The sequence below is a fragment of the Nelumbo lutea genome, chromosome 1 (assembly GCF_056320005.1).
Source record: "Nelumbo lutea isolate HS-2025 chromosome 1, American lotus-T2T, whole genome shotgun sequence".
Classification (NCBI taxonomy): domain Eukaryota; kingdom Viridiplantae; phylum Streptophyta; class Magnoliopsida; order Proteales; family Nelumbonaceae; genus Nelumbo; species Nelumbo lutea.
In genome coordinates this window covers 171787715-171928333 of record NC_142684.1, presented here as the reverse complement: position 1 = coordinate 171928333, position 140619 = coordinate 171787715, and the positions used below count along the sequence as shown (strand labels likewise).

Sequence of the window (140619 nt, the reverse complement as noted above, 5' to 3'; positions counted from 1 at the left end):
TTTAGTCGAGTTCATAGAAAATAGTTCATCCATGTAATAGCAATGCCATTCCTGAAATGGGTATATATATTGGGTGATCCCATCCTGATTTTAAACCATGAGCGCTGGCTCTTTTTACACACTTGATTGAGCGGAGATGTTGTTCCTAACTGAGGCAAGTAGGTAGAAAAACGGGTCAGCCATATCACCATCTCAAAAGGAGTCGGTATATTCGGTTATCCCTACATGATTTAAATGCAAAGTCCGACCTTAACCCCATCTCTAATGATGCTCAACCCATGTGTTAGTAGAAAATGGGTCCGCGTTATAAGAGAAAAGATCATTCCTATGGATAGAAAATATTGAGTAGTCTAACTCTGATTTTAAATTATAACTCAGGTCCTGTTCGACATATTATAATGCCCTGCACAGGATGTCTAAGAAGACACTTCTTTGAGCCAAGATGTAGTCTCAGATTCATTTGACTTTGGTGTCAATATTTGAGCCGAGTTAGGCAAAGAATGTGTCGTCCATACGATATGAATTTTCCAAAATTTCAATATATTTGGTGATCCCATCTCTCTTTCAAATAATGAGTCTAGCCCTGTCCCGATCTTTAACGAAGTCTACACCGCAAGTTAGTAGGGAAAACTTAAGTGCCTTAAGACCGTCGTGATTTTAAGTGATAACACAAGTCCTTAACCAAGCTCTACCAATGCATAGCCCACAAAGCCTACGAAAAGAAAACACTATTTCCACCGACATGCTGTCCTACCCAAGTTTCACATTGCTGACAACTACCATTAGAAATTTGGGAGGGTTAGGTTCATAAATGAGTTAGTATATTAGGTACTCCCATCCTTATTTTGGATTATGTAGGATCACGACCGAATCTCTAACAATGCCTGCCAAAGAGTTAGAAGAAAAATTGCTCTACCTGATAAGTCAAACGTATTTCGTATGAGCCGATATATTGGACAAATCGTAAACTGATTTGAAATAATAGCCGAGGTCTTGTCTAATCTCTCTAATGGTGCATATCCCATGATTCCAATTAGAAAACATATTTGAGTAGAGATGTTCTTCTGAGCTTAAATGGCTATGGCGTTGATTACCGTGGCTTATTAGAACAAGATTTTGTTCATGGATGGTCGAATTAAGGTCGGGTAGGAGATTTTCTTGGATGTTTTAAAGATGAAGTAATGCTTGAAACTACCAAATTTCTCTTTGAGAGGGTCCGATGAAAGCAAGGCATCCTGTGGCAAGTTGGTAAAAAAGCGGGCCAGCCTATGCCCAACCCATGAGTTGGCAGAAAAACACATAAGTCTATATGACATCTTGATTTTAAATGATAAATGTAGTCCTGACCTCATCTCTAATTATGCGTAGCCCACAATTTATAGTAAAAGATTATTTCAAATGAGAAGTAGTCCTACAACACAAGTTTGACATTGGTGATAATTGCCTCGGGATATTCCAATGGGGTAGGTTTCTAAACATGCATGCATATTGGGTAACCCCATTATGATTTTGGACGATCTAAGATCATGGGCCGATATCTAATAATGCCCAACCAAGGGCTTAGTAGCAAAAGGGCTCGGCCCTATAAGTCTGACATAGTTCGTAAGGGAGCTGACATACGATACAATTGCTTCCGGGCTTTTACAGATATTTTGAGGCCTGGGTAGATCTCTTATGATGCCCTTCCCTTTAATCCAATTGGAAAACATAGTTGAGTGGAGATGTTCTAATTTTAAATTATTGTCACTACTTACTGTGTGGGCAGGATGTTTTCTTGGAGGTTTTTATGACGAGATTATGTTGGAGACAAGGGAATTTCTCTTTGATAAGAGTTTAGGGAGCCAGGCATTCCAACTGAGGTATTTCAGAACAGAAATGGGTTAGCCAAATCACCATTTCTAAAGGAGTCATTATGTTCGGTAATCCCATCCTGATTTTACCGGTCGGTCTAGCATTGACCCGATCTATAACAATGCTGAACCCCTGAGTTAGTAGAAAACGGGCCAGCATTACAACACCAAAGATCGGTCTTAAAGGAGCGAGAATATAGGGTAATCAATTCTCGATTTTAAAGGCTAGCTCGTGCCCTTCCCGATCTGTGATAATTTCCCAGTGCACGGTTCCTATCAAAACACTTATCTGAATACTAGTGTCCACATTCTCTATTATTGATCCCTAAGACCGCCGACAGCAGATTTGATCGGTGTTTGGAATAGAATTTACAAACTATATTTATACGTATAGTATGCTATTTTTTGAAAAAGGTTTTAAAAAGATTTTTATCTCGTGATCCATTTGACGAGAAGGTGTGACACCGCATTCAGTAATCAGGGAAGAGGTACTTCCTTTTGAGTAGTGTTTCAATACTTAAGGGCTGAGAGGTTATGGCCAAGAGACGACCGATTATCTGTTGGGTTTTATGTCACGTCAGCCAATTTTTCTTGGGTTTTGTAGGGTGGCCAAGACAATGGATTACCAAGTGTTGGGCCTAAACTGATTTTTAATGACAACCGAGGCCTGTTCAGATCTATAATGATGCCCATCCTATGATTCTAGTTACAAAAAAATATTTGAGTGAAAATGTTTGATTTTAAATGATTGAGGCATTGATTAGTGAGGAGAGTTAGTTGATGATCGTATCGACAGATTATCGAATTAAGTTTTTGCTAAGATGTTTTCTTGGAGGTTTTAGAGAAGATATGATGTTTGAGTCTAGCGAATTTCTATTTTAGACGACTCAATATGTGCGATGGATTCCTAACTGAGGCAGGTTAGTAGAGAAATAGGTCAAGCCTTGTGTTTATGGAAAACGTGTCGGCGTTATAAGACCAATGATCGTTCAATATATTGGGGAATCCAATTGTGGTTTTAAATGCTAAATAAGGTTTTGCCCGATCTGTAATTATTCCCAAGCCACGGTGCTTATTAAAACACTTGATTGGGTCGATATGTTATCTCAATTTCAGCCTATTTTGGTGTCCATAATTTAGTCTAGTTCATAGAAAACAGGTCATCCATGTAATAGCAATTCCATTCCTGAAATGGGTATATAAATTTGGTCATCCCATCCTGATTTTAAACCATGACTTAGGCGTTGACCCTTTTTACACACTTGATTGAGCGGAGACGTTGTTCCTAACTGGGGCAAGTAGGTAGAAAAATAGGTCAGCCATATCACCATCTCAAAAGGAGTTGGTGTATTCATTTATCCCTACCGGATTTAAATGCAAAGTCCGGCCTTAACCCTATTTCTAATGATGCCCAACCCATGTGTTAGTAGAAAATTGGTCTGTGTTATAAGAGGATCATTCCTGTGGATAGAAAATATTGGATAGTCTAATTTTGATTTTAAATTATAACTCAGGTCCTGTTCGATATATTATAATGCCCTGCACAGGATGTCTATGAAGACACTTCTTTGAGCCAAGTTGTAGTCTTAGATTCCCACGATTTTGGTGTGAATATTTGAGCCAAGTTAGGCAAAGAATGCATCGTCCATACGATACGGACACTGTTCCAAAATTTCAATATATTTGGTGATCCCATCTCATTCAAATAATGAGTCTAGCCCTGTCTCGATCTTTTATGAAGTCTGCACCGTGAGTTAGTAGGGAAAACATAAGTGCCTTAAGACTGTTGTGATTTTAAATGATAACACAAGTCCTTAACCAAGCTCTAACAATGCATAGCCTACAAAGCTTACGAAAAGAAAACACTTTCCACCGACATGCTGTCTTACCCAAGTTTCACATTGCTGACAACTACCATTAGAAATTTGGGAGGGTTAGGTTCGTAAACGAGTTAGTATATTAGGTACTCCCATCCTTATTTTGGATTATGTAGGATAATGGCTGGATCTCTACTAATGCCTGCCAAAGAGTTAGAAGAAAAATTGCTCTGCCTGATATGTCAAACATATTTCGTATGTGTCGATATATTGGGCAAATTGTAAACCGATTTGTAATAATAGCTGAGGTCTTGTCTAATCTCTAATGGTGCCTATCCCATGATTTCAATTAGAAAATGTATTTGAGAGGAGATGTTCTTCTGAGTTTAAATGGCTATGGCGTTGATTACCGTGGCTTGTTAGAATAAGATGTTGTTCACGGATGGTCGGATTAAGGTCGGGTAGGAGTTTTTTTTGGATGTTTTAATGATGAGGTAATGTTTGAAACTACCGAATTTCTCTTTGAGAGGGTCCATTGGAAGCAAGGGATCCTATGGCATGTTGGTAAAAAAGCGGGCCAGCCTTATACTCATTTCGAAAGGAGTTGGTAAGGGCGTAATCATGAGGATACTGAATCCCACGGGCATCATCCTCGGTAAAGTAGATTGGTTCTTCATTCCGAGGTCGCTTGGGTGGGTTCTTTGCTTCATGCTTCAGCTACCGGACTGACATTTTCCCGACTGCTAGTGTATGCTCCGCTACAATAGATCCTCCGGTGATTATATTAATCACCACACAGATCGATCTTTTTTCTGGCAGTGGGCGAGGTGGCTACTCGTTCTGTTTACTGCTCTCTAGGGCATCTTTTTTCCGATCTCCTTGTTAGCTCTCCTATTTTCTTCACATGAAATGTACTTCTTCAAGTACCCACAGAGGATTTGCTCTTTGGTCTCATCGTGGAGGTTTCTGTAGTTTTCTATGCTGTGATCATGGTCCCGATGAAAGTAACAATAGACATTCGGGTTCCTGGTCATTGGGTCTCCACGAAGCTTGGGTGGCAATCTGACGATAGAGGAGTCTTTGGTGGCCATTAGGATCTCTCCTTGCTTCGTGTTCAAGAGAGTATAGTTCATTTTTTTCCACTGGTGGAATCCTAAAATGCCGATCCGACCTATGAGTTCGTGAGGGGGACTTACTCCTTGAGCTCAGGGACTTGCTTTTTTTCCTTTTTCTTACTGCTCGTTCCTTCTTCCTCTCTCTTCCTCTTTTCTCCTGGCTGGTTGTCTATTTTCTGGTTTATCTCTTCTTCTGTGATGATAAACTAATCAGCCAACTTCAGGAACTCAATGATGTTCTTTGGCTTGTTGGCAACGATGTGCCACTTGAACTCTTTGTGGGTGATTCCTTTGCGTGTTGCAGTGAGAAGTACTGCTGGGTCAAGGTCTGGTATCTACAGGCTTGTCTTGTTGAAGCGCTTGATGTAGCTCTGAATTGACTCTCCTTCCCTCTGCACCACATTCAGAAGGATCTCCTGTGACTTCGGGCACTTCTTACTAGTGATGAAGTGGGTTGTAAACATATCCGTGAATTGTGTCCTGCTTCTGATGGAACCCGATGCGAGGTTTCTGTACCAGGTCTGAACTACTCCTCTGAATGTAGTGGAGAAAGCCCCGCACATACAAGCCTCGTTGGCCTTGACGAGATTCATTTGAGACTGGAATAAAGGGATGAGAGATCCATCATATGGATGGCCTTACCCTACAGGAAGGTTAGGCGAAATGTCAAAAATTTCTCTCTCTCCCATCTGGGAATCACATTCCCTATTTTAGAAAACTGCATTTTTAAGGATCAACTTTGAACCAAAACTGGACCGGATCTGAAACCAAAAGGGAAGAGAGGGATATATCTGATACGAAGTAGCAGTAACTCCCAATGAACGTGTTCACGCCCAAGGAGAAAACCAAAACCCACTTCCACTGAAGATGATACAGTGTGGTGAAGCAAGACCAACAGGACGACTGTTCAACAAAAATCAAATTCTTCAGCAAGAACGGAGTGGAGGGCTGGTGAGCACGACTTGAGATTGCTTATTATACCAAGAAGCAATATCAGGAACAATAATTGATCACTCCCACAAGTGGAGATCGAACTAGGTAGGTGCAGCAATAACAGGGAAGAACTCTGTAGATTGTTGTGGGGTATCACTGAGGAATTCACCCCCTTTATTTATAGCCTTCTCAGGATCAGCCTCCTAATCTAATTAGGAGAGGGTTCCTTAATCCAAATATGATATTTGGATCTAGAGTCTTGAATGGATAAGACTTATTTTATCCTTAATCTAATCGTAATCAGATTATAAGTCCTATCTTGCATTCTTTTAATTAACTGACTTAAGCCCAGTTCAAATTGGGATTTAGGCCCATTAAGTTTATGTGCTCACTTAACCTCTTAACCTGCTGCCCAGTTGGCTCTCTTTGTATGGCGTGGGACCCAAACATTGATCTACACATCAGCCACATCGGTTTAGCCTAGCCTTTATTACAAGGCCTGGCCAAATTCATTGTAGGACATAGTGAACCCCTGAGTCCATCACCATGGGCTCTTAATGGGCCCAACATTTACACTAAATGGTCTTTGGATCCAGCCACCTTATGAAAACCCAAAGACTGTGGGCAGATGTAAGATTAGCCCATTAGGTATTACCCTCAATGGTCTTACACTTAACCTCTCATCCCATAATGATCAAACACTACCCGACAAGAGAGGACCTCTCGCTCGGCTGTAAGGAACAATGTTGCACGCTCACAGATGGCACCAATAGTGCGCGCTCTGGATACTCCTACGTGGAAGATGACCTGGACCCTAGTCGTGTGGCGAGCTGGACCAAGCTGCAAAATAAAAGATCAAAGAACTCGGGGTGGCTAACTCGGCGAAGCCGCTCCGATGCCTAAGTTAGTACTGTATTATGGATGCGAGCTGAATACTTGAGTGCTAGAATGCTAGTGAGCAAATAATCGCGCGTACCTGTACCCTGGAGGGATCGATGCCCTTATATAGCTGAGCTATCATGGATTTCCCAAAATGGTTCCAGGATCTGTGGCTTGAGTGGACGAGATCTATTTTTGCTTTAGTCGGGGAATAACGTACCAATCAGTGAAGTTTATCATCACCGCCTGATCCGGGTGGGGAGAGGATAAGGCCTGCTATTACATGAGGTGATTCCATGATGTTTGGAGTCTGCTGGGAAGCTTTTGGAATCGATTACGTGTCACTTCAGTTCCTGGGCCCCGAACTTGATTAGGCGCCAGGGTGACTTTATGCTGAAGTGGCGTTATGCCAAGGTGGTGTTATGCCGAAGAGGCATAATGCCGAGGTGGCGGAAGATGCGAACTCTATAAACTGTAGACTAGGCTCCCCTTGCCGAGTTGTCATTCTATGGGTAGATCACATCCACATGACCTTTACTTACTAGGTCACGCCAAATTACCCCTCATTAGGTTCGTTGTCCGATTCGTTTAAAAAAAAAACCTTGCTTATAGGAATATCACAATTCATAGACAACCATCATTGAAGAAAGTACCTAAAAAAGATTCATAATGACCTTTATACAACTATCCTACATAGATCTGTAACTTGGGTTGAAGTTTAGATTAAGGTTAGGGCTGAATGATATGAATCCAATTTAGAGTTGGTTTAGATTGGAGGTCTTAGGCAAGGTACCAACCAATGGGTTGGTAAGGTCTCCCTGCACCTGGGATGGGAGTTATGGGTTCGGGGATGGGCTACCCCTTTGTGTACCCCTTTAAAAAAATTTAAGTTGGCCACCTTTAAAGCATATGGCCATGTTTAGCAAATGATGGTGTAGTGTATATGTGCACTCTAGTTCAATTTTGTTGGTGTTTGGTAGGAATGCATTTATGCATTGAAAGTGATAGCTTTCACAAATTTCATGGTATGCTTGCATCTAAAATGAGAGCACTTTACACTTATGCTATGTTTGATTTGAAGAAAAAAGTAGGGAAAGGAAGGGAAAGATAGGGAAATGTTAGACAGTTTTGTATGCCCTTAGCTTCAATCAGAATGATGTACTTTATGGGTTTATTGTAAATGAATAAAAGTGCATATTTGATTCATGTTCCTTTGGTATGAGACTCGTGTTAGTTTAGAATGTTCACAACCAGTGGGTCAGTCTAGGGAGGCCTATCCTAATAAGGCTGACACTATGGCACCACCAAGTCGGTTGGGGTGGCCTGTCTCAGCTATCAGGGTGAGACCCTAGGCACATACAGTGTAGGATTAATTGAATCTATGAACTTGACCAGATTTCCAGTATTGCCCTGGACCTTGGAGATTGATGGGCAAAACTAGAAAGTTACACCCGACCCCTACACTCGATTATGATACTGCACTGGGTGTCGGATTGGGCTGTCTTTGATGTACCAATCAGTGAGATCCTTAGCGGGGCTCAAAACCTGGGTATGTTGGAACAGTCTGAGAATTCATCTGAGTGGGTGATCATAGTGACAGAATCAACCCCTTTGTCGGACAAAGGTAATGATCGGGGATGCACTCTCACTAATGGAAACAAAGACTGCCGACAGCCGATTTCAATTGTTGAGATTTGTTTTGCAAAATATATTTTATATGAGATATAAAAGTATATATATTATGGTTTCGAAATGATTTGCAAAAGGTTTTAATTCCCGGGATCCATGTAAGCAGAGAGTGCAACACTGTTCCTTGCAGCCGAGGGGGAGGTCGTCTCTTGTCGGGCAGTGTATGATCATTATGGGCTGAGAGGTTAAGTGTAAGACCATTGAGGATAATACTTGATGGGCTAATCTTGCATCTGCCAACAGTCCCTGGGTGTTACAAGGTGGTTTGGCCCAGGGACCACTTAGGGTAAGTGTTGGGCCCATAGAACCCATTAGATGGATTTTAGGGGGTGCACTGTCCATAACAGTGTATTCGGCCAGGCCTTGTAACAAAGGCTGGGCCGAACCCATGTGGCTGATGTGTAAATCAATGCTTGGGTCCCACACCATACAAGGAAGCCCAACTGGGCAGCAGTTAGGAAGGTTAAGTGAGCACATAAGCTAAATGGGCCTAACGCCCATTTCGAACTAGGCCATTTAATTAGTTAATTATGGGGTGAATTCTGAGATGGATTAGCAGATCCTATCCACTCAGAGAGTCCAGATCTGAATGTGATTCAGATCTAGAAACCTCCTAATGAGATTAGGAGAAAGCTAATATAATCTGCAGATAAGATAAGGGTTTATCCCTATTACCTAAAGAGAGGTCTTATCCAAATATGATTTGGATAAACTGCTCCTAATTGGATTAGAAGCTGATCCTTTAGGTTAACAAAAGAAGGAGGGGGCGGAAGCCTTGAGAAGACTCTCATTCAGATCCTCTTTAGTGCTGAAATCAAAGAAGGAAGAATTAAGCATCCCTACAAAATTCTTTCTTGCCGCCTCCTTGTTCTTGCCGCCCCTGTTTGCCAGTTCGATCTCCAGTTGTGGGAGAAGTCAAGATTTGATCTTGACATTGGTTCTTTGAGAAAGAATTGATAGGAAACTGTGCTCACGTGCCATCCTGTTGATTCTTGCGAATGACAGTTCTTGGAGAAGAACACTGCTGATTCTGTTCCATCCTGCACTGCGCCATTTTCAGTCGGAGCTGTCTTTGGATCCTTCCTTGGGCGTGAACACATTCGTTGGGGGATACTATTTCTCCATATCAGGTATAATCCTCTCCTACTCCTTTTGGTTCAGATTTGGTTAGGTTAATAGTTCAAGATTGATCATTGAAAAATATGTTTTTCTAAAATAGGGAATTCGATTCCCTGTAAAGATGGGAGAAATTTTTTGAAATTCGCCTAGTCCATTCTGCAAGAATTGGGCGTCCATGTGATGGATCTCACATCCCTTCATCCTACATAGATTTGTAACTTGGGTTGAAGTTCAGATTAAGGTTAGGGCTGAATGATATGAATCCAATTTAGAGTTGGTTTAGATTTGAAGTCTTGGGCAAGGTACCAACCAATGGGTTGGTAAGGTCTCCCTGCACCTGGGATGGGGGTTATGGGTTCGGGGATGGGCTACCCCTTTGTGTAGCCCTTCAAAAAAATTTAAGTTGGCCACCTTTGAAGCATATGGTCATATTTGGCAAATGATGGTGTAGTGTATATGTGCACTCTAGTTCAATTTTGTTGGTGTTTGGTAGGAATGCATTTATGCATTGAAAGTGATAGCTTTCACAAATTTCATGGTATGCTTGCATCCAAAATGAGAGCACTTTACACTTATGCTATGTTTGATTTGGAGAAAAAAGTAGGGAAAGGAAGGGAAAGATAGGGAAACCTTGTATAGATTTCCCTTGCTACCTTTTCCTTCAAACCAAACATAGCCTTAATTGGTCAATGTTAAAAAGGTATATTTCAATTCTATGGATCACCCATTATAATTAAAATCATTTGATAAAGAAAATAAATTCATTAATTCTAAATTAAACCAACTTTGCATTTGCATGGACCAGAATGTACTCTATTTGAATTTGCAATCTATGTTCACTCCTCATACAAAATTCGGATTTTGGGGTCAAGGTAATGGCCAATACAGGATGTCACAAGTCCGTCGGGATAGCATTGTAAAGCATAAAATCTGATTGATTGGACCAAACCAATTATGATATGATGCATCAGCCTAATATGTAGAATCCCACGTGTATGGAGTTGATGTGCTGACTGATAGGGTGACAGTTCCATTTAGGCTCTCTGAATTTTTTATTGAGAAGTACAGTGCATCCCACTGCAGAATTCTTAAATTACAACCACCCATAGTCTACTAGTAGCCCCCCACCCCCTATAAACCATATCCTGCCCTTGGATTTGTCATCAATCCATAGTCAGGATTCATCCCACCTATACGGTGGGGCTAAGAATTCTGAGGTGGGATGAATAAATCACAGGCCATCACAGGGGCCCTCCCCGGTGAAAATTTTGGGGGTCAACCTGGCACGGCCCATGGCCCAAGCCTGTGTAGCCCAATGCTGTGCTGCGAGCTAGGTTGGCCCATGGGCCAAGCCTTGGCCCAAGTCGGGCCATGGGTCGGGCCAAAGCTATTTTTGCCTATTTATTTAAAAAATGAAAAAAACCTTAAAATTTTAATTTTATATGAATTTTGATGTTTACAATTGCTTATATATTCAATAATTAAATAAATTAGTATAATAAAATTTTAAACAATTGTTTATTTTATTAATATTTTATATACTATATATTAATATATAATTTATATAATATATTATACATTGTATATTATATATAAATATATAAATATTATGTATATATATAAATATACATAAAATATATATAAATAGTATATATGGGTCGTGCCATGGGCTGCAGGCGGCACGACTCGCTTGGTTGTGCTGTGCCGTTCTGACCCATGGATTTCGAACCCCAAAACAACATGAACCGTCATGTCGGGCCTGGCACTGCTCGTGGGCTGTCGTGTCGTATCATGCTAGGCCGGGCCGTGCTAGGCCATGGGCGGCACGGCCCGATTTACACCTCTAATGTATATCCACCTAAAAGAACAAGAAGCCACTATATTTTAGCCCTCCGAAAACTATTGAGCTGCTTTTGAGAAGTTGTTAAAATGAAAAACCTTTTTAAGGCTGAAATTGAAAGAAAGCAAGATTTGAACTTTCTGGTTTTCTTTTTTTTTTTTTCTTTTTAAAATTACTTATTATAGTACAAGCGGCACAGCTATAGTCAAAAGTGATGCTTCAAAAAGGCAGGCATCTTACGTTTTTTTTTTTTTTTTTTTTATGTGAAAAACATATTCAATTAAAAGAGGAAACAAAGAATACAACGGAAGCTAAGGTCCAATTTGTCCATGTATTCCTGTTCTTTTAGAAATTTATGTGCTATAACAAGAATTTTATTTCTTGTTTATTAGGAGTAAGAGAGGTATTTGGCAAAATGTTTTTCAAGAATACATTTTTGTTCTACAGAAACAAAAATGACATTTGGATAACGAACTCAGATGAAAAGAAACCCCACTCAATCGATATAATAGAAATCCCACATTACAAGATATCTATGAAAGTAAAAAAATAATATGTATGGTTTTTAAAATTGACCCGGTGACCGAACCGGTTAGGGTCCAAGTACTGGGTCGAACGGTCGGACCGTTCAAACCGGATGCTCGGCCTGTTCTGACAAAAAAATAAAAAAAATCAAAAAAAATAAAAAAACAGTTGAAACCGTTCAAACGGTTAACCACCCGGTTCAGCGGTTCGTTGACCAAAATCAATAGTTTTGGGGGGAAATCCGGTTTTGGGGGAAAACGAAACCGATTACCTGACCGATTCCTGGTTTTTCTGGTCTGACCATCCAGTCCGGTCTGGTTTTGAAAACCATGATAATATGAACAAATGAATTCAAATGATGGAAACTTGACATCTGCTAGAAATGTTTGTTGTTCGAGATTAGTTTGGGTGAATCTAGCCAAAGCAATGACGAGTAAAACAAAACAATGATGAGTAAACCAAGTATGATGAGAAGGAATACACCTACCTATTTACTTGAATTTGACCAAAAATGTTGTCGGAGCTTTGTACCGCTCACTCGTCCGGTTGTTGATGCAACAAGAGCCAAGGGAGTTCCCTCCTTTGAGATGTGCAGCGGTAATGAGGTAGTGTCAAATGAATGCAAGGTGGTTGTTTAGGGTTTGTTTCTATCAGTTTTGTGTGAAATACCAATCATACCCCTTCTCTCACTTGGGAATCGATGGCATGTGTTCGTTAATATGCATTAACATTGTGGGAACCGTGCATTCTTTGAGAGTGTCTATTTAGGCCCCATTTGGCAACATTCCGCGAGAGTGTTTCTTTTGTTCTCAACATCCTTGCAGAACAGAAACACATTTGGCAAAATAAAAATGAGAGAAATGAGTCATTCCCACATGAGAAATCGACACTCTCAAAGAACAAGTGGTTCTCACATCGCCCTTTGAATTTATGAACATGTATGCCTTGCTTCTCATGTGAGAGCAAGGGCACTTTAGATATTTTGCCTAACCTATTAAACTCCACCCTAATGGCTTTCCTCTTCCTTTGACTTCTCTCTACCATCGCACAACCAAAGAGTAGTTAGTATTGGACTTTTGGCAAACGATCATGGACTTCAGTGAGCACTCAATTTTGCTCATTATCGATAGTGAACACTCTTGTTTTGCACCGTTTTTGCTTATTATCGATGGTAAATGCTGCTTTGCTTGTCTTCCTTATCATCAATTTTTTTTGTGTTACCGGATACCTTGTTTTGCCTCTCATTTGATTTTCCTCTCTACGAATATTATTTCAAGGTGAACACTGCAACAATTCTTCGACATTTGCTTAACGACAACTATCATTTACACATGTATGGTTTATTTTCCCAACTTCCTAACAATCTAATCTTCCATCTACCCTAAAATTCCTAATGATATGAGCTTCCATCTACTCCTTTTCCCAACTCCCAACCTTCGTAACTCTAACTACTTCCTAACGATCTGAAATTCTGCCTACCCTGAAATTCCTAACAATTTGAGCTTCCATTTACTGCTTTTCCCAACTCCCAACCTAGGTTCCCCTTAGAGTTGATCTTGTAGTTCAGTGTTCCTATTGAATATCCATAATTAGTTATTGTTTTATAGCTCAAGTTAAATATAATTGGAAAATTAACCCTTATGATTCATGTGATTTGAGACTCACAATGACACTTGTTTTTTTGTTAATTTTAGGCTTAATGACATGCAACAATGCAAAATATGTTAATAGATTTGCAGAATTAATATTAAGAAATAATTGTGCTATCCAAATGTTGTGTCTGTTTCTATAGAATAGCCAAGCACCTCTATTATTTTTGAAGAGCAAGAAACAAAATTCCTATTGCAAAAGTCCGGCTTTGGTCAAGGCAAAGCCCATTCGAGTAGCCTTTACAACCTTGCATTAAGAATATTTCTGTACTTATGTGCTTTATTTCATGGGGAGATATTCCCAATGCAAGGTTGCAAAAGGTGGTTGGAACGATATGGGCATGGGCTTGCCCTGACAGAAGCCGATCCCACCCTTGCGTCACTTGCTCTACTCAAATAGGGCTGCAAGTTGGGTTGGGTTAGGTCAGGTTGAGGCCAACCCTAATTTCTAAAAACCCAACCTGACCTACCCAACCCTAACCCAAGCCAACCTTCTTAATTCAACTTTCAGTACATATATTAATCGTACGTTTTATTATATTTGTTTGTTGATGTTTTTATAAGTTCTTTTAGTAGAAAACTCAAAATAATAAGTGTTATTTGAAAAGATTTATAATAGATCTTTTTATGAATTGAAGATATGGGCAGCAAACAACATAAAGGAAAATGAAAAATAAAATATTAAAAAAACATAAAATATGTTATTAAGGTTTTAGTCTTTTAGATTAAGATTAAGTGAAGTAATTATCTTAAAAGAAAGACATGATAGTATACTGATGCGGCACAACCCAGGCACTCCTAGCTGGCTGCTGACTGGCTCCTTGTTGGCAACGGATGACACCTAAGAAGATGAAAAAGAAGGATTCCTGGGGATTTGCCCAGCGGGAATACTCCGAAGCTTAAGTTAGAATGCTGGAGAGGAAGAAAAGAGTGTAAAAGGCTAAGAGTGTAGGTCGCGCTAGATCATTGTGCTCGCGAGGTTAGCTCGTGAGCAAGTAAGATAGTTCAAGTTTAGATGAGAATTTCAGAGTGAGTGAATGTGTGAGAGTGTCCTCTCCCCATCGCCTAAAAGGCTTTTATAGGGGCATTCTTGTCAAATCGGGCGTAACCACCACTGGGCTCCTGTCACAGCTGTTACTTGCCAGGTCTACGCAAGTGATCGTTATAGTGTACTATCCGCTCGGCTGAGTGACATGCCCCAAAGGGGTTAGCACACCTTCATTTGTCGAGAGACGTGGGTGCAAACTGTCGAAAGGACAAGGACTGCGCCACTAGTCAGGAGACATAGCACAGTTTGACCGGTACGGTCTTGTCAGATGGAAGCTTCCTGAGAGCGTCACATAACTCAGTCACAAGTTACTTCGTAGCGAGCTATCCTTGTCACGAGCTATTTTGTAGCAAGCTCTTAGAGGTACTTTGAGGTGACCTTCATCAAGGTTGGTATTTGGGGCAATTTTTCTGCCCAGGTGCTGGAGCGAGCTGGTTTTCCTAGCTCGCGAGCTGAAATAGTTTTGGAGTATTCCCTTCTTAGTAGCTTGGGGGACCTGGAGCTCGTGTTGTAGCGAGCTCTCCCTATAGCGAGCTATGACATAGCGAGCTGCTCTACAGGCTCGTTACTTAGTTGTGGTCAGGCCATGATGCTGAGTTGTTGCTCATGCTGAGTTAGATCCATGTGTCATCATCTCAGTAGGTCAGGTCAAATCATCCTCCATCAATTGCCCCCCACTCCTTGGGCTAAGAGTGTTGTCATAGCGTGAGGAGTTCATGAAGTGTGACGGGTTGATTTGACCGAAATTCAAACTTGATTGATTGCTCATATTAAATGTGTGCACGGGAATCAGGGTATTTCTGACTTTTTGAATACCAAAAATGCATTGAAGCGGCTCTTAACTCCGGATGTCGTGCAACCGCCACTATCTCAATCATGGGAGACGTGCAACCAATCACATTTCGGTTTCAGAAGGCGTGCGGTCAGCTTGACTGCGAATTGTCAGATTTGCCTCAATCTAGGCCGTTGATTCGGAGGCATAGTGGCTATAAATAGGAGGGCCCCTAGGCCTCATTTCCTTTCATACTATCTTGTTGTCTTCGGATTCTGAGGTCGCACATCGATCTAGTCTACCTGAGCTCTTCCGTTCACTTCGTTTTGTCTTTTCCGGTGAGTCTCAATCACTGTCAATCGTGTCTGGGTATCCGTACCATACTTATTACCGGGATGATAACCAGAACGACGACGCTCCCTCGAGCTCGGGGGAGCTTGGGAGCAGGTTCCGGAGGCTCGAGAGACCTCCAGTGATGTGGCCTCTACTTCTCAGGGGAGGGAGCCTGACACCTTCGGTCCTTCCTCTATGACGGCGGAGAGACTCAGGTCTCTAATTCGCTATTTTCACCTTCCTGGGGACCTCGTCTACAGTCTCCCCATTGGTAACTTCCCTTGGGAGCAAGGTCTCGATGATATAGTTATTTTCCAGGAACAGCTCGAGGCTGGTCTGCGTCTTCCCCTACACCCCCTAATAGTGGAGGTGCTAAACCACTTTAATGTTACCATCGGTCAGCTTCATCCCAACGCTATTCGGAACATGGTTGGAAGCATTTCTTTGTGTTATGAGTATTGCCTCCCCTTGAACCTTGACATTTTTGCTTCTATTCTCTGTAGCAAAAATGTCGCTCCTATAGTTCCTCCAGAAAGGCATTTTTACTATCTCTCTCCCCGTCGCGGCTATAAGCTCTTGTACGAGTTACCAAACAAGATTCCCGCTTGGAAGCAGGATTATTTTGTGGTCTGTAACCCCGAGGGGTGGCCCTTCCCAACTTCTTGGAGGGGCGCCATCCAGGACCTCGGGGCCAAGTTGGACCCTAAAATTTGAAAAACGATGTTGTCCTGGGCATCGATAGGCTTCCTCTATTTGGACTACTTGACCGAGGAGAAGCTCGCGCAGGCCGGCTTGAGCCTGGGTAGGTTGCCTTTTTAGGTTGTGTAGTGCCTTGTAACAATATTGTGTATACATACATTTTGTTTCTTACTGAACTACTATCTTTTGGTTTTTTGGCAGCCATCATGTCTAGTGTTGACGCGCGCCGCCTCCTCTCAAGCAACCAGAAGCGCAAAGTGAAGAGATCGCGTTCTGACCGGACTCCCACCTCTGGGGGTACTGAGTTCGGGTTTGTGGAGCCAGACTTCACTTCTCCACCGCCTGAAGTTCATCTGCCACCATCTGAAGGAGGTGCTGGCGGAGTTGGCCTTAAGGAGGGTGAGCTCCCGCAGCAAGGGGTGATTCCTCCTGGTCCTTATCATTTGTTTCCCTACCTGCAGCTCCTAGTGGGGAACTGGGAGGGTGTTAATGATTATGTAGTGGCTAGGCGGAAGAGCCGAAGGGCAATCTGCCACGAGGAGATCACTAAGTGGGGGGAGATGGACCTCGGGGATCTCGCCACCTCTCATTGTATGGTGGTAAGTGGTCCTTCCCCTCTCCTTGTTTTTTTGCTTCCTTTTGCTGTCTTCTGACCTTAGTTTCCTGTTGGTAGATGAACTCCACCATCCACGCCATGGCCCTCTAGACAAACATCCACTCCGATGACGTTCACAATTAGAGGGTCATCGTTCAAAAGCTCCAGGGCGAGCTCGACCAGACCCGGGGTGAGCTCCTTCACACTCGCAAGGGGAGCAAGTCCTAGGAGCAGCTCGTCTAGGACCAGGAGGCACAGATCGCTAGGCTTTCCAAGGAGAGCGCATGTTACAGGGAGGAGTCATCGAGGGTGGCCGCGGAGAGGGAGCTCCTTCGCCAACAGGTTCGGGACTTGGAGTCCACACTTTTGGACCGAACTCGGAACTTCGACACCATGGTGGAGGCCGAGCGGGAGAGGGCAGTCTGGGACTTCAAGGACTCCCAGGAGTATCACGACCTCCAAGTGGAGTATGGCTCGAGCTCGTACCGCACTGGATTCAAGCTCTGTCGCTGGTTGGTCGGAAAGAAATTCTCTGGGCTCAACCTTGATGGCATCACAATGAAGGGCCTGGCTCTTGAGACGGCAGACCAGGTGGAGGAGGAAGAGCCTGACTCCCCGGAGGATGAGGATGAGGACAAGGTGGAGGAGGTGGACCCATGAGGGTGGTGGCTTTGCTTTTTTGTTCTTCTGATTGCTGGTGGCTCCCAGGTGCCAGAACCTGGTATTGAAAAGATCTTCTTGGGCGGTTGTGCCCTTTTATATCTCTTGTTGAACTTTCTCGGGCTGTTTAGCTCATTTTTTTTTGGAATGGTAATGAAATTTCTTTTTTCTTCAAAGTATGGCGTGCTCCCTTTATTTTTGCTAAAGCGATCTCATCACTCGAGTGTCCGCTACATAGGCCCTCATGAGTGTCATGGAGCATGAGCTTGGCTTCGGAAGGTCGCAAGCAGTGCAGTTAGGGGAGCGTGTAGGATCTTCGATACAGTCCTTCGTCTATCATGATGTATTTGGCTGCCTGATGCTCTACCCTTCTGGCGGCGTTGCAATCTAAAGGAGGGTCCCATGTAGCAGGAAGCTCACGAGCGGGTCAATCCAGCTCAGCTCTGCTTGAACGACAGGAGCGACCTCCTCTACCCCCTCGAGAATACTAGGCTGAGGTAGGTTCTCTTTGTGCATAGTTCTCATGGTGTTATCACTGGTGCTGGCTAACTGGGACAGGGCGTCGGTCTTAGCGTTCTCAGACCTCGGGACTTGCCTGATGAGGTGTGACTGGAAGTTGGGCAGAGCCTCTCTTACTTTGGCCAGGTAGAAGATCATAGTCGATTTGCGAACTTCATATTCTCCTATGACTTGATTGACCACAAACTGGGAATCGCTGTAGATGATAATGTGCTTCGCTTTCATTTCTTTGGTTAGAGCTAGCCCGGCTATCAACGCTTCGTACTCTGCTTCATTGTTAGATGCCACAAAGTCAAAGCATAGTGCGTACTCCAGTTTTGTGCCACTTGGGCCGTGCAAGACTATTCCGGCTTCGCTGCCCTGCTGGTTCGAGGAGCCATCTACGTGAAGGATCCAGGGCTCCTCATCCCAGTTCGTTCTTGGCCTAACTAGGAGAGATGCCGCACTGGCTGCTACCTCACGGTGCTCAGACTCAACCGGCCTGGGAGCTCCAGGCTCGCCTGAGCTGGGGGCCTCGTGCTCAACCGGCCAGGGGACTTCGGAGCTGAAAGTGCACTCCGCAATGAAATCTGCTAAGGCTTGGGCCTTAATAGCAGTTCACGGCTTATATTGGAGGTTGTACTCGTTGATTTCAATGGCCCACTTCGTCAGTTGACCAGAGACCTCAAGCTTGAGTAAGACTTGCCTCAAAGGTTTGTTGGTGAGGACGATAATAGTATGAGCCTGAAAGTATGGACGGAGATTTTGGGCTGCAACGACCAGTGTGTACGCTAGTTTTTCTATCTCTGGATATCTCGTTTCTGCTCCCTGCAACACTTTACTAACATAGTAGATAGGTCATTGGACCCGATCTACTTCCTTTATTAGTACCGAGCTGACCACTTCGTCACTTGCCGAGAGGTACAACTCTAAAACATCGCCCTCCTCGGGCTGGGTTAAGACCGGTATGCCAGCGAGGTACTTTTTGAGCTCGTTGAACGCAAGCTGACAATCTTGGGTCCATTCAAACCCTTTGCTTTGAATTGCTTTAAGGAAAGGTAGGCAACGATCTGCCGACTTGGACATGAAGCGGCTCAGGGCTGCTATTCGGCCATTTAGCCTCTGAACCTCCTTCATTTTTTGAGGTGGTCTCATATCCAGGATGGCCTTTATTTTGTCCGGGTTGGCCTTAATGCAGCGCCGGTTTACAATATACCCCAGGAATTTACCCGAAGTGACTCCAAAGACACACTTAGTAGGATTCAACTTCATATTGAATCTATGTAGGATTTCAAAAACTAAATTCAAGTCTTGTACTAAATCACATGAGAACTGGGTTTTGACAACCATGTCGTCTACATAACATTCTACTTTCAAGCCAATCAATGGCTCAAACAGTTTGTTTACAAGTCTTTGAAAGGTCGCCCCAGCATTTTTTAGCCCGAAGGGCATGACCTTGTAGCAGTATAGTCCAGCTCGGTTATGAACGCAGTTTTCTCTTCATCAGCAGGGTCCATCCTGATTTGATTGTAGCCGAGTAGGCATCTAGAAAGCTCAGCAACTCATGCCTCGAGGTCGCGTCCACCAGACGGTCGATCCTGGGAAGTGGGAAGCAGTCCTTTGGGCAAGCTCAGTTCAGGTCGGTGTAGTTGACGCACATGCGCCATTTACCGTTAGCCTTTTTCACCAAAACGGGGTTGGCCACCCAGCTCGGGTAATGGACTTCCTTAATAAATTCGGTTGCAAGGAGCTTCCCGACCTCCTCGTCGTCTACCCTGCATCGCTCTGGGGCTAGGTTGCGTTTCTTCTGTCTAACGGGCCTAACTACAGGATCAATGTTAAGTTTCTGAGTTATGATGCTAGGGTCTATGCCGGGCATTTCTATCGCAGAACATGCAAAAACATCTAAATTTTCAAGTAAAAATCGTACCAATTTAGATCGCAAGGGCTCCTTAATGGAAGCACCAATCTGAAGAGTTCAGGCTGGGTCTTCTGTCGAGGCTGGGATGGGGACGGTCTCTTCTGTGGGCGTAGCTCACTCCTTGCTCTGCTCCGTAGGTCACTCCAACTCGAGGTCGTCGGCCACCTTGGCTTTTCCCTTAAGGGTGGCGACATAGCATTTGCGAGACTCAAACTGGTCACCTCGCGCTACCCCGATGCCGAAGTCCATGGGGAACTTCATGGCCAAGTAGTAGGTGGACACCACAACCTGTAAGGCGTGGGTAATCATTCGACCTACTATGGCGTTATACAGGGAGGGGGTTGTGACCACCAAGAAGTGATGGTTGAGCCTCACTATGCTAGGCCAGGTGCTGATTTCCACAGGTACTGTTACCCTTCCCAGGGGCCGAACTTCCTCTCCGTTGAAGCCTACTAGAGGAGTGTTTGCGGGCTTTAGGTCGCACTCTTGAAGCTAGAGTTGGTCGAAGGCCGCTTTGAAGAGGATGTCTGTTGAGCTACCCGAATCGACAAGGACGCACCTAACTTCGAAGTCATTGATCTTCATCTTTATGACGAGCGCGTCGTCATGGGGGTAGTGGACCTTGCACGCGTCGTCCTCTGTGAAGAAGATGGGGTCCTTTGTCCTTGGTCACGTCGGTGAGTTTCGCTCCTGCCTATTGGTCCCGCAAGCTGATGCACGAGTTGCTGCTGAAGTGCAGCCCGCCACAATCGAATCTCCGACTATGACATGGATGGTCCCCCGAACTGGTCTCTCTTCAGGGGGCTGCTTCTGCGGCTGTTCCACTTGCTTGCTGGACTCGGGAGTGTGTCTACTTTGCTCCCCTTGTTGACCTGCTTTATTATTATTATTATTACTTTGTACAAAATTTCTCAAATATCCGCGACGGATGAATTCTTCTATCTCATCACGGAGATTTTTACAACTTTCGGTACTATGACCTTGATCTTTATGAAAGCTACAATACAAATTTTTATTCCTGGCGCTAGGGTCGGCCTTCAGTCGAGGTGGTCACTTTCTGCCGAGGATCTCGGCCTGCTTTGTGTTGATGGGCGTGTAGTCCCTTTCTGCTGTTGGAGCTTGGAAGGGCTGGACTGGCCTTGCTCCCTAAGTAGTGTCCTTCTTCTTCCTGTTGTCGCCTTGAGACGGGGGTTCTGGCTCCCTCTTTCTTTTTTCTGGGGCCTGCTCGCCCTTCTAGTTGATTTCCTCCTCAGTCCCTATAAACCGATCTGTGAGCTTAAGGAACTCGGTCATGGTCTTGGGTAGGTTGAAAGCTACATACCACTTGAACTCTTTGTGGGTGATACCTCGCTTGACTGTTGTGAGGCGAACTGTGGGATCCAGGTCGGGTATCTACAAACAAGCGTCATTGAACTGCTTGATGTAGCTTCGGATGGACTCCCCTTCCTTTTGCACTATGCCGAGGAGGCTCTCTTGAGTTCGTGGGCACCTTTTGCTGGTGATGAAGTGAGAGGTGAAAACTTGCACGAACTGCGCCCAACTTCTTATCGAGCCGGGCGCGAGATTTCGGTACCAGGTGCGGGCTACCCTTTTGAAGGTGGTGGAAAAGGCCACGCACATGCAGGACTCACTGGCTCTTGCCAGGTGCATCTGGGACTAGAAGGCGTCCACATGGTCATTTGGATCGAAGGATTCGTCATACTTGTCCAGAGGAGGGAGCTTAAAGTCCCTTGGCATGGGAACAACAAGGAGTTCTGGAGATAACGGGGAGAAAACTGAGAGGATAGGGGTAGCTTCCACTTCACCTGAGCATACCTCCTCTTTTCCTTTGAGCTCGGGAGAGACTCGGGTAGCAGTTCGGCAAGCTCGTCGACGTCTTCGCTGTTGCTTTAGTGTCGCCGAGCTCGATGGGCTCAGACTGCTGGTGGTTACTCTGGACCGAAGGGCCCTGCCTATAGTCCGCGGCCAGGACCTTGAATGGATTCTTTGCGAGCGGGAGCTCGAACTGTGAAGGTCGGGGCGATACAGGCTTGGTTGGCTGGGAGGCCCTCGACCTGCCCGTGAGCTGCGAGGCGGGGGGTAGTTGGCCTCTCCTTCTTGCTATGGGAAGAGGCTTGGCTCTTGGCGGGATCCTGGGCCTGGAAGGCCTCTTCCCGGTGAGGTTGCTCACTCTGGCGGGAGGGCTTGGTTTGCTTTGTGGTCGGATGCCAAGGGGGAAGCGACGGTTGGGCCTGAGGCAAAGAGGGGAACTGCTGCTGGTATTGGTATTGGGAAACCTAGTGCAACATTGTTGTTGGTAGAGTTGAAATTGTTGAAATTGTTGCATTTGAGCCTGCATTGCTCACATGCATTGCATTAAGTCCTCCAACTGGTTCGGGCTAGCCGCTGGGGGCACAACTGAGGGTTCAGCAAAGGTTGCCTCAACTGTGGAAGGGAGTGGAGCGACCACGGGTGCCACTGCAAGAGGCACGTTCAAGCTGGGGACTCTGTCCACGGAGAGGGGGACAGTGAACTGTCCAATACATATGGTAGGAAGCTGGGGCTGCTCCCCGGAAGCGTTTTGGATGGTACAACATCTGGCGTTACTGGAAGAGGCCATGAATTTCGATTTTTTGGAAAAAGAAATTGTGAAAGCTTAGAGGAAGGCTTTTAGAAGCGTTTCCCACAGACGACGCCAAATGATGCGGCACGATCTGGGCACTCCTAGCTGGTTGTTGATTGGCTCCTTGTTGGCAACGGACGACACCTGAGAAGACGAAAAAGAAGGATTCTTGGGGATTTGCCCGGTGGGAATATTCCGAAGCTTAAGTTAGAACGCTGGAGAGGAAGAAAAGAGTGTAAAAGGCTAAGAGTGTAGGTCGCACTAGATCACTGTGCTCGCGAGGTTAGCTCGTGAGCAAGTAAGATAATTCAAGTTCAGATGAGAATTTCAGAGTGAGTGAATGTGTGAAAGTGTCCTCTCCCCATCGGGTGTAACCGCCACTGGGCTCCTGTCGCAGCCGTTACCTGCCAGGTCTGCGCAGGTGATCGTTATAGTGTACTATTCGCTCAGCTGAGTGCCACATCCCAAAGGGGTAGGCACTCCTCCATTTGTCGAGAGACGTGGGTGCAGATTGTTGAAAGAACAAGGACTGTGCCGCCAGTTAGGAGACGTAGCGTAGTCTGACTGATACGGTCTTGTTAGATGGAAGCTTCCTGAGAGCGTCGCATCACTCAATCGCAAGTTACTTCGTAGCGAGTTATCCTTGCCGCGAGCTATTTTGTAGCAAGCTCTTAGAGGTACTTCGAGGTGACCCTCATCAAGGTTGGTCTTTAGGGCAGTTCTTCTACTCAGGTGCTGGAGCAAGCTGGTTTCCCTTGCTTGCGAGCTGAATTAGTTTTGGAGTATTCCCTTCCCAGTAGCTCGGGGGACCTAAAGCTCGCACTGTAGCAAGTTCTTCCTATAGCGAGCTATGACGTAGCGAGCTGCTCTACAGGTTCATTACTTAGTTGTGGTCAGGCCATGATGCTGAGTTGTTGCTCATGTTGAATCAGATCCACGTGTCATCGTCTCAGTAGATCGGGTCAAATCATCTTCGATCATATACCGTAGGGCCTATATATTATAATGCATCCAAATAAATCAAAATATATGATATATCACATATAACATTTACCATGTAATCGAATCCAGGTTGGATCGGATTGGTCAAAGGATTAATCCTAACTCAATCCGAAATAAAATTGAGTCCATAAATTTCAATCATAATCCTAACCCGAGCATCAACCCGACTTTGAATTGGGTTCGGACCAACCGGACCCAAATTTCAGCCTCATGCTCAAAAGGTCAAAAGAAAAAAAAATGGAACAGATTGGTCTCCACTGCTACTGACACGTGTAAATTCTTAACGGTGTTTATTACTCATCAACTAAAGTCCAAAACCCTTTTTTTTATCTTTTGTCCGGATGCGTGGAAGTCACTCAAGTGCAGACGAATTTTATGAACCCCAAGTATCTGCTATTAATTTACGATACTACCCACATTTCTTATCATTAAAACTCTCTCTCTCTCTCTTTCTCTCATACGACTCGAGTGGATAGATGATAGATCCAAATACCCGAATCGGGATTTGCTACTGACGTGGCGCTCCTCAGCCATCTCACCGTGTAATAGTAACATCTCGGCATGAATAACAACAGCGAAGATATGCCCGATGTACGGATGATACGAGTTGTGAGTTTGATATTTGGAGCGCTTGTGAAGAAAAGAATTGGGATCTATTCCTAACAAAATGCTTCTCACGCTAACCTCACAGCCACATTCCATCATGTGTTGACATATTGTAAATATTCCCTATGAAAAATAATATATAAGTATGGAATCGGAATATGAGTAAACCTCTTTTATTTATAGGAAAGATTGGTGAAACCTTCTCTCAAGTTTTTGATATTATGAAACCCTATTTTAAAGTTTGGAAATTGCAATCACATCCCTTAAATTTTTTATAAGTTGTGGTAGATTTTCTTTGTTAGAATTCTCTAACAAGAGATACAAAATTGTTTAAAATACCCATATAACTACTTTGACCAAAATAGTCGATATCCCAAACAGCCAACTTCTTCCAATATCTTTTTTGAAATTGTTTTATTTCTCAAATTTATCCTTTGTATCAATTGCTCAAAGGTAAAGCTACAACTTTAAACTCTTTTTTTTTTTTTTAATTTTCATAAAATTTATATTATTTTTCCTGTAAACCATCCCCCAACCTAGGTGCAGGTGGGATTTGATCCCAAGCCTCCACTACAACCAGCGAGAGACGTTACCAACCAGCTGGTTGGCACCTTCAATTTAAAGAAGATTAATTATACTTACTATTTTACCCCATACGTCTGTTTACGCGTCATATGCATGAAGCTTAAGCCCACCCCAATTATCTAATTCGTTTTAGTTTTCAAACATTTTGTAGAGCAATATGATCAATATCCATCCTATTATGGTACTGAGAAAACATGGTACTGAAAGAGTTTTGATCAATCAAAGCATTCCATGAATTTTGATGATTGGTAACTCCCTTTATGATACTAGTTGATTGACTGTAAGTTTTTCTGATATCATAGTTCAACTTAAATTCGTCAATTTTAAAATGTCATTGATTTGTGGGTGGTCAAATTTTTTGACATGAAAATTGGCCATTTATTAGGTTTTATTTTTTACCTAGCTTAGCTCCCTATCCCAAAGTTGACTTAGCCAATAAACAGTTGACCCAAATGATTGAATTTACAGTTGGAGCCAAGTAATTGTTCAAGGTTTAAATTTATTTTTTAAAAACTAAAATAATAAAAAAGGTACAAAGATGGGTTTATTAATGGAATAATCCATTGTGATACTATTCAATTATATTTTCGTATTTAAATTCTTTACAATTAAGTCGGATTTAGAATTTACATATTTTTTTCATTTAAAAAATATATTTTTTATTTTAGAATTTTATAAATTTATATTTGAATTTGACTATGATGATGAAAAGATATGATACCATAAAAAACTAATAACCAATGAACCTTCATCACAAAAGTATTAGGCTGCGTTTGGATGGGGTGTAAAATCCGGTTCAGTGTATTTTTACATTCGGGTCCAATTTCGTGGCCATTTGGATGGGGTGTAAAAATATACCGAAAATCGGTGTAAAAGTGATTTTTGGTTTTGTTTTACTTCGATTGTCGATGTATTTTATACATTGATTTTTTTATGTAAAAATCCATCAAAGTAAACAAGGTGTAAAGCCAATGGCTTTTCGTCTTCGTCTCCTCTAATTGTCCCTTTCTCACCGTGGAGCACTTTGCAAGCCCTCTCACTGCTATTCTACTGGTTGGGCTAGGTGAATTTCCTGTCTCGATGAGCAAACATAGCGTGGTTGTGTAAGGGACGAGGGCTCATTTCGATGCCCCGGCAAGCTTGTCCCCGTGCAACCAAGAAATTACTGGTGGAATGGCAGTCGGCAACCAGGTGATGGGCTATAAACCCTACCACCAACGACCCACAAGTGAACCTTGTGAGTTGAACCTGCAGCAAGGCTTTTGTCTCCTTGAGACTGGGGTGGAGGCTTAGCAAAGCTAGCGATGGCTTGAAGGGCATGGTCTGGTCGAGCGTGCAGTCGGCCGATGCTTCCACAAAATTGACGCCATGGTCGTTGAGCAAAATGAGAGGATCACCCTTGTCATCTGCTCCCAATCTGCCAGCCCACTTTCTGTACTCTGCTAGGGCCTTATCGAGGCCTTGCTCTATGGTCGCATTTGAAGGGGTTGGTGGTCGGTACGCATAGGTTACAGCTATGTGGGTGTTGTAGGTGACCTTGTCGAAGACGCTCAGAGGAATGCGAGCAGTGTTTGAAGGAGGAATATCTCCTTCTTAGTTTGGCTTTACAATCTTGGAGATTGGGTTTGATAACACGTGCTTGGGTCACCTACAACTAAAGCCAAACTAAGACGTTTGGTAACACGTGCTTGGGTCACCTGCATGTGCTTGGGTTTGATAAAATGTGCTTGTTACAGTGGAAGAATAATCTTCTACTATCGAAGATGCTCAGTGGAAGACGCATAGGTTAAAGCTAAAGCCAACACTGTTTCCAAGAGGGTTATGTGGAGGATACAAGCTTTGTGGATTGATTGAGTTTGACGAATTGAGTTAGACCTTAGACGTGTTTATATACCAACACTCCAACACCACCAACCACACGGTCTGTGACGAATTTGTCACAGAAAGTAAGGGAGGAAGCTCCAATAAAACAACAACAATAGAAATAAATATATAATTATTATTGTTGCTTCATCTATTTGTTGTTATAGTCTTGGCAATGTTATTTGTCATCGATACATGGGTATAGTTTTACACCATTGTTCATCTAAATGCATACAAAAAATATGCTGATGTTTTATACTATTCTTTCAAACGTACAACAGTATAAAAGCTGCATCTATCCGGTTCATTTTTTACGCTTACATGTTGGATCAGTCTTTTTTACACCGATGGAGTTTTGCTTTTATACTATTTTTATCAAATTTACATTCATAGGGGGTTTGTGATTTTTTTTCTGTGTACAAGGTGATTGTGATTGGTTAAAGCTTTCTATTATCATGTCTTTCTCACATCATATATTTTCCCATTTTATAATCTAATATAAATCCGATGGATAAAAACCGTTAATTAGATGGATTTTTATCAAATTTACATTCATAGGGGGTTCGTGATTTTTTTATGTGTACAAGGTGATTGTGATTGGTTAAGGCTTTCCATTATCATGTCTTTCTCACATCATATATTTTCCCATTTTATAATCTAATATAAATCCGATGGATAAAAACCGTTTCGAATTTGAATATAAACCAATTAAACTTAGATCTATCTATATCCGATCCGATTCGATGCTAAAAGGCTGTCGAAGGATATTTTTGTCAAAACGGCTGATTGCCTGTTTGGTTGTCTACACACAAGTGGAATTCGCATATACGCCACACAGCGCGTCCCGAAAACGTCTTACAGCACATCTCAATCGTATATTGAGAATATCCCACGGGAGATGTTCCTTCTCAGTGGAGCGCAAATGTGAGCTCATAAAAGTGAAAAGAAAATCGTGCGAGGGCGTTTTGGTTATTTCAGAGAATCATATCCTCAACTTCAAGTGGGAGAGCTTCGTACACTTCCATTCGATTTGTGACAGGTGTTTAAATAGTATGTGGTCTGATGTCAATGTGACACTTGTCCCGGATCGAATGCAAATGCACGACAAATGCAGTAGATTCGTGACTTGAAAATCATTTGCTACACTCGCAAGCTACATGCACTCCTTTTGGATCCTTTTCCCTTGGCTGAACCGTCTTTCTCCCTTCTTTAAATGCAACTGTGAGTCATTTCAGATCCGCCATTCCTGTACAAAGCTCGGAAGCGGAGCTTTCATGGCATTCTGAGAATCAGAGCTTGGGAGTATAGATCGTGTTAGCCGATCAATGTATCGTCGTTACAGTAACATCTAGATCCACCTTGTTTTAATTTACAGACGTTCTGATATTTTTTCGGTCGTTTCTACTCTGTTATCCAGTAAAGTTATGAAGGTTTCATCTGCTTTTGCCATCATCTACTGGGGTTTCTGGTTCTTCACATGTGTGTTCCCAATAATTTCCCCTTTTGTTTGCTGATGGTGTCGCCTTTAGATTTTCTTCGGTGTCGGTTTATGAGGTATTTTTCTGTTTATGCAGATTTCGATGAAGTTTTGTTCTTGATCGGTGCTTTTAAGCTCCATCTGGAGAAGGTATAGCTCGATCTGGACCGGTTCGGTCGTTCAGATATAGTTCTGTGGCTTAATAGTGGGATCAAGATCTGTTTCAGCCCTTCAGGTGTGACAGGACAGCCGATGGGAATAATATCCATCATCTGTTGGAGCTATCTGCCATTTGAATCGAAAATAGAACATTTTTCGTGGTTTAATATCAATTTCAGGTTCTATCATCTCGCCTTACCATCTATGCAGTAATAGACGAGATTTGTTACAGAGCTATCAGAAGCTAAGTGCACGGAAGGTGACCTAGCTTGTGAAAGAAAACATAATCTAGTTGTCTGACATTTGTTATACTTCGATATGGAGACGCTTGTTGTTGTGGCTCAACATCGGAATCAATATTACAGCAGAAGTAAGCCTGGTCTCCCTGGTGGATTCGTTTCTTCTCCGTCTAGAGGGTTTAGGGAAATCAATTGCAGAACTTTTCAATCTGGGGCAGGTATCTCGCCAAAGCTTTTGAAGTCCTACAATGGATCTTCTGCAGTTATAAGGACCAGTTCTTCCCCTCCAACGCCTCCATCCCTTAGTCCCCGTTTTGAAGAGGAGAAACAATTGAAGAGTAGGGGAAAAAGCAGCGCAATTCCTATAAATCTCAATGCTTCCAACAAAGATACACCTTTCAACGATGACCTTTCCTACTCTGAGCTCTGGGCTGGACCTGCGTATTCAAACTCACCTCCCCCGAGTTCTTTGCCAATCCCTAAATTTAGCCTTCGACAGAAGCGAAGTGTGTCCCTTGATCCACCTTCCTCAGGTTCGAGGATTCCCATGCACCCCATTGCTAAATCAGCTCCGCCTTCACCCACAAGGGAGCCGTATCCCCCTCGAAGGGATTTCTTTCTCAACACTGACTTTGCAGCTAACCCCTCTCCAAGAGATTTCTTTCTCAATATTGACTCTGCAACCAAAGATCTGCGTCGTATGCTCCATCTTGATGTTGATGATGAACGAGAACGTGGAGGCCCCTCAGTTCTGTAAATAAGTCTCCTGTTCAACCTGGACTATGGGTAGCTTGTATATAAGTAGTGAGTAATTTGGTCCGTAGTCTTAGCTTTCGCATCCTCGTAGCTTTCTTTATGGGTGGTACAAAGGGAACAGCGATGATTGACGTTATACAGCAACATTCAGACTCTACCGGAAGCATTCGAGCTCCTTATATGGACTTGGGTTTCAATTATGGACAGTAAGAAATTCATAACATGGGTTTTCTGACGGATGGCTGCTAGTTGGGTTCCGGGAAGGATAAGAGAGTTGATGCTTAAGAATGTCTGCTCTTTGATATGCTCACTGAATTATTGTCCTTCTCCTTCAGTGTTACTCTTGCTTCTCGATGGTGAATGATGGAAACTACCTTTTGAGTGGTCAGCAAAGCTATGATATGGTCATAGAGATTAAACTTTCTCTCAGAACCATGTGTTTTAACAAGTTTCTCTGTTGAGTTAGTTACCCTTTCTTCCAGAATCATGGGTTTTCATAAGGTTTCTTTCTTCTGTTAGGTTAGGCATCTCTAGTTTCATATTGCCTGTAAATAGCTAAATTCTTTAGGGTCTTTGCTTCTGGTTAGCTTAATCAGTCAGGTTCTATATCATGCTTCTATCTCCGTGGCGTCTCTATTCCCCATAATTCCTGAACCCTGTACTCCTTCAATTCTGCTTAATCCATTTCTCTTATGATACCTTTCTGATGCGTTCTGTGTAATCTCTTCCTTCTACTTATTAGTCCCATGTTGCCTGAAGTGGATGGTTAGGTGGTAGGCTCTGATTCTGTTGATTTCTTTTCCTAGACTTGTATCCGACAGTTCTTCAGTTGGCCTATTTACTGGCTGATCTGATTAGACGTAAACTTGCACTGTTTTCTGTTCGGTCTCTTACTCTTTACTTTGCCCAACTTTGCCTGAATTGGCTGGGTAGATGGTAGCTGGTAGGCTCGTACTGCTTAGATGCTACAGTGTCTTCTTTTCATCTTTACCCCATTCCTCATCCTTTCAATCTTTGATTCCTTTCTGAACTCCAAAAGGGTGTTCGTTTTCCCTGTTCCTCCTTTTCAGGTTTTTTTTGATGGAAAAGGTAGGAAGGGGAATGGAAAGGAATACAGTTTATTACTTTTTTTATCCACCTCTTCTTCATTCAGCGTGTAGGGTTCTCTGTATCCTGTTGTGCCGTTCTTTTGTAAGCCATCTTAGGTGTTTATTTCTGTTAGTAGTTTCTGCTAGTGACACCGATTCTCTCTTAATACTTTACTTGAAAGGCATGTCAGTCTGGAGATAACCATGTGATCGTGTAACGCCATATACAAGGTATGCTACTCTCTATTTGATTCTCTACTTTCTTTAATGGTGGTCTATTTTGAAATTGCAGTCCTAATTGTTATTAATGTAGTTTTCTTTTGTTTATTGTGCTCGCAACAGGGTGGACCCCCACCAGGGTGCCGATGGAAGAATAGTCTTTACCTTGACACAGTTTGGCGGAGATGGTCTTTGCGAGAGAGAGAGAGAGAGAGAGGTAAAAGCAGTTTTGCCCAAGCGCGGCGTTTATTCTCAAGTAATAAGAATGTAGTGTATGTACTCCTTTTGAGATGGCGGGGTATGCTGATTGTGGAGAATCAGATAATGTTAGTTGTTAATATTAGGGTTGCTATTAGTATTATTAGTATTGGAGTATCAGTTTGTTTACTTTTCATGCACAACTGCTTTTAATTAATTATGTTTTATAGTATGTTTATCTGTCATTTCTGTCCGTCGAGGCCGGCCGGCGGCCACTTGTTGCCATTTATTGGGCGACAGCCAGGCTATTGATGTTACTTGTCATTTCTACTGATAAAATAAAAATGGGATTTTACTTCTCATTTCGCAATTTCTATTTTCTAATGCCTTTTCTATTGAACGTCGAGGGAATACGGAATAGGGATTGCCAATGCCGGCCAAATGGTTGGTGAGAATTACAAAAATTCTTACGTGACACTAGCAGCCTCGTGTAAATTTGGCCCCTGGGGAGTGGGGACTGGTTGAATGGAACTTTTTTAGACTGAGCATTCATTTGGGAAGTATGCCATCATAGAGGTGTAAATCGGGCCCGGCACGGCCTGCACGAAATTGGATCAGCCCGACCCGGCAATGGCACGAAGGCCCACGAGCCGTCTCAGGCCCGGCATGAAGATCCATGTCATGCTGGGCCGGGTTCAAGGTCTACATGCCGCCATGGCACAACACGATTGTTTGTGCAGTGTCGCTCATGGCCCGCGTGTCGGCACGGCCTAGCCTGTGGCATGGCCCACAGCACGGACCGTCATGGGTCAGCATGGCCCGTGGGGCCCGTAGCGGGCTGCATTCAGCCCGCTTGGAATATAGCCGTTTCAGCTTTTTGGGTTTTTTTTTTTTTATAAAAATACCCCCAACATTAATAAACAGCCATATTGGGGGGTATTTGTGTATTTTGCTAATGGGGTTGAAAAAGTGACAACTGTTTAGGGGAGCTTTTTGGGTAAAGATGTAAATAACTTTATAATAACTAAAATATTCCCAACAACTAAATAACAGCTAGCTTGAATTATGTACAATTCATATAAATATCCCTATCCTCTACTATTCTCATTACAATAATTCAATAATTCTCTTAATCTCCTCTCTCTTTCTCTCTCTCTCACATATTCATGCATTCTCAATTCTCTATAATCTAAGTAATTTTAATTAGTTGATTGTCTAATTCTGCATTCTCCAATTCTCAAGTCTCAACTTTATTGAAATTTCAACTTTTAACAAGAAAAATGCTTGTTCAATCAGCTCAAGTATCACAAATTGGGAGGTTTGGATGTTGAAAGGTTCAATCGTTGAAATCAAGTTTTTGAACCAACAATTCGGATAAGTTGAATTAGATTAATTTTTATCTTTTTAGAATTAAAAAAAAAATTGGTTGTTTCTTCTGAAAACAAATTCCTCAACATATTAACCATTGATGATATTCAATCGCATCATGATAGTGTAAGCACTAATGCGATTAATATCGATAGAAGTGGAATTCACCCCTGGTACTGATACTAGGGAAAAAAGATGGCCTCTTAAGTTGAGTAGCTCGGTTTAAAAAAATTTCAAAGTAGAGGATATTGAGGGGAAGGGGAAAAGGGTTGTTTGCCGAAAATGTAGGAAGGACTTCAGTTATTGTAGCAAGGGTGGTACAGGTCATTTGATCAGACATTTGTTCACACATGAGAAAGAAGAAGATGAAGGGAGAGAAACAACTCAAACACAAATTTGGAGGGAGAGTAATTTTGGTACTTTTAAATATTCACAAGAAAAAATGAGACAAAAACTTGTTAAGTGTATTGACATTCAAAACAACCATTTATATTAGCTAAAGACACAAAGCTTGAAAAATAGTTGTGTAATTCTGTAAACCCACAATATAAAAAAGCTTCTAGGAATCCTATTAGGTTGAATGCTTTAATTTTTTTTTATTCATATAAACAAAATTTAATTTCTTTGTTAACAAATCTTAATTCTAAAGTTGCAATTACTTATGATGTTTGGACATCCAATTTTAATATAAGTTATATTTGTGTTATCAGCCATTTCATTGGTGAAAATTAGCTTTTGAATAAAAGAATTTTAAGTTTTACTAGACTTGAATGGCCATATACCGTCCAACTATTGCTACAAGTATTTTAAATATTTGCATGCTTATAATGATTCTGCAATAAATATTTTAAAATCTCAATTAAGACCATGCTTAAACGATAAATTATTTCATATTAGATGTGCATGTCACATCTTAAATTTATGTATTCAAGACGCCTTGAATATGATTTCTACTCATATTTCAAAAATTAGAAATTGTATTATATATATAAAATGTCCAGGGGCAAGAAAATAAGAATTTAAATATTTATGTCAAAATTATGGTTTAAAATATAAACATTTTATATTAGATGTAAAGCATAGGTGGAATTCTACATATGCTATGCTAGAAAGTTGTATTTCTCATAAATAAATTCTTATTGATTTTTATAATTCAAAAATACATAATGATATAATATTTGAGGAAGACTGGGAAATGGAAGTCTATATAAGAGATTTTTTAAAGCAATTTTATGATGTGAATAATGAATTACCTGGAATTTATTGTCTAATTAGTTATAATTTACCTTATAAATTAATGATGATTAGTGATTGTTTTGCAAAATATAGGAATAATCCACAATTTCAATGTATTGTTAAAATAATGAAAAATAAATTTAAAAAATATTGGGAGAACATTTCAACCCTTTATTGTTTAGCTACAGTATTAGACCCAAGGATTAGGAAAGATGGTTTAGATATTTTACTTCAATCATATTGTGAAAATATGAATATTGATATAGGAAATAAAAAACAAGAAATTAATAATTTATTATTTGAAATGTACAGTTTGTATGAATCTGAAACAACTTGTATAGCATCTTCCACTTCTGACCTTGAGCCCATTAGTAGAAGAGAAAATCTTTTTTATTTAATAAGTAGAAGGCGGAAATCTGCTATTTCTACAATAAGTTCATTTACTAAACTTAATTTTTATTTACAAGCAAATTTTTCAAATTTAGGTGAAGGATAAAATAATTTTGATATTTTAGCTTGGTGGAGTGAACATCCGAAAAATTATCAAATTCTCGCCGCCATGGCACATGATCTATTAATCTCTCTGGTGTCTACAATTCCATCGAGGTCTTGTTTTAGTGTAGGTACCAAGGTGCTGGATGACAAAAGAAGTAGCATGAACGATGAGAACATAAAGATGTGCATCTGCTTCAAAGATTGGCTAGATGCAAAAGATAGATTACAAGACAAATGAGGGCATGATACTACAACGGATATTTCACCCGAAATAGATAATGAAAGTCATGAATCATGATTCATGAATTTGACTACTTGTATAGAATTTTTTATTTTTTTTTCAAATTGTTGTAATTTTTTTAATTTTATTTAATTTATTTGATATTTTTTAACAATGTAATTTTGTATTTTAAATTTGTAACTAGATTGTATTTTTTATATTTTATTAATTTATTCTATTTTCATATTTCATTCATCCAAGTATCCAATGATCCAATCATTGTATTTGTAATTTGTACCATTCAAATTTAAATGAAATAAAATTCCTATTTTTCTCAAATTTGTTATTCCATCATTCTTATTTCAATTTGGTTAAGTATTTTTTTTTTCATTTATGTGTTAGATAACTTAGATTTCTCATTTCTTAATTTTTTAAATAGTTTCCAATTCCCAAAGTTCAAAGGAAAGTTAAATATTATAGTTTTACAATTTTACTTAGAAAATAAATCAAAATTTTCAAAAAGAAAACAAATAAAATAAAAAAAAAATAGTGCAGCCTAATTCCGCCCAAGCCCAAAGTCCACCCTATGGCCCAACCTAGCATGACCTGCAGCCCGACCTGGCCCAGGCCCATAGCATGGCACGGCATAGGCTCGCACGGGCCTAGGCCATGGGCCGTGCCAAGCCGACCCCCAAAATTTCCATCGGGGAGGCACAACCCACTTTACACCTCTATGCCATCATATCAAATTTAGGCTGTGTTTGGTTTAAAGCAAGGGAAAGGTAAAAAACCTTTACAAACATTGTATAGGGAAAACCTCCCTAATCCATCGTGCTTTTTATCCAGTGTGGAGTGGATTGGCTGAATGCCTGAACGGGAACGCGTCGTGCTGTTGAGCCTGGAGAGGGGTTTTGTACCTCCTCTTCCCTGCCCCAACGGCCTAACCCCTCTTCCACTTTATTTTTCTTCCGCCGCTCATCTTTCATTCTCCTTGCCGGCTACTGCCAACCACCACACCGGCGGCCCTTTTTTTCTCTCTTCCTCTCTCCAAATCCAATTTGCATGTAACGTTCAATTCATTTCTTATATAAATCCTGATTGACAATACCATATTTGGGGCGGTTTGCCATGTACGTTTCCATGAAGAAAAGTTATCACAAATATTTAAAAGAGTAAATTACAAAGACACTCCCGGTTAGTGGTGGCAATTGGGTGGATTGGATTGGGTTGGGTTTGGTTTGGGTTAAGCTTCAACCCAACCCATTTAACCTGCCAACCCATTAATAACCCAGTTATATAAAATTAAATGAGTTGGGTTCAACCCAAACCCACTTTAACACAATTCAACCTGCCCAAACCCATTAATATTATATTTATGGACTTAAAAAATAGACAAACTCTCTCTTAACAAATAAGTTAGTCATAACTTGGTGGTAATTATAGTTATTGTTTACACAAGTGGTGAAGGTTTAAATCGCATTACATGCATGTACACAAGCGGAGCCATTTGAATATGTTTGGATTTTGGGTTTGATCAAACCACTTAGGTCCAAACCAGTCAGACCAACTTGAACTATCTAATTGGATTATCATCGAGTTAATCACATCAAGGGTGGTTGAACCGTTTAGATCTAGATCAATTCGATCGGACCGGACCAGACCAATTAAGTTAATGTTGGATTGACTTGGACCGGACCATATTAGGTTTGTACACGGGTTTGGGACCGAACTGACTGACCTGAAGCGGGTCAACGTAAGTAAATTGATTCGGGTTGTGTGAATGTTGGTCGGACAGACGGTTCAGACTAGGCAAAGCATGCGGACACCGAATCATCCCGCCTGAAACCGTTTCGGATTCAGATCAACTTAGATCGGGTTGTGTGAGTACTGGTTGAACCGGATAACCCAAACCAGGTAGATGAACCGGATATCTCCGCTTCCAAAAGATCCGTCTTTATTTGAGAAATTGATCCTCAAGGAGATGAACGTCGGAAATCCATCGTTTGTGTTGGATCATGATCCTATCTTCAGTAAGTTTCCTCTCTTTAACGAGGGACTCAAGCTAGATATTTTCACTCTACAACATTTGGACAATAGAGTTGAAGATTTTTTGCCACTGAAGATGATTAGAAGAATGCTAAGAATCCTTAGCAGCGCCTGTTTTAGAAGAGAGAGCAAGAGCGACCAAGTGAGAGAACGAACTAGAGAGAGAGAGAGAAACGAGGTGTTTACTATATATAATAAAATTCGTGCTCTGATTTTCTTGAGCTTGGAATTTAAAAGCATATAATAATCTAGAAAGATTGTTTTTCAATGGCACATATTTGCTTTCTACGTGTGATGAGAAGTGATGCAGCATGATCTGGGCACTTCTAGCTGGCTGAGACTTGGCTTCTAGTTGTGATGGACAGTACCTGAGAGGAAGAGGCAGGTAAAGGGTTCCCGGGGAGCTCTCCTAGCGGGAACACTCCGATGGCTAAGTTAGAACTCTGAGGAAACTCAAGGAAAACGCAGAGAGTTAAGAATGTTGAAAGTGCTAGCTTCAATCCCCCCTTTTTTTTCGTGAAGGTTGGGGTCTTCTTATACCGGAGCTCAGTCACATCAGGTGTAACCGCCACTGCCCTAGTCGTTACTGCCAGGACTGAGGTGGCAGGTGCAGGCTGCTGCTGTAGGGTATGGACTCGTCAGGCGTGCCATGCTTTTTAGAGACGACAGGCACGACACCGCCTGGCAAGAGATGTGGGCATTGCCACCAGATCCGACAGGTACGGATGTCAGGCGGATCTTCCTTGCAAGCCGCCAAACTACTTTCCACTAAACCACCTGAGGCTGGGTTGCCTTGCATCGAGGTGCCGAGGTACGCCGAGGTGCTCGCACTGGAAGCGAGCCTTGAGCAAGTACGAATAGGAGTTCCGACGGTGCTGCCCCGAGGTGTTTCTCCCACCGAGCACTTAGCCAAAAGCTAGGGTGCTCCCTTCTTAGGAAGGGAGAGCTCGGAGTCCCTTCGGAGGGAGCTTGGGTCCCTTCGAAGGGAGCTCGGGTCCCTTTGCATGGGGGGAGCTCGGGGCGCTCCATCCTCAGGCTTGGGGCGGGCTGGGCCTCGCTTCTTGGCGAGTTGCCACACCAGCTGAGTCGTTTGGTCGGGCCTCGACAAGCTTGTTGTGCCGAGTTGCGGCCAGGCTATCGTGTTGAGTTGTCACTTATGCTAGGTCATGTCCACGTGTCCCCGTGCTATGAGGTCGGGCCAAAACACCCTACATCAATTGCCCCTCACTCCCCGTGCTAGGGGTGCTGACCCAGCACGGGGAGTCCACGGTCTGCCGGGTGGATTTGGCTCGGGGTCTAAGCTTTGTTGTCCGCCAGCTCATCGATTGGACCGGTTCTCTGCTTGGCTCTACCAGGCACAGCTCGGGTCGCGTATGGTCTACACACGGACGTCACGTGACTTATAGACTCTGCGGACGTCAAAAAATGTGCTAAACTGATTTTGCCTCGAAGGTCACGCAGCCGGTTTTCATGAGGACTGTCAGATCGTTTCGATCTCAACCCTTGATGCCCGCGTATAGTGTTTATAAATAGCGAGGGTCTTGGCCATTTTCCTTCGCCTCAAATCCTCAACCGTAGTCTTGAGCTCGCATCCAAAGCCTCCAGCCCAGGTCAGTTCTTCCAAGTCTGGTCCACCTCTCTTTGGTGAGTCACCCTAGCTCTTTTTAAGTTTCGTTATGTTTTTCTTTGATATCCAGTTAGATGAGCCCGAGGTGGGTACCTCGGCTCAGGGTAACCCTACCGGAGTCCAGTCCCCTGAGGCGCGGGAGGCCTCGGGTAACTTGGCATCCACCTCTCACCGAGGTCAGATGTCGGACAGGTTCGGACCCTCCACCATGACCCTTGAGAGGCTCCGTTACCTTATTCGGCAGTAAAACCTGCCCAGGGAGTGCACCTACAGTTTACCTGTGGGTAACTTCCCATGGAGCACGACCCTGATGAGGTCGTAATCTTCCAGGAGCAGCTCATAGCCGGGCTACGCCTACCCTTCCATCCACTCATAATGGAGGTCCTGAACCACTTCAATGTTACGATAGACCAGCTCCACCCGAACTCGGTCCGTAACGTGGTCAGGACCATCTCCCTCTGCTACGAGTATGTCCTCCCCCTTAACTTGGACATATTCTGTTTTATCCTCACCATAAAGAAGAGTGCTTCATGTGTTTTCCCCGAGCATAGGAGGGCTTATTACTTGTCCCCTCACCCGGGGTTCAAGTTGATGCATAAGCTTCCTAGCAAGATCCCGGCCTAGAAGCAGGACTACTTCGTAGTACGGAACCCTACGAGTGGCCCTTTCCTACTCACTGGAGGGCGGCTATCTAAGACCCCGGCATCATCCTCAACAAGAAGACTAGAGAGACATTCCAGTCGTGGGCTAAGGTCGTTTGTAGTTACAAGTATTACATCACCAAGAGTAAGCTCATCTAGATCGGCTTGAGTCCGGGTAGGTAGTTAGTACCTTAGTTGTCTGGCCTGCTCCTTTATTTTACTCAAGTACTAATGCCGAGCTCTGTTGCAGGTCCCATTGAGGCAGATAAGCATAAGGGAGATCGGCTCTTCAAGCACATGAAGGGGAGGAAGAAGCGGACTGCTAAGAGAGCTCATATCGAGTCACCGCCAGTTCCCACTCCCAAGCCCAAGCTTCCGTCGGCTCCAACTTCCAAGCCCGAGCTCCCTGGGGCTCCTCCGATTATTGACTTGGAGGAGTCCATACAACCTAGGGAGCCCGAGACCTCGACTGAGCCCGCTATGAGGGTAGCAGCTGAGCCCAAGGTTGCCACCGGGGCTGGAGACGGCAGTCTCCGGCTTGGAGAGCCCAGATGAGGGCCGAAGTATCTTGGTCCCCTAGTGCGGCCTTCGAAAAAGCAAGGGGCCGTTTACAATGAGGAAATCTCGGTCTGGGCCGATATGCTCAACCCTGCTTAGCTCGGAGCCTAGGCTGCCACCCACACTATGGTGGTAAGTTCTCTTCTCTTTCCTTTCCTTTTCTTTTCTATATACATTTCTTTGGTACTAACTAACTTCCTTTGTCATGCAAACTCCGCCATGCACGCCCTTGCTCTTCAGCTCGAGAGGAACCTGAAGCGGGCTTTGACCACCAAGGAGTCTTCCCGCGCTGCCCATACCGATCTGAGGGCAGCTTGCGAGCAGATCCACCGGCTGGAGAGCGACGCCATGGCCCAGAGGGGCGTTATTACGGCGTTGACGACAGAGAAGGATGAGCTAAAACACGAGAAGGACATGCTGAGGGGCAAGGTGGAGGCCCTCAAGGTGGCGGTGGAAGGCCTTAAGGAGAATAAGAAGGCCCTCATGCGCAAGGTGGAGTTCCTCAAGGCGGACATCGAAGAGAAGACCGAGATCTTCACTCAAGCGATATAGGAGACGAAGATCAAGGCTGTCGCGGAGTACATCCAATCTGATAAATTTGATGTCGTTTTGGGGGAGGCCTACTGCAAGGGGTTCAAGCTCAGCAGGTAGTTGATAAGGCACACGTACCCCGAGCTTGACACAAGCGCCATCACCACCTCGCAAATCACGAATGAAATAGCTTGTCAAGTCACAGAGGATCCGGATTCAGAGGAGGAGGATGGTGACGAAGCGGATGCCCCTGACCAGCCCGAAGCTCCTAAGGAGGTCTCGCGCGGAGATGTGGAACCCCCGAAGTGATTGTCCTTGTATTCCTATCATGCGAGCTGTCTTTATACTTTTTTTTTTGTCAAGCTCATTGTACAAAAACTTGTTAATGAAATTGATATTTCTTTTTCGAGTGTTGTTTTATCCGAGCTATCATGGTTGAGTGTGCTAGGTGATTGACATTGTAGGGCATAGTAAGGCACATGCCCGAACTGTCTTGTGGCCTACACCGAGGTGATTAACAGTAAGGCATAGTAAGGCATAGTAAGGCATGTGCCCGAACTGTCTTCTGGCATACACCGAGGTGATTGATAGTAAGGCATGTGCTCGAACTGTCTTCTGGCGTACACTGAGGTGAGCTAAAAGTTGCGAGATCTACTGGTCTACTTATACCCTCGATACATTGTGTACTACAGTGCCGAGCTCCTTGGTCAGCTCGGTGTTTTAGCCTCTTGGCCAGGAGGGGAGTGACTTTAGCCACCCTTAGAATTTGTTCGTGTCATAGAGGCGACTAGGTTATTATGCTGGAGTCTGTTAGTTTGGTGTTTTGGCCCTTAAGCCTTGAGAGTGACTCATGGTCTGCTCTTGGAGTTCACCCATGTCATAGGAGCGACTGAGTTTTATTGTGCCGAGGTCTTTGTTAGCTCGACATTTTGGCCCTTAGGCTCTAAGAGCAACACATGGTCCACTCAATTATTTATAGGTAATATTGCCTTAAGTTGACAATATTCCATGCCCGAGGTACTTGTTTCCCTTACAGGGTTTCGAGCTCATATGTTCCTTCCCTGAGAACTTGCTTTACTTGGTAGGGTCCTTCCCAGTTCGGACTGAGCTTACCAACACTGGGCTCAGGTACCATAACCTTACGGAGAACCAGGTCGCCAACGCAGAGAGTCCGCTTTTTGACCCTAGTGTACCAAGATACCCTTTGCTGGTAGGCCGCGGTCTTGATGTATACGAGGTCCCGTACTTCGTCAAATAAGTCGAGGTTGGTACGTAGCCTGTCTTCATTTGCCTTGTCATCATACGCTTCTAGTCTTAGCGAGGGGACTTCGATCTCGACTGGAATGATTGCTTCGGTGCCGTAGGTGAGGTTAAAGGGGTTTCTCATGTGGTGGCTTTTTTCATGGTACGATAGGCCCATAATACACTGGGCAGCTCGTCTACCCATAGTCCCTTAGCTCGGTCTAGGCGTGCCTTTAGTCCGTGGAGAATAGCTCTATTCGTGACTTCTGTCTGACCGTTTGCTTGAGGGTGCGCCACTAAGGTGAAGTTCTACTGAATTCTCATGTCTTGGCACCGGTTTTGGAATTTGATGTCTTCGAACTGCTTACCGTTTTCGGAGATCAGTACCCGAGGCATTCCGAAATGACACACTATGTTCTTTCAAAAAAAGTTCTACACATTCCGGGCTGTAATTGTTGCGAGAGGTTCAACTTCGACCCACTTCGTGAAATAGTCAACTACCACCACCAGGAACCTCCTTTATCCTGTAGCTGGTGGGAATGGCCCGAGTAAGTCAATCCCCCATTGTGCAAATGGCCATGGGCTAGTGGGGTACTTTAGGTCAGTGGCAGGTTAGTGGTGGATGTTGGCGTGCTTCTGACACTCATCGCATTTTTTGACGAGCTCGGTCGCATTTGCCTTCATCGTTGGCCAATAATATCCCTGTTGTAGTGCTTTCTGAGCGAGGGCTCTTCCCCCCAAGTGTCCACCGCACAGGCCCTCATGAGTATCGCGGAGGACAAGCTCGGCTTCAGAGGGTGGCAAGCAGCGCAGGTAGGGGAGCGTGTAGGATGTTCGGTACAACCGTCCGTCTATCATGGCGTATTTGGCTGCCTAACGCTCTACCCTCCTGGCGGCATTACGATCTACGGGGAGGGTCCCGTGTAGCAGGAAGCTCGTGAGCAGATCAATCCAGTTCGACTCTGCTTGAATAACGGGAATGACCTCCTCTGCCCCCCTGAGAATGCTAGGCTGAGGCAATTTCTCTATATACATAGTCCTCATAGTGTTATCACCAGTGTTGGCTAACCGAGATAGGGTATCGGTCTCAACGTTCTCAGATCTTGGGATTTGTTGGATGAAGTGTGACCGGAAGTTGAGTAGTGCTCCTCTTACCTTGGCCAAGTAAGCTACCATGGTTGGCTCGCAAGCTTTGTACTCATCCATAACCTAATTAACCACGAGCTGGGAATCGCTGTAGACTACAATGTGCTTGGCTTTCACTTCCTTTGCCAGATCCAGTCCAGCCAGTAGCGCCTCGTACTTTGCTTCATTGTTGGATGCCGCGAACTCAAAGTGTAGTGTGTATTCCAGTTTCACACCGCTTGGCCTGTACAAAACGATCCCAGCTTCGCTGCCCTACCGGTTTGACGAGCCATCGACGTGAAGGATCCAGGGTTCCTCGTCCCAATTTGTGCTTGGCCTAACTAGGAGAGATGCCGCATTGGTTGCTACTTCACGATGCTCGAGCTCAACTAGCCCAGGACCCCTGGGCTCACCCGTACTGGGGGCCTCGTGTTTCACTGGCCTGAGGACTTCGCAGCTAAAGGTGCATTCTGCGACGAAATCTGCCAAGGCTTGGGCCTTGATAGCAGTTCGCGGTTTATACTAGAGTTTATACTCACTGAGCTCGATGACCCACTTTGTCAACCTTCCCGAGACCTCAGGCTTGAGCAAGATTTGCCTCAGAGGTTTGTTGGTAAGGATAACAATGATGTGAGCTTGGAAGTATGGGCGGAGCTTCCGGGCTGCTATAACCAGTGCATAGGCTAACTTTTCTATCTCTAGGTACCTTGTCTCTGCTCCTGGCCACACTTTACTAACATAATAGATCGGTCGTTGGACCCGATCTACTTCTCTTATTAGTACCGAGCTGACCACCTCGTCACTTGCCGAGAGGTATAGCTCTAAAACATCACCCTCTTCGGGTCGGGTTGAGACTGGGATGATGGAGAGGTGCCTTTTGAGCTTATCGAACGCGAGCTGGCACTCTTCGGTCCATTCAAAACCTTTTCTCTTTATGGCCTTAAAGAAGGGCAGGCAGCGATCTGTTGACTTGGACATGAAGCGGCTCAAGGTGGCTAACCGGTCGTTCAACTTCTGAACCTCCTTTAATTTCTAGGGTGGTCTCATTTCTAGGATGGCTTTGATTTTGTCCGGGTTGGCCTCAATGCCTTGCTGGTTAACGATACCCTAGGATTTTACCCGAGGTGACACTGAAGACACACTTGTTCGGATTTAGTTTCATGTTAAATCTACGCAAATTTTCAAAAATTGAATGTAAATCTTATATTAGATCATGTAAAAATTGGGTTTTGACGACCATATCGTATACATAACACTCTACTTTTTTGCCAATTGGCCCAAATAGTATATTTACAAGTCTTTGAAAAGTGGCCTCAGCGTTTTTCAACCCGAAGGGCATGACCTTGTAACAATACAAGCCGAACTCAGTTATGAAAGCAGTTTTCTCTTCATCAGTTGGGTCCATTCTGATCTAATTGTAGCCCGAATAGGCATCCAGGAAGCTCAGCAACTCGTGCCCCGAGGTCGCGTCCACTATACGATCGATCATGGGAAGTGGGAAGTAGTCCTTTGGGCAAGCTCGGTTCAGGTCGGTGTAGTCGATGCACATGCACCATTTACCGTTAGCCTTTTTCGTCAGAACGGGGTTGGCCACCCAGCTCGGGTAATGAACTTCCCTAATAAAATCGGCTGCAAGGAGCTTCCCGACCTCCTCGTCAACCGCCCTCCATTGCTTTGGGGCTAGGTTGCGGGCTTCAGGTCACTTTCTTGGAGCTGGAATTGATTGAAGGCTGCCTTGAAGAGAATGTCTGCCGAGCTGCCCAAGTCGACTAGGACATGCCTGACCTCGAAGTCGTTGATCTTTATCTTTATGACGAGCGCATCATAATAGGGATAATGGATCCCTCGCGCATCGTCTTCTATGAAGAAGATCGGTTCCTCCATCCTTGGCCGCTTCGGGGGGTTAAGCTCTTCCCTTGCGGCCTCGTGGGCTGATGACCGAGCTACAGCTGAAGTGCAGCCCGCGACAATTGATCCTCCGACAATCACATGGATGGTCCCCCGGACTGGTCTCTCATCGAGAGGCTGCCTCTGCGGCTGTTCTGCTTGTCTGCTGGACTCGGGAGCCTCTTTACTTTGCTCCCCATGCCGACCTGCTTTATTATTATTATTGTTCTGTACAAAATTTCTCAGATATCCGCAACGGATAGTTCTTCTATCTCATCGCGGAGGTTCTTAAAATTTTCGGTACTATGACCGTGATCTCTATGAAAACTATAATACAAATTTTTATTCCTAGCATTGGGATCGACCTTAAGCCGAGGTGGCCACTTCACATATGGGGTGTCCTTGATCGCCATGAGGATTTCGGCCCGCTTTGCGTTGAGGGGCGTATAATCCCTTTCTGCTGTCGAAGCTTGGAAAGGCTGAATTGGCTTTTCCCCCTGAGCTTGGTCCTTCTTCTTCTTGCTGTCACTTGGAGCTGGGGGCTCCGGTTCCCTTTTTCTTTTTTCAAGGGCCTGCTCGCCCTTCTGGTTGATCTCCTCCTCTGTCCCTATGAACCGATCTACCAGTTTGAGGAACTTGGTCATGGTCTTGGGTTGATTGACAACCACATCCCACTTGAACTCCTTGTGGGTGATGCCCCGCTTGGCCGCAGTGAGCCGAACTGTGGGGTCTAGGTTGGGTATCTACAAGAAAGCATCATTAAATTGCTTGATGTAGTTCCGGATGGACTCTCCTTCCCTCTGGACTATGCTAAGGATGATTTCTTGGGTCCTCGGACACCTTTTACTAGTGACAAAGTGGGAGGTGAAAACCTATTAGAATTGTGCCCAGTTGCTTATTGAACCTGGCATGAGGTTTCGGTACCAAGTGTGGGCTACTCCTTTGAAAGTGGTGGAGAAGGCCACGCACATGCAAGACTCGCTCGCTTTGGCCAAATGCATTTGGGACTGAAAGGCATCCACGTGGTCATTGGGATTGAAGGACCCATCGTACTTGTCCAGCGGGGGGAGCTTGAAGTCCCTTGGCATGGGGACAACAAGGAGCTCTGGTGATAGGGGGAGGGAACTGAAAGAAGCGGTGTAGCTTTTACCTCGCCCGGACTTACCTCTACCTTGCCTCTAAGCTCGGGCAGGTCACGGGTGGCAGTTTGACAAGCTCGGCGACGCCTTTGCTTCTTCTTAGCCAGCTCGGCGTTGGTGCTACTAGCCTCGGTATTACTGAGCTCGATGGGCCCAGGGAAAAGCTCGGACGACTGTCGGTAGCTGCGAACAGAGGGACCTTGTTCTAGGTCATCGGCCAGCACTTCGAACCGGTTTTTGGCAAGCGCATGTTCGAACTGCGAATGCTGAGGTGATACTGGCCTAACTGGCTGGGAATCACCTGACCTAACTGAAGGCCACGAGGCAGGGGTAGGGGGTCTTTCCTTCCTTCCATGGGACGATACCAAGGTCTCTTCTCGGCAGGAAGGGAGTTCACTTCGGCGGTGAGGTTTGGTTGGCTGCGCAGTTGGATGCCGAGGAGGGAGTGAAGGAAATTGCTGTTGATACTGGTATTGGGACACTTGGTGTAGGACTTGCTGCTGGTGGAACTGGAGCTGCTGGAACTGTTGCATTTGAGCTTGCATGGCTTGCATGCACTGCATCAAATCCTCAAGCTGACCTTGGCTGGCCATTGGAGGGAGGATGGTGGGTTCAGCGAAGGTTGTTCTGACTGCAGAAGGCAATGGAACAGTCACAGGTGCCACCGTCTGAGGCACATTCAGACTTGGAACCCCATCCACAGAAAGGGGGACAATGAACTGCCCGATGTAGATGGTGGGTAACTGGGGTTGTTCCTCAGGGGTGTTCTGACATCCGACGTTGCTGGAGGAAGCCATAGGTGTCGGTAATGCTGATGAGTTCTTTGAAGAGAGTTGCATAGAAGTTAGAGGAAGGCCTTTTGAAGCGTTCCCACAAACGACACCAAATAATGCAGCATGATCTAGGCACTCCTATCTGGCTGAGACTTGTCTCCTAGTTATGACGGACGACACCTGAGAGGAAGAGGCAGGTGAAGGGTTCCCGGGGAGCTCTCCCGACGGGAACACTCCGATGGCTAAGTTAGAACTCTGAGGAAACTCAAGGAAAGAACAGAGAGTTAAGAGTGTTGAAAGTGCTAGCTTCAATACCTTTTTTTTTCGTGAGGGTCAGGGTCTTCTTATACCGGAGCTCAGTCACATCAGGTGTAATCGCCACTGCCCTAGCCATTACTGCCAGGACTGAGGTGGCAGGTGCAGGCTGCTGCTGTAGGGTACAGACTCGTCAAGCGTGCCATGCTTTTCAGAGACGGTAGGCACGATGTCGCCTGGCAAGAGATGTGGGCACTGCCACCAGATCTGGCAGGTACGGATGTCAAGCGGATCTTCCCTATAGGTTGTCGAGCTACTTTGCACTGAACCACCCGAGGCTAGGTTGCCTTGCACCGAGGTGCCAAGGTGCTCGCACTGGAAGCGAGCCATGAGCAAGTACGAACAAGAGTTTCGACGGTGCTGCCCCGAGGTGTTTCTCCCTCGAGGCACTTAGCCAAAAGCTGGGGTGCTCCCTTCTTAGGAAGGGAGAGCTCGGAGTCCCTTCGGAGGGAGATCAGGTCCCAAGGGGAGCTCGGGTCTGTTCGGAGGGAGCTCGGGTCCCTTTGCATGGGGGGGAGATTGGGGCTCTCCATCCTCAGGCTTGGGGCGGGCTAGGCCTCGCTTCTCGGCGAGCTGCCACACCCATCGAGTCATTTGGTCGGGCCTCGGCATGCTTGTTGCGCTAAGTTGCGACCAAGATATCGCGCTGAGTTGTCACTTACACCAGGTCATGTCCACGTGTTCCTGTGCTACGAGATTGGGCCAAAACACCCTACATCAAGAAGGAACCATCTCACACTCGCAACGAGTCAATTAGCGGTGTATGGCTTCTTTAAGTTTAAATTCAAGTGTGTCAAGGAATCACTTGTCTCTAGCTTTTTACACTTAGGGTTTAGTTTTCTTTTCTTCATTAGACGAACCTAAACATAAATTTTCTTCTGACATTGTTCTAGAGGACAAACAAATCCTCTTATGGTTCCCTAACACATACTTGTACATTGGTTTTTCCTTTTTTGGTGAGATTGTTTTTTTCTTTTCCAGCGATTTTACAGGTGAGATAACAGAAGTATTTCCCGATGATATAAGCAATGGATGTATTTTTGGGTCAGTTGCGTTTTAAGAGAAAATGGCAAGAAAAAAAAATAGAGCAAGTTTAGCTGGGTATTTTGGTAATTTGTCACTGAGGGGTATTTATTGCAACGTTAAAGGTCAAGGGTGTTTGTTGCGAAAAAAAGTGTAGGGGTCTTTGTCACTGATCCATAGTATAAGTGTGGACTTTGTAATCTACCCTATTTAAAAACATTAATATAGACACCAAATACACATTGAATATGAGCAATATCATAATGAGGGTCAATTTGGGCAAATACCAATATGTATAATACAGATATATAAAATAATATAAAATACTTTGCACTCTATGTATTTGTATTTGTACTCCTTTTGGTCATTGAAAGGAATATAAATGTTTATAATACAAATACATATAAAATAATAATATAAGGTTTTACATAATATTGGTATTTATATTCTTTCCAATGATCAGATTTTTCAGGAAGGATTTGCTAGTGTAAGTAATTTTTTTTTGGTATTAACTATTCGTCTTTCACCCCATAGGGGCCATAATTTAATTTTCATGGCATAATACCACAAACTTCATTTAGAAACATTACACTTTTCTCAAAGTTGGATTTAGAGCCATTAGTAACGGGCTCGAAACTGCATTGTGTTTGGGGCTTACCCACTCATGTGCCAACTGAGCCACCACTCGATTGTAAGTATATATAGATTATCATTGTGAAGATTGCGATGAGAAGTTGAGAACAATAGCACAAAGAGAGTGGTAAAAAAAGATAAAATTTCAGATTAATATCTTGTACTTTGGGTCTAATGTCACTTTGGTTCCCGAACTTTAAAACATGCCATTCGAGTACCTAAACTTTCAAAACATGCCAATTTAGTACATACCATTAATAGTCCTTTAGTTATTTATATCACATAATGACATGTGCCGTTAAATTTTTTTAAAATACCAAAACTACTCTTTAAAACAGTTTTCATCATCTTCTTCCTAAAGACTGAACACGAGCAAACAACCATTGGCAAAACTACCCCCATTTTGAAAGCTTCAGAAACATGTTTTGGCCTTCTCTTTCAAATTCCTCTCTTATTTGAACCCTGACGGCCATCGTCTAGACCACCGACAAAGGCTGTAGTCATTTTTTTAAAATTTTTTATGGCTTTCTGGTTTCATGCTTAAAGAAAACAAAGGCAGTAAAAGGAATTTGGGAGAAATAGGTCAATAATCATAACCAATGAGCTTTTTCCTATTCTTTTTGTTTTTTATTCTTCCTTTTTATTTTGTGTGGCGGCTTCTCTATTGCCTCCTTAATAACTTTTTTTTGCTTTGCTTAATTTTTACTGAAGCACTTCCTTTTCTATTTCATTAGTTTTTGGCGCCTCTTTTTTTTTTTTTTGTTTTTTCATTCGTTTAAGTTGTGAACCGAAGAACTTGTTTTGTCTCTTCACAGACATCTGATAAAATTGGAACTGGAGAACTTGTTTTAGTTCTTTTTAGATTTTAGTGTTTGAGGATGGCAAGTTCAGGTTGCGATCCCAGGCAGATGTTACTCTTTTAGAACCAGGAAACAACAGGTCCGTTGAGTTCGACAGTTGTCTCCAATATATTTTCATCAGCTCTGTAACAAATACACTCAAATTCAACTAAACTAGTCTGCAGATCAAGAAATATTTTGAAACTTTAGGTTGATTTTGGGACTTAACCTGTTACTGTTATATTGCTGAAAGAGACGCCAGAAAGCATAAATTGGGAGAAAAATAGACGAAGCACCGCCTATTATAAAAGTAACTAAAACAAAGTCCTGAGATTTTTCATGTTTAAACCTCTCGAATACCTTGAACATTAAAAAAGAGTTCTGGAATATAAACACTCCTCCCTCCTAGCCTTGATAAAGACGGGGCCTCGCTCTTGTCTGCTGAGAGGCAATCATTCTAGTTGATTGTCGTAAGTGATAATTCTGAGGGGCCTTACGAGATTCTCTCTTCTCGATTTCTGATTCGTTCTACTCACTCACATGGTCAGATGGTCGGAGTCGGACTTTGCTCTACAGACCCAGGGAACTAATATGCTTGGTTTATCTCCAACTTGATTCCCCCGTAGCCAACAGAACAAAACACGCAAGAGATTTGGTCGATTTGATTAATCAACTGTGATTATTTTCTACTTGAGAAATAATAGGTGATGCTCATCTTATGCCTATTAGAACCAACACGAAGAATTGGTTAATAAATAAAATTAGATAATATTCAAAAGGCATTTGTGTTCTTTTATATGTTATTTAACAGTTGGTTAATGATAGGTACTAAATTGTTATTTTTTGAAAGTTTAGGTATTGGATTAATACATTTTAAATTTTGGGGACCAAAGTGATACTAGGCTTAAAGTACAGGATACGCATTTTCCCCAAAAAAAAGAAACAAAAAAAAACAGGCAACATCTGCCACCAACCAAGGGAGTGGTAAAACAAACCCTATTTACCATGTTAATTCTTTTTGATTAATCACCCATAACTTTCCCCTTTACCCCCTTTTCTTCCCCAAAGTGATGGTTGCGGGACTTGGTTCCGCGTCAATGCTGGAGCAATCTAGCTAACACACCAACGAGCCAACCCTCGATTGGTTTTTACCTTGTTAATTTGGAGTTAACTTTGACTGTTGAGGGCCAACAGCCTATGCTGTTGCGAACAGTTTTAGGCTGAACATGTTCACCATTTCACGTCCATGTGTATGTTTATGGTTAAAAAAGAAATAGGGACAATTACTATTTTACCACACTCTATGATAACATTAACGTGACATTCCAAAAAATGTTCTCTAACAACATAGGCTATTGGCCCCTAGTAGCCAAAGTTTGCTATTGGCCCCCAGTGACCAAAGTTTTTCCGTTAAATCGAGGTTTATCGGTTAGGCCACTCCGGTTTATCTGGTTGCATAAATAGCGATCCCATGGCTTTTGGTTTATCATTCCTCCGTAGATCATGGGCTTCAGCTATGTTTGGTTTATGGGGTTTCATCAAGGGTATTTTTGGAAAGTCTTATAAATGTAAGTTGTGTAATGTTTTGTAATCTCAACCATTGGAGATAACTAAGATCCAAGGGCTGGTATCTATTAGGTTTTCCTTTTTGTTGTCTTTTTGAGAAAAGAGAGAGAAATAGAAGAAGACAAAGGAAAAAGGACATGATGGTGAAATTAACAAGGGTTGTAGAAGGAGACCCATTGTAACTCTATTATGAGTTCTGCATGCTAAGTTTCTGCTCTTGTGTATTTGTTATGCTTGAATATATTGTTCCATCAGCATAGTTTTAATCATTTAGAACTGGTATCAGAGCTATTGGTTTCCTTTATTGCTATAGAATGTCTTGGTGTATGTATTGTTGAATCACGAAGTGGAGTTGGTAGCTCTGTTATTTCATGAGTTATGCAGTTGGTGGTTTTGGGTTCATTGTTAAGAATATGGAGCAATTTTCTGTAGGTTTCAAGCACTTCTAGTAATTCTAAACCCATAAAATTTATGTCACAAACTTACGATATTCTTTTAACACTCTAGGTGTTTGTTAAATTTCTGGGTTGTTCTAAAAGGGCGTGTTTGGGGCTGTTTTACTAAATATGAGCATACATATTGAGAGAACACACCATGAGCTCGAAGGGAAGCTCTTACACTATTCGGTATGAAGTAGAAAGATTTGATGGAAAGGGAAATTTCTGCTTGTGGCAAACAAGAGTGGAGGATTTCCTTGCAGGAGAAGATATTTTAGTAGCTTTGGATGGAAAGGAGAATAAGCCAAAAGACATGACATATGCAACTTGGAAAATAGTTGACAGGAAAGCAGTTGGAGCAATCCGAAACAGTTTGGCAAATGAAGTTATTTATCATGTATCGGGCTTGAAGATAACAGTAGAAATTTGGAAGAAGCTGGAATCCTTATACATGTCGAAATCAATGAAAAACGTATTATTTTTAAAGAAACAATTTTATGGACTTCGCATGAAGGAGGGAGCAAACTTACTTGACCATATAAATGAATTTAATAAAATTCTTTCCTAGCTCTTGAGTGTAGAAGTTAAGGTTGACGATACTGACAAAGACATTATACTTTTGGCTTCACTTCCAAAGTCCTATGATAGCATTGTCACCATTTTGATATATGGGAAAGACAAGCTCAAGTATGATGATATTACAACAATACTATTGGAAAATGAGTTGAGAAAGAAACATACTGAGGATTCACATGGGGAAGGATTAGTGGTGAGAGAAACGGAAAGGTTTAAAGAAAGAGGAAAAGGGAAGGAAGAAAGGTCAAGATCAAAATCCAAGGCCAAAGAATTCAAGTGTTTTTACTGTCATAAGGAGAGGCATATGAAGAAGGACTGTAAACAAAGAAGAAGGGACAAAAAGGAAAAAGGAAGTGAACATAAAATAGAGCGAACAAGTATTGTAGCAGAACAAGATGCAGAGGTACTTGTGGTTTCTGATAAGGAAAGGGAATTTGCAGAAGTTGGTTACTTGACTCTGGATGCTCCTATCACATGTGTCCACATAAGGACTGGCTTAATAACTATAAACCATGTTTTGGTGGTGTTGTTCTCATGGAAAATGATGCAAGTTGCAAAACTGTGGGGATTGGTACCATCAAAATAAAAATGTTTTATGGATGTGTAAGGACAACTAGTGGTGTTAGACATGTCCCGACATTGAAGAAAAATTTTATCTCCTTAAGTACACTTGAAGCAAATGGTTGTTTATTTATAGGAACAAATGACATTCTTAAGTTTAAGAGAAGATCCATGACTATAATGAAAGGAAGAAGAGAAGGCAATCTCTTACATTCTAGAAGGGAGTACAATGACAGGTGGAGCTGCAATTACTACTCCAGTTAATGCAGATATAGATGATACAGATTTGTGGTATATGAGACGGCCGTATGAGTGAGAAAGGCTTGTTAGAACTCCGCAAGTGGAGTAAAGACTTGTAAACTAAAATTCTGCAAGTATTGTCTGCATAGAAAGCAACATAGAGCTTCTTTCAAGACAAACAACATACATGCAAAGAAGTCTTGGAATATGTTCACTCTGATGTGTGGGGTCCAGTCCCTGTCCAATCTAAAGGTGGAGCTCATTATTTTGTAAGTTGCATTGACGACTACTCCAAAAGGGTTTGGGTGTATTTTTTGAAGCACAAATCAGAGGTATTTACTAAATTTAAAGAATGGAAGACTGATGTGGAATTACAAATAGGAAAAGAGGTGAAATGCTTAAGGACTGATAATGGGATGGAATACAAGGATAGGGAGTTCCTAAAATTTTGTAAAAACCATGGAATCATAAGGCATTTTTCAACTCCAAAAACACCCCAACAAAATGAAGTGGCAAAAAGAATGAATAGAACATTGATAGAAAGAGGTAGGTGTATGAGGTTGCATGCTGGATTACCTAAAGTATTTTGGGTAGAAGCCATAAATATAGCCTGCTATCTAGTGAACAAATCACCAAATTCAACAATTGGATGCAAAATTCCTTAAGAGGTTTGGGCTGAAAAACATGTTGAGAGTTTTTAGATGTCCTACATATGTTCATGTACATGAAGAGGAAAGATCCAAGTTGGATGCTAAATCTAAACCAAGTATCTTCATTGGGTATGAGAAGGAAATTAAGGGATACAAGTTATGGGATCCAACAACCAAACGTGTGATATATAGTAGAGATGTGGTCTTTGATGAGCGGTCCATGGTGAAAGAAATCAGCAAGGAAAATGAAAGCTATTTGTAGAACAGGTACATAAGCCTACATCTAATGATGTTTCATCTAATGACGAGAGCAATAGTTCACCACATTCATCACTAGAGGGGCCATTGGGCCTAGAAAAAATTCAAGATGAGTAGGTGGAGTAAGAAAAGACTAGCTATCAATTAGTCAAGGGTAGAGAAAGAAGGTCTATCAAACAACCTGTGACATACGGATTTGAAGACATGGTGGCATTTGCTCTCGTATGTGGTGATGGCGACCCTTATGATTATAAGGATGCACTCAACTAAGATAACGGAGATAAGTGACTAATTGTAATGCAAGAAGAAATTGAGTCACTTAACAGAAATCATACTTGGGACTTGGTTGAACCACCTAAGAACAAAAAGGTGATAGGTTGCAAGTGGGTATTCCGCAAGAAGGAAGGAACAACTAATAATGAAGAGGTGAAGTACAAAGTTAGATTATAATGAGATTTTCTCTCCAATAGTGAAACAATCATCTATTCGCACTGTGTTATCCATGGTAGCTAAACTTGACTTAGACCTTGAACAACTTGATATTAAGATAGCCTTCCTTCATGGTGAGTTGGAAGAAGACATCTATATGGAGCAGCCAAAAGGCTTTAAAGTGCTTGGAAAGGAGGGTCTAGTGTGTAAATTAAAAATGTCACTTTATGGTTTAAAGCAATCACCTAAGTAGTGGTACAAATGGTTTGATGCTTTTATGGTTAATTTAGGTTACAAGCGAAGTTCTTATGACTGTTGTGTTTACTACAAAATTCTAAAAGATGGTTCACCTATTATTCTGTTGTTATATGTTGATGATATGCTTGTAGCTGATAAAAACATGGAGAATGTCTTACAATTGAAGACTAAACTTGGTGCTGAGTTTGATATGAAGAATCTTGGAAGGGCCAAGAGGATTCTTGGGATGGAAATTATCAGATATAGAAACAAAGGCACGCTATGGGTCTCAAAGGAAGTATATCCTAAAGATTTTGGAAAGGTTTGGGATGTCAAATGCTAAACTAGTTCAGACACCACTTGCACAACATTTTAAATTGTCAGCAGAATTGTCACCAAGAACTGATGAAGATAGAGAGCATATGTTACACATACCATATAGTAGTGCTATTAGGAGCCTTATGTTTGCAATGGTATGAACTAGGCCTGATATTGCTCACACAGTTAGTGTTGTGAGTAGGTATACGGAGAATCCAAGAAAACAACACTGGCATGTAGTAAAATGGATTTTTCGATATCTAAGAGGTACTGTTGATGTGGGTTTATTGTTTGACAGAGGATCTTATAGAAATCAACTGGTCGGTTTTGTTGATGGTAATTATGCTGGAGACTTAGATAGTCATCGTTCAATGACGAGATATATATTTCTTCTAACGAGAGGTCTCATTAGTTGGAAGGCAATGCTGCAACCTGTTGTTGCCTTGTCCACTATTGAAACTGAGTATATGGCAGTATTGGAGGGTGCTAAAGAGGCTATGTGGTTAACAAGTTTTGTTAATGAATTGGACTTGCATCAAGACAAATCAACTTTGTTGTGTGATAGTCAAAGTGCAATTCACCTATCAAATAATCAAGTGCACCATGGAAGAACAAAGCATATAGATGTGAAGTTTCATTGGATTCAAGAGATAGTTTCCAATGACAAAGTACACTTAGGTGAGTACACATGAAAATATAGCTAATATTCTTACCAAGCCTATTACTACAAACAAGTTTAGACGGTTTGTCTCGGATATGAGATAAGAGGAGATGCTCCTATGGAGCAAGAGTGGCGCCTCATGAATTTTTGAGTGTGAGTTCATTGGTGATCTATGAATGCATAAGTAGGTTACTTGACATGAAGGATTCTTTACTTTACTTTGATTACAAGCCAAGGTGGAGAGTGTTGGGTTTATGGGATTTCATCAAGGGTTTTTTTGGGAAGTCTTATAAATGTAAGTTGTGTTATGTCTTGTAATCTTGACCATTGGAGATAATTAAGATCCAAGGGCCGGTATCTATTAAGTTTTCCTTTTTGTTGTCTTTTGTCTTTTTGAGAAAAGAGAGAGAAATAGAAGAAGATGAGGAAAAAGGACATGAACCTGAAAGTAACAAGGGCTGTAGAAGGAGAGCCATTGTAACTCTACTAGAAGCTTCTATAGTGGATTTCTTGTTCTTGAACGTCCACGGACGTAAGCCATAGTGCTGAACCACATAAATCTGATGTATTCTCTCCATCTTTCTTCCACTTCTACTTTATAAGTTCTGCATACTAAATTTCTGCTCGTGTGTTTGTTATGCTTGAATACACTGTTCCATTAACATAGTTTTAATCATTTAGAAGTTATTTAACTCGAATTCATCACATCACAACTCCCAATACTAAAGTTTGTTGGACCCGGAAATTCTCATGTAAATTGCTCAGTCCATTCAACCCAGAAATTCTTCTTTGTTGTACCCATATTGCCAAATGTTGTTGGTGTCTGAATTTACAGTGGCGGTGTTGGTTGGGGGTGGATAATTGGATATGGTTTGTGGCAAGAGAAAATGAGAGAGAGAGAGAGAGAGAGAGAGAGAGAGGATGTTGGTGACCGGCCGGGGGGAGGTGAACGGAGAGGCAGGGAGTATGAGGTGAGCTGTGTAATTTACAGCCTAAGGCGTTCAGCTAATCTGGTCTCGCTTTTATCTTCTGGGTTTTTCTTGTGGGTGGTGGTGCTTCGTGGGCTACTCATAAGAAGCATTCACTTTGACATTGCTTGTGATCTTGCTCCGGCAATTCAGAATAAGTGGGCGCTAATGTGCTATAACGCTCTCATGTGTTGAATGTGTTCAACGCTAATTGCCTTTAAAATAAAAGAATGCCTGCAATTTCTAAATTTCAATGGGCACAGCATATTTAATCAGGATTATTCAATGAGCATTGCCACTAAATCGTCCCTCAATTCGAATTCCACACCTTCCTTAAGGCCTTCATTTTGCAATAGTCTAAATGCATGAAGGCCTTCATTTTGCAATAGTCTTTGTTTGGGAAAAGTGCATATACAAATTTACAAATATGTTTAGTGCAAGACCTTGCATATGGTCTATATTTATATTTCTAAACCTTACTATTTCCACTAAATAAGTTTGTATTTGCACTCTTCCCAAATGGAGCCTTTGTTCTAGATGCAAGTATGGGAATTGGAAATGCACTTTCCATGAGAACTTGAGAAGTAACGAAGGCAGGAGAAGAAAAGTACTGTAGATTTTATACATTTTTTGCTGAAGTGGCAGCTAGACCTGTTCACAGGCCGGGCTTCGGGCTTAGCTCATGAATATTTTATACTGCTTTGGCCTTAGGGTTTGGGCCAGATCCATTCAAATTTTGGGAAAAGCTAAGCTCGGGCCCAACCCATGTGGATTAGTGGGGTTAATGATAGAGTGCACGGAAGCACGGCCAGTGGTACAATGTAGAGAGACTGCTTTTATCTGTGGTTTTAACACACTCCTTGTTAACAAAGGAGGCCTTCTACAAGTGGATTGGTGGATTGGCAGTTATTTTAGGTTTGAAGCTTTGGGTAATTCCACTAACCCATCCACCCAATTAAAAGAATCAAAAGGTAGGTGCTGATTCTGTTGAATTCAGAACTCAGAAGGCCCAGTTCGTTGAAGAGGAAAAGGAAATGGTGGGTAAAGCTTGCGAGCTCTTTATATTTAGAAAATTCACTTATAATCATCACTCTTGAAAGAAAAAGGTATTTCTGAAATCCACTTCTCAGTTCTGTCAGCCCATCCATATTTCTTTTCCCTTATTCAATTTAAAACCCTTTTAGACCTTTGATCAAATTCTATCCATGATTTTTTTTTTCCCACTCTCTAAGTAGCTAAATAGGTAAAAGAATAGCAAGCAATGAGGAACAAACAAACGTGCACAGGGAAACGGGAATTAGTGTGGTTCAGTGGTATGACTATCAACCTATGCCAAAGATTGGACCTCGTGAAAATTTCACTATAGCATTCTCAAGTGAAGCTTACTACCCTAGTCTCTTAAGCCAGCTTTCCTAGGAGACATCTAAAACAATAAAATAAAAAAGAAAAGTTCCCTTGTTTTTGATCCATTCTTTAGCTGTTCTTTCTTTCTTTCTTTCTAAATCAATTGATCAAGATGAAGTTGTTCTTTGTACCGTATAATGATTTCTTTCAGTCCTAAGGTTTTATTGGGCCCTTGAAGCCCATTCAAGTTTCTTTTCTTTGGTTTGCTATTAACAACTTTTATGAGTCAAAAGCACAAAGCCTTTTATTTTCCCACTAACATGGGTGCACTCAACAATGTCAAGTAACAATGGAATGTGGTCTTATTAAGATCTCAAAAAAAAAAAAAAGGTGTGATTTCCTTTTCACTTTGAATTAGATTAAACTAAGGTAATTTCACTTTCAGATGTCGTTCAAATTCTATGAAAACCTAAGGTGATGTTTGGCATTGATGCTGATCCTTCCACACAATTTTTCAACAATAGGTGATTTACTGAAAATCACCAAAATCGGCCAATCAAACAGAAATTTTAGCTCTGATTCCTCTAAGGCTGATGTGGCTCTGAATGGCAGTGATTTTCAGGAAATCAGCATTGATGCCAAACATCCCCTAAAATAAAATGATTTCATTCCACATGAGCTGAAGCATTTCTCTCCCTTTCCCCAGTGCCCAGTGTGAAGTTTATCTGTGAAAAAACTTGCGTCTTTTATTGGGTGCAATAAAAGGAATGCATATGCTGCATTTTCATAATTAATTAAAATTAGGAGTGCAATTGAATTAAGCCAGTTTGGACTCAAATTCAATTAGGTTCAATTTGAGTTTGATGTCGATCAAGTTCGAATCTTAGGATAAATTCAATTAATTTTTTCAAACTAATTAAAGATTGGCTCAATTATTGTTATTATTTATTACTAATACTGAATTACTTTTTGGTCTAGCTGGGAAAGATTCTCTTAAGTGAACGATGTGTGGAAGACAAACTTTAGTTTAATCTTAGGGAAATTGACTCAACCAGAGAATCCTAGTTTGTTTTCTTTTTCTTTTTTTCTTTTAATTGTTTCCTCCTTTATTTTAAAAGCCGTTTGTCCAATTCTTGCAAATCCATGTGCAGAGATCTTGTACCCTAACTTGTATATATATATATATATATATATATATATATATATATATATTTTTTTTTTTGAGAAAGCGAAAAGCTGATGTTATGTGTATCGAACTCTTGGGAATTAGCAATTTTATTGTTAATTTTTTGAAAGCAATAATTCATTAAAAGATTGCTTGGTAGGGTATTGAGTTAAAGCTACTTTTGGTTCTCCATTTATTTTTAATTAATTGTCTTTTTAGTATTTCTTATTCTTACTGATTTTTGTTTACGGAGAGAGAGAGGAAAAGGCAACAATGGCGCTGGTGCTTGAAACATCAAAAAGATTCCTAAATCAGTAGTCAAAAAGATATGATTAGGAGTGATGCATTCTGTTATAAGCAACAAAGGACGGACAGACAAGAGTCTTATCTTCACTGAGATGGCGCAAGAAACTTTAACAGCATTTATGATGTTTCGAGATTCTATTTGTCTTTTAGCAAATGTACAGATATTCTATTCAATAACGAGAAACAAATAAACAGTCTGAGAACTTTGCTCTTGCAGTTCTGGGTTGTCACGATCAGCTTTGAATATCGGCACATGGTGGTCGTGTTTCCAATACCTGCAATCGTGATTGCTGAAATTCAAGTTGTTTTTCGAAGTTTGAATGCTTCAGTCTTCAGAAGACAACTGAGCACCATCTGCACTATTTCTGTCAAGGAGACTGACTGATCATTGATCTTCTGTAGCTTGAGATATTATAACTGCTTGATTTAACGAAGAAAAGGGCAGAAGATACAGGTCATCCTCAAATGGTGAATGTGTTGGAGAGAGGAGTCTAGGTGGTTTGTCAAAATACTGTCAATTTGGCTGGTAGAAGAGCAGATGATTTGGAGTTAAAAGCATAGTTTTTAAAAACCAACCGGTGATCGAACTGGACAGGGTTCGGTTATTGGTTCGAACAGTCTGACCATTTGACCCGAATGGTCAGCCCGTTCTGACAAAAGAAATAGGGATAAATTTATTACTGTTTGAAAATTGACTGGTGCTACTCCTACTAATTGACTGATGCTATTCCTACTGTTTCTGATAATCGATTAATCCTTCTTAGTCATTAACGTCTGTTAACAGATATTCATAAAAGACTATTTTACCCTCCGCTACCTCTCCTCATTTTCTTTGTTGTAACCATTGGAACCACTGTAACTGCCGAAATAATGGAGTATTAGAAAAAAATCTGATTGCAAAAGTCATTGGAACTGCCGAAACAGTGGGGTTTCACCCAAGTTGTAGAAGAAAACCTGAAATGGGAGGACCTTGACGCAGCACACGAGTTCCCCAAGGCCCTGACTGCAAAAGTCATAAGGGTCAGATTCACTGTTTGCTAGACTGGCTAGAAAGCTTCGATGGATGGTGTTGGAGGATGAAGAGGAAGAAATAGGGGCGGCCTCAAAGACGGAGTCACCTGGTTGGAACACGGGGGTGTGAAGTCAAGAATACTAAGGGCGGGAAGATTTCAATGTTCAAGGTGAGCACAGTCGTTGATGCTAAGAGAGGCGTCACTACTTTTCCTAGAAGAAGGAAAATGAGCCCATGGAAGCTTTGACAAGGTTGGAAGGGGAAAAAGATGTTCCGAGTGATAAACCCAGAAATAGCTGTCGTTGTCGTTGGGACATTCACTAGAACTTTCATGGCTGCTGCCACCAGATCCGCTGCTGTAGCTTTAACTTTGCAGGAATTCCAGCCAAATCCCAGCTTACCTCCAGCAACAGTCCATCTTTGCAGCTCCAATCTTGCATTGGCCTCCAGTATAGATCGAGGAGTTTCCGAAATCCCAGCTTACCTCTGGTAGCAGTCCATCAATGCCACCACGCCATGGGTTGCAGGGCCTGATACAGGTTTTGTTGCAGAGATCCTCCTTCTCTTTGTCACCCTCTTTCCGTCGCTGACTGCCTTCTTTAAACCAAGCTTCGCCTGGCCAAATCAGATCAGGGTTCCTTATTTGCTGTCGAAAGGAAGAAAACGATAATTCCTTTCGACAGTGAGATAATTTTGTATGATTGTATTTATAGCATGGTATCGATTCAGTTACCTGTTTTTTATAAAAAAAGAAAAAAGAAAAGAAGGAAAAAATCGGTCACCTCACCTGGGAAGTAGCATGCTCGAGGTCTTGGAAGGTGATGGGATGATCAGAGAGGACGAAGTCGCCGGAGGGGAACCGAGCCGAAGGTTTCCGACCCAAGTCCATTACAACCTCAATTAGGCGGTGGAGTTCTAGGTGTTTGCTTACCCTCCGTCGCATCTCCTCTAGCAATAGAGCCAATAGGTGCCCCAATTCGACGTCGGATTCATCTTCCACCGTGGAAGAAGAAGAAGCAGCAGCCATGAACCGTACTTAATGACCTTACTCAATCTGGGTTCCTTATTTTCTGTCAAAAGGAAGAAAATGGTATGGGTAAAATTGGGTTTTTAAAAAACAATACATGTCATCTATATACAAATTTAACAGAGTATTAATGGATGCAAACAGTAAAGATAGAATTAGTCAATTGTCAGAAACAGGTAGTACCAATCAATTTTCAACAGTAGGAATACATTTAATCAATTAATTAAATTATAAGAGTAGTTTAAAAAATTTACTCAAAAAAATTTAAAAATTGGAAAACAGTTAAAATCATTCGAACGGTTCAAATGATAAATTGGCCGATTCAGTGGTTTGCTGACCAAAATTAATAATTTTAAGGGAAAAAGCAATTTTAGAGAAAAACAGAACCGGTCAAATGACCCGTTCTCAGTTTTCACCGGTCCAACCGTCCGGTCCAATCTAATTTTAAAAACAGTGGCTAAAAGGTGCAACAAAAGCATGAGGAATGTCGTATTAGGTGTCTCAGGAAGACCCACGGTATGTCTGTAATTTGTACCTCCTAAGAAAAGTATTTGGCAATATCAACGCTCAGCTTTCAACTAACTCGATTTTTTTTTTTTTTTTGAGATTATAACTCTCTTTGCCTAACATGAAAGGCTGGAAAACAATTTCACTCTAAATCTTTGAATTGCATTTCCGGAGAAAGATTTGTTTCCTGCCCCCTTTGCATTGACAGTTTGACACAAACACGGACCAAGGGAGAAATTTCTTAATTTGATGATTTAATTCATTGTAGTGATAGCTAAATTCATAACTAGACTTATTTACGGGTCGGGTTTTGGGCCAAATTTGACACTATTTCAGGCTCGGACTTCAAATCAAGTCCATTAGAATTTTGACAAAAACAAATCCCGAGCCCAGTCCATGATCAGGTCTTTTCACAACTAAATACTCTCTTTTTCATTTTCCCATTGTAACCCAACTGCTGAACTGGTTATATGATTAGTGTAATCTGGATCCGTCTACGTTCAGGGCAATTTTCCTGCTTGAACACATAGAAACCAAGGGTCCCATTACCCAACACAAAGGGTGCATAGAAGACATGTGGCACCTTGAGAGTGACAAATTCAAGCGTTAAGTAAGAAATAGAAGGCTCAGTTTGGAAAGAATACGTACAGTATAAATATATACACAATAGTACAAACTGCAAGGTTTGCACTCTACACTACTTCCAAACTGAGCCTCTAACAATTCCAACAAAATGGAAAAATCTGTGCATTCATTTTAGCTCCTTGTGAAAACTTAGTTATGTTTGGCTAAAAATCTGCTTCTAAAAATCACTATTTTGAGAATGAGTTTTGACCCCAAATTATTCTCTTTTAAAGCTTCAAAGAAACAATTCTTAGAATGAGTTTAGTTTTGACCAGGAAAAAAGAATTTAGTTTCTACAATTTTCATAAACCCAAACTTAAAACAAAATTCATCTGAATTAATTAATTAAAACCAACCTTAGTTCCCCAATTCCCCCCACCCACTCTCTCTCTCTCTCCTCCCCCCCCCCCTCCCCCAAAGCATTCATATTAATTCCTTGTATTTCCAGTTTTAATTGTATGAACTTAAGTTTAATTAGTTCAGTCTCTTTTTCCCTTCTCAAGTGTCTTGCTCTAGCTTGGCCTTCCACAGAGATCTTCATTGTATGAACTAAAGAATGCACAGGCAGATCGATCTCATAGAACCCTCAGATCGGTGGAGTCAACCCATGCAATTAGATATCTCGTCTGAGTCTGGATTATGAATTTGTCTAGTGGGTTTATCCCGTAGCTGGTGCTAGAATCCCATAGATGTGATCTAGATCAAACAGACACCAGTGCAGTCGAGTAGCACTGAATCAACAAACTTAGAAATATTAAAAATACAATATGTTTAATCTGGGGGGATGCATCTCCCAACTCACAACCACTTACGAAAATAATAGTTTTCTATGACATTATTGGATCTCATGCCATCAATCCGTCATGGTTGGCTTGCAAAGTTGGGATGGGCAAATGTAGGTCTGATCTTGATTTCATTAGTTTTGGAAATCAGCTGAACCAAAAAGAAATCATGAGAATAAAGTTAATACAATGCAACCTCAGTTTCTCAAGAACAAAATCAAGAAACAACAAGCTTCTTATTTCTCCCTGATTCAACTACTAAACCAAATATTTTATTTTCTGCTCCTTTTTTTTTCTGAAACCACCGAGAATTCAATGGTTTAGAAATGCTTTTGGTTTCTTGAAAGCTTGAAAAATATTCCATTATTTCCACCCTCCATCTAATATGTAAACCATAAATATAATCAAATTTAAGCCAAAAAAGAATAGAAAGTAGAGCAAAACCAGTAGCAAGAATCACGCAAAGATATTAAAAAAGCTAGCACCGAAGAAATGGCAGAATAAAAGCAGGGCAGCAGAAAGAAGTGAAGGACAAAGAAGCAAAACTGGGTTCTTCAGTAATGTTTTTACATTTGGTTCTGGAAAGCAAGAAAAGGTTCTGTTTTTTCTCACCCTCTTCTACAGTTGGCTAGTTTCAATAAGTCTACTTTAAAATTTTCTTGTTTTTCCTTTTCTCCAGAGGGAAAAAGAAACAAGGAAAAATGAAGAACATACCCATCTTAAGAAAAGACAAACTAGCTTCAAGCTTCTCTTTTGAAAGCGTTTCCTGTACAAGACAAGAAAATTGGCCACGAAAAGCTGGAGAGTCATTCCAACCCAGAAGAGGTCCCCCCGGTTCTGATCAGAACTAGTAAAGCGAGAACGACGATTCATCACCGACTTGCGATGTGCTTGCCGATCTCAGGTACTTCTTGGAAGCAGAAGTAGTCGATTGTGGGGAGGACAAATCCCCTGATCTCCTCCTGAGCAGCTGTCTCATCCCGTCTGCAACTCGGACAGCAGGGTTGGACTTGAATTTCCGACAGAATGACATGTGAGCTTTCATTGCTTCTTCCATTCCAAATGGTTTCTTCCCTCTATTGACCTCATCTCGAACAGCTTCCGAGCACAACCCACAAAGCCATTTCCCGTTAAAATTTGCCTTGACCTCACTAATGTAGTCCTGAGTGCAATCTTCTTTCAATCCGCAACACTCGCATTTCACCAATTCTATCTCCATCTTACTGCTCTTCTCTACTTCTGGAGCTCTCTTAAGGATCAAAACCAAAGTACGAATTAGGACTGCAGCAAAGTGATTAGAGAATTATTGCTAACTGAGGTTGCTTTTCTATCTTGATTTGCTAGTAGTCATGATGAGGCAGCTCCTCTGCTTTATTTTCTCACTTGGGGTTTTGCTGGTTTTGTTGCCACAGCAACTGGTGTTGGGTCTTGTGTGTGAGAGACCCTTTTATGGTGTGAGACAAAGAGAGGGACCTGTAGCAGATAAATCTGCAATAATTTCTTCCCTGTTGCAAGGGACCAGGGGAGTGAAAATGAGACAATGTGGTTGGAGGGTCTCATGGTTGGCCTTTTCCTGCATCTGCATTTAAAACTCCATTTGGGGATTGGGGAATAGGATTCTCTACTCCCCATGTCATTTTCTGGTCTGTTTTTAATCCTTTTTAACTTCACTCCTGAGTTTTTATTGTTTGATTGACGGTTACTTTCGGTTAGCATGCTGGATGGTCTGGCTTGGTTGGCTTGACTTAGCTCAGCTAAGGTGGGCTTGTACTACTAGGCTTCCTGTTTTCTGATTGATTACTTCTAGGTTAATGCATTTTATCAACTACTTGATTTCTTTCTTTGATTGTAAATCAAGCTTTCTGGATTCAACCGAGTCCACATCACTAGTGCCAATTATTGATGTAGTTTGGAAGCCTGAGTCCAACCCCTTGAGACCAATTAAGGGATGTGGTTGTTCAACCTCCTTGTTTGACGATTTGAGCTCTTACTCTTTTTTATCGATAGGATCAATTGTCCAGGAAAAATGAAATAAATACAAAAAGGGTATTAATTAATCAATTATTTGTTCATTTTCAATAAAATAATGAATCCACAATTGATAAGTCTTTTAGCTTAATGCTTTCGAATACCATTGATTTAGTAAAGAAAATTTGGTGGATATCAGTCTACAAATTAATATTCTTCTAAAAATTAATGGCTTTATATCAACCCTAATTATTATTAGCATATATTCCTTCTTAAGCTATTGTATTTTTTTTTTTCTGGCTCAAGCACAACAAGACCAACTTCCCCACATCACCTGGCTCATCAGTCATCACCCTTTCTTTTTAATAAACAGTAAATGGAAATTTCGTTCATCCTTCTCATCCTCAGGTGGGCCATTCTATCACTTTGCACAGACATGTGTTTGATGACAACCTTGCTGTAATGCTAGGGAGACAACTAGTTATTCACTGTTGCCATCAGATTAGTATGTCTTTTGACATTTTGTGGAGCGTGGTGCAGATGAATTTATCCCTCAAATCTAGCTAGCCTTCGATTTGTAGTTGCAAAAAAGAAAAAAAAAGGAATCAATCTCTAATGCATTTGCTCATGCAAACGCACCCGCGCCCATGCACACCAACACGGAACTGCACTATCATGAGGACAGAGAAGAAGTGTCCATGTTGCGCTTTATAAAGGGTTTCTTCTTTCTCTAAAAGAGACTCTTCTGAGATGGACGCTTTGGTCGGCCATGTCAGTCCTCACATATTTTTTTAGAAAGTAAAAGAAAAAGGGAAAAAGAAAAAAAAAAAAAAACTTATATCCATAAGAACTTTATTGTGTCTAAAGCCCAAACTGATGAACTACTTTTGTATGGTGTTTCTGCTATTCATCATTGTGCTGCAATTTGCTAAGACTAGAAAAAGCAAAGGCCATCAAAGAATCATAATTAAGGCTCAGTTTGTTTGTTTGCACTGGTGTAAATGCAAGGGAGTGCAGAAAGGCCCAATGTAAATTCTACTTTTATTTCAGATTTGACTTTGTCTTATTTGTTTGTGATGAGTAGTAAAATGAAGTTATTTCTACTTTAAATGAAAGAGCATGGAGGTAGGAACCTAGAAGAATGGCTATCTATCCATGAATCAGGTAGGATGCAAGAAGATATGAACCTGCAGGCTTTATATGAGATAGAATTGAAGTAGAAGCTAGTGCAAAAATCACATTTTGGGATGCAAAATGCCAATGAGTGCAAAGGAGGCAAAAACTACAAATTTTGTGTGTCAAGTAAGAATCCCAAATTTGTATCAAGTGCAAAACTAAACTGGGTAAAATATCTACACCTGATCAAAATTTGCACTTCAACCAACACGGGCCAAATGAAGAAAGAAATGAAAACAGAAACGGGCTTCTTTTCCTTGACATATTATAAGATGAGATTGACCTTATTGCCCGTTGCTCAGCATCCTTAAGATTGGAGTGTGTAATTAGTAACAAACTAATACAAAGTTAATAAAACCAGGATACTTTATAGATTTAACTCATTCAGGTTTTGGTGGTCTTTTAAGGACAATTAATACTTCCTTATACTCTCTTCAACAATGTTGCTTTCACTTCTCATGCAGCTATTATCCTAGCTTGATTTGGTGTGGGCAATCCAAAGATATGGACACATGTAGCAATCTGCTGATTGATCAATAATTAATTTTCTAAAATCAATTTGAGTATTATTTTATTAGTAAAACAATTTGATCAACAACTACAAACTACAAAGAAATGTCCCCATCCTTAAGGCCCCATTTGTTGTCACTTTTCAATGTAATGGGTGGAAAATAAATTTTCAGAGTGAAATATCTGAGCAGTATTTTTGTCATTCTTACGATGAAAGATTTATTTTCTTTATTATCTACATTAAAAGAGATGGAACTTGCGTAATAAAAAAAAAAAAAAAAGAAACAGAAATAATAACTGATGAAATGCCCAGCCGGATCTTTAAAAGAAGGTCTAAATATCGATACATGTCAGTCTGTATCAACTGATAGTATTGTTTTGGGATTACTCTGATATGTCCCTACAGAGGGTGTATCAAGATTCTGACCAGTTCAGAGGGTGGAGGAGCATTAAACTGGCTGAACCAGTTTTGAAAAAATAAAAGAAAAAGTAAAAAAACAAAGAAGCATCAATACGGTCCTACCAACATATTGGGCATATCAATATTTTGAACCTTGCTTCAAAAATTTAAAATCAATTCAATGGGAAAAAAAAGGGATGTGTCCTTGATTAAGGATATGATCATGGCCCAGGCCGGGGTTTTACGGGGTAATAACAGCTTTTATGGCCCAGGCTCGGCTTGGCCCCGACACTCGGGGCCAGCCTTATAATATATGTTCAAGTTGGGGCCCGGGCCAAGCCAGGCCAGGCACCCAAGCTTCCTTGGTTAGGGATATGATCATGGCCCAGGCCGGGGTTTTACGGGGTAATAACAGCTTTTATGGCCCGGGCCAAGCCAGGCCAGGCACCTAAACTTCCTTGTATAAATTAGTAAAATTTATGTTTTATAAAATAATTTTTTTATTTAATTTTGTAATAAAAATTACAGAAAGAATATATAAGAACTTATTATATGTACCCTAACTTTCAGGCTGGCCGGGCCGAGCCGGGTTAGGCAGAAATAATGAAGTCTATATGCATGGTATATATGTGGCTGAGGTTTGGTTATTACCTTGCTGTCAGCGCCAGTTGTTTCATCCATTTGATGTCATTTATATGTCCAAATATATGAGTTAGAGGTTTGTAGGCAGTAGCCACTAATTAAGAGGGAGAGCTAGTTTCTGCCCTCACGATATCATGTCTATCTTTATTTGTAACTACGTGCATGAGTCTTTTTCCAATATTAATTATACAGGTAACGTAATGGGTGGGGTTCTTTTAACTAGGTTCAAGATGGGTCAACTTCAGATTTCAGATTGATTGAGAATTTTAATCAATCCAAAGCCAAAACAAAAATGTATCATCATGTCTATATACGTTGTATTGATTGATCTGAACCCTATACTCAAAATCCTCGGCCTTGAAATCCATTGTTTCAAATTCTCATCTGTGGCCTGTGAGGATTAATTCTTCAAAATTTATAATACATGAAACTGGTAAGTATTAAGAACTAAGTATGAAAGACAAAATCATGATATCACAATATATTTGAGAAGTAGTATAAACGCTTAATTCAGTTAGTAAAAGCATAGATATAAAAATCTAGATTTATATTAATAGTGATAATGATAAATAAAAGAAATGAATGATATCAACAATATTACCTTCTATTAAACTTAATTGCCCTCAGCTGGTCAGACAGAGAGAAGAGATTTCCTTTTTTGACCCACTATATGTCTATATACCTGAAATAGAGTAGATACATATTAGTGTGACATTTAAGGCTGTGTTTGGTATTATTATCATTTTTAATTATCATATTTAAGGTTGGTCAATACAAATTTTTGAAAAAGTTATCTTGTCACATCATATTACATAATCATTTTTACTAAAAAAAATATAAACATTAGACCGGGTGCTGACATTTATAGTATAAACACCAAATTCCACTTTCTCAAGAAACAACAATGATACCAAGTGTTGAATTGAGAACTCAAAGCATTTGTAGTAGAAAAAAATATATATTCTCCTAAAATTTATATTGACCAACTTAAACATTGCAAGTAAAAATGACAATGGTACCAAATGCAACCTAAGATAAATGGGCATTGTATCGGTTTTCTATTGGATTGTTGCAAAATTTACTAAAACTGTGGTGACATAACAAATATGAGTCTCAAAGGATACCAATGAAGTGCATGTGGGTTTCATTGGTACATGCATCAAATTTAGAAGTTGGGACTATAGGTGTCAATTGGACTGGATTTGGTCCAATCCGATTCATCCAATGTGAATCCATTATAAATGGATCAGGTCCAATCTAATCCAATGAATGTTTTGGACCAATTTGGATCAGTTCAATTCAATGTCTGAGCCATCCAATCTATTCAAATTCATTTTAATTTAGATTGGTTTCAACTCAAAACCGGTCCATTAACACATGTATTCTTATCTTATATCAATGGACCAGATGTTGCCTTAATCCAACCCAATCCAATCTAATAAATATTTTGGATCGGATTGGTCCAATCCAATATGTCTTATTGGTCTGTCCAATCCATCCAAATTGATTTTGAACTGAAAAGAGTTCAATCCAAACCCGGTCCATTGACACCCTTAATTGGGATATGGCATAAACATTGACCATTGCATAGTAAAAGGGTAATTAAAGTCTTGAGCTGAAAAACATGAAAATGCAAATTTGACTTTTAGAGGGACCGCTTTATAAAAAAAAATCAAAGATTAGATTCATATGCAATCCACCTCTCCCAAGACCACAAATAGCTGGGACCAACAATGGTTGATGCCTTTTTTTTTTATATGGCAAAGACAATAGGAATGGTCACCTCATCCCCAATAGTAATGGAGAGGCAGCAATCATTTGAAAAGCATTTAGCAGAAATGAGTTTGAATAAATTGGTGGTCACAAGAAAATACTAGAACCATAGTCTGAGAAAACATAAGTTTATGTGGCTGTTAGAGAAGTTCTTTCTATTTATTTGTACCTCACCACCATCATATGGAGAGAATTTTAGCCAGTGCCCCAGTCAATGATTCTATATGTATACTGTTAGAAAAGGTTCATTCAGCTCCTATTTCAATTCCTTTCTCATCTTTCTCTGTTTGAAAACAAAAATTAGCAATTTTAGAGTGGCCATGCATATAAGGGAAAACCAATGTATCAACTATGGTTGTAAATGGAGCTCAACTTGAATGCAACAATGGAATCCAACTCAAATTGCATAGGAATTGCATATATCAGGTTATTCTTTTTAAGACAAAAGGTTATGTATTAGCTAATGGGACAAGCCAACTCTCCCTTTATTCGGTTGGGTGTGGACCTCAATATGAGTTTTATTTGATTGAAAGCAAATTCTGCATATTGAGAATATCCTTACTTTGAAATATTTTGAAACTTCTAGGGTTTGAGACAATTAAGAGAATGGAGTCACAAGCAAGAAGTCCCCTAGGTGGTGTTGTGTTGGAATGTGGTCTCTCCCCAGGCCACAGCCTGGATGTTCAGGATGTCCTGGTCCAATGGGTACAAACTAAGTTTGGTTGGTATGTAATATCAAATTCATCTAGTCTGACCCGGCTGATTGGTGCGAAGTCTTTTTAAGCTGAGTCTTTGATGATTTCAGGACTTGTTCCATCCTTCATAATTTTATAACAAGCAATAATATGCTATGTGGGACTAAGCATCACCTAAAACTTGTACTCTATGAATGCTTTTATTGATTGAAAAGGGGAAAGTTAAATAAAATTGAAAACTTTAAGGCTTCATTTTGAAGAACTTTGGCACCAAAAGGTAATCCAATTCAATAATTTAACTTATACATTATTGATACGGTTTTGGTGAGTGATAAATCATTAAAAAATAAAATAAAACAGTTGTTTGATCTTTTTGAAAAAGATCACCTTCTTTTGTGGTGGTTAGAGGCATCAAATCAAGTAAATTTTGTCTAGTAGATATTGTAATGTGGTTTAACATCTATCAATTATTCCAAACAGCGGTTTCAAAAAGCTTATTTGACTCGGGCGATTGAACCGGTGAATTGACCAGGTGCTGGGTTTTTGATGGTTTGACTGGTTTGATCGGCTAATTACCTGGTTGAACCGCAACATCCTACACAGAGAGTTCTTTTTGGGTTGATAGTCGGTTCAATTTTTAAGACACTGATTTCAAATGAACTGGGGTAATACCATATTGTGCCGAGTTTACTAAATGTTTATGATAAAATTGTTCATTTGTTGCACTCTGATTCAAATCTTGTATAGGTTTCCTTACATTTTCCTTCCTTTTCCTACTTTTTCCTTCAAACTAAAAACAGCCTAAAAGTCAGTTATTCAATGTTGGCCCCGGTTATCAAGGTCCTTGGAAGGGGTGGATTGGATATAGATCTAGCCTTTTGTTTTTTGCGCAAAATCATTATTTTTCAGCAGTTAGCAGAGATTTACCATCAGGATTCAAACTCTTGAGACTATATAAACATCAATAATAATTTTCAGATAATGCATTTCCAAAAATGAGTGTGACAGAAATACAAATGCACAGATGGATGAGTGGTAAAAATAGGAAGGATAAGGTTAGAAATGAAGTCATACAAATAAACTTAGGAGTAGCTCCGATATGTGATAAAATGAGAGAAAATAGATTCAAATGGTTTGGTTACATGTATAGAATACCTTATAAACACATATTAAAAAAAATAATCTGCTACAAGTTAAAGGGGTTAGAAGAGTTAGAGACAAACTAAAAAGGACTTAATTGAAAGTGGTAAGAAATGATTTAAACACCCATAATTTAACAATAAACATGTCACTGAAAAGAACAGAATGACAAAGCAGGATTCATGCAACCGACCCCATTTAATTGGGACAAGGCTTGGATGATGAAGAATAACTTCTAGATAGTCTACATCTCCCAAAGGTATATGAAGAAATACTAATTAGATAATAATTAGTAGTATGAAATTAACACATGATATTAATCTTCTCTTTAATTACTTTACTATAGTATTTACAATATCTATATCAAAGAACAAACAAATTGATTAAAATCCTTAGTTTATTTTTTCCCTTTTCATTTGATTTCGTCATGGTTCATGCCAATTCTACTACAACCCTACTCTAACATTGATTCATTGCAACACTTAGGAGGCGTTCTTTTTTTGGATTTTGAGAGGGGGGAAAGTTGGTCAATGGGATTTTAGTTCCCATTGACTAAGAATCTCATGTTCTTTTTTCATATTTATGTGGGGACTAGTGAAAGTTTATTTTCCTGATATCCATCTCCTAGGTGGGAAAGTTACCAACACTTGAATGGGACAAAAATACCCTTTTTAATAATGGATTTTTATGGTTAAAATGGTCATTGCTTTATTTACATGAGAAATAAAAGAACATGGGTAAATGTGCTTAGTCGGATAAGTGTTTTCCAAGAAAAACTTACCCAGATAACTGCATTTACCCGGTTAAAGCGAACAGGGCCTTAGACCGCCAGCTGCCTTATTTTGTTTCTCAAAAGAATTTACCTGTCAAACATTATTTGTATAGTGAGGCCAAAGGCATTCAAGCATGTAGGGAAACTATATCATGATCACTGGTGAGACTTTAAATCATAGAATGTGAACACAAAAAAGATGATTTTATGAATAAAAACTAAAAAGAATGAAGTGTGAAAAGAAAGTGGAAAGTTATCAGAAGAAAAAGAATATAGTCTAGGGATGCATGAAAATCAATAAAAAGAAGTAGGCGAAAGAAAAAGAGAGAAGCAAATCCGAATGTCTGTAGAAAGGAGATGAGGAATACCACCAAAATGAAAGAGAAAAAGCAAATCCTTATTCTAATATAATATTCATCATGCCTAATTAAACAAATAGATGCAAATATGCAACTGTAATGATTAAGGTATAAATATAACATTCACACTTTCTTTTTAATTTATTACATATTTTTCTAAAAGATAATAAAATTCAAAACCTGGGGAGGGTTATTATGTATCTCCGTGGATTTTAATTTCTAATCTAGCCAGTTAGGTATATCTCTGTGGCCACACCCTTCACATGGGACACTCGTGATATAAAGAAGAATTGAGAGAAATCATTTGAGTCTTCTTGATATTTGATACAAGGTCACCAAACTCAGACTTTACAGGAATGGCTTAATGATATTAAAGGCCAAACCTACCAAACACAGCACTAGGCCATTATCAATGTTTTTGGTCATTAGTCATGTAACCATCCAATCAGTCACACTCACCAGCCCAAAAATGAATAACGGTCACGGTCACTTGTTAATCAACCTTGGACTGGCAACTCTTCTTGGCCTTAAGTTTTAATTTTCTGAAGTTAGGCTGACTTCTTATGGGTTCACTTTCACACCCATATTCAAAGGGATCGATGTTAACGAGGAGAATGACTCAGAAATTGTTTTAACAAGAAAAGGCAACCCACCCCTAATAGTGATCATCAGTTGGATCCATCGGGGTTTATGTTAATTGCATTACTGCAACAATAGAAGATAAACAATTTTATTTTTTTACCATAGAAAAAAAAGATGAACACTATAGAAAATATTTGAGAAATGAGAATCCCCAGTTTATCAATTTGAGACATTCCTTTCAAGGCTTAGAGGCTATTATTGCCATTAATTGAAAGAGGGGTCATCAAGCAACAGTTTCATCTTAATTTCCTTCTGTGCAGGTTGCCCTTATAAGGGGTTTATAAGGAAATGTGCCTGATCAGTGATTAGAATAATAATAAAAGGAAGAGCAACCGTATTTCATATGGTGACGCATGTACCAAATCCAGGATTTTTCATGGAGTGATCATGATGGTTGCGCGCTTAAGATAATTTTTTTTTTTTTTTTCCAGGAGGCAAAGAATAGTCCATTATTGGGATGGTTAGATTAATTAAGCGTATTTGGATAAACTTTTGCTTTTGATCTTTTGGCATTGAAAAACAAAATTGAGCAAAAAAAGTGTTCTAAACATTTCGTAAACAGTTGATTTTAAAAAAATTATAATCTAAAACCAAGATTTTATGAAGCCTCAAAGCACAAAACTTAAAATTGGGTTTTTGTGCTTTTGGACTTTAATAGTAAATGCTGATGCTTATCCAAATGCAACCTAAATTAGGAAGGATATAGGTGCCAATTGGTTGAAGTAACATGCAATAAATTCATGGAAACTCATATAACTGAACATAGAAGGTGACACTCCAAGATGTTAATTTCCAACTTACATACATGACCATAAGATCTATAGATTATATTATTATTTCTCTAGGTAAGAATGAAAATAAAGAAGAATCTATATCTTCACTTTTCCAAATGCATTTTAGATGTCAATAGGCAAATGCTCACAGTGAAGTGTAAAGTGTAAAACAATCCGAGTTAGAAGGCTTAAAAGGTTTTCAGTCTTATCACCTTCTCTATTCTATTAGGTTTTCTTGAATTCTTTCCCTTTAACTACTCTTAGGAGAGTTAAATTTGCAATGTGGATTCAACCTGGAAAGCTTATAATAAAGCAGTATTTCGTGAAAATCTAGAGAACTAGAGAGTTAAAACCAACCATTTTTTTAGCCACGTGCATGGTTTTCCTTTAAATTTTCTTCTAATGACTTTTTCAGACCAACCATTTTACCTAGGAATCAGTACCTAGGTAATTTTTAGACATTAAAGCGCACAAATTTGGGTACACCAGGGGTAGTTTGGTAAGTGCATAACCTGGCTCTAAATTTCAAAGATTTTTCAATCATCATGAAAGATAATCGAAATTAGTTATTCCTTGCCTCGAGCAGATCACTCACGAAGCTCTTATAAGTAAATCGAATTCCCTCTAACCTTCTGTGGAATTTAGCTATTGTTTGTCTAGCTGACTCTTGGGGACGTGCTATTGCCCTTCTTGTATAGTCCCTTCCGTCTTTAATAGTAATAATAAGAAAAAGGGAAATTTTCAATTAGTATCCTGTATTTTTGGCTTAGTGACATTTTGGTCCTTGAACTTTAAAATACATTAATTCAATATCTGATTTTTCATAATGTGCCAATTCAGTATCTATCATTAATCAATTCGTTAAACAGTCCTTAAATGGCATTTTAAAAGATACAAATGTATTTTAAGTGTCATCTAATTTTTTTTATCAACCATTCAAACGTTGATAAAAAAAAATGAACAGTCCCAAATTTTTACTTTTTCTATTCAAGAAAGTTGGGATCATGTCTCAATGGGCTTTCTAGTGACCCTAACTTTTTTTAATAAAAGAGACAAGGATTTGGGACTGTTCTTTTCTTATCAACATTTTGATGATAAATAAAGAAAATTAAACAACACTCGAAAGGTATTTATATCTTTTCAAATGTCACTTAACGGTTGATTAACGGGTTAATTAACAACAGGTACTAGATTAACAATTTATAAAAGTTCGAGTACTGAGTTATCACATTTTAAAATTCGGGAACCAAAGTGTTACTAGGCCCAAATTATTAATCAAGAATTTTCCCTATAAAAACTTAAGCCCATCAAAACTGAAGCGGAGTATTGTGCAGTAATTCTTACACCATTGGCCAAGATGGGATAATGGGACACTTTTTTTGTTGAAAATATAACAAGCAGCAGTAACGTCCATGAATTTTCTTATCCCTTAGAAAAGCAATTGACAAGCCTTTGAGAGAGAGAGAGGCCAAACAAATCTAAACGTGAAAAACAGTTTTATTCTGAATAAAACGTGGAAGGCCTTGAATCGCATACTTCTATGTGAAAGTGTTAAATGGTCCTCAAAGGACCAAGGTCCTTGGCCAAAAAACCCATTCATGAATAGACCTCTGCGCAAATGAGTTCCACTGCGGAAAATGAAAGAAAATACATACATCTTTCGGGTTGGAATGTAATAGGCACATTAGGTAAGCACAATATGTAACGGAGCAAAGATAATAAAATAATGAATATTTTCTGTCTAAGGGAACAAAAACGTTTGGATGAAGCATACATTAATTAGAACATCTATCACACAGCTATTACGTATTCATTCATTATGCTTGTCTAACGTGCCTACTACATTTTGACCCACATCTTTCTCCGTTCTTGAATTGAGAATCCAAGGCTCCAAGCCAATGGGATTAACAGGCGGCACGCTGGCTGTTGGAATAAGCCCTGGACTTAGGAACCATAGATGCTTGAATTTGAGGCTTGTTTTTTTTTTTCCTTCCAAGAAATTTATATGAAGTCAGTATTATTATCATGGGAGAGCATAGGTAATAACTCTAGGAGTAATTTATGGTTTGTTCTGTCTCATAAATTTGATAAATCCATAGAATTATTTCAAATTGTACAAATCAATAAAAATTTATGAAGTGAGGAAATGATAAAAACCCTAAAGAGTAAAGAAAAAGAGGGATGCATTTATTAGGATTATCAACATAATCCTATCACCATCCAAATCTTATCCCAATTATATGGGCCTGCTACATAAATCCTGTTCCACTCGCCATTCCATTCTATTTAATGATATATCCATTGTTAAATTATAAGTCAAATGTATCATTTTAGGTCCATTTCTTTTTTGTCTAGGCCTGGCCCAAGAAAACAGGAGGGGGAGGGAGGAAAGGGGGAAGATTTGTTTTGAAGGGCTACACAATTGGAGTAGCCCATCCCCCAATCTATAACACCCCCCCTCCCAACCCAGGTGAAAGCAGGACTCAATCTCAAGTCTCCATTATGACCAGCAGAAGGCCTTACCAACCTGCTGGTTGGCACCTTGCTAATGAAGCCGTTGTTTTCAAGCTGATAAACTGCTATAATTCATGTCTTAAACCCCCAAACCAACGCTCTTCTATAGTAACGATTTCCGTCTTTTTTGAGCCTTGTTTTTTCCTATTAGTTCTCTTTGAACTTATGACCAAATGTGAATGCTTCAAAAATGCATTCTTTGAATGTTCATCCATGATACAGAGGTGTTTAGAGGAGATCTTGGGGAAGTAGACTCTAATACCCCAGCCATTCGAGTCTCTTCAAAGAGAAGACAAAAATAGTAGATAGAGGATAGGCTTTGGTTAAGTACATATATAATCGAATATAATCATAATCACAGTAGATTTGATCAGGGGTCTATTTGAATTCGAAATGAATTCTATTCTATATATTCAAATTTGATTTGTTATATTCAAATCTAATATATATGGATCGGATTCAAATTGGATTAGATCAACATTTACAGCCCTAATTTGAGATTGTTTCTTTGTTTTCTTCTCTTTCCATCTTTTTGCCTTTTTTTTTTAGAGATTTCCTTCGTTTGTGGTGAAAGAGGAGCCAACATTGTATGGACAACCTTTTAGATGATGGTTAAAGTGACAACTTGAAGGCGCATTTAAATGATTGAGATACAATGTTCCTCTCTCTTTCTCTCTCTCTCTCTCTCTCTCTTATTATGGGTGTACCACACTAATACTAGCTAAGGTGCTGATGGTTACGTGATCAGAGGACATACCCCCACCCAATTGGTGGGATATTGTGCCCGTATTACTCAGCACCCTATTTGTTTAATTATTGGAGTAAACATCTACATGATTGCATCTTATCAAACGATATAAAATATTAATTGAAAATGACCGTGGTACATCCAAAATTTGTAAGTATAAATATAAGTGAATACTTGCATCGTATTCCATATTATATATATCATATATAATTAATAATTATTTATATATATATATGTATAGTAGTTAATAATAAAAGTTAAATTCCATATTATATATATCATAAATGATTAATACTTATCTAGAAATTCGTGTAATCATAAAAGTTAAATCCAATATCATATATATGGTTACTTGCAAATGTGCATAGGCGTGTCTCTTACACTAAGTACTTAATAATAACAAAGTCCTATTTTTACCTTTTGAATCATGTATTATCTTTATCAAAATAAAATGGGATGAGCCCAAATCAGTCCCCAGTGTTAAAACTAGAACTAGATTTGTCAATAATTTGCTCCGGTCTTCCCCTGTTTGTTACCAGATTAAAGTTTTGGTGCTTATTATGCATTGTTAAACAATGAGTGAGAATCAGCGTTTTGAAAACCCAGCGGGTCTGTGGTTCAACCATTTGGATTGAATTGGTCAATTTATGATATCACAAATAAATAATAAAAATAATTATTATATACAAAAAATATAAATACATAATTAAAAAATATATTGTAAGTTGTAAAATAATATATATATATATATATATATATGTGACGGGTTGAACAGTCCGACAAACCAGGTCAACGACGGATTAAAAACACTAGTAATCACTTAAGTATACCAACATCAACCCTACAGCATAACCCTATTTGGCTGGTCGGCAATGAATCATTTTTCATTTCATTCCATGATCGATTACTCTAGTAGGGTTACGCTACACAGAGTCCATGCTTGGACCCCTCACGTTTAAAACAGCTCCAGGACCATGAATGAAATGATGCCCACTTGCCCAGGCCCCATATAGATAAGGAGCTTCTAGGTTCCAAAAGGTGCCGCGTGAATCCGATTTTGGCCCAGTTTAACTCAATTCTGGGACCCATTTAATGCTGGAACCCTTCATATCCATATGAAGGCCAGAATGGGCTGGGCCGGTCCTCTGGCTCCAGACCCTACATGTTGTCTATAAAAGTATCATCAACACTCAAAATTACGTCTTCACAAACTGGCATCTGTTAGCTCTTGCGCCCATCCTCATCTAGAGACATCTTGCCTACCATGTGAATCCTGATATCATCTCACTTTCATCCTGATAGGAGGAATAGGAGAAGGTCAGCATCATATACGTTGGGGTCCACAGACATAATATTGATGTGGCACATGGGTTCCTCAGTGTTGCAAACCCTGGATTGTTTTTTGTCTGGAAATTGGGCACCACTGGTGTGGTAATGGGTACAAGGGCATTTACCCAGTCCAGATCTGAGGTGGCACAGATGGGCCCCCATCCTCAAAAATCCTGCCTAGGAGGCCTCCTGATTGATATTTTCTCAATCCCTCCTTCCCTCTTTCACGAAGACACAAAGGCCCAGTTAGGGAAAATCTCTCCTAACTCGTTGCTACTTGTAAGAATCACGAATTGTTAAATTTTCCTAGGGGCGGGCTGTTTGATAATGGATGAATTGGCTGAGCTGAATGACTTATTGGGTTCGGGCTGGTCCAACCCAAGTTCGACCCCTATTATCTGGTGGTGTGCGGTGATGGGTCATGTTGAAACCCGGGGGGATAAATTACTACAGGGAAATTTACTAAATTAAATAGACACTAAAAACAAAAATGTATAAGATAAAAACGAAAACATAAAACACTTACCTGGGTAGAAGAGAATATAGATAACTGTACTTATCTGGGTAAATAATTTATCTAAAAACAAACGGGGCCCAAGTGTAGACAGGATGTTACTGCCTGACTGAGCCAGAATCATAGATTAACAATTTAAAACTTATGACCCTTTTGAGCCTGTATCAAGTAGGTGAGAACTTAATAAATATTATGATAGCTGCCTTAAAAATTTGTTGTCAATCATTTAAGGGTAGGCAAGGGCTTTTAGGCGTGCATTAAAATTTATGAATTAAATCCATAATTCAACTCAACCAACTTGATTCAGTACAACTTTTCCAAGTTTAAAAACTTAATAACCTCGACCGGCCTTTGAACCCAAGTCCTAAGTTTAGGATCTTAAGGTCCGTTTGATTTACATTTGGAATCGGAATCAAAATTCCTCGTAATCAAAATTGAAATGGTCTATTTCTATAGGTTATTTGGTTCAGATAAGAATGAGAATAAGAATTAGAATCAACTGAAATGTGATTTTATTCTCAATGAAGAGTTAGGGAATGACCATTCCCTCAAATAAAGGAATACTATTTCACCAGAAATGAGAATAATATTCTAATTCCGCCCAACCAAACAGTTGGTTTCGATTCCAAATCCAAACCCTTATTCCTGCCAAAGTGCAAATCAAACGGGGCCTAAGTTGGAACAATTGGACAGATTTCTCTCATTCCCATATGCACACATTAGAATTAAATGAAATCATTTAATGTGTTCGAAAGCCAATTAATTATTTAATCAAACCCTGAACAGAAACTAGTTCCAAATCTATTTCACATTTCGATGGTTTCCCAGTCAAACTCTGCTACTGTTTTCATAAATGGGTTTCATATTCCAAAGCTCGGAGGTTGGCAATTTTGGCATCGACACTAGACATGAGTCTAGGCCGTCTACCTCCATTTATTTATCTAGATCTGGCTCATCTAATTAAGCCAAAGCTCGACGGTGGAACTTGAGCCAAGGCTTGTACAGGTAAGCCATGAAAAGAAAAGCTGTAAAAAGGAAACTAAAAAATGCACAAAAATGATGAAATCGTAACATCTTGTCTTCTTGCACTATTTTGTCTTGATTAAGAGTTGTTTGGGTTAATCATGTGTTCTTCTATAAAAAAATATCTTAGGTTCTAATGGATCATCATAGATCCATAGTTTTAGCTCTACACCCATTGTTCAGAGTTAATGATTTCTGACATGGGTTCTTGTATTTTTTTTCACAGCAGACATGGGTTCTTGTTGGCTTCCCTGATTTTCAGATCAGGATAAGTAAATTTTAATGGATAGAATATGTATTTAATGAATTTCACATGCGCCCACATACTTCCCTCTGATCTCTCCCCTCTTGCACTCAGTTTCCAATATGGATTCTCTCTTCCATTTGAGAAACTATTGTTTCTCATTTCAATCAATCATTTGGCACTTTCCTTCTCAATTAAATAGTTGGGGATTCATTTCGGCGCATCCCCCCCCCCCCCCCCCCGGCTTTTATTTTTTTTTGTAAACAGGGCACCTCTATATTGAATATACAACGAAACTACTGTAAAAGACATGGGGTGTTTGTAACGTAGACTTATCATCAAGGGTATGCCCTCTTATCAAAAAATAAAAAATGGGAAGTTCCCAAATCACTCTGCTATTTTTGTCATCTTATCATGTAAGTTTACTAAACGTTGTTCATAGCTGTTGTTAGATATAAAATGATATATCATAGTTATCCACAGCCCAAATCCACCAACTTATCATGATTCTAGGATCAGATGAAGATGATGACTTGCTTTCAGGAATTGTACTCATGCCGCAGAAGTGACAGGGCCGCATGGAACACAACTTTAACATCCTAAGTTTCAGCTCAATTGAGCTCAGCCATGTTGCAAAAAGATGCCCTTTTTAGTCCCACCATTCACGTAAAATTTCGGAACCGACTGCAGAATGCAGAGAATCTGATGCATAAGGATGATTTGGATGAGAAAACACATAGTCAATAGGTCTCTTATACAATGGAGTGGGTGATCATGGATTCATGGTGGGCTGCACCTGCCTTCCTCTTAATGAATCCTTTGACATTTATTATCAGACTAAAAGCTGTTAGAAGATTAAAAGTATTTAGCAGAAAAATCTGTCAATCTTTTTGTTGATTCAATTGGGGTCCATAGACTTGTTTAATCCACTCAAATCATTAGGGGCTTTACCAGTTCTCAACTAACTCCATTTCCGAGGTTTTGAACTGGCAATTAGCAGGTCTTACCAAAAACTAAAGTTAGAAAAACAGTCAGATTTTTGCACATATTAATAGAAAATGAAAATCAAATACATAAAGAAACAATGTACCTGACTGAATTATTTCAAATGAAATAATTGACTGGAAGATTATGGAACCTTGAAAGAGTACAATATACAGGGAGGAAGATATAGATATCTATAAAATATGAACTGGAATCATGAAAGAATCCACAAATGAAAACTTGATCTAAGATTCGTAGTTGCTGACTTGCTGTCTCATTTGGTTGTGTGATGTTCTCCGGGCCCCCTAAAAGTGGCCCAAATGTCTGCTGGGGCCTATTTAAAACCCATGTAGAGTAAGCTTGGTTTGGAACAGAGGATGTGACAGCACATGTAAACGTTAATGAGGCCCACCACGTGGGTTGCTCAATCAGCATGCCACGTGATGATAGTCCCTTTGTGATGGTGGGGGGCCAAGCTCTGCTCAGCCTCCGGTATGAGCCAAGTCTTCCTCGCAAGATTTATCTCCCATGTATTAACTTCCAAAGAGATTACATTGATGCGGAGAAAGACACTTTTCTCTATGTAATCTCTTTGGAAATGAAGAAGTATATGGAGATTGAGAATTATTGTCATTAATCCCCAACCAATTTGGGGTCTCCACATAACCAGTCGATGAGTTTTCTTTTCTTTTTTTCTTTTTTTAAGGGATTTGTTCAAAATATCAGTCTCCCAAACGATATCATCATATCAATAAGACAATAGGTTTTATTGATTTGTTTGTGAGCAATTTATAATACAGAATCTAGGGCTCAAATGACTATAAGGTAATAAATATATAGGAAATACATTTTAAAAGTTTATATATAATGCAAATTATCAGGATACATTCAAAAGAGTTAAGACATGAATGCATACTTTGGAAAACCAACATAAATTCTATTAATATTTTTTTTTGGTAAAAATTTTATTGATACTTAAAAACATATTATATTAGTATCAAGGGCAATACTTTTCTCCTACCACGTTGGAGAACATATGTCCTATCACCTTCTGATTTTTAGATCTAAACCCTTAATTCCTAAACCCTAAGCCCTTAAACCCTAATCTTAAAATCTAAATTCTAAACTCTAAACTCTTAAGCCCTAAACCCCTAAATTCTAAATTCTAAATTTTAAACCTTAAATTCTAAAACCTAAACCCTAAAATTAGTGTATAAAATGATTGTAGCAGGCTGCACATCCTCCAACGTGGTAGGAGATAAGTGTTTTTCTAGTGTCGAAGTTCATAAAATTGGATTAAAGGTTAAAATTAAAACCTAATGCTAATTCAAAATAGCATCGTGATTTGATGTCGTGAAATTCAGGGAGAAATTTAAATAGAGATAAATTTAAATTTGAATATAAATCGGTGATACATTATATGGTCAGTATCAAACTGTATTGGACCAATACATTGGGTACAGGTGGAATGGGCCATTTCACCTGTGCCATGTATTGATCACATTAAAAAATCGAGACAATACAAACCTTGGATTTATGCCAACATCATTTGTAGTGGACGGGGTCGGATAGACCTGTTCCCCCGGACGGGCTTGAACAGGCTTTTTGGCCCGCGGGCTTAACCTCAGGCCAAAAAGCCCGGCCCACATAAAACTCAAACCGGGCTTGGGCTTTGCCAAAATTGCCCGGCCCAGCCCGACCTATAATTAAACCTAAGTAAACCCGGCCCGACCTATAGTTAGACCTAAGTAAAAACCCTATGTGATGTCCATTTGAATAAATTTTTTGATTTGAGAAAGTTGTTGATTCACTTGTAGGCCCATTGTTCATTTAAATAGGGGAAAAAAACATCTGAATTAAAATAGATAATGTCTATTTGAATGGGAAATTTTTTATTTTCTTTTATTAGGTCGGGGTTCAGGCTTGGACTCGAGCTTCGGGCTTTTTATCAGGGCCAGGCTCAGGCCTAAGTTCTAGGCCCGTTGGTCGGGCCGGGCTCGGGCTCAGGCCTATTATTTTTCTGTTAATAAACACTAAAAACCCGGCCCGGCCCATGAACAGGTCTAGGGTCGGATAAATATAGAAAGCTGGACCCATCTGTCAAACGGTCATCACTCAAGAGTAAAAATGATGCTGACATTGACTGAGATAATAAAGCACTGGGTTATCCTTACTATTATTGTACCAAGAACAAGTATCAAGTATGTGAATAATTCAGGGAAATGATTCAGAAATCTCCTGCATGGAATTTTCCTTTGCTTTGGAAACCCCATTTTCCTTTTCCCCATGTAAGTGGAAAGATGAAAACAGAAAGCATCCATGTAATTGTAAACAAACCCAACTAATTGGAACAAAACTGGCTGATTGATTTTGATGACATTACCCTTTTAGAGTCGACATAGAACTCATGCCAGTGAAAGGTCAGGTGGAGTCAATGACATTGTTTCAAGGGGACAGCATCTCTGAGACAATCACATCGTTGAATCTTGTTTTGGATAGAATGTAATTTCTAACTCTACAATATACAGATTGCCATGCTACTGAATAAGAGCTTACTATTGTACAATTCAATGCAGAACCAAATGTCAAAAGTATCTTAGAAACAAATGAATAATTAGCCCGACAGTAGTCACATGTTCTGTACGAAACTAGGGCCACACTGGAATGTGGACAAATAGATGCAGAATGTTGCGCAGTGGCTTCCACGGTTCCACCTTGCAGTGGTTCAATGTTCAAACGAAACACAGGTAGACAGGGAGCCTTTGCAAAAACAATGCAGGGATAGGAATTCAAAATGTCTCATCTATACTGGGGATGCTTTGTTCCAGCAAAAACAAGGCCAAAGAAAACAAATCAAATCACCTCTTCTGAAGCTGAAGAAAATAGGAAGGAATCCTTCCCTGGCCACTTCAGCTCCAGACTCCAACTGTTGATTATTGGAGAAATTGGCATTTAGAAGTTTTGTATGACCATCAAAATAAATGCAGAAACAAAAGGAAAGAAGGAAGAGAATTTCCTTTTATGTAGGCATGTTATATTCACACTAACTACATCCTCCTCCCCCTTTAAGTCTGCAATTAGGAGGTGACATAGTTGATACCTGCTGGCCTAAAAAAAATTTTAGGGGCCATGTCATGGAGGTAAACCTGCTAATTTAATTTGTCTTCATCTGTTCAACATCCATATTCCTCTTTGACGTGGAATCTGGGCCATCTCTGGGAATGAGGCCAAGAAGTGGCAAAGGTAACAAGGAACTCACATTACACAGAAATATCAACAAAGCCAAGTTGTCAAAGTTGTCCTTTGTGACACCAAAGACTTGCGTCAAACCAGCACCTATCAATCCTCCAACAACGCTACCTCCATTTGAAATGGACATTAGGGTGGCAAACAGAGTTGCTTCCATGCCCTCTGGACATAATCTTGCCGCTAGCACAAGTACAGGCATGAATGATGCCTGCAAAATTCTGTGACATTTAGCATCTCCTCCACTAGTTTTAATTTTGTAAAGCAGGAGATTTAATTAGAAAGAGTAGCAACCAAACATTTCAGTTTTCGGTTTCTCAGATATCATATCTATGTACTGAAGTCAAAATTATGGTTCATGCAAGTATTATCAAAATATGAAGATGAACTGGGTAAAAAAAGTCCACAGCCTAGCCATGTCTACAAATATTTTTGATAATTTATGCTGGATGTGATCTAACCTAGTTTTCAAACACTGGATAAGGATAAGATAATCATTCAAACAGATTTGAGCATGGGATGCAACTGATGAAACAAAATTCAGATCTTATCGTAGTCCAAATGTTCCATCTGAAACCAATTTACCTCTTAAAAATCTCTCTCTCTCTCTCTCTCTCTCTCTCTCTGATAGGAAACGGTAACTTTCATTGAAGTTAAATAAAGAGTGCAAGTATCACCACCCAAAGGATGGTTGGAGAAGCCAAAACAATATTAGCCTTACAAACATGCCCAAAACAAAGCCTCCCTATTAATTCCTTGCTTATCTAAAGCGTCAGCCATTCCATTTGCTGACCTTACCCATCCTAGGTTTCTAGCTTGCATCCACCCTATTACCAGCTTGGAGTCTCCTTCCACTTCTAAGTGTTGCATTCCCCATTGTTTTGCCAATCACAGGCCTTGGAGTAAGGCCTTGACTTCTGCCCTTAAAGAGTCTCCCACCCCAATCGACCCAAGTATAGGGCCAACACTCTTCCTTCATCATCTCTGAAAAACACCCCCAACTCCTGATGGACCTGGATTACCTAAGGAGCTTCCATCAAAATTCAATTTCACCCTGAACTGTGGCGGTGGGGACCAACTCTCTTGAACTATAGGAGAAGAGGAAGAGGATACAGCTATAGAACTCCAACTTCTAATTAAATCAACTGAGGAAAAGTCCTTGAAAAGTTGCAAAGCTTTCAGCCAATGTAGAATCTTGATGGTAATGCCTTCAACAAGTGTGTTGAAGATTAGTTAGTTTTGTGTTGTTTTAAGAATAGTTGTGTTATGTTAGTTGTTAGATAGGAAGTGGGGACCACAGCAATTATGTGAGCCCAAATTTTATTATTTTTTTGAGTATTTTATATGCTGTTTTATGTTTTGCTGCCCTATAAGGGCATAGTAGTCTTTGTACTCCTCTTATATTTTTAATATAAATAATAAGCAAAGGGGGCAGCTAGATCATTGCTCTCTTTCTTCTCAAGATCTCTTCTCTCTTCCTTCTCTCTTCAAGAAAACACTCTTTTCTTTTATATTTTTTATTTCAGCAGATTTCTACTTGGTATCAGAGCCAGGTTAGGGTTTTTGGAGCATTCTCATGCAGCCCTAGATCAGCCGACTGCATAAAGTAACAAAGGGTTAATTGATCTGCTATAGATTGCCCAGTTCTTGGATTTTTTTGTGAGATCCAGTCATTAGGAAGGTGATCTTCATTTTGGCATCAAAATCAGGAAGAACTAGAGTACGGGGAAGAGTCCTAGAAAAGCTGGACTCTTTGTTTTTTATCTGATCTTGGGCGCATAGGTATCGTTGGATTTTTTTTTATTTTTCTGTAGGGGGCGGTTAGTTTTCTGGACCTTTTTGGGCCTCCTAGAGTGGGCGATTCACTCTACTCTTTGTTGGGAGACACTAGGAGAAGAGAGATTTCTCTCCGATTAGGGTTTTCTTTTCCCAGAAGGGTTTGTTCCTGTGTGTGTGGTTTTAAATTGTTCTTGGAGGCTTTCAACATTTTTCTTTTGAATTGTTGAACTATCTGAAGCAAGATGGAGAGTTGGAATACCGAGCTGAAATCCACCGATACCATGTGATGGGGATCGGTCTATGCATTATAAGGCCTATTCTCGTAAGAAGAAGGCCAACAAACAGGTTCTGATTTGGCATGGAGAAGACTCTTCAGACTTGGACTGATCTGGTCAGGGGTATTTTCGACATTTTGACCAGCCCAATGTGGACTTGGGCTATAACATCTTGTTCCTATAGCTTAGTCGTGCTTGTCTTTCAATTTTCAGTTTGTCTGCATTAGTAGATAGAAAGTTATTGTGTTTCATGATGCACAAGACAAAGAGTGGCACTTTTTGTAATTATGGTGAACAGTGTTCCGGACCACACAAGTCACTCTATAAATAGATGTATTCTCTTCCTTTTGAGGCTGATGAATGAATGAAGATTTCTTAAGAGCTCTCTTGCTGTATGGAGTGATTCCTACAAACCCTAGAGTGATTCTAGGACCCCTTGGAGTGATTCCTTGGGATTTCTCTCTTCTCTTTCTCTACCCTTTCTACTCTCTCTTCCTCTCTTTCGGTCTTGTGTTAGTTTGTTCCAGCCCTACTGCATCAGTTTTGGTATTAGAGCCAGGTTTTAAATGGCTCATTACCATAGTAGAAACATGAGAGGAAGATTAAGTGAACAAGCTTAAGAAGAGTTGTTTCTTGCACTTATTAATCGAGTGGACATACTAGAAGCTCAAGTCAAAGTGTTGATGGAAGAACAAGAAGAGAAAATAGCACTGGTGTTCCACATGGAGGAGCTGAAGCAGAGGGTTCTAACATCAATAACCCTACTGTCCACATGTGAACCACCCACTAAAGACTGCCATCAAGCCCCTAAGGTCTCGAACTCTACAAACTCAAGGTACTTTAAATGATTTATATGATGAGTTGGTGGAGCATTTTAAGACTAATATAGATGACTATCGGGATGATATTACTAGTAAAGTGAAGATAGAAGTTCCTAGTTTTAGAGGTGACATCAATCCACGAATTTTCTCCAATTGGTTGGCAGCACTAGAGGAATACTTTGATTGGTTCAACACGTCAGATGAAAGACGGGTTAGATTTGCTAAACTTGTAGACTGTTGTGAGGATCATTTAATTGTTATTTTACAGTTGCGGTTAGTGTGCTGTCAGCCTAAGATGCTGTCAACCAGCTAGTTTCTTTCTTTTTTTATTAGTTTGTTACTAGGGAGTGCCACCAGGGGCATACTTGTAATCTCCCATTCCTTTTATATTAAGTTAATATAAATAACTAAACTGCGGCAGCCAAAATAGTTTTTTGGTTCGTGTCTCAATCAAATCTTCCTCTTCTCCTCTTTTCTCTCTTCTCTTCTCTTCTCTTCTCTTTCGTCTCTCTCTCTCCATGAATGATGATTACATGGTATCAGAGCAAGGTTTTGGGCTATAAAAACCTGTTTCTCCCATCTGAACCTGCTTTGTCCTCTTTCTTCTTTGATTACTTGGACGTGGAAGACAGAGAAACCCTAGCAGGCCACTTGTGGCTCTTCTTTTGGGTTCTTCCTTGGTCGTAACATCAAGGAGACCCTAGCAGAAGAAGGGTGATGCAGTAAAGACTCCCTTCCTTATCTGTTCGGTGCTGTGAGGTTAATTTTTGGGTTGGCACCTTCGTACAGATGCTAGACAGGGTATGTGTTCTTGTGTTTTTCTATGGCCAATGGTGTGAAGGTGGTGCTGGGTAGGGTATGTGTTCTTGTGTTTTTCTATGGCCAATGGTGTGAAGGCCTTACTTTTTTGGTTTTATACCTTCGTTTAGATGCTGAACTGTTAGATTGCATGTGCTGCAGCCGAACTGCTAGTATACTATTCTAATGGCTAGTGCTGGACTGATTACTTGGCTGTTTTAATGGTTGAACCATCACTTAGTTGATTTCAGCAGTTCTTTGTTTTTCCACATTCCAGAAGTAAGTTTCTTGGGGGTTGGTATTCTGATTGTGGTTGTTGTGTAGTTGTGTGGGATTTGGTCTGATTCAGCAGTACTCTATGGCAAACTATGATTCAACTTCATCGGGGGTTACATCAACCCGCAGCACAGCTGGTATGGGAAGTGACAATATGATGTTTCCCATGCCCATTACTCCTCTAAATGGTCTAAACTACTGGAGTGGGCTAAAGTGTAAAACTTTATGTAACAGCAAGGGGAAAATCTGATTACATAAATGGAAGGGTGAAAGAACCCAAGAGTGAGACAGCTGAACATGATAGGTGGGACCAAGAAAACAGTATGGTGATGTCTTGGCTCCTTGCAGCCATGGAATCTGATGTAAAGAAGAACTTTATGTGGGCAAACACCGCTAGTGAGATTTGGGAACAGGCCAAAACCACCTATTTTGAGCAAAGGCATTATGCCAAGGTTTACCAGTTGCAAGCTGAATCCTCAACCTATAAACAGGGAAATCATAGCTTTGTCTACCTATTATTCAGCCCTTACTTCCGTATGGAAAGAATTGGATCATTATCAGGCTATAGAGTGGAAACGTGATGATGAAGCTAAGGCCTACAGGAAGCTGGTTTCTCAGCAGCGTGTGTTTGACTTCTTGTTGGGACTGAACCCTATCTATGAACCCTTGAGAGTTCAGATCTTAGGAAGTAAAGAGTTGACGCCGGTTCACGAGGTATATGCCCTTGTTCAATCTGAAGAAAGTAGGCGAAGTGTGATGGATACAACCGAGGGGGAGCAACAAGTTGCATTGGCTGTAATGAGCAATAACAACATGGGGAAGAAAAGTGACACCAAGAAGGCTGATGATAAAGACAAGTTGTTTTGTACCCACTGTCGGCGCTCATGACATACACGTGGCACAACATTAGCGGGAAACCAAAGTGGGCAGTGAAGAACCAAGAACAGGGTAAAGGGCAAGGTTAGAAGAAGACGAACACAGCACATAATGCAACACATGTGGCAACCCAAGATACTCAAGTTGTTGGTACTACCCGGGACCACCTTACTAATTCTGCAAGGAAGATATCATGAATTCCTTCAGAGACCACTTGGAGTCAAATAATAGGGCTTTGCAATAGATGGATAGTTCGGTCACGGGTACTCCTACTTCATTTGCATCTACATTAGGCAATGTGGCTTCTGCATTCCATGTCACTACTACCACTAGTTCCCCTTGGATCATTGACTCAGGGGCCTCTAACCACTTACCGGTAAGCCGAACTTGTTTCAGATTTGTAGCCTTTTGTCAGGAAGGGATAAAGTGAGGCTTGCAGATGGATCATTCTCCTCCATTGCAGGCCAAGGATCAATATCTCTTCCCCATGGCCTAAACCTAAATTGTGTATTGCATGTCCCTCAACTTCCTATAAATTTTCTTTCAATCAGTAGAATCACAAACTCTTTAAACTGTAGTGTAACTTTTTTTCCTGGTTCATGTGTTTTTTAGGATCTAACTTCCAGGAGGACGATTGGTAGAGGGAGCCTAGTGGATGGTCTTTACATTCTCGACAACAAAGTTGGTCTCTTAGTGTCATCCTCAGATTCATATAGTCAACTAAATAAGAGTCAATTTTTTTTGTGGCATAGTCAATTAGGTCATGTTTCTTTTGAAATAGTAAAGTCTTTGTTTCCGGTTTTACTTAAGTAATGTTCAGTGTTAGAGTTCCAGTATCAAACGTGTCAGTTGAACAAACAATGTAGAACAACTTTTCACTCAAATAATAAAAGATCAAGTGTTCCTTTTCATGTTGTGTATTCTGATGTATGAGGGCCTACTACTATAATCTTTGAGGGCGGATATAAGTACTTTATCACATTGATCGATGACTTCTCTCGCTATACATGGGATTCCCTATGCGTAGTAGAGACAGAGTTCCAAAGATTGTGAAAGACTTCCAGAGGATGGTATTTACACAATTCCATGTTGAAATACAGATCTTCCAATCAGACAATGCAAAAGAATATTTCCATGATGAGCTCAATGAGTTCTTTGCCTCCCACGGATCTATTCATAGGAGCTCATGCACATGAACACCACAACAAAATGGTGTTGTAGAAAGAAAAAACACACCTCCTTGAGGTAGCTCGAGGGATGATGTTACACATGAGTGTTCCAAAAAGATTTTGGATGGATGCTATACTTACAGCTGCTTATGTCATCAATCACATGCCCTCCAGAGTGCTGAACTACATGGCCCCTCATCAATTGTTGTTCCCTCAGTCCCCTTTATTTTCCATTCCCATGAGAGTTTTTGGTTGTCGTTCCTTTGTCCATGATTTGTCTCCATCTCAAGGTAAGTTAGACCCTCGGTCCATTCCTTGTATCTTTCTGGGTATCCCTCCTCTCAAAAAGGGTATCGGTGCTTTGATCCCGTTAGCCATAAATTTTTTGTGTCTATGGATGTGTCCTTCTTTGAGTCTGAACCGTTCTTCCCTGCTTCTCCTCAGGGGAAGAGTAGTAGTGTAGAAGAGGAGAAGCAAGTTCAGGTCCACCAAGTCTCTCTTCCTTCTATTCCGGACCTTACTCCCTTTTGTGCCTTCCAACGTACATGCCGTAGAGATCAGCAATGTGATAGAGATGTGGAACAGCCAAACATTGAGTAACCGACACTTTTAGACTCCCAAGAGGTAAGTCCAAACCCTACTACACCTACTGATACTCCTACTCCTACTGTGGATGACCTTGACATTCCTATTGCTCAAAGAAAGGGAGTCAGGTCATGCACTACCAAACACCCCATTACCCAATATGTCTCCTATGATCACATTTCCCCCTCATACCGAGCCTGTCTATCTGCAGTTGATTGCATCCTATAAAGAGACTGGGCCGAATGGCCCTAATAGCCTTACATGTGATATCCTTTAGTTTATCTTTTATTTTATGTTGATGGGCCTCACTTAAAGGGCTTTTATTTGTTCTTATTTTATTTTCTTTATGTAACTGCCAAGCTGGCCGCCCACTTAAGGGTATACTTGTCATCATCAATTTTTTTGAGATTAATAAAATAGGGTTAGAGGAGAAGGGTGATTCATTCAACTTCTTCTTCTCTTACCTCTTCTCTTCACCATCTTCCTCTCTTATACAGTTATTCAGATCTGTTCTATTCTACTAATCACTAAGTTTAATCTTGATATTAGAGGACTGATTTACATCTTGGTATCAGAGCAGGTTCAGTTCCTCTTCCTTCTTTTTCTTTGTTCCTGTACACTCTAAAATCAAGAGAGTGTATGGAGAGATAGGTTCTCTATAGTATAGAGAATCACTTGCCTAGTTGGTAGAAGTGTTTGGAGAGTTTAGTTCTGGGTGTGGCGCTCTGTGCTTGGAAGGTGTCTTGTGACTGCTAAAGGAGGGCGGTTCAGGTTTGGAAGAGTTTGGGTTAGTCTGGTAGGTGCGGCAGTGTCTTCTCTCTTCCTCCCATCTGCTGGACGAAGCAAAACCCTAGTTTTTCAAGCACCTAAGTTCTAGTTTAACTTTAAGTAAGTTTACATAGTCAAAATTTTCTGTTCGTTGATTTCCGTTTGATTAATGGAGGCATACAAAAGTGAGTTCGAGCAGGTGCCAGTTTCTGGACCTGCTTCAGTAGATTCCGTTTTGACTGGTGTTACCACAATTAAGCTAGATGGGATGAACTATCTTGCTTGGGCACAGTCTATAAAAATCTATGTTTGTAATAGAGGAAAACTCGAGTATCTCACAGGCAGCAAGGTGAAACCCGAAGAGAGAGACCCTGAATTTGAAACCCCATATAAGCCAGCACTATCTCTGGATGTCTTCGGCTAAGGAGATATGGGACAGTGTAACTGAGACCTATTCACAGAAACTGAATGTAGCCAGAGCATACAAATTGAAAAGTGATGTGAAGAACCTGAGACAGGGGGAGAAGAGTGTGGCAATCTATTACTCTATACTAAAATCCCTATGGTAGGAAATTGATGTTATGGAGACAGTGGTATGGGAGAGTAAAAAGGATGCTGAAATGCATAGAAAGCTAGTGGAGAGAAATAGGGTGTTTGATTTCCTCACTAGATTCAACCCTGAGTTTGATATTATCAAACAGAACATTTTGGCCAGGGATGAGGTTACTCTTTCACAGGCATATGCTATGATAAGTAGTGAGAGAGTAGGCGGCAGGTGTAGTTGCAGGGTCCATCTACAGAACATTTTGCATATGCGGGAATGAATCCGAAGGGCCCTACTGAGAAAAGAGAGTATATGTGTAAATATTGCAAGAAACCACGGCATACAAAGGACACCTGCTGGAAGCTTCATCCTGAACTTCTTCCTAATAAGTTTAAGAACAATAATAACCCTAAGAAGGGCAGCCAGGTGGGAAAATTCAAGACTGCTAATGCTGCTACAGTGCCTGAAGGGGGAAGGAAAGCGAAGAAAAATCAACTATTGAGCAGTTGGCTGCAATGAAGCTAGATTTTGAGAAGTATGGGAGGCTCCTAAATCACCTGGAAGCTACGGTTTCTTCAACTCACCCTTCCAACAGTACATCATCTTCATCGGCTTTTGCTCACTCAGGTACTCATGCTTCCGCAAATCATGCTTCAGCTTCAGGTAATCATAAAATCCCTTGGATTATTGATTCCGGTGCATCAGACCATATGATCAGCCTATCTAACCTATTTTGCTCATATCACCTCCTCTCTGGGAAAGAGAAAATATCCCTTGCCGATGGGTCCCTTGCCCCCATCTCTGGTAAAGGTGATATAAAGACCTCTGACACCCTGTTCTTATCTTTTGTTCTTCATGTCCCTAAGCTTAACACAAACCTCTTATCTGTTAGTAGCTTAACAAAGTCAATGAATTGCAGCATAACTTTTGTTTCCACTCATTGTGTTTTCCAGGACCTGCAGTCTCAGAGGATGATTGGGAGTGGCCATAAGGCGAACGGAATATACTTGCCAGACACACCAGATCAAGCTTTGGGACCACCTTATGGAGTTGCCTTAGAGTCAGTCGTGTCAAAGTCTGTTAACAAAATTTTATTATGTCATTTTCGGTTTGGTCACTTGTCCTTTTCTGCTTTGAGTCATTTGTTCCCAGATATGTTTAAAGGAGTGTCTTTATCGAGTCTTCATTGTGAATCATGTGAGCTGGCAAAGCATTGTAGACATTCCTATTCAATTAGCAAAAAAATATCATTTTCTCCTTTCCATATTGTTCACTCTGATGTGGGGGCAATATCACATGCCAACCATGGGGGGTTACAGGTACTTTATCCTTTTTATTGATGATTATTCATGTTACACTTGGATTTATCTCATGAAATCCAAGGATGAAGTACTAACTATTGTGAAAAGTTTTCATGAACTCATCCTCACCCAGTTTAATACCCGTATCAAAATATTCCGCTCTGACAATGCTAAGGAGTATTTTGGGAGAACCCTCTCCACCTATCTTGAAACTTTTGGGGTTATTCATCAAAGTTCTTGTTCCTACACTCCACAACAAAACGGGGTGGCGGAAAGAAAGAACAGGCATGTGGTTGAGGTTGCCAGATCCCTCTTATTTGCATCCCATGTTCCTATAAAGTTTTGGGGAGATGCTATTCATACTGCTACCTTTCTGATCAACCGTATGCCCTCCCGGGTCCTTGGCTTTAAAACCCCTTTTAGTCTTCTCTTCCCGGATGATGAACTTTTCTCTTCCTCTCTGTGTGTTTGGGTGTACTTGCTATGTGCATATTCATAGTCACCAAAGGCACAAGTTTGAACCTAAGGCTCATAAGTGCATGTTTCTGGGATATGCTTCCACACAGAAGGGTTATTGCTGTTTGATCCAATTCGTGGCACCTGCTTTGTATCTCGGGATGTCACCTTTGCAGAGTTGACTCCCTTCTTTAGTATTCCTCCTGAGGGAGAGAAATCTGATGAGTACTTTGTTATGTCTCCAGCTGTTCCTCTTCCCATCCCTTGTGAGTCCGATCATGGGGTGTCCACCTCTTCCTCTAGACCTACCCCTGATGTCCCTGCTCCCCCACCTGCTCTCCAAAGGTGGTACCAAAGGCAGAGATTCAGACATGTGCAAGTTGTTTCCACTCCTTTAGAAGAGCATCTTGCCACTCCCATCATTCCTGAGGAAACAGGTTAGCCCTCTACTGACCCATCTCAGACTGTTCCAGACCTTGACCTTCCTATTGCTCTTCGCAAGGGCAAGCGGAAGTGCACAGCCCATTGTATCTCCAAACACTTATCTTACAGCCTTCTCTCCCCTTCCTATTAATCCTTTCTTACCTCTGTTTCTTCCCATGTGATACCCAGGTCTGTACCGGAAGCTTTATCTCAAGCTGAATGGAGGGAGGCTATGATAACCGAACTTGATGCATTGCATAAGAACCATACCTAGGATATTGTGGACTTGCTGGAAGGGAAGGAACCAGTGGGTTGTAAATGGGTGTTTACTATTAAATATCACTCTGATGGCTCTGCTGAGAGGTTTAAGGCTCGGTTGGTTGCTAAGGGTTACACCCAAATGTATGGCATTGACTATCTTGAAACATTTGCTCCTGTCGCTAAGATGACTTCAGTCAGGTTTTTACTTTCTCTAGTAGGTACTTTTGACTAGCCCCTACACCAGTTTGATGTTAAAAATGCCTTCTTGAATGGAGAACTGCATGAAGAGGTCTATATGTCTCTACCTCCAGGAGTGTATGGGAAAGAAATGAAAGGCAAGGTGTGTAAACTACAAAAATCTATTTATGGTCTCAAACAATCTACTCGGGCTTGGTTTGAGAGATTTCGGACTGCTCTTGTCTCTTTTGGCTACATTCAAACACAATCTGATCATACACTGTTCTTGAAGAGAAATGACTCTCTGGTGACCTTCTTGATTGTTTATATTGATGATATTGTGGTCACGGGTAATGACATTGAAGAGGCCAATAAACTAAAAGCATTTTTCAACTCTGAATTTGAAATCAAAGATTTGGGAGATCTTCGGTATTTCCTGGGCATTGAAGTTGTTCGATCTAAGGATGGTATATTCATATCTCAACGCAAATATGTCCTTGATCTTCTTGCTAAAACTGGTAAACTTGGAGCTAAACCCATCTCCACTCCCATTGATCCTAATCATAAGCTTTTTGCCACAGATGGTGAACTTTTGTCTGATAAGGGAGCGTTTCAGAGACTGCTTGGGAAGCTGTTATACATTTGCATGACTCGGCCAGATATTTCCTATGCAATCAGTGTTATCAGTCAGTTTATGCATTCTCCCAGAGATACTCATCTAGCTGCTGCAGAAAGGGTTCTGTGCTACTTGAAAGGTACTCCAGGGAAAGGTATTCTATTTGCTAAGCATGGTCACGTGAAGCTGGAAGCCTTTATTGATGTAGATTGGGCAGGATGTATTGATGACAGAAGGTCCACCTCTGGTTATTGTGCTCTGGTTGCTGGGAATATTATGTCTTGGAGGAGTAAGAAACAATCAGTAGTTGCTAGATCCTCAGCTGAAGCAGAATACAGGGCAATGGCTCATGGTGTGTCAGAATTACTATGGCTACGATTCCTTCTAGAGGAATTGGGGGTGGACTACGAGAAACCAATGATGCTCTATTGTGACAACCAAGCTGCTATCAACATTCACATAATCTTGTTCAACACGACAGAACTAAGCACATTGAGGTTGATAGGCATTTCATAAGGGAAAGAGTCTCTTTAGGAGAAGTTTATTTACCATTTATCACATCAGAAGAGCAATTGGCTGATATCTTGACCAAGGGAGTTCCCAGGGGGAAATTGACACACTATATAAGCAAGCTGGGCATGATTGACATCTATGCTTAGCTTGAGGGGGAGTGTAAAGAGACCAGGCTGAATGTGCCCTAACAGCCTTTCGTGTGATATCCTTTAGTTTATCTTTTATTTTATGTTGATGGACCTCACTTAATGGGACTGTTATTTGTTCTTATTTTATTTTCTTTATGTAACTGCCAAGCTGGCCGCCCACTTAAGGGTATACTTGTCATCATCAATATTTTAGAGATTAATAAAATAGGGTTAGAGGAGAAGGGTGACTCATTCGACTTCTTCTTCTCTTACCTCTTCTCTTCGCCATCTTCCTCTCTTATACAGTTATACAAATCTGTTCTATTCTACTAATCACTAAGTTAAATCATGATATTAGAGGACTGATTTACATCTCATCCCTATTCCCAGAAATGTTGCAAAAGCCTTAAAATGCCCTGAATGGACAGATACTATGAAGGAGGAGATTAATGCCCTTCATAAAAATCAAACTTGAGAATTGGTGGATCTTCCAAGGGGGAAAGACCCAGTGAGGTGTAAGTGGGTGTTTACAGTTAGACACAAGGCAGACGGGACAGTTGAAAGGTACAAAGCAAGATTAGTAGCCAAAGGGTACACTCAAGTGTACGGGGTTGACTATGATGAGACTTTTGCTCCAGTAGCTAAGATGAACTCAATTAGGGTCCTCCTGTCATTAGCTGCTAACCTTGACTGGGAATTGCATCAACTGGACATAAAGAATGCTATTTTAAATGGTGACCTAGAGGAGGAAGTATACATGGTTCAACCCCCTGGATTTTGTGCCAAGGGAATTGAAAATAAGGTGTGCGAGCTGAGAAAGTCTCTTTATGGTTAAAAACAATCTCTCAGAGCTTGGTTCAGTAAGTTTCACATGGTAGTTCAGTAGATAGGCTTCAAACAATGTCAATCTAATCACACACTCTTTGTGAAAAGATGTCAAGAACAGGTTGTTGTATTGATAGTGTATGTGGATGATATCATCATTACAAGAAATTGGAGTTCAGAAATACAAAAATTGAAACAATTCCTTGCATCTAAATTTGAAGTGAAAGATTTAGGTCCCCTGAAGTATTTCCTTGGAATTGAAGTTGCCTGCTCAAAAAGAGGTATCTTCATTTCTCAAAGGAAATACACCCTTGATCTATTACAAGACACGGGCGAATTAGGCACAAGGCCAACATATACTCCCATGGATGTTGATCACAAGTTGGGTGACAGTGATGGTGAACCTCTGAAAGATGTGAAACAGTTCCAAAGGTTAGTGGGAAAGTTGATTTATTTTTCCATGACCCGTCCAAACATTGCCTATTCAGTTGGGGTTCTAAGCCAATTCACGCAATATCCTAAGAAACCACACATGGAGGCAGCAGAGAGAGTTCTTAGATACTTAAAAAAGTATCCCGGAACAGGTCTACTATTCAGTAAACATAATCACCTAAAGGTGGAAGTTTTTACAGACGTTGATCGGGCAGGTGCTGTGGATGATAGAAAGTCCACAACTAGGTATTGCACATTTGTAGGAGGAAACCTAGTGACCTAGAAAAGCAAGAAACAAAGTGTGGTAGCAAGGTCAAGTGCTGAATCTGAATATAGAGCTATGGCACATGGAGTGGCCGAAGTCTTTTGGCTAAAAAATCTCCTAGGGGAGCTTGGAGTTGTTGTTCATAACCCTATGTCTCTTTACTGTGACAACAAGGCAGCCATACACATCGCCAGCAACCCTGTCCTACATGAGAGGACCAAGCACATTGAGATGGGCAAACACTTCATAAGGGAAAAATTGGAAAAAAGAAAAAATTGCATCCCTTATGTCAACTCCAAGGAACAACTCGCTGATGTCCTCACAAAAGGACTTCCATACTCGCGGCACAATGAGTTATGTGACAAGCTGGGCATGATAGACATATTCAGCCCAACTTGAGGGGGAGTGTTGTGAGGATTATTTAATTGTTATTTTACAGATGTTGTTAGTGTGATGTCAACCTAAGATGCTGTCAGCCAGTTAGTTTCTTTCTTTTTTTATTAGTTTGTTACTAGGGAGTGCCACCAGGGGCATACTTGTGATCTCCCATTCCTTTTATATTAAGTTAATATAAATAACTAAACTGGCGGCAGCCAGAATAGTTCTTTGGCTCGTGTCTCTCAATCAAATCTTCCTTTTCTCCTCTTTTCTCTCTTCTCTTCTCTTCTCCTCTCTTTCTCTCTCTCGTCTCTCTCTCCATGAATGATTACATAGACCATGCAAAAGTATGGTAGAGTGTGGAGAATAGATTACAGAATATGGGTAAGCGACCTATCACCCGTTGGGAAGATATGAAGCATTACTTGGAGGAGAAATATTTGCCTAATGACTTCCAAGATGATCTTCATGATGAGATGATGACATTGAGGCAAGGCAGCTTATCTGTGTCTGAATACATGTAGAAGTTTGATGAGCTTACTATTAGATGTCAGTCTACAGAAAGTGAGAAGCAAAAATTAGCCCGATTTCAGAATGGTTTAAGGGCTGATATTCAAAGGGAAATGATGATTGCACGAGTTTATGATGTAGATGATGCTTTTCAGATGACTTTTAAAATAAAGAAGAGCTTGAAGAAAGTGAATAGTAGGAGGTTTGGTATTCAAGCTAAGGAGGCAGCAATACGTAAAAGTTTAGATGAGGGTAGAGTCACTAGACCTACATCTCATAATGTGGTTCTAGTAAGGACTAATGGTTCCAAGTATCAGGAAGCTGATAACAAGGAGAAGAACATAACGATTGATGCTAATAAAAGGGGAACATCAGAAAATACTTGTTTCAAGTGTGGTGGAAAGGGCCACTATGCATTTCAATGCCCTAATAAAAATCTACACATAGGGTGTGAGAAGGAAGGACAAGTGGAAGATGATGAAGGAGAAGAACATAACGATTGATGCTAATAAAAGGGGAACATCAGAAAATACTTGTTTCAAGTGTGGTGGAAAGGGCCACTATGCATTTCAATGCCCTAATAAAAATCTACACATAGGGTGTGAGAAGGAAGGACAAGTGGAAGATGATGAAGGAGGCCTTGGTGAAGAAGAGTACACTAGGTCTAAACATGAAGAAGATGATGACAGCACAGCAATCTTGTTGGAGTTGTTAAACGCATTTTAGCATCCTCCAAAGAAGAAAAGAAAGAAGATTGGCTTCATACAGTGATCTTCCTCACCTTTGTCAAGAGCGGAGACAAGCTTTGCAAGCTAATAATTGATGGTAGTAGCAGCATGAATGTGGTTTCTACAGCAACTGTTGAAAGGGTCAATCTAGTTGCATAGCCTCATCCTCAACCATACAAGATTGCTTGGTTAAACAAGATGACACTTCAGGTAGAACAAAGAGCTATTGTTTCTATTTCCTATGGGCCATATGTTGATGATATTTGGTGTGATGTTGTTCCTATGAATGTTACACATATTCTATTAGGCCAACCATGGCTTTACAATAGGGATGTATACCATTGTGGGAAAGAGAATACATATTACTTTCTATTTAATGGAAAGAGAATTGTTATAAAACCTATGTCACCTGATGAGATCAAGAAGCGAATTAAGACCCCTCAAAAGGTAGCTCTAGCCCAGAAACAAGTAGTTCAACAAAAGAAGCAACCTCTCTTGCTATCCAAGAAACAATTTGAGGAAAGCAAAGAATCAGGCCTTGTTTATGCCCTAATAGTGAAAGAAGTGAATAAACCAGCACATGCCCCTATTTCAAAGGTGTCAAAAGAGGTTGAAATTGGGTGTTCAATGATTGGTTCGGTTCAGTTGCAGGCTATTTCACCAACCAAATCAATCTGATCAAATCCGCAGTTTGTCACTCAAAACCGATTGACCATTAGCAAAAACCCACCAACTCGGGCTCTATCAATTTGGGCCTATTTTTGGTTTAGTTTGTTTGTTCAAAAGATTTAAACTTAAAATTAACTTTAAAATTCATAAATTACAATGATATTATTAAAAAATAAATTACAACAATTAAATCTATGATATAAAATATTTTAGACTAACAAATATGGGAATTTTCCTACTTTCCCATATTAAAAAATTAAATTTAAAATATTAAATATTAATATATATTTATTAAACCAAAGTCGATCTGAAATACTAGAAAACCAACCAACTTGGGTTGAGTTTGAACGGATTGTTTATTAAAAGTTAAAATATAAACAATTATATACTCTTATGTATTTCTATTGTTTAACTTTCACTTAACAAAGATTGGGTCCCTGTCACCATGCCTCTCCTTGTTCCATTTTCCCCACCCTGCATTCTCTTTGACCTTCTCTCTCCCCTTCCCACCTCTCCCATTAAACAATGTCACCCAACTACCTAAAGATATTCCTATAATCTCTCTCCAAAGGTATCTCATTTAAACCAAGAGGAAAGTATCATGTTGCCCCACTCCCTAATCAATTCCTAAAATGCACCCCCCCAATCTATATCCACTCTCCCTCATTTAAAATATTCATATTAATATTTAATCCCACCCATATTCAATGAGTATTAAATAATGTTATTACCAAAAGTTGATAAATATGGTTAGTAAATTACCAAAAATTAAATATTCTTATTAGTACGGTTGGTAAATTACCAAAAATTAATAAATATTGTTATTAATTAACTCATTAACAACATTTTATAGAAATTGAAAAATCTTTAACTAATTTCTATAAAATTGAGAATTAAATTTAACAACTATCAAAAAGTACAAAATTTTAGTTATTATTATTATTATAATTAATAACCAAATACAAATAGGGGAACAAAATATTATAATGTTAGAAAATAAAATTATTAATTAATTTATATTGAAAAATAAAAGATAAATTAGTGTAATTTTGTTAGTAAACTACCAAATAAAAATATATATATTTAATAACAACTTTAAAAAAAAATCAACAAATCTCCATAGTTACACAAATGTAATAAATTTTTCAAAAATTTTCATAAGACTACATTTTCATAAAATAACATTTTTGAAATTAAAAGATATAAATATGTTAAAGTTTATTTAAAAGGCATTAAATAATTATTGAAAATTATTAGAATATTTTGGAAATTTTAGGAAAATTTATTACATTTGATAAATTTTGGAAAACCATTGAAAAATTATGTAATTTTCATTGCAAATTATTGAAAATTATTAAAGATAAATGACTATGGGAAATGGAAAACTATAATTTGAACAAATAATTAAACAAATTATTAAGATAAATTAGTATAATATTGGAAAAAGGAAATTATTGGTTAGTTTAGATTAGAAATTATAAGATAAGTTAGTATAATTCTATAAGTAAACCATTTAAAAAGAAAATAAATTATTTCATAAAAATTTAAATAAATTTTCAAAAGTACACGAGTACAATAAATTTTTCAAAATTTTCATAAAATTACATTTTTGAATATTAAAGACAATATAGTGTACTTTTAGAAATTTACCATGTGGTAGATACTCAATATATCATTTTGATCATTTCTATCATCAAATTGAATATTGGGTTGACAGGACAGTGTTTTCGAACTAGATCAAACGAGATGGTTAGACCAAAAAAAATTGGGAACCGGACACCATTTCACTTCAAAACCGCTTTTTGTCCAAAAACTATTTATTTGGTTAGCGAACCGCCGACCTAGGTGGTCGAACCGTTAACCCAGACAATAGTTTTTGGCATTTTTTTGTTTTTCTAACTTTTTATTTTTTTGTCGAAGTGGGTCATCCTTTCAGACTGAACAGCCAGACCGATCAACTCCAGAATGGTTCCCTATCTGATCCAATTTTAAAAACCTTGGATGGGGAGTGAGTGTCGTACCTTAAGCTTGGCTTGATATGCAGTATGGCCTGACCCAAGGCCCGGCCCATGGACCAGCCCGATCCATGGCATGGCACAGGCCCGTGCAGGCTTGAGCCATGGGTTGTGCCGAACCGACCCCCCAAATTATCCTAGAGGGAGGCATAGCCCGGGACACCAAATTATCCAACACAGCATGACTCGCACTTTGTGTGGGCCACATGCGGGTTGTATCGTGCCGACCCAGCACGACCCAATTTACACCTTTACTTGAACCCGCCCAATACTGGGGACGGGGCAAGGAAATTCGAGGATTCTCCATCCTTGATGAGGAGTGGGGTGTCTTGCCCCTGAACTCGCCCGACATTGAGTGGTTACCTTGCCCTGAACCCGCGTGACACTAGGGATGAGGCGGGGATGGGGTAGAGTGTCTTGACTATGGGGTAGGGAAAGGGATGGGGTGCCTTGCCCTGAACCCACCCCGTTGTCATTCCTATATAATTGTTAATTATTAGTGGAATTAATAAAAATGTTAGCTTTTATAATTATTTTTATTTATTCAAAATTAATCAAAATTTCATTTAAAAATAATAAAAAGAATAAAAATTATTAAAATTACTACAAATTATTAATAAAACTAAATTTAGTAAAAAATATTTGTTCGTATTCAATTAACAGTAATCATTTTTTATAAATCAACATTAAATGAAAAATAAAATTATTAAATCTTTCAGATTTTCTCGTACATTGCACGGGTCCCTGCTAGTATTTTTAATATAAATAATAAGTGAAGGGGGCGGCCAGATCATTGCTCTCTTTCTTCTCAAGATCTATTCTTCTCTTCTTCTTCTCTTCTTTCTCTCTTCAAGAAAACACTATTTTCTTTCATATTTTTTATTTCAGCAGATTTCTACTAAGTGCTTCCTTGGATTTTTCTTGCCCTTGGGAAATCCTATTATTTCTCTCTTCCCAAATCGACCAGAGAATAGATTATTGGGAACCTGTCTTAAAAATCTCTTTTTCAAACATGCAACAAACTTCTACCCCTAGCTTCTGTACTCAAGAATAGGTAATGAGCATAACATTGTAAAAGATTGACAATGAAGAAAGAAAGGAGATCCTCCATAAAAGATAACATAGATGGCCCATGTACATGTAGAAGCAACTCAAACAAAGATGGGGAAAATGATACAATGAAATACGGATTCCAAACAAAAAAAATACTGATCATCAAAGGGTCCATTGATGAAGCAGTCTTATTCCAGTTAGAAAAGCATAACCCATTGTTAAAGCCTAAAAATAAATATCCATCAATGACAATAAAGGAATAAAAACATTAAAGAAGCTTCAACCCATCAAGTTTCATGCCTTGTAACCTGGATTCGCAATCTATATTGCAGGTATGCCTTCCTCCAATCTCCATATATGCATTCTAGTAAACTTCCTAGCATGTTTATTTTAATCTAGTCATTTGTTCTCAAGGTTCAAAATATTGATACAGGCCGATACGCCAGTTCGTCCTATATCTAGCTTCACTTTTGTTGGAAATGTTAACTTTATTTATTATGTTTGTATTCTGCTGAGATAGGGTCCGTTTGGACAAATTAAAGCAGTTTTTTCCTTTGTTTTTTATGTTGTAACTTAAGTAGGGGCTCCAATGAAAGTGTTCATGCTCAAGGAACGATCCAAAGACTGCTTCCACCGAAGATGACACGGTGCAGGATGAAGCAGAATCAGCAGGATGGTTCTTCAGCAATAACCAAATTCTTCAGCAAGAATCTGATGGAGGGCTAGTAAGCATGACTTCAGATTACCTTTTCTGCCAAAAGGTAATATCAAGAACTCTTCTTAATCGCTCCCACAGGTGGAGATCGAACTGGTATGGCAGCAAGAGCAGGAGAGAACGAGACAGTCAAACTGTGTTGTCTCTCTCTGGAAATCAGCAGTTACTCAGATGATTTCTGTTGTGTTCTGAGGGTTCGCCCTACTCTCCTATTTATAGCCTTAAAGAGAGGTTCTCCTAATCCCATTAAGAGTTTCCTAATCCAAATCTTGTATTTGGATCTGGACTCTCTTTAAGAGATAAGGATAATCCCTTATCTTATCTGCAGATAAAGATCAGCCCTCCTAATCTAATTAAAAATTTCCTGATCCAAATCTTTATTTGGATCTAGACTCTCTCTGAGTGGATAGGGATAATCCCTTATCCTATCTGCTGATCTAAATCCCAGAACTGCCCTCTTTTAATTAATCTCATTAAGCCAGTTCGAATTGGGCTTTAGGCCCATTAAGTCTATCTGCTCACTTAGCCTCCTAATTGTTGTCCAGTTGGTCATCCTTGTATGGCGTGGGACCCAAACATTGATCTACACACATCAGCCACATGGGTTCGGTCCAGCCTTTGTTACAAGGCCTGTCTGAATTCACTGTAGGAGACAGTGAACCCTTGAGTCCATCACCATGGGCTCTTAATGGGCCCAACATTTACACTAAATGGTCCTTGGGTCAAACCACCTTATAAAAACCCAAGGACTGTGGGCAGATGCAAGATTATCCCATTAGGTATTACCCTCAATGGTCTTACACTTAACCTCTCAGCCCATAATGTTCAAACACTGCCCGACAAGAGAGGACCTCTCCCTCGGCTACAAGGTACAGTGCTGCACTCTCTACTCACATGAATCCCTCGGCTGCCGGCAGTTTTGGTTTCCATCAGAGAAAGTGCATCCCCGATCATTCACTTTGTCCAACAAAGGGGTTGATCCTATCACTATGATCACCCACTCAGATGAATTCTCGGACTGTCCCAACATACCCAGGTTTTGACCCCCCTCTAAGGATCTCACTGATTGGCATATCAAAGACAGCCCAATCCAACACCTAGTATAGTATCATAATCGAGTCTAGGGGTCAAGTGTAACATTCCAATTTTGCCCATCTATCTCCAAGGTCCAGGGCAATACTGGAATTCTGGTCTGGTTCTGGGTTTCAAGAAAACCCACACAGAATGTACCTCGGGTCTCACCCTGGCAGCTGAGACAAGCTACCCCAACCAACTTGGCGGCACATCAGTGCCAGCCTTGGCAAGATAAATCTCCCCAGATCTATCCAACGACTGTGAAAATTCTAAACTAACACGAGTCTCAAATGTGTCCAATTTAAGGGTATTACACAGAAACACACCATAAAAACATTAATCAAATATGTACTTTATTCATTTACAATAAATGTCATAATGTACATCATTCTGATTGGAGCTAAGGGCATACACTGTCTAACATCTACATCAAGTAACACTGCCACTGCCTTCCATGTGTCATCTCATACATCTGATTCCCCTTGGATAATTGACTCTGGAGCCTTAAACCACATGACTGGTAAGTCAAATTTATTTCAAGCATATAACCTCCTCTCTAGGAGAGATAAGGTGAGATTGGCTGATGGGTCTTATTCCACCATAACCAATCAAGGAACCATTTACCTTCCTCTTGGTCTTACCCTCTCTAATGTGTTGCATGTTCCTAAATTACCTATCAATTTACTTTCCATTAGCAATATTACTCATTCCTTGAATTGTTCAGTAATCTTTCCTTCTTCGTGTGTATTTCAGGAAGTGCCCTCGAGGAAGATAATTGGTAGAGGAAGCATGGTGGATGGCCTCTATGTGTTGGAGAATAAAGCTGGTCTTGTGGCTACAGAGTCTTTAAGTTCTTCTAGTGAGAGTCATGCCTACTTGTTGCATAATCGTCTTGGTCACCTTTCGTTTGAGTCTTTAAAACTTATGTTTCTTGGGTTGTTTAAGTCTTTGAGTAAATTGCAGTGTCATACATGCCAATTGAGCAAACATTGTAGAAATTCCTTTCCTTTAAGAAATAAAAGATCTGAATTTCCTTTTCATATTGTCTATTCTGATGTTTGGGGCCCTATTTCTCTACCTACCGAGACTGGATATAAATATTTCATTACTTTGATTGATGACTACTCTAGATATACTTGGGTGTATCCTATGCGATCTACAGATGAAGTGCTAAAGATTGTGAAAAAACTTTCAACGAATGGTTTTCACTCAATTTTAAACTGAAATTCACATTTTCCAGTCGGACAATGCAAAATAGTACTTCCATAGTGATCTCACAGAGTTATTTGCTTCGTGTGGATCTCTTCATCGAAGCTCTTATGCCAGGACACCTCAACAAAACGGTGTTGCTAAAAGGAAAAATCGTCATCTACTTGAGGTAGCTCGTGGTTTATTAGTTCATATGAATGTTCTGAAACGTTTTTGGATGGATGTTGTTATGTGTGCTACATATATCATCAACCGTATGCCATCTCAATTACTAGAGTATAAGGCCCCACATCAACTCTCGATTACTAGAGTATAAGGCCCCACATCTCGATTACTACTATGATCCTGATTCACGCAAGTACTATGTCTTCATGGATGTATCATTCTTTGAGAGTCAACCATTCTTCTAGGTTTCTCCTGAGGGGGAGAGTAGGGTTGAGGAGAAACACACTCAAGTTCAACTACCTCCTCTTCCTGTCCCTTCTCCATTTCGGGTCTTTCTTCGCCGCCATAAGAGCCAGCAAAGTTCAAGAGCCGTAGAACCCGAAACTATGCAACCAATACCATCGGACTCTCCAAAGGTAGATCCTCCTCGTTAGCCAGGTACACTTGTTACCCATTGATATGCATGAATCTCTTAACATTGATCCTCCTGTTGTTAATGATCTTGATGTTCCTATTGCTAAGAGAAAGGGTGTTAGGTCTTGTACTACTAATCATCCTATCTCCCACTTTGTTCTTATGATCATATATCGCCTTCATAAAATGCATTCCTTTCCTCTATTGATAGTGTCTCTGTTCCTAAGAATGTCGCAGAAGCTTTATCCAAACCTGAATGGACAGATGCAATGAAGGAAGAAGTTAATGCTTTACACAAAAATAGCACCTGGAAGTTAGTGGATCTTCCTGAAAGGAAGGAACCAGTGGGTTGAAAGTGTGTATTCACAGTAAAGCATAGAGCTGATGGTTTAGTAGAAAGGTACAAAGCTAGATTGGTAGCCAAAGGGTTTACACAAGTGTATGGAGTAGATTATGCAGAGACCTTTGCTCCAGTAGCCAAGATGAATTTAATCAGAATCCTCCTCTCGTTGACAGCTAACCTTGATTGGGAACTTCATCAGTTGGATATCAAGAATGCATTCTTGAATGGTGACCTAGAGGAAGAGGTTTACATGACTCAACCTCCAGGGTTTCTGTGCCAAAGGTAGTAAGCAGAAGGTGTGAAAGTTAAAAAAAATCTTTATATGGGTTGAAGCAATCACCTCGGGCCTGGTTTAGTAGGTTTCATTTAGCAGTGCAACAGATTAGATTCAAACAATGCCAGTCAGATCATACTTTATTTGTGAAAAAAGGTAAAGGTAAAATTGCAGCTTTAATTGTCTATGTTGATAACATAGTAATCACAGGAGATTGGAAGACTGAAATACAGAAACTGAAGAAATTCCTAGCCACTCAATTTGAGGTGAAAGATCTAGGCTCCTTACATTATTTTCTTGGAATTGAAGTTGCCCGCTCAAAAAGGGGCATCTTTATTTCCCAAAGAAAATATGTACTAGATCTATTAGAGGATATAGGCAAGTTGGGAGTGAAACCAATTGATTCACTCATTGAACCCAACCATCAACTACGAGACAGTCAGGGGGAGTGTTTGAAAGATGATGTAAAGAAGTTCCAGAGACTTGTACGGAGACTCTTATATTTGTCTATGACCAAACCTGATATTGCCTATGCGGTGGGTGTTCTTAGTCAATTCATGCATAATCCTAAGACAACTCACTTTGAAGCTGCAGAAAGAATCCTTAGATACCTCAAGAAGTTCCCAGGAGCTGGTTTGCTTTTCCAGAAATATAGGCATTTGAAAATGGAGGTGTATATAGATGCTGATTGGGCAGGGGCAATCAATGGCAGAAAATCTACCAGTGGGTATTGTACCTTTGTGGGAGGAAACCTAGTCACCTGGAGAAGTAAGAAGCAAAGTGTAGTGGCTAGATCCAGTGCTGAGGCAGAATACAGAGCCATGTCTCATGGAGTTGCTGAAATGATGTGGATAAAAAATTTGTTAGGAGAGTTGGGTTTTGCAGTTAACAAACCTATGTCACTCTACTGTGACAACAAGGCTGCTATCAAAATTGCTGCTAACCCAGTCCTCCATGATAGAACAAAACATATTGAAGTGGACAAGCATTTTATTAGAGAAAAACTTGTGAACGGAGAAATGTGCACTCCTTATGTTAGTTCAGAGGAACAACTTGCAAACATCTTCCCCAAGGGCCTTCAACACGTGCAGCATAACAATTTGTGTGACAAGTTGGGCATGATTGACATCCATGTCCCAACTTGAGGGGGAGTGTTGGAAATGCTAACTTTATTTATTATGCTTGTATTCTGCTGAGTTAGGGTCCGTTTGGACAAATTAAAGCAGTTTTTCTTCTGTTTTTTATGTTGTAACTTAAGTAGGGGCATAAGGGTCCTTTCCCTTCTAATTATGGTCGCCCTATATATATTAATATAAGTTGTTGCCGCCAGCACTGTAGCAGACTCCAAATCTCTCTCTTCTCTATTCTCTCCTCTCTTCTCTCTTCCTCTTCTCTTCTCCCACCTCTCTTCTCCTCTGTTTGGCTGTTAATAACTTTTTTTTTTGTAGTTTTTTTTTTTCAAAATGGTTCGGAGAGGTCGGTTTAAGGCCCATCTACCCCCTGAACCAGGTCAGATGCCAGAACACCCACTGTGGGGGCGTATCAAGAGGGCACCAATATGATACGTATCAGCCGATATGGCCTGATAATTCCAATATTTTGAACCTTGCTTGTGCTATAGTTTGGTGCTGTTTTATGTGCTTGTTTTGATTTCAACAGTTTAGGACTTGTCAAAGTAATTTTCAGGTTCTACGATTTTGAGCAAAATATCACAGCTTAGCTGCCAAATGTTCTGATGGGATTTTAAGAAGCAATGGAAAAGCAAACTTCTTTTGACATCACTGACTTTCAAAATCCCTTTTGATTTCAAATGTCTTCATATTCAATATCAAGATGTTGAGCAAACAACCACATAACTTGATTTGTTTCTCAACCCCTATTGTTGTGTTACCTGCACACCTCAATATTAATAGGTCTAGCCGTGATGACACTTCACACTTGGGACAACACTTGTTACAAGTAAAAGTCCACGGAAAATGTTGGCTGTTGCTCAAATAGTTCACATACAACCATATCAAGGGAAAAAAGACAAAAAGGTTTCCCAAAGCTACATATTAGTCCCATAGACACTCAATATTCCTTATTGAAAACTCTTCTTGGATTTGGGCTTGAGAAGAGCTTTGAGGGACTCGGAAGTGGGCACTGCAGATTAACTTTTCTCTCTTTTAAATTCAGTGTTTTTTGGATCAATCTTGTCTTGATAGTAGAATTTGGTCAGAATCTACTACAGGTTACTTCTCTTGCTCCTCTTTCTTTAATGCCTTGTTGCAGCCAACCAACTTGCCTATCTGTTTTCCTGTTACAGAAGTGTGGTGTGGTCCTATACTGCTTAATATTAGGACCTTTTGTTGGGAAGTAGTCCTCCAAAAAATCAATACTTTAGATGTTCTTCAGAAAAAGGGACCAAACTGGAGATTATCCCCACATGTTTGTAGTCATTGTATGACTAGTGGAGAGACAGTGAGCCATCTATTAATCTCCTATTCTTTTGTTACTCATATTCGGAATTGGTTTTCCTCTCTCTTTGGTTGTAGGTGGACTCCTCCATCAAGTGTGGTGCACCTCTTCAACTTGAGCTTTTTCTGATAACCAAAGAAAAGGGGCAGGGTGGAGAGCAACGAGATCAGCTATTGTTTCAGCAGTCTGGGAAGAGAAGAACACTAGGATCTTCCAAGGGAAAGGAAAATCAAAGGATGAATTGGTATAAAAAATAACCTTCAAGGTCTTAAATTGGCTGAAAGCATTGGATCTGTTCAAGGCTTTTACAGTAGATGACTGAGGTTGGAGTACAGTAGCGGGCTCCCTTTCAACAGAACAGAGTAAAGCTAAATATTGGTGGTAGTTCTGTAGGTAACCCTGGTCCCTCAGGAGTTGGAGGTGTTTTTAAAGGTATGGAAGGAATAATCTTGGTCTTATTCCTTGGTCAAATTAGGATGGGTGACTCACTTAGGGCAAAAGTAATGGCACTACTGCAAGGACTCAGATTGGCTAAACAGTTGGGTTTTCAGCATTTAGAAGTGGAGGGAGATCAAAGTTGGTAATAGGTTGGATGCAGACAAATAGCTTAGGCACTTGGTCCCTTAGACAAGTTGTAAGGGAAATTTTGAACCTAACAAGGGAGATTAGAGTACAATTCAAATGGGCTAGAAGGTCAGCAAACACCTTGGTTGATGCTTTGCAAAGCAAGGGGTTAGTAGGGAAACTCTTTTTTGGGCATGTTTGTAAGTCTGTTGTGAATTGAAGGACCACCTTCTTTCGAAGGTGATAGTTGTACTAATGTTCCTTAAAGTAAATGAAAGTTACTGCTTCCTATAAAATAAAAAATAAAAAAAAAAGATATTTATCTCACTGTCTATTCACCCATCATTATCTTAATATCAGAGAAACCACCATCTATCCTACAAAATTAAGTAGTTGATGGCATTTTAAAGTTTCTGTGAAATAGCCAATAGTTTAAATATCATCCACAATGTATAATAGAGTTTCTGTTTAAAATGGCCACATATCTATGAAATGGCTAAAAAAATTATATTTTACCTGAGAAAGGACTGTTATAATCAAAGAATCTCCAATAGCAAACCATTCATCACTTACACCAAACTGCCGATTTAGTCCAGTAACAAGGAAAATCTGAGGAAGATATACATGATAAAATCGTATGTAAAAATGACCATGGAAACCTAGAAATTTAAAATTCTCAAGCAATCTTAGTTGAAGTGAACCAAAAAAAAATCATCCTCAGCTCAGACAAACCTGTGTCATCCCAAGAGCTGCACCCATAATGGTTGTAGATAGAAAAATCTTCTGCAAGGGAGCATTCTTCAAAAATCCATTATACAGTCCAACACCTATCAATGATGCGACTGAAGTAACAAGCTTGACACGACCTAAAAATTCTGGGGTGAAACCAAGTCTGTTTGTCCTGAAACCCAAACAAGGAACCAAAACAGATGCTCAGAAATTATAGAAGTTTCAAGTACCTATCAACTATAACATCCTTAAAATATAGGATGAAAGAACTTACGTAAAGAAAAACATGGCAGAGTCTGATTGCGGTGTTGCTTGCCACAGAAAGATGAATAAGGTGGGCAAAAATACATTAGGCTGCCTGACAGCATTCCATAGCTGAATTATATTCTGTTTTGAGCTCTCAAAAAAGCCAGGACCTGAGAGAGAAAGATTATATCTAGGCATGCATTGTTCTTTAACGAGAACAGCAACTGCAGATGTTATCAGTGGAAGCAATGCTGTCACACCAAAGACAAATCTGCATATCAAAAAAAGCCAATGAGGGAAGTGTTTGATTAGGAGAGATTCATTGTAAACAATAGTGTTGAATAAAAAATTGGAAAAAACATGCCTTACACCATAAGCATCCACCAAAGAGCCACTAAAATAAGCACTCACAATCCCTCCAAAAGCTGATGATCCCCAACATAATGATTGAAGGGATCCAGATGTGCTTTGCGATTCACCTCGAGCCCTTTCTACAACCATAGAATCTACAACCTGCATCAAGCTTCAGTTTTTAAATCAAACCTTGCAAAGATATGCCATAGGGATGAGGTAAATGCAATATCCAGGCATAACCATGCAGGCTAAAAATGGTACTAGATTACCAAGAATGTGAGAATCATGGAAAATATCCATTACAGAATAAGATGTAGGATGCAGAAAATCTATCACTCAAAGTCATCAGCCATTTTAAACAGACCTCTACCAGAAGAAGCTACAATATTAAGTGCATTACTTACCCAAGTTTTGCACATAAAAACAAGTTCAAATGCATTGATTTTAGATTAGGTAAAATTAGCATGGTCAATTATATGTTTAACAAGGCTAAGATCATATAAATTGGACATGACTATAGAGAGTTGTTTCCATCAAGGTTCAAAGTATCGACCAATACGTATCATTCCGGGACCTCTCCGATACGCCCCTACAGTGGATGTATCAGGGGTCTGACTAGTTCAAGGGGTGGAGGAGCCCAAAACCAGCCCCCCTGAACCGGTTTTGAAAAAAATAAATAAATAAATAAATAATAAAAGGTATTGATTTGTCCGATATGCCCCTACCGGCATATCAAGCGTATCAATATTTTGAACCTTGGTTTCCATAAGATGGATTGCATACTTGGGAGTGATCGAAATTTGTTGAAGATTAGTTAGTTTTAGAGTAGTTGTGTAATGCTAGTTGTTAGATAAGAAGTGGGGACCACAGCTGTTATGTGAGTCCTAATTGAAGGGATAGGATATTCATCACATGGACGCCCAAAGATTGCGGAATAAGGGGGCGAATTTCAAAAATTTTTCTCTCCCTTCAACTGGGAATCGAATTCCCTATTTAGAAAATCATTTTTTCAATGATCATTCTTGAACCATAAACTGAACCAGATCTGAACCAAAATGAGTAGGGAGGGATTATACCTAATAGGAGAAGCAGTATCTCCCAATGGAGGTGTTCACGCCCAAAAAAGGATCCAAAATCTACTCCCACTGAAGATGGCGCAGTGCAGGGTGGAGCAGAATCAGCAGTGTTCTTCCAAAAGAACTTGACCCTTCGCAAGAATTAACTGGATGGCTTGTGAATACAACTCCAATTGGTATCAAGATCGAATCTTGATTTCTCCCAAGAACTGGAGATCGAACTGCTAGAGGCAACGGCTACAGGAAGGAAGGGGCAAGAGAGTATTCACAGGGTGCAGAATTCTCTCTTCTTGTGATCTCAGCTCTGAAGACAAGAGTGTGTTGGTTGCATGTCTAAAGGCTGCCGCCCCCTCCTCCTTTTATAATCTTAAAGGGATCAGCTCCTAATCCCATTAGGAGTTGCTAATCCAAATCATATTTGGATAAGAAGTCCCTTTAAGTGATAAGGGATAACCCTTATCTTATCTGCAGATCAGATCAACCATCTCCTAATCTAATTAGGAGGCTTCCAGATCTAAATCTTGGACTCTCTAAGTGGATAGGGTATGGGCCCAATCTTATCAGTTGATCCATCTCAGAATTCGCCCCTTTAAGTGACTAATCAAATTAGCCCAGTTCGAAATGGGCTTAAGGCCCTTTTAAGGTTATGTATTCACTTAGCCTTCCAAACTGCTGCCCAGTTGGGCTTCCTTGTATGGCGTGGGACCCAAACATTGATCTACACATCAACCACATGGGTTCAGCCCAGCCTTTGCTACAAGGCCTGGCCAAATACACTGTTATGGACAGTGCACCCCCTGAAAACCATCTCATGGTCTCTATGGGCCCAATACTTACCCTAAGTGGTCCCTGAGCCAAGCCACCTTGTAACACCCAGGGACTGTGGGCAGATGTAAGATTAGCCCATCAGGTATTATCCTCAATGGTCTTACACTTAACCTCTCAGCCCATAATGATCGTACACTGTCCGACAAGAGAGGACCTCTCCCTCGGCTGCAAGGAACAGTGTTGCACTCTCTGCTTATATGGATCTCGGAATTAAAACTTTTTGCAAACCTTTTAGAAACCAAAACTTTTTGCAAATCTTTTAGAAACCATAATATATATACTTTTATATCTCATATAAAATATACTTTGCAAAACAAATGTCAATGATTGAAATCGGTTGCCGGCAGTCTTGGTTTCCATTAGTGAGAGTGCACCCCCGATCATTACCTTTGTCCGACAAAGGGGCTGATCCTGTCACTATGATCACCCACTCAGATGAAATCTCAAACCGTCCCAGCATACCCAGGTTTTGACCCCCGCTAAGGATCTCACTGATTGGTATATCAAAGACAGTCCAGTCTTACACCTAGTGCAATATCATAATCGAGTCCAGGGGTCGGGTGTAACTTTCCAGTTTTGCCCATCAATCTCCAAGGTCCAGGGAAACACTGGAAATCTAGTCCAGTTCATAGATTCAATTAATCTTACACTGTATGTGCCTAGGGTCTCACCCTGGCAGCTGAGACAGGCCACCTTAACCGACTTGGTGGCACCACAGTGTTAGCCTTGTCAGGATAGGTCTCCCCAGACCGACCCACTGGCTGTGAACATTCTAAACTAACACGAGTCTCATTAAGTGTCCAGTTTAAGGGTAATTACACAGAAACATACCAAGGGAACATGAATCAAATATGCACTTTTATTCATCTACAATAAACTCATAAAGTACATCATCTTGATTGAAGCTAAGGGCATACAAAACTGTCTAACACTAATTTTATTAGTGTTTTGAGTCTTTTATGTACTGTTTTATGTTTTGCCACCCTATAAGGGCATAGTAGGAATTGTACACCTCTTATATTTTTAATATAAATAATAAATGAAGGGGGTGGTCAGATTATTGCTCTCTTTTCTTCTAAAGATCTCTTCTTCTCTCTTCAAGAAAACACTCCTTTCTTTCATATTTTTTCTTTCAACAGATTTCTACTAAATTACTACTTTTTTTTGGCTATTCTCAAACTTTATAAATTATCATCTTGTTATTTATAGAATTTATTTTGTAAATAAGCGGCTTAAAAGTGATTTTACTTTGATTTTCTTGTAAAAGTTGTGATTGGTAAAAGCAGAATTTCTATCTTTAAGAAAACATTTTAAAAGATTGTATGGTTTGAAGATGTATATTTAACTCTATCTCTATGCTAGTCTAAAGTTCTAGACGGATGGCAGAGGGAAAAAAAAATCAGGGTTCGATGATTTTTTTTATCAAATCAGAGTTCAATGATTTATAATTCATTTTTTAATCAATAAGAAAAACTTCATAGTCCGGAAAGAAATATAATGTTGCTATGCCTACCCATGATGGCAAGACTAACACAAACAAACTACAGAAAAACAAGATACAGAGAAATAGTATCCACAAATGAATAGACTATATAACAACTCCAACCTCCTGACAACCCCACCTTTCTCTTGCATCCCTAGGCCAAGCTATCAGCTTAAGAGTTTGTTATCTCCATATCCATCCTAATGAATTGCCTCAATTTGAACACCAAATCTTAAGATACCTTGGAACATGGTCTGCAATATCGGTGAGATAATGGCAAGATCTCCCAAAAATCTCCTTATAAACTTTAAGAGTTTGCTATCTCCATATCCATCCTAATGAATTGCCTCAATTTGAACACCAAATCTTAAGATACCTTGGAACATGGTCTGCAATATTGGTGAGATAATGGCAAGATCTCCCAAAAATCTCCTTATAAACTAGGGACTGTAGGGAACAATCAATTTTTTAAAGGCATTTGAGGCATACACCTGTAGACACGCCTCCAGACAAGGTGCACTCAAAATGATTTGAGGCATACGGCTCTGGTACACCTCATGCACGCCATATGCGAAAAGGGAAAAAAAGGAGGGAAGAAAGAAAGAAAGAAAAGAAAGGAAGAAGTCCTCCTTCCTTCTCCTCCTCTTGAGAAGGCTTAAACCTCCTTGTACTCGGGTGGCTTACACCTCTTGCATTATGAACTACACCTCACGTCTCCAGGTAGTGGAATGCCTCACATCACACCTCCACGTTTTAAAACATTGGGAATGAAATGCAATATTCCAAAAAAATTTTTTGCCCCCATATCTCTGATACATCGCCAATATATTGGGGATATTTTTAATTTCATTGACAAATTAAACATCTAAAGTTTAAATTTTTAGAATATCATCAAAAGATTTCAATATTTTGTTACTGTTTTGGAAAGAACAATTAAGGATTTTGTGATTGGATGATTGGCTTACCATTATCAATGTGATTCAATTACCAAGTAACTACAATTCAAAAGAAAGGAAAAAAGACAATTATAAAAGAGGTTTTCCAATATGATCAAAACATATAGTAAGAAAGATGACAAAAGTTATAATAACAAGTGAATGACATACATATAGAAGAACTATAGAAGAGAAGATGGCTAAAGGACTGATTTATTTAAATGTGATTCATTTACTAAAGGGGTGTTTGATAAATCTGAATTGGGGTCTGAAGTTTGAAAAACTAGCTTCTCAGTCACAAGACCCTATTTGAGAAGTCTGAACCCAATATCTGAAGATGAAAATAAGATCTGAATCATCAAGACATGGGCCAAGTGCGGAGTGCAGTCAGATGTAGTTGAACCCTAGAAGTCGATTTTCCTCTTCTCAAACACAGTTTGCAACCTTCTTCTCCGACAGCGTTAGTGATTATTACCACGGTTTACAGGTAATTGTGATCTATTTGTTTACTTTTTGTTCTTCCTTGAGTGTTCTTATCCTGAACAGTCGGGTTCCAAGCCATTTTCCATCTTGTTCTTGATATTTCTTCTTTGTTTTTTCCAGGGGTTTCAACCGGTTTGGTGATTTCTCTGGCAGTGATCATCACCAGCAATCTATGGGTAACTTTGATATATTATTTTATTTTATTTTATTTTTTCTTCCTTGAGTGTTCTTCTCCCTAATTGTCAGGTTGCTAACCATTTTTCTTCTTGCTTTGCCACTTTTTTCTTTGTTTTTGCAGGGTTTCAACTGAAATGATGATTTCTCTAGCAAGTGTGACCACCACCATTCTCAACTGCCATTTTTGTTTTTTTTTTTATTTTGATTATATTTTTCTCCTGTTAAAAATGTGGTTTTTGCTTGTTGTACCATCTCAGCTGCCATTTTTCGAGAAGTCTCCTTTTTGCCATGAATGTTATAATTAAAATTGTACCATGACTGTATGCATCTTGAGTTGCTTTGGTGTAAAGGGCCATGCTTATGTAAATATGTTTTGGGTGAAGATTTAGCCATATGAAATAGCCAAAATCCTTTCCTGCACTGTGACATTTGAATTTTTACGTTTAGCACTGTGATATAGTGCACAGTAAACTGTGTTTTTTCTGGTAATTAACATTTGGATATGTAGTATGAGGGTGGTTTTAAAAGTTCTGTATATTGTCTATTAGTTTATAATTGTTTTAGATGTTCTGCAAATCATAGTGATTATCACCTTTTGATCATACAGTGGAACTTCTTACCCATGACGATCAACATTGAACTGGGTGTCAGATTTTTTTTTTTTTGATAAATGTCAGATTTTTTCATATTTTCCATATTTTTTACTAATTTTAAATATTTTTCCATAAATTTATATAATTATTAAGTTTTAATATATTTTAAATCCATTTTAACATTTTTCATAATTTTAATACTATTTAATACTAATATTTTGTAATTATTACTATTTTAAATTTTCATGAAAATTACTTTTTTATATTATTTTACTGTTTTATTAATTTTTGGGTGAAATATATTCTAAATTTTCATTTTTTATGATAACATGCAAAATAGAAATCAGATTTATCAGTCTATTTTTAGGGGTAAAATAGTAAAATTGGTAGTTATCAAAACCCAGAAGATCAACCCAACACAAATGCTTTTATACTTTAGGAGGCTCTGAAAGGCAGAAAAACTGCTACTTTTCAGATCTCAAACGCATAAAAATAGCTTTTTGACTTTTCAGCCATCAGACTTCAGAGTTATCAAATACCACCTAAGTCACTATAACTCAAAAAGAGAAAAAGGAAAAAATATACAAGCAACTATAAAAGAGAAATATCAATCTCATCATCATCATCTAAATCTTATCCCAACTATATGAGGCTGGCTACATGAATCTGATAAGACCCAGAAACTTGACACGCAATTTGTAGACTCACAGCAAAATCCACACGATTAGAATGTCAACAGGGAACTGGTAGTTATTCAGAAGAAAAGAAAATCACTTACAGTGGGTCGGTTCTTCGAGAGACCGATGGCTCTCCCAAGCATTCACAGAATTCTTTACTCAGTAAAAGCCTGCCTCCTCCATCCCCCAAAGCCCCTTCTTATACACATCTTCAGCATAACTGCCTTCCATAATAAATGCCCAGCTGGCCGAATCATAAATTCCCCACTCTTCTTATTCCCACTAACAAGCTATAAATGCTAAATGCCCTGCACTCTTCCTATTCTCAACTGACAAGCTATAAATGCCACAAAAAACTCTCCTTATTCCCTCCAGCCATAAATTCCCCCATGTTCAATTATTTCCCCCCCTTGGCTGCAAGCTGACCTTTCCCCTTCCTGGCATATGTAAAATTAATTGGGGGCCTATCATTACCCGCCGCCCAAAGTCTAACCTTGTCCTCAAGGTTGAAATGAGGAAATTGGTTGCGAAGTAAGTCAAAAGGCTCCCATGAATCTTCAAAATCAGGCAGGTCCTACCAATGGATAAGCAACTCCGAACCAGTAACTCCAGGCATAGTGGATGGACGCACCCCCGAACGGCCGCAAGTTCCACCAGCATTTCCATATCAATTGACAAAGTGGAAGGAATCACGGAAGAAGAGATATGATTGCCAATTGCCTTCTTGAGTTGCAAGACATGAAAAACAGGGTGAATCCTTGCCTCTGGAGGAAGTTGAAGTTTATAAGCGACAGCGCCAATTCTTTCCACAATAGCAAATGCATTGGCTCGGCAAGCTAGAGACGGCTGGCGATAAGGTCGCACTCGTACATACACCAAATCCCCAACCTCAAAATTATCACGGCAGTTCACATCAGCCGAGTCTTTCATCTTTTGTTGTGCCCGGTGTAGATGAGCACGCAACTCCCTAAGTATAGCATCTTGCTGAAGGAGAACAGCTTCAACATCAGCATTAGCCGTAGAGCCAAGCTCATAGCAGATTAGTAGAGGAGGATCACGCCCATAAACCACCTTGAAAGGTGTCATGCCAGCAGCAGTGTGAAAAGAGGTATTATAGTTGTATTCTGCCCACGATATCCAAGAAGACCAGCGGGAGGGGGAATCAGCCGCAAAGCACCTTAAATAAGTCTCCAAACAGCGATTAACCACCTCCGACTGTCCATCTGTCTGAGGATGGTAAGCTGAACTATGACACAATTCTGAACCCTACAGGGTAAAAAGCTCGCGCCAGAAGAACCTCATAAAGACTTTATCACAATCATATACAATCGAGCGGGGAATGCCATGTAAACGGACTATGTTGTGCAGGAAGGCCTGAGCAACCGTGAGAGCTGAGAAAGGATGACTGAGAGGGATAAAATGGGCATACTTGGAGAGACGATCGACCACCACCATAATTGTATCAAACCCCTTTGATTTAGGAAGAGCCTCAGTCCATAGCAATATCCTCCCAGATCTGTTCAGGTACGGGTAAAGGTTGTAAAAGGCCAGCAGGGGACATGACTTCATATTTACTGCGTTGACACAAATCGCATGCCTGCACAAACTCCTGGACAGAATGCTTTATCCCTCGCCAGTAAAATTCAGCTGCAATGCGCCTATGCGCATGTCCTCCCACAACTCCCAAATGAAACTCCTTAAGTAAGAGGGGAATAAATGGGGAAGAAACCAGCAGAACCAATTTACCATGATAATGTAGGTGTTCTCCAACTAAACAATAGGCGGGATAGGCAGCCAGATCCTGCTGTATGGTATGCTTGATGTTGGCCAGAAAAGGATCATCATCAACTTGCTCCTTAAGGTCATCAAAATCAAGAAAAATAGGTATTGTAAGAGAGTTTAAGTGCATTTCAGCAGGAACTCTGGATAGGGCATCAGCCACAGTATTATCGGCACCCGGTTTGTACTGAATCTCAAAGTCATAATTCATAAGCTTAAGAAGCCACTTATGATGCTCACCTTCGACAATCCGCTGCTCCAACAGATACTTGAGACTACGCTGGTCGGTCCGAACAATAAAGCGTCTTCCAAGAAGATAGGGGCACCATTTTTTAATAGCAAAGACAATGGCCATTAATTCCCGCTCGTAGACAGATTTTGACTGTGCAGACGGGCTAAGCTTGTGGCTATAAAAAGCTATAGGCCGATTATTCTGCATTAATACTGCCCCGAGACCTACACCGGTACGGTCATCATAGCCCGTTTCAACTCCTGAAATGCATTCTCAGCCTCCGCATTCCATGAGAAAGCATCCTTTTTAAGTTGTTGCGTCAATGGCCATGCTATTTTACTATAGTTACGCACAAAACGGCGATAATAGCATGTAAGTCCTAGAAAACCACGAAGAGCTTTAAGTGAAGATGGTTAAGGCCAGTCAACCATGGCCTGGATTTTAGAAGGATCGGTAGAAACACCAGCCACGCTAATAATATGACCCAGGTACTCAATACTAGGCTGAGCAAAGATACATTTCTTTGATTTGGCAAAGAGACGGTGGGCGCGCAACACAGAGAAGACTTGTCGAAGGTGATCCAAATGGGCAGCTTCGGAATCACTGTAAACCAGAATATCATCAAAAGATACCAGCATAAAGCGACGGAGGAAATCATGGAATACAGTATTCATTAATGACTGGAAGGTCGAGGGCGCATTGGTGAGACCAAAGGGCATGACAAGGAATTCGTAATGGCCCTCATGGGTGCGAAATGCAATCTTGGGAATGTCCTCACTGCGGACCCGAATCTGGTGGTAGCCTGATTTAAGATCAATTTTGCTGAAAATAGAAGCACCATGGAACTCATCGAGAATTTCTTCGATGACTGGAATGGGGAACTTATCCGGAACCGTAGCACGGTTAAGGGCTCTGTAATCCACACAAAAACGCCAACTTCCGTCTTTCTTCTTGACTAAAAGGACCGGGCTCAAGTAAGGGCTTGTACTCAGCTGAATAATACCCGCAGCCAGCATCTCAGAGACAAGACATTCAATTTCATCTTTCTGGAATTGAGGATATCTGTAAGGACGAACAGAGATAGGAGAAGTGCCCTCCTGCAAGATAATAGCATGCTCCATAGCCCGTGTAGGGGGTAAGCCCGAAGGCATGTCAAAAACATCTTTGTGCTCATCTAGTAACACGGAAATTGGCGGGGATGTAGGCAAGACAGAGTTCAATGGAGAATCCACTATCTACAATTGTTTTAATTCTAACAAAACCCCTTGTCCTTCATGTTGTAAGTTACGCATCATAGCATGCAAAGATACCTGAGAAGAACAGAGAGAAGGGTCGCCCTGCAACTTCACCCAGACACCTCCCAAATTGAGCTTCATAGACATGTTGCCCCAATTCATCATCGAGTCCTCGAGGGATGCTAACCAAGGAAAACCCAGAATGACATCCATAGAGCCCAACTTTAAAGGAAAGAAATCAGCGATGACATCCAATTCGGGTAAGTTGAGGCAAACCTGTTGGCAGACTCCGAAGGTTCTTACCTCATCACCATTTCCAATCTGAACTCCAAATTCGTGTGTAGGTGTGCGGGGTAATTTCAATTCTTCGACTAAAGTTTCGGAGATAAAGTTGTGAGATACACCCGAGTCTACCAATATGACCACCTCGCGTGATAAAATGCGTCCATGCACCTTAAGGGAATTTACTGCACACAACCCAACAAGAGACGAAACACAAAGCATGGTTGATTCTGGAGCCGGAGCAATTTTAGTGTCCCCGGAAGTGCATTCCAAAATAGAGGCATCAGAAGTGATTTCCTCCACATCATCTTGAACCCATAAAACCTGAAGTGATTTCTGAGCACAACGGTGTCCCGAGCTGTATTTCTTGTCGCAACGGAAGCATAGGCCCTTCGCTCGTTTCTGCTGCATCTCTTTGTCGATCATCTTTTTGAAAGCAGGAGGTGGGGCCTTAATAATAGGGGCTAATGAAGGAGGGATTGCGGCTCGTGTAGGTCGGGTGACAGCAAAAGTAGTCACTTGCGAAACCTGTGAGTTAAAGTGGATTCCAGAGAGGGGTGTTGTGGGCCCACGAGGGAATGAACCGGATTGATTAAGCCCATAAGGCCTGATTCTTCTCAATTTTATGGGCTGCAACCATTTTTCTGATTAGCCCAACGGGTTCCATCTGTCGGAGTTTGGCCTGTATATCTGGGCGCAACCCATTAACAAAGGCAGCTTCAAGTACTAATTCTGGCAGGTCACGTACGGGGGCGGAGAGCACCTCAAATTGGCGATGATATTCCTTAACAGTAGTGGATTGACGTAATGATAGAAGTTGCTCCTACAAGTTTCCCTCCTGAGTTGATCGAAAACATTCAAGGAGGAGTTCCTTGAATTCAACCCAACTACGAAAAGGTCGCCGACCATCCTCCCAATAATACCATGCCAATGCATCACCCTCTAAATAGACCACTGTTGCCCACAGACGTTCCGCCGGAAGCAAGCCATTAATCTCAAAATCGCACTCCGCATGAAAAAGCCAGTCGTCTGGATTTTCCCCATCAAAAATAGGCAACTCCAACTTCCGAGGAAGTGAATTAGGAGCATGTTCCGGGACTGACATTGAAGGAGACGTCGGGAAAGCTGTGCTCTTCCCTTTGTCAGCCACACGACTTGATGCGGATACAGGAGGAGCATTATCAGTTGTAGACAAAGGAGCTGACAAGGTCTGTTGCTGAAGCAACAGATCAAAACGTCTTACTAAGTCTTGAACGCCTCCTTCCAGGGATGTGATCTTCGAAAGTCCAGCTGTTATCTCATCACGTAAGCCATCCACTCTAGAATGCAGAGAAGTCAAGCATTCTTCGAAACCCTCCACCTGTGATGCCACTTCCTCAGCTGTCACCATGGCCGAGGAAAGAAGTGCTCTGATACCACTGATAAGACCCAGAAACTTGACACGCAATTTGCAGACTCACAGCAGAATCCACACGACTAGAATGTCAACAGGGAACTGGTAGTTATTCAGAAGAAAAGAAGATCACTTACAGTGGGTCGGTTCTTCGAGAGCCCGCCGGCTCTCCCAAGCATTCACAGAATTCTTTATTTAGTAAAAGCCTGCCTCCTCCATCCCCCAAAGCCCCTTCTTATACACATCTTCAGCATAACTGCCTTCCATAATAAATGCCCAGCTGGCCGAATCATAAATGCCCCACTCTTCTTATTCCCACTAACAAGCTATAAATGCTAAATGCCCTACACTCTTCCTATTCTCAACTGACAAGCTATAAATGCCACAAAAAACTCTCCTTATTCCCTCCAGCCATAAATTCCCCCATGTTCAATTATTTCCCCCCCTTGGCCGCAAGCTGACCTTTACCCTTCCTGGCATATGTAAAATTAATTGGGGGCCTATCAGAATCCTTCACTATTCCATTCTGTTTAATGCCAAAAGAAGATTATCAATCTAACCAAAATAGTAACAAAAATGACAAAAGTCAAAATGGCAAGTAAATGACATTCATATAGAAAAGAAGATGACTAAAAGATTAGAAGGGAAACAAAGAGAGATACCTATTTAGTTTCTTAATCTTCTCTTATATGATATATACAGTTTTTGCTATGGTTTTCTGACTTCTAAATGTGCAACTATACTTATAAATTCTAATAGCTCAGAAAGTTTTATCAACAAATTACATGTTTTTAGTAATTCTCTCCGGTTTCTTTAGATTTTCCAAACATCTTAGAAAAACCAGCAAAATTTCCCTATCCATGCATGGCAAAACATTGAAATTGTGAACCATGCCTTGGAGTACAACATCTTTCATTACTATCTCTCAATCATCCTCCAACTCGACATGCCCAGATGCCCACTGATAGAACCCATAAGTAGGGATGCCAACAGGTTGGGTTTGGTACAAGTTTGGCTCAACTTGAACCCAACCTGAAGCCATTTTAACCTGAACCTGACTTGACCCAACTAAACAGAATAGGATTACTGTACACAACCCAAACATGTCCCTTGAACAGTATCGTGAATTTTACATTTTTTCAATGGCACTATGCCAACAGGTCGTGTATGGTGCAGGGCAGTCTCAACTCAAATCCTAATTGACCTGACCAACTGACATCCCTACCCATAAGCTAAATGTCCTGAAGTAGAGACTTCACCTCAGTTTGGGGTAATCCTATCCGTCCAAGAGTGGAGGCATTTCCATGGATGTTGTCTTTAGATAGCATTCTGACAACTAGTTATCTAAATCAAGGGGTTTCTTCATGCTGAGTATTGGCTTCATTTGCAGAAATGAGGAAGAGCATGTGATGTGGTAGTGGTGTTTACATGGATATACTTTTTTTGACTGTTTGGTAAAATCCCAAATCAATCCAACATGTCGGAAGGAAATCTTTTCATTATGGAAAAACATTAATGAAGGTAAAAAAGCATAAGATTTTATGGAGTATGGTCCTGTTTGCAGTTTGTTGGGGACTTATGGAAAGGAATAAGAAATATTTGAAGGAAAAGAAATGAACCTCAGAAATATTTGGAATGGTTGCTAATTATTTCTAAATGGATGAGTTGAATAAGGGCATTGAATGCTCTTCTTTGGGAGATGATTTTTGGGTGAAATTAATTCACCTCTTCACTTTTTGTAATCATTTTCAGTTTTAATAATTTTTTAATTGCTAAAAACAAGAGCCTTCATCTCAGTTTAAATGGAATTACAGTAACCAGTAGGACAAGAAAACAACAGAATAATCTCTCCCTCCTCAGTAGGACAAGAAAACAACAGAATAATCTCTCCCTCCTAATCCCTGAAAGCTCCTTACTCTAGAAAGGCCCCCAGATTCCCAAGAAGCAACCGTCAAACTTTATCTTGACTACTACATGAGGGAGAACTGAGAACTGACTAGCATTGCTCATGATCTGCCTGATGGGAGAACACAACACTACATTAGTCCATCCCTGAATCAAAACATCAAATTTGAAATATTTGACAAGAAAGGTTTAGGTTGAGATTTTTTCTTTTTTCTTTGAGAACACAACACTACATTAGTGCACCAATCTAGTATCATTGAGATATTTTTTTTAACATCAAGGGTTTCAGAAGACTCCAGCATTTCTCTTCACACAAATAGACCAAAGAATGGCTGCTCTTTTGCACCTAGAGCAAGATGGGGAAGAAAGATTTATGTTGTTGTGTTATGGTCCCACGCGTAGGATCCCGTCCACGGTGCGAAAGCCCTGCTTCCCCTTGCGCCTTCCCTTGCGTGCAGACCCTATTGCGGAAACTGAATGGATGATTTGTCCAAGAATCCACCCAAACTCTCCCTTGGGGTGATTTGTCCAAGAGACCACCCGAACTCTCCTCACTCTTTTCTTGGCTGGAAAACTGAATGCTTTACTTCAATTCGTGGCTCCTTAAATAGGAGATTACATAAGGAAATTCCTAATTAAACTCAAACGCCAACTTGAACTCAAACTCCTAATTACCTACTCCTAATGGTAACACAATTCTTACTTAAGATAAGATAAAGATAAAGATAAGATAAGATAAGATAAGGGATAAGGGATAAGGAAAGGTGTAGCTGGCGGCGAGTTGGCGGCCATAGCTGATGTGGTAAGATAAGTGTGGCTCCACCCTGATGGGCTGTCATGTGGGCCCTGCCCTGCTGCTGCTGCCATGTGGTGCGTGCTGCTGCCGTGCAGTGCGTGCTACGTGCGGCCAGGCGGTGCGTGCTGTGCACTGTCGGGCGGTACATGCTGCACGCTGCCGGGCAATGTGTGTTGCGCGCTGCCGGGCGGTGCGTGCTACGTGCTGCCAGGCAGTGTGTGTTGCACGCTGTCAGCGGTGCGTGCTGCTGTGCGGCGCTGCCAGGCGGTGCCTGCTGTTGCCTATGACTGCGTCGCAGTGTGCTACCGGGTGGCGTGCCCATAACATCACACCCCTCCCGGACTACGAGCTTGTCCTCAAGCTCGAATTCCGGATACGGCTTGGAACTCTACGAATGGATCAAACAGCCACACACTATTTCTCAGTCCACCAACAGTATGAACAACAGGGACTGCCCCGTAGCTCAGTGCATCAAGCTGGATTATTTGACGTAGACCCAAGCCCCCTTCTTTAGTTTCTAGCTCCCAGGCGTAACCATGGCTTACGGTGACTATACGATCTGCTGCACTCAGGCTAGCCACAAGGATATTGAAGAGTTTCCCACCTCCCGGGTCATATAGTTTGAAGTAGTTTTGTGGAAGATTTTCATAACAAAAATCGCATACTGGACCATGTCCCCAATGTGCTATGTTGTGGATCACAGGAACGCACCGGGCATACTTATAGAAGGGAACCTCAAGAGTAGCCTTACCGAAGAGATAAGGGATAAGGAAGGTTGTAGCTGGCGGCGATCTGGTGGCCATAGTTAATGTGGTAAGATAAGTGTGGCCCCACCCTGATGGGCTGTCATGTGGGCCCCGCCCTGCTACTGCTGCCAGGTGGCGCGCGCGTCTCGCGGTGCTGCTGCCGTGCGGTGCGTGTTGCGCGCTGCCGAAGGGTGCGTGCTGCGTGCGGCCAGGTGGTGCGTGCAACGTGCTTTCGGGCGGTACGTGCTGCGCACTGCCGGGCGGTGCGTGCTGCGCGCTGCCGGGCGGTGCGTGCTGCGCGCTGCAGGGCGTGCGTGCTGCGTGCTGCCAGGCGGTGTGTGGTGCACGCTGTCAGCGGTGCGTGCTGTTGTGCGGCGCTACCAGGCGGTGCCTGCTGCTGCCTATGACTGCGTCGCAGTGTGCTACCGGGTGGCATGCCCATAACATGTTGACCATACTAAGGTGGGATGCATAAGGCATGATGATGACTTAACAGTTTATACATGTATCATCAGGACCTCTTTATAAAACATGTATCTCATACATGAGGAAGGATTAAAATACAAATCTTGCTTTTAAACATTATTGTGCATCTCATGTCTATTTTTTATTTACTTATTCATATGTATTAGATTAACTTTAAAAAGAACTTCAAAATACCTATCATTAACAAATTGGTGCTTCAGGACCCATAAAAAGGTATGAAGTTCCATAACTTGCCATGCATCCATATCTAGAGAGTACGAGGACTTAGCATTAAATGAGTCACACCATGAATGAAACATGAAACATGACATAAAAATGTCTCTACATTATTGTACAAATATATTTTTTTATCAGTAAAAGTGTATTTTATTTAAAGATTAGATTAAAACAAATCTGTACAACTTGGTGGTGGGAATTTTGTTCCCAATTTAGCAAACTTTTCTGTCCCAATTTACAATGCAGCCCAAAATAATTGTTGCCTCAGTGCCCCTTGTTTGGCAAGAGAATCAGCTAGCCCATTTGCACTCCTAACCCATTTGAAATCAGCCTCTACCTCCTTTGCAGTCTTTTCCACTTCCCTAATCACATGTTTGAAAGTCCAAGGGGTAAGGCTGTTGTTTGTAGCCCAAGAAATGACCACTTTTGAATCCCCTTCCACCTCAATATGCCTAAGTCCTAGCTGCTTAGCTAAGCTTCAACCCTTGTAGTAATGCCAATAATTCAGCCTTTAATGAATTCCCAATGCCAATCGGTCTTGGATACAGAGCCAGTATCCTCCTTTTAGAATTTCTGCTTGCTCCTCCTAAACCTGACAGTCTCAGATTTCCAAGGGAGCTCCCATCAAAATTCAGTTTGATTTTGTTACCTTCTGAAGGTTTCCATTCCACCCTTACTTTCTCTTTCACTCTCGAAGACTGGTGTTACTTCCGTCTAGGTTCTTAGAATGTTTGTGACTGAGAAAACTTGGAAGCTATCTAAGGATTTTACCCAATGAGCTACTTTCACCTTTATAGTGTCTATCACTTCCTCTACTATTCTGCTTTTCTCCAAGAATATCTTGTTGTTCTTTTCTTCCAACACCACCCACCATATTGCTGCCTTCGTAGCTCTCCACACTACCACCCCTCTTTTCTTTGGTTGTTGGAAGAAGTTACAGTTGAAAAAGCCTACCACATTTTGAGGGGGAGCCCACCTATAGCCAAAGAGAACACAAGAATTCCCAAATTCGATGCACAAAAGAACAAGACATTAATAAATGAGAGAGGATCTCAACACTTTCCTTACAAAGAGAGCACATGTGAGGAGAAAGGCAAGCAAAAGGCCTTCTTCTCTACAGAATATCACAAGTATTTACCTTGCCAAGGAAAACTTCCCAACAGAAAGCTTGAATTTTTGGGGGGATAGGCTTTTTCCGAATTTCTTTCATAGGGAAATCCCCAACTAGGAGGTTAGGTGAGGCAAGTACTTTGAAGAAAGAAGAGCAAATAAAGAGACCATCTATAGAGCCTACCCAAACTCTGGAGTCTTCCATGGACGGGTCCTAGTGAACTTGCCCTAGTAGATCCAACAAACGGATTAAGGACTCATACTCATTTTCCCTTAGGCCCCTTCTGAAACTCAAGTTCCAATTTACCCATTTTGGACAAGGTGTTTCCAAATTAGACATAGTTTCCCCCTTAATGTTTGAAAGAGCAAAGATATCAAGAAATTTTCCTTTAAGTGGGGTTTCCCCTACCCAAACTGTAAAGAGACTGGGCCGAATGGGCCCTAGAATCTATTCTTGTAGTTTGTTTTTATTTATTTGTTGCTAATGGACCTGTTATTTCTTTTTTTTTTTTCTAGTTCTCTTTATGTTACTGCCAAGCTGACCGCCCACTTAAGGGTATACTTGTAATTATGTTAAGATTGAAGTTTAGTAAAAGGATTAGAGAAGGGAGAGAAGAGACATTTGAACTCTTCTTCTTCTTCCTCCTCTTTTCTCCATCTTCTTTCTCTTGTACTGCTGTTGTCTTCTTTTCTTCCTCTTTTCTTTCTAATTTTTTCCAAGTTTACATCTGTTTTAGAAGACTGATTTACATCTTGGTATCAGAGCAGGTCTCTTTCTTCCTTCTTTTCTTCTTTCTCTTTTCCCATACACCATTCGATTAAGAGAGTGTATGGAGATATAAGTTCTCTATAGTTCAGAGGATCTTTTACCTAGTTGGTAGAGGGTTTGGAGAGTTTAAATCTAGTTGGATATTGCCAAGAAGTGGTGTTGTACTGTTTCTGCCCAAAACCCTAGCCGACTAGAGATTTTCAAAGTTACAAGTAAAAGTGAAGCTTTGGGTGTGGCGCTTTGTGCTTGGGAGGTGTCTTTTGACTTCTAAAAGAGGGCGGTTCAGGTTTGGAAGAGATTGGGAAGCTCTGGTAGGAGCGGCTATATATTCTCTCTTTCTCTCCGTGTTTTTGGTGTACTTGCTATGTGCATGTTCACAGCCATCAAAGGCACAAATTTGAAACTAAGGCTCGTAAAGGTGTTTTTCTGGGATATGCCTCCATACAAAAGGGATATTGCTGTTTTGATCCGGTTAGTGGCATCCTCTTTGTATCTCGGGATGTCACATTTGCTAAGTCGACTCCTTTCTTTAGTATTCCTCCTAAGGGGGAGAAATCTGAGGAACCCTTTGCTATGTCTCCAGTAGTTCCTCTTCCCATTCCTTTTGAGTCATCTCATGAGGTGTCCACTTCTCCCACTGGACATACCTCTAATATTCCTGTTCCTCCTCCACCTCATCCTCCTATAATTCCTCATCATCCTGTTCTCCAAAGGTGGTACCAAAGGCACAGATTCAAACATGGGCAAGTTGTTTCCACTCCTACAGAAGAGCCTCTTGCTCCTCCCATCATTACTGAGGTAACAGGTCAGCCTTCCTCTGACCCATCTACTTCTTTCCCAGACATTGATCTTCCTATTGCTCTCCGCAAGGGCAAGCAGAAGTGTATAGCCCATTCTATCTCCAAACACCTGTCTTATAGCCTTCTATCTCCTACCTACTACTCTTTTCTTGCTTTTGTTTCTTCCCATGTGATACCCAAGTCTGTACCAGAAGCCTTATATAAACCTGAATGGAGGGATGCAATGATGGTTGAACTGGATGCTTTGCATAAGAACCATACATGGGATATTGTTGACTTGCCTGAAGGGAAGGAACCAATGGGTTGTAAATGGGTATTTGCCATTAAATATCACTCTGATGGCTCTATTGAGAGGTTTAAGGCCAGGTTGGTTGCTAAAGGCTAAACTCAAATGTATAGTATTGACCATCTTGAGACATTTGCTCCTATGGCTAAGATGACCTCAGTCCTAGTTTTGTTATCTCTAGTTGCTACTTTTGATTGGCCTCTCCACCAGTTTGATGTTAAAAATGCCTTCTTGAGTGGAGATCTACACGAAGAGGTCTATATGTTTTTGCCTCCGGGGGTGTATTGAAAGGAAATGCAGGGAAAGGTGTGTAAACTGCAAAAATCCATTTATGGTCTCAAACAGTCTCCTCGGGCTTGGTTTGAGAGGTTCAAGGCTGCTCGTCTCCTTTGGTTACACACAAACTCAATCTGATCATACCCTGTTCTTGAAAAGAAGTGGCTCTCTGGTGACCTTTTTGATAGTTTGTGTTGATGATATCGTGGTCACAAGTAATGAAACCCAAGAGGTCAGTAAAGTCAAAAGATTTCTTAACTCTGAATTTTAGATCAAGGATTTAGGAGATCTTTGATACTTTTTGGGCATTGAAGTTGCTAGATCTAAGGATGGTATCTTCATTTCTCAGCGTAAATATGTTCTTGACCTCCTTGCTGAGACTGTTAAACTTGGTGCTAAACCAGCCTCCACTCCTATTGATCCCAATCATAAGCTTTCTGCTACAGATGGTGAACTTTTATCTGATAGGGGAGTGTTTCAAAGACTGTTTTGGAAGTTGTTATATCTTTGCATGACTCGGCCGGACATTTCCTATGCAGTGAGTGTTATTAGTCAATTTATGCATTCTCCTAGAGATACTCATTTAGCTACTGCAGAAAGAGTTCTATGTTACTTAAAAGGTACTCCAGGGAAAGGTATTATATTTGCCAAACATGGACACACGAAACTGGAAGCATACACTGATGTTGATTGGGCAAGATGTATTGATGATAGGAGATCCACCTCGGGTTATTGTACTTTGGTGGCAGGGAACATTGTTTCATGGAGGAGTAAGAAACAATCTGCAGTTGTCAGATCCTCGGTTGAAGCAGAATACAGGGCAATGGCACATGATGTGTCAGAATTACTGTGGCTACGATCCCTTTTAGAAGAATTGGGGGTTGACTATGAGAAGCCAATGGGTTGACTATGAGAAGCCAATGATGCTCTACTCTAACAGCCAAGCAACTATCAGTATTGCACATAATCCTATTCAACATGATAGAACTAAGCACAATGAGGTTGATAGACATTTTATATGGGAAAGAATTTCCTCAGGAGAAGTTTGTTTGCCATTCATCACCTCTAAAGAACAGTTGGTTGATATTCTGACCAAGGGAATTCCAAAAGGGAAGCTAGCACAATATATAAGCAAGTTGGGCATGATTGACATCTGTGCTCAGCTTGAGGGGGAGTGTAAAGAGGGCTAGGCCGAATGGGGGCCCTAGTATCTATTTTTGTAGTTTGTTTTTATTTATTTGTTGCTAATGGGCCTATCTTAATGGGCCTGTTATTTCTTTTTTTCTAGTTCTCTTTATGTTACTACTTAGATGGCCGCCCACTAAAGGGTATACTTGTAATTATGTAAGACTGAAGTTTAGTAAAAGGATTAGAGAAGGGAGGGAAGAGATATTCGAACTCTTCTTCTTCTTCCTCCTCTTTTCTCCATCTTCTTTCTCTTGTACTGCTGTTCTCTTCTTTTCTTCCTCTTTTCTCTCTAATTTTTTTCCAAGTTTACATCTGTTTTAGAGGACTGATTTACATCTCAAACATCTTCCCAAAAATGGACTTTATAACCCTGTCCCACATCAAACTGAATGGAGTTGAGGGAAAATAGGGTAGACTTCATGATTTTCTTTCCAAGGAGAAGTTGAAGTAGTATGAGGGGCAACTTTTGCATCCCAACCATTGCCATCCAACCCATGAATGCTCTCGATAACTTTGTGCCACACTGCCACAGTCTATCACTTTCAAAAGGGAATCTCCAAAGCCCCTTTCTTAAAAGAGATGTGCTCCTTAGTATAAGGTTCCCTAGTCCTAAGCCCCCTTGGTCCTTGGGCTTGCTAGTCTGTTACCAATTAATTAAATGATCCTTCATTTCCTCCTCCAGATCCTAAAGGAAATCTCTCATGTATTTCTTTAAGCATCTTGCTACCCTAGAGGGGATTCTAAAGGTTGAGAGGAAATAAATGGGGAGGTTTGTGATGTGGCTCTAATCAAGGTTATCCTTCCGCCTAGGGAAATATAATTCCCCTTCCACAAAGCTAACTTCCTAGTAAACCTTTCGATGACTGGCTTCCAAAACCCTTTTGGTCTAGGATTTCCTCCTAGAGGTAAACCCAAGTAGCTAAATGGCCAATTTCTGATCTCACACCCCAAAATCTCAGCAAATCTTCGAAGTTCCCCTTCTTCCAGGTTGACCCCTAGAATACCACTTTTGGTCCAATTTATCCTCAACCCAATCACCCCCATAAAGTTATCCAGCAACATCTTCAGGTTTTCCACCAAATCCTCAATACTTCCTTCACAGAAGAAGATTGTGTCATCTGCAAACTGGAGGTGGGTAACAACCACTTGATTTCTACCTATTCTCCAACCTTTAATCAGACCTCGGAGATCAGCTTTCGCCACCACTCTGCTTAAAACTTCAGCCACTAGGGTAAAGAGGAAAGGGGATGGGGGGGTCTCCTTGTACATATTGGACACTGAAAATAAAATATCATATAAGTATAGAAAATTTTGAGAAACTAAACGGTAAAAGATCATAGAATCAAGTTGATTTCTCATATGGTAATCCTGTAAGCAAGTCATGATCCTCTAAATACGCAATCGAATCAATATTGTTTAGGGTTCTATTCACTGTTGTTTAAGCTCAAAGAAGAATAGGAAGATGGAGGATGAAGGGAGGGAGTAGATCTTAATCACAATTTTTCTCCTTCCACATTTAGAAAACTTATTTAATTTTTATTGTTGTTTTTCTTTTCATTCAACATATGGATAGAACTATCTTTTAAATATATTTTACAGTCTTATTAGTTAATATGATGTCAACTTTGTCAATGTTACAAGAAATATCAAGCTGATATGTTTCCACCCCATTTTTTGCCACATGCTATTCAAACAACAGTTTGCATAACAAACAACACCAAGTCCATAAGGATATTCAAATGGAATGTTTGCATAACTATAGTAAATTCTGATACTTACAACATCAGAAAATGCAACAGAAAGAGATCCAAGAAGAATACAAAACGCAGCATTGTATTTGCTGTCAACAGATGTGGCCATCAAAGTCCATGAGAATGCTCCAAGAAGCCCTGATAAAACAAGATATGACCTTCTTCGATAACCAAAAAGTGGAAAAGAGTCACTGCAATAACAAAACACTTGTTAGAAAATAACATACAGAAAGAAAACCGTTGCTCCCAAATAAAATCAGAAAAAAAAAAAAAAGGAGTAGCACACAGACACAAACCTGATAAAGCCATAAAGAGGCTTTATTAGCCACGGCAATGCAGAGAAACCAGATATAAGAGCTGTCTAATGGATTAGGTATAATTTGTCAGTCCCTGTAACACAATTATTTCAAATGTGGTCTACTCTCAAATAAAAAGGGACTTCCCTCCCTTAGCTACAAGATATTCATGAGCTAACCCAAATATTCTGCATAAAATTGCAATATACCAAAAAGAAACAGATGGATAATGTAAGCATCTAGTACTAAAGATAAACCGAAGATACCAGCATTATATTACTCTGTATAAAACTACCAATAAGGTTCATAAATTCATCAATCATTACTAAAGCATTAATGTAAGGAAGAAAAGTAAGAGATATTGGATGGTGCTCAGGGTGGGGTGCAAATTGAGTAGGCTGGGCTAGGTTTAAGGCCAACCTAGGCAACCCTAAGACCTGGACCTCAGGCTGAGGCCCAGTCCATGAAAGCCCAAGCTCAGCTCTAAAACCTACAACACTTCAGGCCAGGCTCAGGCCTGAGTAAGCTTGGCAGCTTGGTTGGGTTCAAAGATCTTCTTGCTAAGGTTTTGCAGTTCTACATTCCATTTGGACTCTATAGTAGGGCTAAAATCAAACTGAACTCTAATCGAATAGTTCAAGCTCAAGTTTGATTCTAATCAAGTTCAAATTTTGGGATAAGCTCAATTAGCTATTCAAACTCGAGCTCGAACAATAAAAAGTTCAGCTTGAAAACTCACAAGCCTAGCTTAATTAACTCATACATACACACGTGCATACTATAGAATATAAAAATATATTTTATAATATAAACATATATTCTTATGTAAAATATATTTTTGTATTCTATATATAATGTAAGAATATATCATATATTATAAAAAATATATCATAACTTATAAAATAAAAATATATATATTCATTTTCAAGCTTTCAAGCCGAACTTGAGCTCATCAAATATTTAATTGAACTGAGTTCGAACCAAGAAATAGAATTTGAATCAAACTTGAGCTCAAACCTAATAATACTTTAGTTGAATGACTTGAACCAAGCCAAGGCATGCAGAAATTTGGGTTGGCTTGGCTCGATTACACCCCTACTTTATAGTACAATTTCTAGTCCAATATAGAAATAGAATGAAAGACAATTACATCCACATCATTAGAAAAACATTGAAGGACCGAGGAATCTTGTACATAACGAATTGTTTTGCAGCCTAAAATGGTCGCACAAGTTCCTCTTACCATCCCTTGTTAATTGGGCAAATTTGAGTCCAAAGTCCCCTTGCCACATGAACACAACAAACCCCTCTTTTTCAGTCAATTTTGATATTAAAATATTGAATCTTTCAATATCCAATACTGCTTGCAAAAGACACTAGCAAAAGGTCAGCCAAAAGCTGATGTGGACTGTAAGTTACAGGTGGTCAATCTAGAGGATCTCCTACTGAGTGGATAGTGATGATTAGCCACATCATCCCTCCATGTGTCAAATATAGCAGATTGTATATGTATACGCATGTTTAGCCACGTCATCCCTCCAGATTGTATATACATATATATACGCATGTTTGTGCATGTGTGCATGAATATAGGCCTAGGCCTATTTAAGGACATCCAACTAATCTCTTTTTTGCATGTTGGACCCTTTTTTTGATTGAGCTTCTTGTATCTTTCCATTGTACAGGTCCTCATCGTACATGGGTTCTTTTTTCTAATACAATACTTTACCTTGTTCAAAAAAATGAATATAGGCCTATGCCAATCAAATACATAGTTTAGATATACTCTAGAGAGGATACAATATAGTGTAAATACATAGTATACACATATATAATAGCATAAATATAGTACACAATGCACATATATACATGGAGTTTTTTTTTTTTTTTGTGAACCATATATATACATGGAGTGTTCAGATATCACAGAAGGGCAATGGGCTCAGGCTACCTGAGACAACCCAAATCAACAAACCCTAGTTGGAGTCAAAGCCAAGTAGTCTCCAGGCCCATGCCCAGCCAAATCCTGAAACTCCAATCTCAACCTATGCAAAAAAAGCTTGATTTGGATCGGGCTAGGGTGTGAATCACGTGGCCTGCCGAAGTTACAAACCTAACTGCTAATTGTATCCAAAACTATTTCCTCCATATATCTTTGGAGTTAAATATATAGACAATTTCAAAGTTAGCACCTTAGCATACCTCTGCTGGATCTAGATGCAGGTCATCTTTTAAATAAAAGCTCACAGCAAGCCTAGAAAGGCCTAAAACTCCTTGAACAAAATATACCATTGCAACTGCAATGGTATCTGGGGACATGTCTACCCCAAAGCATTTAATGGCGCCCATAAAAGATCTATTGTTGCGTGGAGCAGTTTTATTGGAAGAGCACCTTTCGCCTTCAATATCTGTTGTCAATAACTCCCCCTTTCCTGAACCTGAATCAACCATATGAATGAAAAGCATGAGACAGAGGGGGGTCCATAAATCTAGAAAATGAAGAGATTTTTACACAATGTTATGGGTAAATCTAAAAAGGATAAGACTCTTACACATCATATGTGAATATATTGAACTCTACTCTCTAAAATGATATTCTCAAGTGTGTAGGGAGAGCACTGAGCACATGAAAATTCTCTTCCTCCCCTTACAAACTTCACTGTTTAAGGTGATTTACAGAAAAGTCAACCAGTATCTATTTCCCTATATTCTTTTTTCCAAGCACATAGTGGCAACAACTACCCCAGAAGAAAGTTCCTTAACACAATTCACTTCTCCCCATTCCTTATTCTTCTTGCTTCAAAAACAGGAGGTCCACAGAGAACAGCCCAAATGCTGGAATAGGAGGTCTGATTCGAAGAGTGAATGGAGATTTGACTTGGGCCTATAGTGGTCCATCCAAGGCTGCTGATGCGTCTGAAGGAGAGGCTAGGGTCCTCCTGGAAGGCCTCAAAATCGCCAAGTCTCATCAACTTTGTTTCGTTGCAGTGGAAGAAAATTCGAGGAATGTTATAAATTGGGCTTCTGGACAGACTATTGACCCATGGAAACTATCCCATTTTCTGTTAGAAATCAGGGAGCTGGACTCTTGCTTACAGTGCAGCTTTAGATGGATTCCCAGAGAATTAAATCAAGTGGCTGATAGTCCAGCTAAATCTGGGCTGGGAAGGGATTTCTTGTATAGTGCTCATACATTGCCAATTTAGTGGGCTTTGCCTTTTGTTTTTGTTTTGATGACAAGGATTTGTACATCCCTCCCCTCTTTTGATCTTAATGAAACTAGTTATCTTCTCTCTATCTCTCAAAAAAAAAAAAAAAAGGCTTGTGTCAATCACAGACAGCTAATTGCAACCCCACTTTTATAGGTCAACATTTTTATTGTTACTTCTTTTTAGATTTATAGGTAAACTTCTGCAGTTTATTTGCCCAACATTTTGCAGATGAGTTGGGTAGCAATACAGTAGCCTTAGGAACATAATTCTTTTGATAAGCCCATTTGTCTGTAATTGGGTCACCATAATTCTTTTGAGTTTTTGTAGATCAGCATTTTAATAGAGGAAAATATACGTAGAGAAATATCACAATATATGTAGATCAGCATTTTATTAGAACTTATTAAATTGCCCTACTGATCTCTAAATTGGGTTTTTGTGCTAATTTTTTTCTTTGTCCATGTACTCACAAGTACATTTATGTTTGTTGAACTGTCTGATAGAGATTGGCAACTGGGGATCACCATACAATCCCTGGCCCTCAGGAATTGATAATACTTTTAGTTTGAAATTTGGGTAGCCTTCTTGAAGTGGTTAGGCAATGTCAACTCACACAGAGCTGAAGAAATGACTTTACTAGTGGATCTATGAATGGCAAAGACAATAGGCTTAATCCAATTGTGGTGGAATAGAGTTCAAGAAACGCAATTGTTTAGATGGGCAAAAGGGAGGTTGTAGGTCATATGGAAGTCTGCCTAGTGTCTTACAGAGACAATTTTACTAGTGGCTTGTTCAGTGTTTGTGACATGGATTCTGAGGAATACAATGAGACTAGACTGGGGGAAGGCCAACTCTATGCCTTTGCAAAGCTCTTTTCTGCGTGTCATAAAAAGCTAACAGCCATCCTTACTACAAAAATTTTCTGCCAAACACACTTGAAACTGCAATTGGTCATGCAATTACAGTTACCTCAATTTATTTAACGATTTGAATCGTTATTTGTTTCAACTACGTCGATTTGGAGTCATGCAATTACAGTCAATAATCGAGCACGAAAATTAACTGAACATTCGCAAGTGTACAAAAAGCGAAACTCACAGGTTCTAGAATCGGAATAAGGGTCATCTTCCTGTTCTCGCCGGAGGGACGGCGCCTGTACAGGAACGATGACTGGCATATCTCTCTCCGATCGTTGGCGTCGTATTTTCCGGCGAGTCCGTCTAGAGGTACCGGAGAAATGGATTCGTGTGTCGAGTCTCCGACGGATCTCACAGAATGTGGGAGAGGAGACAGAGGACGGGTAGAGGTTTAGAAAAGGTAAGAAAAAAACTGGAACAGCATTTGCGGAAGCCATAAAAGGGGCTGTACCAGTTTAGGTGGAGCCGTGGTCCGTGGAGCGTGTTTTGGTACCCTTTTTTTAATATTTTGGGCGCGAGCTTCCTAGGTGGGTCATCTATATCCTCGATTTCTCATTACAGGCCTTTGATGGCCAATGTTCCTTACACGTGGTCTTCAGTAGTGACTCAAGTTGAGCCACGTCATCCATTTCCGTGCAGTACCAAACAACTTTACCAAGACTGCTTGATCTTGGCCGTTGTCCATCCTCTAACAGTTATAACGACCGTTAAAAGGGCTAATGATCGTGAGATTATATGGATATCCTCATCTCACAAGTCAAGTAGGAGATGATAAGAATAATCAACGTACTGGGCGTGTTGGGATTTACTTTTCTAACAAGTTATATATAATCTTTAGTCCGCATTCCGCACATCACATCTTATCATGGAGGGTCTCGTCTGATGGTAAGATGTGTGAATACAGATATCGTAAAAGGGTCATTTGATAACGTCTGAATAGCTTATTATTTTGTTTGGGATAAAATAATTAAGGATAAACTACAAAGACCCCTCAGTAAGATGGGGTCTGTGATAAAGACCCCTTTCGTTAACATTCTGTCAATTAACTTCGAAAAAAAATTTCACCTAATTGTTTAAAGTTTTTTTAATACCTAAATTACCCTTTTCCAATTTACCCTTTTCTCTCCTTTTCTACGTCTTTGCAAGATGTTTGTTTCTGCAATCAATATCTGCTCTTGAGAAATTGCAGCTTCTGGTGTTAAAGGAATGGGTCCATCGAAAATATTGTCCCCTGCCGTTGATCAAAGCAAATTGATCTCGTAAGGGAGGCAACCGGATAATTGGTTGTTTAAAAGAAGCATCTCCACCAATTGTGCCTTCTGAATAGGCGAAGCTACTAAATGAAAACCGAGTCCCCCGCCCCCCATTTCATGCTTCTCCACCTCTCTTCACGAATGAAAAGGGAGAGAACAGAATTATGTAATACGTTCTCACCGGAAGATAAACAGTATGATCTACGTCGTTGGATCATTTTGTGGTTCATCGTTTGTGTATATGAATCACAAAATCATCCAGCCGCACAAGTGGAAAAATGTGGCAGAGACCAGAAAATCAAAAAAATGGAGCAGAGGATGATCGCAATGAAATCAGACGACTGAAACACAACTACACAATTTCAATCCTGCTCACCCGAAACACAGGATAGCATTCAGGGAAAGCAGATGGTGGAGATGGACATGTTGTGATCGACAATGATGATGATGAATTCAACACAAGAAGTACAGCAAAAAAGACCCTTAATGGAACTACATATAACGGGAAGCCAGCCGGCCGGCAGTCCATCAACCAGACGCACTTCCTTCCGGTTCTTTTTCTTTGCTCGCTTTTCAGTAGTCTGCTGTGGTGGGCAACTGCCCGTGAGAGTGGTTGATGAAGAAGAACTCGTAGACGAGACCAGCAAGCCCACCTCCGATCAGAGGGTCGGCCTAGTAGACCCAGTGGCTTTCCCAGGTCTAGCTCACCAAAACCGGTCCGAATGACACAGCAAGGTTGACGTGGCCTCCGGAGATGTTGGCGCTGATGGAGACGGCAACGAAAAGACCGAAAGCATGGGCCAACGCTGCGGCCGGCCACGAGGGCCATTACTCAGAGGTGGAGCCAGGAAATTTTGACAAGGGGCCAAAACCTAAATGAAATATAGATAAACCCGTAGGGGGCCAACAATTGAGATGGATAGTGGGGGGAGAGGAAATTTTACATAAAAAGAAAAAAAACTATGTATTATTATGAAAATTTTCTGAACCATATGGGGGGCTATGGCTCCCCTAGGTCCCCCTAGTTCCACCCCTGCCATTACTGGTTAGGTTATTGAAGGCCATGCCGGAACCCTCTCTGGTTCCAGTTGTGTATGATGCCAAACGAACAAACACCTTTATTTGCTAGTAATGGAGGTCGGTCCGAGGTGGTGGTGGGGATGTTTGTTCCGATTGTTACAATTCCCATTATGGTGGGAGTGGAGGAGGAAGTTCCGGTGGCAGTGTTTGTGTTACTTGATGCGGTGAATGAACAATTACGATTAAAGCTTTTTTTATGTCAGTGATGTTTTAAGAGAGAATGCTAATAAAAAGAAAATAGAAAAAGTTTAATAGGGTATTTTGATAATTTAACACTTTCTGTTTTCGCAAAAAATATAGGGGGTCTTTATTACTGACCTTATAGTAGAAGGGGGGTCCTTATAATTTACCCAATAATTAAATAAAAAAATATTCACCGATATGGGAAATTGGTTATCTACCCACCTCCTTAAAAGTTATTCACTAAAAGGCAAAGCAATAGCATTTTCAATTCATCCATTATCAAACGGCTCCTTATATCATACTAAAAAAAAGGAAGAATATTTGGGAGCTCCTATCATAGAAGGTAGAGTGACAAGGTAAACCTTCAAGAAGGTGGAGGAAAATATAAATAAAGAGTGGAAGAAAAACATCCTATTCATAGCAGGCAGAGTTACATTATTAAAAGCATCTATTAATATGATGCCACAATTCTTGATGAGAGCTTTCAAACTCCCAAGAATTATGATAAGAGAATATTGAGAAAAAACAAAACAACTTTCTTTGAAATTAGGATAGAAAGAAAGGAGTGGACCTAGTTAAGTGGGAAAGTATATGTAAATCAAAAAAATAATGGAGGATGGGGTTTAAAATCCCTAAAATGGGTTAATGAAGTAAGTATTGAAGGAAATAGTGAAGATTGAATTCTCATGTATTCTATTGAGGTAATTAACTCAATATATATACGCAAGTGTCGCATCATGTTACAATAGGTAACAAGGATAAAAATAGAGGGATAAGATATGTATACACACTACAACCTAGCGTATCTAATAAGGTCTAACAGCCCCCTCAAGTTGACGGTGGAGGGACAACGCTCAACTTGCTTTGAAGAGTAGAGAACTAAGGTCTAGGTAGTGCCTTTGTAAATATGTCAACAGGCTGGTCCTTAGTGCTGATGTATTACGCTTGAATTTCTCTAGCAGCCACATGTTCACGTACAAAATGATAATCAATGGAGATGTGCATGAAACACCCGATTGGCTGTCAAGTAGATGGCATCGATGTTATGACACCATAGGGTAGGAGGCTCCGAAAGAGAAAGATGAAGCTCCTTAAAGAGGGACTTGAGCCATAGGAGCTCAAAGGTAGCAGTGGCAACACTTCTATATTCAAATTTTGTACTAGAGCGTGAAACAATGGCTTGCTTCTTAGATCCAAGAGATGAGATTGGGACCAATGAAGATACAGTATCCAGCATGAGAGCGACATTGATCAAGGCAGTCGGCCCAATTGACACCGGATAAGGCATGCAACTAGAGTCCATGTTCAATGGTTCCTTTGAGATATTGTAGAACTCTTTTGAGTGCATCCATATGATCAGTGGTGGGTTGGTGTAGGTATTGACATAATTTGTTGATGATAAAAGAAATCTATGGTCGAGTAATCGTCAAATACTGG

At 40.4% G+C, this 140619-nt stretch overlaps 3 protein-coding genes across 5 annotated transcripts; 1 reads left to right on the top strand and 2 right to left on the bottom strand.

The window, feature by feature from the left end:
- Positions 1–27723: 27723 nt before the first annotated feature.
- Positions 27724–31106, top strand: LOC148879205 (flocculation FLO11-like protein). Of its 3 annotated transcripts, none has more exons than XM_088960644.1 (3): positions 27724–28079; positions 28175–30550; positions 30633–31106. In XM_088960644.1, exon 2 carries the CDS (start codon positions 28555–28557, stop codon positions 29230–29232), a length of 678 nt encoding a protein of 225 aa, XP_088816770.1. In that variant the 5' UTR covers positions 27724–28079; positions 28175–28554; the 3' UTR covers positions 29233–30550; positions 30633–31106. The 3 variants fall into 3 exon arrangements, 2 of the variants coding, with proteins under 2 accessions (XP_088816770.1, XP_088816771.1); XR_016104145.1 differs by having other exon boundaries at positions 27740–28079; positions 30662–31106; XM_088960645.1 differs by having other exon boundaries at positions 27792–30550.
- A 31521-nt stretch (positions 31107–62627) lies between these two features.
- On the bottom strand, positions 62628–63455 carry LOC148879204 (uncharacterized). Its single transcript, XM_088960643.1, has one exon. The coding sequence runs from the start codon at positions 63319–63321 to the stop codon at positions 62950–62952; it is 372 nt and encodes a 123-aa protein (XP_088816769.1). The 5' UTR covers positions 63322–63455; the 3' UTR covers positions 62628–62949.
- A 19849-nt stretch (positions 63456–83304) lies between these two features.
- LOC148879203 (Major facilitator superfamily protein) lies at positions 83305–137171 on the bottom strand. The gene is made up of 9 exons (XM_088960642.1): positions 136848–137171; positions 134740–134975; positions 132538–132602; positions 132270–132432; positions 110750–110898; positions 110414–110656; positions 110143–110311; positions 109927–110019; positions 83305–83765 (listed from the first exon to the last, which is right to left on the bottom strand). The coding sequence occupies exons 1-9, from the start codon at positions 137101–137103 to the stop codon at positions 83463–83465; spliced, it is 1677 nt and encodes a 558-aa protein (XP_088816768.1). The 5' UTR covers positions 137104–137171; the 3' UTR covers positions 83305–83462.
- Positions 137172–140619: the final 3448 nt, after the last annotated feature.

What these genes read in the sequence shown, in the direction of transcription:
- LOC148879205 (XM_088960644.1), top strand. Translation starts at nt 28,555, where the DNA reads ATGGAGACGCTTGTTGTTGTGGCTCAACATCGGAATCAATATTACAGC.
- LOC148879204 (XM_088960643.1), bottom strand. Translation starts at nt 63,321, where the DNA reads ATGGAGATAGAATTGGTGAAATGCGAGTGTTGCGGATTGAAAGAAGAT.
- LOC148879203 (XM_088960642.1), bottom strand. Translation starts at nt 137,103, where the DNA reads ATGGCTTCCGCAAATGCTGTTCCAGTTTTTTTCTTACCTTTTCTAAAC. An exon ending in CCTCTTTATGGCTTTATCAG is followed by an intron (nt 132,433 to 132,537) that starts GTTTGTGTCTGT and finishes TTGTTATTGCAG; the next exon opens with TGACTCTTTTCCACTTTTTG. An exon ending in TCTGCCATGTTTTTCTTTAC is followed by an intron (nt 110,312 to 110,413) that starts GTAAGTTCTTTC and finishes TTTGGGTTTCAG; the next exon opens with GACAAACAGACTTGGTTTCA.